The sequence below is a fragment of the Ovis aries genome, chromosome 1 (genome assembly GCF_016772045.2).
Source record: "Ovis aries strain OAR_USU_Benz2616 breed Rambouillet chromosome 1, ARS-UI_Ramb_v3.0, whole genome shotgun sequence".
In the NCBI taxonomy this organism is placed as follows: domain Eukaryota; kingdom Metazoa; phylum Chordata; class Mammalia; order Artiodactyla; family Bovidae; genus Ovis; species Ovis aries.
In genome coordinates this window covers 248399745-248543476 of record NC_056054.1, presented here as the reverse complement: position 1 = coordinate 248543476, position 143732 = coordinate 248399745, and the positions used below count along the sequence as shown (strand labels likewise).

At 47.8% G+C, this 143732-nt stretch overlaps 1 protein-coding gene across 2 annotated transcripts; it reads left to right on the top strand.

The window, feature by feature from the left end:
- The first annotated feature begins 33382 nt into the window (after positions 1–33382).
- On the top strand, positions 33383–122693 carry SPSB4 (splA/ryanodine receptor domain and SOCS box containing 4). 2 transcript variants are annotated; one of them, XM_027959837.3, is made up of 3 exons: positions 33383–34004; positions 47958–48804; positions 121224–122693. In XM_027959837.3, exons 2-3 carry the CDS (start codon positions 48111–48113, stop codon positions 121349–121351), a joined length of 822 nt encoding a protein of 273 aa, XP_027815638.1. In that variant the 5' UTR covers positions 33383–34004; positions 47958–48110; the 3' UTR covers positions 121352–122693. The 2 variants fall into 2 exon arrangements, with proteins under 2 accessions (XP_027815638.1, XP_060261631.1); XM_060405648.1 differs by lacking the exon at positions 121224–122693 and adding an exon at positions 59901–60053.
- The last annotated feature ends 21039 nt before the right edge of the window (positions 122694–143732 follow it).

Sequence of the window (143732 nt, the reverse complement as noted above, 5' to 3'; positions counted from 1 at the left end):
AGATACAAGATCCTGGTTTGTATATTTATTCATTTGTTTCTTAGCAGATTATTACCTTTATTGAATTCCTACTGCAACTTCTCTCTCTTGAGTAGCAGCTCAAACCTCAGTTCACTTCTTTTTCCCCCAAGAGGCTGCTCACAGTCTGCCCCAGGCATGTATGGGTCAGTGGTTCTAGAGATGTGAGTGGAGATTGGCACTGAATTTGGGACTTCCTCTCCCCAGCTCTCTCCTTTACAGTATCTGCCTTCAGTTTTCAGTGGTTACAGTTGCCCTGAACTCCGTCTTCTACTTTTTCAGGCCCCAAAGTGCAGTCTTTCCAGCAGAGATTTACCTACCTCATGTGGAGCTAATTTAGGCTTACTTTAAAGCTAATACCCATAAACATGAGTAACTCAGCTTGTGCCACTCATTTTTTTCTTGCATTCATCCTCAGAATCTTCCTGCTTTGGTTCATTCTTCAGTGTCTTCAGGCCTTTTTTTTTTTTTTTTGGTACATTTTTCTGAAGTTGTAATTGTTTTTTCTGGGAAGATCAAGGCCTTTGGCCCTGTTGGCAGTGAAAATATCCTTTCTTTCTTTGTCCATATACTTGTTCCTTTTAAATTTATTTTAAGCTTTGCAAATATACATCTGACAAAATACTGCCCAGTTTAAAATGAAATTTTCATTTTGCTGAATTCTAAAAACCATGACGTCAACAACAATCTAAGATATAAAAAGGCCTGTTGACAGCCCTTCTGCTTTTCCACAAGAAAGTGTTCGTTCTTGTGTGTTCCAGCAGTGCTGAGCAGGGAAGCCTTTTGTGGAATGCTTTTCTGCAATGAAGGCAAATTCTTTGAAACAAATGTTTTTTAAACCTTTATTTACTTATTTGCGGCTGTGGTGGGTCTTTACTGCTGCGTGGGCTTTCCTCTGGTTGCGGCGAGTGGGAGCTACTCCCTAGTTGCGGGGCTCAGACTCCTCATTGCGGTGGCCTCTCTCGTGGAGCACAGGCTCTAGGGTACACAAGCTTCAGTAGTTGTGGCACCCAGGCTTAGTTGCTCCATGTCACCTGGGATCTTCCTGGATCAGGGATTGAACCCGTGTCTCCTGCATCGGCAGATTGATTCTCTACCACTGAGCCACCAGGGAAGCTCCGAAGGCAAATTCTTTAGCTCATATCAAGTTGGAAGAACAGAGAGGGGCCATGTTTGGTAAACAAGGCCATGCTTCCACAAAGGAAGACACCCCCCACCCCACTACCCTCCCCTGGGTAGGAGCTTCATTTACTCATTAAACATTTACAGAGCACCTACTGTTTGTCAGACAAGGTTCTGGAGACAGAAATATGATTATCAGTGACTTACTAAGGGAGCCAGGCATGAAACAACACACAGGTATAGGATTTGAAAATGTGGAAAGTTATGCCCTGAGTTAAAGCATAGGAAGTTACTAGAGTGAATAACAGGGTGCTTGGTACAGCCAGAGAGGTCTAGGAAGGCCTCTCTCAGGAATGAGAAATCATCAGAAAGAAGAGTAAAAATTAATGAAGTGTGTGTGCTAGTGGGTCGCACGTGTAAAGACTCAGAGATGGGAGAGGGAAGTGGAAATGTGCATGAGGGAGAGACCCAGGTGAGCTAGACTGTAGAGGATCAGGAGGGAGCGGAGTACAAGATGAAGTCTTTTAGCTCACGAAAGTGCACAAACTGTGATCTGATCACTCGAACTCGGTGTTTCAGTTTTGTTGTTTCTCAGTCACTCAGTCATGTCTGACTTTTTGCAACCCCAAGGACTGCAGCAAGTCAGGCTTTCTTGTCCTTCACCATCTAACAGAGCTTGCTCAAACTCATGTTCAATGGGTCGGTGATGCCATCCAACCATCTCATCCTCTGTCATCTCCTTCTCCTCCTGCCTTCAATCTTTCCCAGCATCAGGGTCTTTTCCAGTGAGTCAGTTCTTCCCATCAGATGGCCAAAGTACTGGAGTTTCAGCTTCAGCTTCAGCCCTTTCAATGAATATCCAGGATTGATTTCCTTTAGGATTGACTGGTTTGTTCCTTGCAGTCCAAGGGACTCTCAAGAGTCTTTTCCACACCACAGTTAGAAAGTATCAGTTCTTCAGGGTGCAGCCTTCTTTATGGTCCAACTCTCAAATCCATACATGACTACTGAAAAAACCGTAGCTTTGACTAGACAGACCTTTGTCGGCAAAGTGATGTCTCTGCTTTTTAGTATGCTCTCTAGGTTGGTCACCGTAAAAGGTAATGGCACCCCACTCCAGTACTCTTACCTGGAAAATTCCATGGGCGGAGGAGCCTGGTAGGCTGCAGTCCATGCGGTCGCTAAGAGTCGGACACGACTGAGCGACTTCCCTTTCACTTTTCACTTTCATGCATTGGGGAAGGAAATGGCAACCCACTCCAGTGCTCTTGCTGGAGAATCTCAGGGACAGGGGAGCCTGGTGGGCTGCCGTCTATGGGGTCACACAGAGTCAGACACAACTGAAGTAACTTAGGAGCAGCAGCAGGTTGATCACAGCTTTTCTTCCAAGGAGTAAGCGTCTTTTAATTTCATGGCTGCACTCACCATCTGCAGTGATTTTGGAGCCCAGGAAAATAGTCTGTCACTGTTTCCATTGTTTGCCCATCTATTTGCCATGAAGTGATGATCTGAAGAGGCACAACTTCAGTTTTTTGAATGTTGAGTTTTAAGCCAGTTTTTTCACTCTCCTCTTTCATCTTCACCAAGAAGCTCTTTAGTTCCTCTTCACTTTCTGCCATAAGGGTTATGTAATCTGCGTATCTGAGGTTATAGATATTTCTTCTGGTAATCTTGATTCCAGCTTGTGCTTCATTCAGCCTGACATTCCATATGTATATTGTCACCTTGATGTACAGCCTTAACATACTCCTTTCCCAATTTTGAACCAGTCCATTATTCCATGTCCGGTTGTTTCTTGACCTGCATACAGATTTCTCAGGAAGCAGGTCAGGTGGTCTGGTATTACCATCTCGTGGAGAATTTTCCACAGTTTGCTGTGATCCACACAGTCAAAGGATTTAGCTTAGTCAATGAAGCAGAAGTAGATGTTTTTCTGGCACTCTCTTGCTTTTTATATGATCCAATAGATGCTGGCAATTTGATATCTGATTCCTCTGGCTTTTCTAAATCCAGCTTGTAAACCTGGAAGTTCTCGGTTCACATACTGTTGAAGCCTAGCCTGAAGGATTTTGAGCATTCCTTGCTAGTGTGTGAAATGAGTGTAATTGTGCAGTAGTTTAAACATCCTTTGGGACTGGAATGAAACTGACCTTTTCCAGTCCTGCAGCCACTGCTGAGTATTCCAAATTTGTTGGCACACTGAGTTCAGCATTTTAACAGCATCATCTTTTAGGATTTGAAATAGCTCAGCTGGAATTTCATCACTGTCACTAGCTTTGTTCATAGTGATGCTTCCTTAGGCCCACTTGACTTCACATTCCAGGATGTCTGGCTCTAGGTGAGTGATCACACCATTGTGTTTATCCGGGTCATTAAGAACTTTTTTGTGTAGCTCTTTCTGTGTATGTAGCTCTTGCCACCTCTTCTTAATATCTTTTGCTTCTTTTATTCTTTTATTTTCTTAATATCGTCTGTTTCTGTCCTTTATTGAGCCCATCTTTACATGAAATGTTCCATTGGTATCTCTAATTTTCTTGAAGAGATCTCTAGTCTTTTCCATTCTATTGTTTCCCTCTATTTCTTTGCATTGTTCACTTAGGAAGGCTTTCTTATCTCTCCTTGGTATTCTTTGGAACTTTCCATTCAATGGATATATCTTTCCTTTTTTCCTTTGCCTTTCATATCTCTTCTTTTCTCAGATATTTGTAAGGCCTTCTCAGACAACCATTTTGCCTTTTTGCATTTCTTTTTCTTGCAGGTGGTTTTGGTCACTGCCTCCTGAACAATGTTACAAACCTCTATCCATAGTTCCTCAGGCAGTCTGCCTATCAGATTTAATTGTCACTTATAATGTATAATTGTAAGGGATTTGATTTAGGTCATATCCGAAGGCTATGGTTTTTCCAATGGTCATGTATGGATGTGAGAGTTGGACTGTGAAGAAAGCTGAGCGCCGAAGAATTGGTGCTTTTGAACTGCGGTCTTGGAGAAGACTCTTGAGAGTCCCTTGGACTGCAAGGAGATCAAATCAGTCCATTCTAAAGGAGATCAGCCCTGGGTGTTCTTTTGGAAGGAATGATGCTGAAGCTGAAACTCCAATACTTTGGCCACCTCATGCGAAGAGTTGACTCATTGGAAAAGACTCTGATGCTGGGAGGGATTGGGGGCAGGAGGAGAAGGGGATGACAGAGGATGAGATGGCTGGATGGCATCACTGACTCAATGGACATGAGTTTGAGTGAACTTCGGGAGATGGTGATGGACAGGGAGGCCTGGCGTGCTGTGATTCATGGGGTCTCAAAGAGTTGGACACGACTGAGCGACTGAACTGAACTGAACTGAATGGCCTAGTGGTTTTCCCTACTGTCTTCAACTGAAGTCTGAATTTTGCAGTAAGGAGTTCACGATCTGAGTCACAGTCAGCTCCTAGTCTTGTTTTGGCTAACAGTATAGAGCTTCTCCATCTTCAGCTGCGAAGAATTCCATCAGTCTGATTTTGGTGCTCACCATCTGGTGATGCCCATGAGTAGAGTCATCTCTTGTATTGTTGGAAGAGGATGTTTGCTATGATCAGTGTGTTCTCTTTCAGCACTCTGTTAGCTTTTACCCTGCTTCGTTTTGCACTCCAAGGCCAAACTTGCCTGTTACTCCAGGTGTTTCTTGACATCCTACTTTGCATTCCAGTCCCCTATGATGAAAAGGATATCTTTTGGGGGTGTTAGTTCTAGAAGGTCTTGTAGGTCTTCATGAAAGTGAAGTCGTTCAGTCGTGTCCGACTCTTTGCGACCCCGTGGACTGTAGCCTACCAGGCTCCCCTGTCCATGGGATTCTCCAGGCAAGAAAACTGGAATGGGCTGCCATTTCCTTCTCCAGGGGATCTTCCCTGATCCAGGGATCGAACCCAGGTCTCCCGCATTGCAGGCAGATGCTTTAACCTCTCAGCCATAGAACCGTTTCAACTTCAGCTTCTTCAGCATTAGTGGTTTGAGCATAGACTTGGGTTACTATAATACGGAATGGTTTGTCTTGAAAACGAACGAGATCATTCTGTTCTTTTTGAGAATGCACCTATGTACTGCATTTCAGACTGTTTTGTTGACCATGAGGGCTACTCCATCTCTTCTGAGGGATTCTTGCCCATAGTAGTAGATATCATGGTCATCTGAGTTAAATTCACCCTTTCCCATCCATTTAGTTCACTGATTCCTAAAATGTCAATGTTCACTCTTGCCAGCTCTTGTCTGACCAGTTCAAATTTACTGTGATTCATGGACCTAACTTCCCAGGTTCCTATGCAATATTGCTCTTACAGCATCAGACTTTACTTTCACCACTAGACACATCCACAACTGAGCATAGTTTTTGCTTTGGTTCAGTCTTTTCATTCTTTCTGGAGCTATTTCTCTGCTCTTCTCCAGTAGCATAGTGGGCACCTACCAACTTGGGGAGTTCATCTTTTAGTGTCATATCTTTTTGCCTTTTCTTACTGTTTACGGGGTTCTTGAGGTAAGAATGCTGAAATGGTTTGCCATTTCCTTCTTCAGTGGACCACATTTTGTCAGCACTCTCCACCATGACCCGTCCGTCTTGGATGGCCCTACAGGGCATGCCTCATAGTTTCATTGTTAGACAAGGCTGTAGCCCATGTGATCAGTTTGGTTAGTTTTCTGTGATTATGGTTCTCATTTTGTCTGCCCTCGGATGGATGAGGACAAGAGGCTTGCGGATGCTTCCTGATGGGAGGCACTGGCTGCGAGGGAATCTGGGTTTTGCTCTGGTGGGCAAGGCCACACTCAGTAAATCTTTAACCCAATTTTCTGCTGATGAGTGGGGCTGTGTTTCCTCCCTGTAGCCTGGCCTGAGGCCAAACTATGGTAGGGGTAATGGCGACCTCTTCCAAAAGGACTTATGCCAGCATGCTGCACCTCCCAGCATTGCGGCTGTCAGTGCCCCTGACCCCGAGGCAGGCCACTGTCAACCCGTCCCTCCACCAGAGGCTCTCAAACACTCGCAGGCAAGTCTGGCTCAGGCTGCTGTGGGGACACTGTCCTTTCTCCTAAGTCCTGCTGTGCACAACGATTTGTTTGTGCCCTTCAAGTTGCCTCAGTCCTGTGGAAGTTCTGAAATCAAATCCCACTGGCCTTCAACGTTAGAGCCCCTAGGTGTTCTCAGTTCCTCTGCTGGATCCCCGGCTTGGGAAACCTGTTGGGGTCCAGTTCAGGAATTTGTTTTTTTTCCCTCTCCTCCTGTTTCCTAGTCTCCTTCCTCTTCTACCCCTTTTACCCTTTTGTTAAGTCTTTAAGAAAATGACTCACGAGTTATTGTCAAAACCTCGGTGTCCTCTCCCTGTCCCCGCCCCAGGCCATAGAGATGACCATTGTCAAGGTATCTCATATATGCTTCTAGAAGATTTCACAAACGTACGTCTAATATACTGTATGGATATTTCTAAGAAACAATGGGTATATGAGGGGAAGGCAGATGGGGTTTTACTTGTAGTATTTCACACTTTTATTTGTTCCACTGGACAACACATGTAGAGGCTTTTCCATGTCAGCCCAGTTGGACACACAGAGGTTTTTTTTCCAAGGGCTGCACGGTACCCTAATGCATGGATGTGATGTTATGTATTTACTCAATCTCTGGCTAATGGATATTTTAGGCTCTTACTGTTTTTCACTGTTAGAAACACTGTGGCCAGGAACACTCTTGTAAAGACATATTTGGGCACGTGTGTGAGTATATGTATACGATAAATTCACTTCTGAAGAATTTCTTGGTGAAAAATATGCACCTTTATAATTTTGAAAGACATCTAATTGTCCTCTGGAGATGTTTGTCCAGGGCCCTTTTACCATTAAAATGTTCTATAGACATAGCTTAGCATCAGAGGCCTAGGAAAATGTCTGAGCACTGAACAGTATGGATTAGCTTCCTGACACAGGGAAACTGCAAATCTGAGATCAATAAATATTTAATTAAATATCTCTACAATGTATTCCTTGTAATGCTATTATTCATACAGAATTCGTTATATTTGAAAACAGTTTGTAGGTTATATATTTTGCTTATTTTGCAAGAATTCACAATTACGTATAATAACTGTTGAGAAATAGGCTATTATAAATTAAATAGCTTATCATAAATTAAACAACTCATCATAAGGATTACTTCAGTTCAGTTGCTCAGTCATGTCTGACTCTTTGCAACCCCATGAACTGCAGCACGCCAGACCTCCCTGTCCATCACCAACCCCCAGAGTCTACCCAAACCCATGTCCATCGAGTCGATGATGCCATCCAATCATGCCATTGTCTGTTGTAGCCTTCTCCTCCTGCCCTCAATCATTCCCAGCATCAGGGTCTTTTCAAATGAGTCAGCTCTTCTCATCAGGTGGCCAAAGTATTGGAGCTTCAGCTTCAGCATCAGTCCTTCCAATGAACACCCAGGACTGGCAGTCCAAGGGACTCTCAAGAGTCTTCTCCAACACCACAGTTCAAAAGCATCAATTCTTTGGCACTCAGCTTTCTTCACAGTCCAACTCTCACATCCATACGTGACTACTGGAAAAACCATAGCCTTGACTAGACGAACCTTTGTTGGCAAAGTAATATCTCTCCTTTTGAATATGCTATCTAGGTTGGTCATAACTTTCCTTCCAAGGAGTAAGCATCTTTTAATTTCATTGCTGCAGTCTCCATCTGCAGTGATTTTGGAGCCCAAAAAATAAAGTCTGACAATGTTTCCACTGTTTCCCCATTTATCTGCCATGAAGTAATGGGACCGGATGCCATGATCTTAGTTTTCTGAATGTTGAGCTTTAAGCTAACTTTTTCACTCTCCTCTTTCACTTTCATCAAGAGGCTTTTTAGTTCTTCTTCATTTTCTGCCATAAGGGTGGTGTCATCTGCATATCTGAGGTGATTGATATTTCTCCTGGCAATCTTGATTCCAGCTTGTGCTTCCTCCAGCCCAGTGTTTCTCATGATGTACTCTGCATAGAAGTTAAATAAGCAGGGTGACAATATACAGCCTTGATACTCCTTTTCCTATTTGGAACCAGTCTGTTGTTCCATGTCCAGTTCTAACTGTTGCTTCCTGACCTGCATACAGGTTTCTCAAGAGGCAGGTCAGGTGGTCTGTGATTCCTATCTCTTTCAGAATTTTCCACAGTTTATTGTGATCCACACAGTCAAAGGCTTTGGCATAGTCAATAAAGTAGAAATAGATGTTTTTCTGGAACTCTCTTGCTTTTTCCATGATCCAGCGAATGGATGTTGGCAATTTGATCTCTGGTTCCTCTGCCTTTTCTAAAACCAGCTTGAACATCTGGAAGTTCACGGTTCATGTATTGCTGAAGCCTGGCTTGGAGAATTTTAAGCATTACTTTCCTAGCATGTGAGATGAGGGCAAATTTGTGGTAGTTTGAGCATTCTTTGCATTGCCTTTCTTTGGGACTGGAAAGAAAACTTATTTTTTCCAGTCCCGTGGCCACTGTTGAGTCTTCCATATTTGTTGGCATATTGAGTGCAGCACTTTCACAGCGTCATCTTTCAGGATTTGAAATAACTCAACTGGAATTCCATCACCTCCACTATCTTGGTTCGTAGTGACGCTTTCTAAGGCCCACTTGATTTCACATTCCAGGATGTCTGGCTCTAGGTGACTGATCACACCATCGTGATTATCTGGGTCATGAAGATCTTTTTCGCACATTTCTTCTGTGTATTCTTGCCACCTCCTCTTAATATCTTCTGCTTTTGTTAGGTCCCTACCATTTCTGTCCTTTATTGAACCCATCTTTGCATGAAAGATTATACAAACTCTGTAGAGAGTTGTCTGAATCTTTATACCTTCATTGGGCTTTCCAAGGAGCTCCAATGATACGGAATCTGCCTGCAATGCAGGAGTCCTGGGTTCAATTTCTGGGTCATGAAGGTCCCCTGGGGAAGGGCATGGCAACCCACTCTAGTATTCTTGCCTGGGAAATCCCATGGACAGAGGAGCCTGGTGGGGTGCAGTCCATGTGGCCACAAAGAGTCAGACACAACTGAGCACTATACCTTCATCAATATTTATATTTTCTTTCTTTTTTTTAAATGTGTGTATTATTTTTGGCTGTGCTGGGTCTTCTTTGCTACATGCAAGCTACTCTCCAGTTGCAGTGAGCAAGCTTCCCATTATGATGACTTCTCCTGTTGTGGAGCACAGGCTCTAGAGTGTGTGGGCTTCATTAGTTGCTGCTCCTGGTCCCTAGAGCACAAGCTCAATAGCTGGGGTGTGCAGGCTTCGTTGTTCACCGGCATGTTGGATCTCCCCAGACCAGGGGCTGAATCCACGTCTCCTGCATCGGCACATTCCACTGTGCTACCAGGGAATCCCCACATTTTGTGTTTTCAAATTATGAATCTATGTCAACCTGATATGCAACATTTTTGTTTATCCCTTAGTTTCATATTTATTTAATTATGAGTGCAGTTGAGCATGTTTTCTGTGTATTTCTATGCCATTTTCCTCTTTACTGTGATGTGTTCTAGGTCCATTTTGCTATTGGAATTTGATCCTTTCTGTGTTGATTTGTTAGGTCTTTTATATAATGAGGACTATAGCTCTTTGTTACTCACATGGTATTGCGAATATTTCCCTCCAATTTATTCTTTGTTTTTAGCCTGCTTTATGATCATTTATGTGTATTCTTTTTTTGCCTCTTTTTTACATTTTCCTAGTTAAATTTAAAGTTTTCCTTTATGGCTTCCTGCAGGAAGTCCAAGAACAAAAGGAGGCCTTGAAAGGTTTTTAAGCAGGAAAGTGATATAATCTGATTTGTATTCTAAATGTGGCTGCTGCCCAGGGAACTAGAGATTGGACTGAAGAGGGCAAGATTAAATCCAGGGAGAGTGGTTAGAAGGTGAAACGTGATGGTGACTTGGCTTGAAGGGAATAAATGGGAGAAAGATCAAGAGGCAAAACCAGCGCAGCTGAAGATGGAGAATAAGGCAAGGGAAGCAAGAAGCATGAGTCTCAGGTTCTGGTTCTGATTTTGAAAAGGAATGGAGCAGCCACTCTCTGACATAGCAAACACTAAAGGAGGACTAGGGATTTATGTATTTATTGTTTGTTTATTTCAGTGGGGGGTGGGGCTTAGGTTGCTGAGACTGTGAGTTAGGATTAGGACATGATGAGCTGAAGCGTCATTGACATATCTGGTGGAGAAGGAGAAGAGGCGGTTGGATTCATGGTGATGGAACATAGAAGTGAGACATGTAACAGGTGTGTTTCCACTTTATGAGTTTTGGTTTCCGCATTCAGCATCAAAGTTCAACAAACCCCTTTGTGGTCTTGACGCACCAGGTTTCACTCGAAAAGTTCAATTTGGGTCTAGAAGTTGGCATAGATTTAAGGAATTGCTAAATGATTTTCCTGCTGAGAAAAGAAGAGCTTTTGGTTTAAGCAAAAATACACACCCATCTTAACCATGAATTGATGGCCCTAAATTTTTTTAAATTTAAAAATAATATCAAACATACAGAAAAGTTGTGAGAACAATACAAAGAATGCCCTCTTTAAAAAAGTCACTCTCCCTAGTGCTAGTTATCTGTTTTTGCTTTAAAAAAAAAAAAAAAAAACTGCTGCCTAACTTAGTGGCTTAAAACAGCAACCATTATAGGAGGTATCATGATTTTCTGTGTCAAGAATTTGGGCAGAGCTCAGCTGGGTGATTTCTGTTCCATGCGGTATTGACAGAGGTCATGGAATGCTATTTATTTAGCTCATGGACAGAATGATCTAGAGAATCCAAGATTGCTTCACTCACAAGTCCGGCACCTTGCTGGGGAGAGCAGCAAGGCTGAGCTTTGTGGGAAGTGTCAACAGGAGCACCTATGCATGCCCTCTCTAGTGCGATGGTCTCAGGGAGCTGCTAGATGTTTTATAGCAACTCAAGGGCCCTGGAGAGAGCTTTCCAAGAGGCCTGGACTGAAAGGGCAAAGCTTCTCATAACATAGTCAAGGAAGTCCCAGAGTCGCTTCCCACCAGCCTGGTGGTCTAACAACTGACTAAGACCAGCTCAGATTTAAAGATAGAAATTAGTCTGTCTCCCCCAGTGGTTCAGCAGTAAAGAATCTGCCTGCAAAGTAGGAGAGGTGGGTTTGATCCCTGGGTCAGGAAGATCCCCTTGAGAAGGAAATGGCAACCCACTCCACTGTTCTTGCCTGGAGAATTTCATGGACAGAGGAGCTCTGAGAGTGGGCTACAGTCCAAGGAGGCACAATGAGTGAGACACGACTGAGCAACTAAACAACAAGCAACCCAATCAGAAGAGGAGCAGTAAGGGTGTGGCCATCTCTATTGTACCACAGTTCACCAGTTGTTGGTATTTTGCCATGTTTGTGTCATAATATTTCTTTCTGAACTAGTTGAGAGTAAGTTGCATACATCATGCTCCTTTATCCTTGAATATTTTCCTATGTATTAATAATTGCTAAAAACAAAATAGTCTTTTTTTTTTTTTAGCTGCACTGAGCAGCATGCAGGATCTTAGTTCCCTGACCAGGGGCACTTTTCCTGTGCTCCCCCTGCAGTGAAATGCAGAGTCTTAACCCTTGGGCCACCAGGGAAGTCCCAAACAAAAAATTCTTTGATGGATCCACAGAACAGCAGGAATTTTAACACTGAAAACTACTGGTATCTAATCTATAATCCATATTATAATTGTCCAAATATTATAATTTATAACAAACCTTTTCCTGGCCGAGGATCCAATCCAAGGTTGTATGTTACATTCAGTTGTCAGGTCTCTTTAGCTTCCTCCAATCTGGAATGTTTCCTCACCCTTTCTTTTACTTTTATAACTTTGACATTTTTAAGAGTCATGCTAATTGTTTTGTAGGGTACCCTTCAATTTAGATTTGTCTGGATATTTCCTCATTATTTGTTTTAGGTTAAGTACTTTGGGCCAGAACACCACAGAAGTGCAAAATATAAGGAGGCAGCAAGGCTGATTTGTCCCATTATTGGTGGTGTTAACTTTGATCATTTTATTAAAAGCGTGCTTGCCAAGTTCCTATTTTTCCTTTTCTAATTAATAATTACTTGGTGGAGAGATTTGTTGAGACTGTAAATATCTTGTTCCTCATTAGGCTTTCAACCACATGTTTTAGCATCCCTTAATGATTTTTGCCCAGCTCTTTTACTAAAATGGTAGCAAAACAGTGGTTTTCTAATACCGTCATTTCTTCTGTATTTTTCTACAACAGGGGAGAGCTGTCCCCAGTGCATATATGTACAGACTTGGATGAGCTTATAGATTCTTATTAATATATTCAGTTGGTTATAACCGATAACGGTCATACATTTGGATGCTTACTGCCTTTGGGTGTCTCCTTGTACTTTTGATCTATTCCTATTATTAATATTTCTTATTTTCTGTCACAGTCCATGTTCCAGACTCAGCTTGTACCTTCCCTTCCCCAGTCCTTGAATCAGCCATTTCTTCAAGGACCCCTGGTTTTCTTTTTTTAACAGAGAATGCTCTTTATTTTTAAATTTTTATTTATTTTAAAAAATTACCTTTAATGAGAGATGCCACATGGCCTGTGGGATCTTAGTTTCCAGACCTAGGATTGAAACTGCACCCCTTGCCTTGGAAGCACAGAGTCTTTAATCACTGAATCGTCAGGAAGTCCAAGAATGCTTTTCAGAAAACTGTGTGCTGGAGTGTGCTCATTGCCAATTGTGTCGACACTTCGAGGCCCTTTCACTGGGCAAAGCTAGAAATACAGTGATGTGAAAGTGCTAGTCACTCAGTCGTTTGCAACCCTCTGCGACCCCATGGACTGTAGCCCACCAGGCTCCTCTGTCCATGAAGCTCTTCAAGCAAGAGTACTGGAGTGGGTTGCCATTCCCTTCTCTGGGGGATCTTCCCCACCCAGAGATGGAACCCAGGTCTCCTGCGTTATAGACATTCTTTACCATCTGAGCCACCAGGGAAGCCCAAAGGGTCATGCTCTAGTCTCTAATTCCCGTCAAACTCTGTGGGGCTTTGCTTGCTTTACTCCATTTCAGGTTTGTTTCTTCCATAGTGAGAACTCTGATTCCCAATATTAGTATGTTCATGTATTTGTTCAGATCTAAAAACATAGAAAATAGTTTCAGAATCCTTGTATTCATAGCAAACCAAATCTACTAAGTAAAACACTGTTGGTGCTGCTGCTAAGTGGCTTCAGTCATCTCTGACTGTGCAACCCCATAAACGGCAGCCCACCAGGCTCTGCCATCCCTGGGATTCTCCAGGCAAGAACACTGGAGTGGGTTGCCATTTCCTTCTTCAATGCATGAAAGTGAAAAGTGAAAGTGAAGATGCTCAGTCGCATCCGACTCTTAGCGACCCCATGGACTGCAGCCCACCAGGTTCCTCCGTCCATGGGGTTTTCCAGGCAAGAGTACTGGAGTGGGGTGCCATTGCCTTCTCTGAAGTAAAACACAAGACTTATTTATTTATGTGTGTAGTTGCAAGGAGAGGCTGAAACCTATAAAGATTGCTCCCTGGATATATTGTTACTGAATTAAAACTATCAATCATTCTGGTAATGCCAAAAGGATGGGGGAGCCGTTTTGTTGGGCAACCAATAATGATTGCCACAGTCTCTCAGGGTGTTATTTGGAGAACATTGTGGGAAGGGAGTGAGGTGAGTGAGAGGAGCCTAAACTAGCTGCTAAGAGACCTTCCTGGTGGCCCAGTGGCTAAGACTCTGTGCTGCCAATGCAGGGCCTTGAGTTCAAGCCCTGGTTGGGGAACTAGATCTCACATGTCACAATTAAGAGTCTGCATGCCACAGCTACAGATCCTGCATGCTGCTATAAAGATCAAAGATCCCACGTGCCACAACTGAGACCTGGCACACCCAAATAAATGAATATTAAATAATGAATAAATAAATTGCCAAAGTCCAGGGACAAGATGATAAATACTGGAACCAAGGAAGCCCACCATTACCCATGAAATCGTCTGAACCCATCGAGAATCTTACATACTCTAGTCTGTGTCAAGTCCCTGGATAATACATTTCAAATGTATATCCTCCTATGTCAGAAGAATGCTAGCTGTGTGACCTTGGACAAGTTATTAACCTCTCTGAGCCACACACAGATCACTTTGGCTCCAGGAGAAAGGGTGTGAGCCTGTCCATGATGGTGCACAGAAAATTCCTCCAAATTTGCTTTGAATCAATCGTTTGGACCAATACCATGCTTTTCTTTAATCGGCAATTACATATTCTTTTAAACGCTGCAGGAATCCCAGGTCCTTTTAATAGATGGCACTGTAATTGCAGTTTTCATCTTAAACCGTTTTATTTTCAGAGAGAATGAGAGACTATGTCAAGAACATAATGAGATGATTCAATGAAAAAGATGAACTGCTTGACTACCACCCAGGTAATAGCTGATAAAAAGCCTCCAGTGGCAATGGATCAGGTAGTGTGAAGCAGGTAACTTTTAGTTGTGTGGGTGGAATATATTCTCAGTTATTTAATCCCCATGTGCTCAAGGCCAGCCAGCCTCAGTGATGGCTTGACCTGGCTTTCTCTCAACGGAGGGGGTGCTATCCATGTCAGTAGTGGGGTGTAGAGGCAACCATCGGAGCTTTGAAGTCAGTCAGATCTGTATTGAGATTCCAACTTATTTATTACTGTCTGATACTTAGCTGGTAAAGAATCTGCCTGCAATGTGGGAGACCTGGGTTAGATCCCTGGGTTGGGAAGATCCCCTGGAGAAGGGAAAGGCTACCCACTCCAGTATTCTGGCCTGGAGAATTCCATGGACTGTATAGTGCATGGGTTGCAAAGAGTCGGACACGACTGAGCGAGTTTCACTTTCTCTTTTCCCTTGGCTGTTAAATGGAGTTAAGAAATCTGACCCCGTAAGATATTATGTGCCTTTGATGAGATAATAAATGGTGAAAACCCAGCACAGAGACACACAGTAAATGTGCTTTTCCCTCTACCTCCACAGCTTCGTGGATTTCCTTCTGTGCCCTGACAAAGCCTTATTTACCATATCCTCTCATCCCCACAATGCCCTCAGCCAGCAATGAGGATTAGACCACCAAGGGATGAGAGCAGAAAGGAGAAATACTTTCTCCTGAACCACACCTGGTATGTTTTTCAGGATTCAAGGAGCACTGAGTCATTAGCTTTGCCCTTTAAAAAAAAAAATTTTTTTTTTTTTTCTTTTTAAATTTAGTTCTCTTTGTCTGGGCTGGGTCTTTGTTGCTGTGCAGGACTTGCTGTAGCTGCGGCGAGTTGGGGCTGCTCTCTAGTTGTGGTATCTGGGCTTCTCACTACGGTGGTTCCTCTTGTTTTGGAGCACAGGTTATAGAGTATGGGCTTCAATAGTTGTGGCCTGCGGGTCCTAGGGCACAGGCTTAGTAAGTGGGGCACACAGGCTTAGTTGCTCCAAGGCATGTGGGATCTTCCCGGATTAGCGATCCAACCATGTCTTCTGCACTGGCAGGCAGGTTCTTTACCACTATGAGCCACCAGGGCAGCCCTGCTTCTCTCTTTATAAGTACACTTAGTAATGTTTTTAAGAACCTGTGCAGTGCTCAGTCTCTGTATTGATCTTTATGGATGAACCAAAGAAGCATAAGATGCAGCCCTTGTTTTCCAGGAACAAAAAAATCCCACTAAGGGGCCAAAATAATTATTATAAAACAAAAATAAATAATTTTAACCCAAAGCACACACAGACCTGAGTTCAAACCCCAGCTCTGCCACTTATTAGCTTTGTGACTTTAAACAGGCACTTAACTTCTCTGTACGTCTATTTCCTCACCTGTGAAACAGAGCAACCTGGTGAGGTCATCACAAGGTGTAGAATAGCTGCTCCACGTAAGGGACCTGGCAAAAGTTAGGCCCTTAGAAAATCCGAGTTCCTTTGTCTTCAAACCATATGGTAGTTAAATAGAAGTTAAACTTAAGACCTGTTGCAAAACTGCCTGTAAGTCATTGCCAAGTGAAAGGCCCTGAAATAAAGGCTCTTGGAGTTTGGGGGAGGAGAGAACTGCTCAAGCTGAGGTGGGTGGAAGAGTTTCTTTCATGAAGAAGGGAAGTGCCTGGCATCCTGCAAGGATGGACTGACTTGATGAGATTCATCAGCCTTGTTTCCTGCACTGAAGATAAGGGATAAAGGTTTGGATGCCTAAGACAGAAGTGGTGCATGGAAGACTGAAGAAAGTCATTCAGTTACCCAGCCAATGCCCAGACCACTAATACTGTTTGTCCTTGCGCTGCCAGTTCTCACTGTCCATCTGTCTCAATGCCTTTGAGCCCACTTTGAATGCAGTAATCAGAGTCCACTGGGCAATCGCAAATGAGTCAGAGGACAGGTATGTACCTAGGAGAAAGGAATTGCTAATGGTCAGAGATGTGTTCACCCCAGTCCTCTTCACAAAGTATTGCTTTGAGCAAAAATATGCAGAGAAACTTACTTGCAGATGTTCATAACAATCACCAGCTATTGTAAATTATGTTTTGTTCCCAAGTATCAGCTCCTTCGGGCTTCCCTGGTGGCTTAGATGGTAAAGAATCTGCCTGCAAGGCAGGAGACCCAGGTTTGATCCCTGGGAGGGGAAGACCCCCTGGAGAAGGAAATAGCTACCCACTCCAGTATTCTTGCCTGGAGAATTCAATGGACAGAGGAGCCTGAAAGGCTACAGTCCATAGGGTCACAAACAGTCAGACACGACTGAACAATTTCCACCACCATCACCATCAGCTCCCTCTTCTGTAAGAGAATCATACCTCTCTTCTTTGCCAGAACTCTCCGAGGATGGAGTATAATGGTAACCCATTGACTTTAGGATAGCCAATCGAATGTGAGAAGATGCAACAGGCACCACATCAGAGCAGAAACATTAAATGCATCTCATGATTTATTTGGTCTCATATTCTTGTCTTCTTAGATGATGCTACTGTCAGTCTGCCTCCGAGAATAAGAAAGCTTGGTGCTCAAGGGGAGCTAAGCACAGCCGAGTCATGCCAGATAAAGACCAGTAGACCAGAACACCCGTGAGCTAGATGTGTTTGTTATTGTAAGCCACTGAGGTGTGGAGGTTGTTTGTTGACACAGCAAAAGCTGACAAGTACATCAACACTAACTGAACACTTGTTCAGTGCTGACACTATTCTGAGAATACATGTGTGTTCTCTCATTTGATCTTCACATTAATCATGAAGGCAGTGTTTCATCCAGTGTTCCCTATTGTAAACATCAGAAAATTACTCTGGCTGTGTACAAAAGGAGTACAAGAGGAAGACTTCTGCTTCCAGCCAAGAGGGAACAACAGAGGCTGGATGTGTTCATACCCGAAAGAACTAAAAAGGATATGAAATATATAAAACTGTGGTTTTTAAGATAGTAGATGATGGGCAGTGAAGGCCAGTAATCTCTGAGATATGGGAGCTTCCAGGTCATGGTGCAAAAAAAGGGGAAGCCTGGCAGAGCTTAGTGATTTCCTTGGTTTGGGAATATGGAGCTGAGAGCAAGAAGGCCAAGGCAACTAAAATTTTCAGGGAAGCATACTGGAAAGGAGAGAGCTACACAGAGAGAGAACCAAGGAGATTTTCAAAAGGTGCCCCCCAAAGACGCAGCTGAGCACAGGTCAGAGCAGACATAAGAGGAAACTCTCTAAGGCGTGGGAAGTAATACCAACAAAACTAAAGGGAACAATCCCTGGAGCTCACCTAAGACTAGAAATAACACCTCTCCCCACTAGCCAGAGTGGACATCAGGCAGAATGCAAAAAGGGTCTTGCTCCACAGTGGGAAAAAAATCACCAGGCATGCCAAGAAGCAGGTACCTACAATCCCATAACCCAAAAGGAGGAGAAAAATCAATCCACTGAAACTAACCCAGAAATGACCCAGATAACAGAAGTAGTAGATAAGGACATTTTGAAAAGTATGACTGTATTCCATATGTTCAAGATTCTAGAGGAAGGATTGAATATGTTAAATAAAGACATGGGAGATATAAAAAAGGATCGGGTTGAATTTCTCTTTTTTATTGGAGTGTAATTGCTTTACAGTGTTGTGTTAGTTTCTGCTGTGCAACAAAGTGAAGTAGCTACACCTGTGCCTATTCCTTCTCTCTTGAACCTCTCTCCCACCCCACCCCATCCCACCTCGCTAGGTCAACACAGAGCACTGAGCTGAGCTCCCTGTGCTAGGCAGCAGCTTTCCTCTAGCTATCTATTTTACACATGGTTCAGTTCAGCTCAGTTCAGTCGCTCAGTCGTGTCCGACTCTTTGCGACCCCATGAATCACAGCCCACCAGGCCTCCCTGTCCATCACCAAATCCTGGAGTTCACTCAGACTCGCATCCATCGAGTCAGTGATGCCATCGAGCCATCTCATCCTCTGTCGTCCCCTTTTCCTCCTGCCCCCAATCCCTCCCAGAATCAGGTTCTTTTCCAATGAGTCAGCTCTTCGCATCAAGTGGCCAAAGTATTGGAGTTTCAGCTTCAACATCAGTCCTTCCAATGAATACCCAGGGCTGATCTCCTTTAGGATGGACTGGTTGGATCTCCTTGCAGTCCAAGGGACTCTCAAGAGTCTTCTCCAACACCACAGTTCAAAAGCATCAATTCTTCAGTGCTCAGCTTTCTTCACAGTCCAACTCTCACATCCATACATAACCTGGAAAAACCAAAGCCTTGACTAGACGGACCTTTGTTGGCAAAGTAATATCTCTGCTTTTGAATATGCTATCTAGGTTGGTCATAACCTTTCTTCCAAGGAGTGAGTGTCTTTTAATTTCATGGCTGCAGTCACCATCTGCAGTGATTTTGGAGCCCCCAAAAATAAAGTCTGACACTGTTTCCACTGTTTCCCCGTCTATCTACCATGAAGTGATGGGACCAGATGCCATGATCTTCATTTTCTGAATGTTGAGCTTTAAGCCAACTTTTTCACTCTCCTCTTTCACTTTCATCAAGAGGCTTTTTAGTTCCTCTTCACTTTCTGCCATAAGGGTGGTGTCATCTGCATATCTGAGGTTATTGATATTTCTCCTGGCAATCTTGATTCCAGCTTGTGCCTCTTCCAGCCCAGCGTTTCTCATGATGTACTCTGTCTGCATAGAAGTTAAATAAGCAGGGTGACAATATACAGCCTCAGTGTACTCCTTTTCCTATTTGGAACCAGTCTGCTGTTCCATGTCCAGTTCTAACTGTTGCTTCCTGATCTGCATATAGGTTTCTCAAGAGGCAGATGTAGTGTATCTGTTTTACACATGTAGCTATCTATTTCACATGTAGCTATCTATTTTACACATGATACCACTATAATGGCAGAGAGAAAAGAGGCCTCTTGATCAGGGTGGGAGAGGAGAGTAAAAATGACAGATAAAACTCAATATTAAGAAAACTAAAATCATGGCATCTGGTCACATCACTTAATGGCAAATAGAAGGGGAAAGGGTGGAAGCAGTGACGGATTTCCTCTTCTTGGGCTCTAAAATCAATGCAGATAATGACCACAGCCCTGAAATGAGAAGACGATTGCTTCTTAGAAGGAAAGCTATGAAAAACTTAGGCAGTGTATCCAAAAATAGAGTCATCACTTTGCTGACAAAGATCCATATAGTCAAGGCTATAGTCTTTTCAGTAGTCATGTACAGATGTGAGAGTTGGACCAAAAAGATGGCAGAGCCCTGAAGAACTAATGCTTTTGAACTGTGGTGCTGGAGAAGACTCTTGAGACTCCCTGGGACAGCAAGGAGATCAAGCCAGCCAATCTTAAAGGAAATCAACCCTGAATACTCACTGGAGGGACTAACGCTGAAACTGAAGCTCTGATACTTTGACCACCTGATGTGAAGAGCTGACTCATTGGAAAAGATCCTGGTGCTGGGAAAGATTGAAGGCAGAAGGAGAAGAGGGCAACAGAGGATGAGATGGCTGGATGGCATCACTGATTCAATGAACATGAACTTGGACAAGCTCAGGGAGATGGTGAGGGACGGGGAGGCCTGGCATGCTGCAGTCCACAGGGTCACAAAGAGTGGACATGACTTGGTGACTGAACAACAACAACTGTATATGTGTCCATGTTACTCTCTCAATTTGTCCCACCATCCCTTTCCCCCACTGTGTCCACATCCAGGCTGAATTTCTAGAAACAAATCTACAATGTATGAGATGGAAATACACTGAGTGGGGTTAACTGCAGATCAGACGTAGTAGAAGGAAAAGTTAGTGAAACTGAAGACATAGAAGCAGTTGAAAATGAAGCACAGAGAAAAAACCGATGAAAAATCTAAATGGAATAACAGCGAGCTGTGGGGCAATTTCAGGCAGCCTGTGCAGGTAGAGCAGGGGTCCCTGAAGGAAATGGGGCAGAAAAATATTTGAAGAAATAAGGGCCTCCATATTTCTCAATATAAAGAAAACTTTAAATCCACAACTCTAAAAAGTTGAAAGAAACTCAAACATAAGACACATAAAGAAAACTACACCAAGGCACATCATAATTGAATTGATTAAAACCACTGATAAAGAAAAATACTTGAAAGTAGCCAGGGAAAAGGAGCGAACATATTACATACGGAGGAACAAAGAGGATAACAGCAGACTTTTTTTTTTTTGTCAGAAACAATTTAATATAAAAGACCATGCAGCAACATCTTTAAAGCAATGGAAGAAAAGCAAAAAATCCATCAACCTAAAACTCCTTACTAAGAAGAAAGCTTTCAAAAGTGAGGATAAACAAGGCTTTTTCAAATAGACAAAAGCTTTAAGAACTCACCACCATCAGACCTGTACTATAAGACCCATACAGGTTAAAAGTAAAAGGATAGAAAAGATATACTATGCTAACACTAATTTTAAAAAGAAGTGAAATCATATTTAACAATAGCAAACAAAAGAGATTTCAGAGCAGTGAGTATGAGCAGGCACGAAGAGAGTCAGTTCATAAACGAACATGACACCCCAAAAGTATATGCACCTAAAACAAGGCTTCAAAACACATGAAACAAAAAGAGATAGAACTGTAAGAAGGTGCAGACAGATTCACAAGTATACTTATATACCCTCTCTTAATGATTGACAGAACAGATGAACAGAAAATCAGTAAGATTTTATAGAAGACTTGAATAACACGGCTAACCTGATGTCATTGGTATTTCCAGAGCGGTTCACGCGATAGTAGCAGAATACACATTCTTTTCAAGGGCACTCAAAACATTTATAAAGCTCAACTGTATTCTGAGCCATAAAGTAAATTTCAGTAAATTTAAAACTATTCAAGTTATAGGAAGAATGACCACATAGAATTGTTAGGAATCAATACTGTAATGTCTGGAAAATCTTCAAATATTTGGAAACAAAATAACTAAATTCTAAGTAAACTATGCATCAAAAAGAAAAAAAAATTAATTTACAATGTTTTTGAACCGAATGTAAATAAAAATGCTGTGTTGCAAAATGTGTGAGATACAGTATTTAGAAAACAATGTATGGCACTAAAGGCCTATATTAGACTAGAAAAATGGTCTAAAATAAATGCTCTCCGCTTTCCACCTTAAGGGAAAGAGCAAATGGATGCCAAAAGTAAGCACAAGAATGGAAAGAGAGCCAAAAAAAGCACAGAGAAAATAAATGAAAACAAAAGTTGATTATTTGAGACCATCAATAAAATTGATAAACTGCTAGCCAAACTGAACAAGCAAAATAAGAGAGAAAAGGCCCAAAATACCAGTATCAGAAACAAGAAAGCTGACATCACTACAGAAATTCTCATGTAATAAAAAGATAATAAGGAAAAATTATGAACTCAATGCCAATATAGTCAACAATTACCTAACATGACAAATGTCTTGAAAGATATAAACTACTATAGTTCATTTAAAAAGACACAAACACAATAGCTCTGTATCTATTTTAAAATAATTAAATTTCTGTTTAAAATTCTCCCCGTAAAGAAAACTCCAGGGCCAGACTATTTCACTGATGATTTCCGCAACACATTTAAGGAGAAATATTATAACTTCTATATTTATTTTTTCTTAGAAGAAAGAAGAATGTTGTTAACTCACCCTTTTCTTTCTTTTTCTTTTTCCTTTTTAGTGCAATTTGTTAACTCGTTCTCGAAATCCAGTTTTAGTTTGGTGTCAAAGCAAGACAAAAATATTGCAAGAAAAGCACAGACAGTATCCTCATGAATACAGACACTAATGGAAATCCAGCCATGTAGTAAAAGGACAATATATCACAGCCAGGTGGGATCTAATCCCAGGAATGCAAAGCTAGTTCCACATTCAAAACCCAATCAGTGTAATTCACTCTATGACTAGATTTAAGAAGAAAGAAAATTGGGAAATCACAGAATGACTTGGAAGGCTAGAGAGCAAGATCCAGGAAAAAAAAAAAAAAAAGGCAGGAACAACAAAATCAACAACAAATGCAGGGCTCAGAAATACAGCTGGAATCACACCCCAAACCCAATCTACTGAGCTGCCATTGACAGCACTGATCATTGATGTAGGAGTGGGTACCACAGCTGATGGCATCCTTGGGGGCTGGATGTTGCCATCAAAATGGGGGCAGCATTGGGGGCTGCCAATGCTTCCATCAAAATTGAATTCTCCACCGTCTTTGCTCTTTTTTTGGAATAGCTGGTTCCAGCTTTGAAAACCCAGGAGGAAGGGTGTGAATAGCCAAGCCGTCAGGAAGACTGGGAAAGGGAAGGTAACAGAAGGACTTCTTGGTTGCCAACAGTAGAATCCACTCCACCTGTTTCATGCAGGTGGGGACTTAGTGAAGCAGAATAAATGGCTTATGGAATCATTGGGATTGTTGAAAACTAGACTCCGGATGGAACTTTCAGGAAAATAATTCTGTCGACAGAATTATTCTGGTCTGGTAAGGGAGTTTCTGCCACAAATGAGAAGAGGAAGCTGCCACTCTCACTCCGATTCCAGAAAAGAGCTTCCTCTACTTTCCCAGAAGTACCAGCCAGAGGGGATTCTGTACGCCTAGAGACTGTTCTAGAGGAACGAACTTCTGAATCGGACTAGTATGTTTGTCTGGCAAAATCCAGATCACAGCCGCATCCAGGGCAAGGGAGGCTAGGACATGAAGGGGTTTTATTTGCTTGATTTTACCAAAAACAAAATGCAATGAGCATTTGCAAGAGATTTGAGAGCGATGACTGGGAACTGGGCATTTTCTTTGCCACACAGCCTGGCATGTGCCATCTTAGTTCCCTGACCAGGGATGGAACCTGTGTCTTCGGCAGTGGCAGTGCAGTCCTAACCATTGGACTGCCAAGGAAGTCTGATGGGCACTGGGCTTTTTGTTCACCTGTAGGAAGCAGAGTTGCTTGAATTCATGTGGAAGGGAACTTCTCGGGCTTGGAGAGGTGGTTCAACTGCTCAGTATTTCAATGTGAGAAATGCCACTAAAGAAAGGTACTTTTAAAAAAAGTCTTTCTTGAACTTGTTACAATATTGCTTCTGCTTATGTTTTGTTTTTTTTGGCTACAGTCATGTGGGATCTTAATTCCCCAATCAGGGATCCAACCTACACCCCTTGCATTGCAAGGCAAAATCTTAACCGCTGGACCACCTGGGAAGTCCCCTAAATAAAGGTACACTTATTAGTTCCATTTTCCAGGCATTTGGTAACTCATGCAAGATCACAATATGAAGAACAAAACATTTGCCAAGCCCTTATAGACAGCACCTCCTTTAATCCTTACAAGTCTATGGGGTAGACAAGTCTACCATTTTATATAAACATGAGGATTACAGAAATTGATTACAAGGCTAAAACCCTGTGGTGTGAGCCTGCTCTGATCTGTCCTCTGTCTGCCACCTGATCCCAGTGTACCAGGGTCCAGGACTCTGGGCGTAGGTGTCCCTGTGCATGCTTGTGCGTGTCCTTAGTGTCTTATCCTGCACCAAGTTCAGCGTGCACTGAATGAATTTGGGTGTCTCTGTCACTGAGTCACACCTACTTTCTTGCTATAGATTAACTACGGTGTATCCCAGAGTCCTGGGGCGCTCAGTCCTCTGGGTACCAGTAGCTCTGCTTATCTAGGACAGAAACAGTGACGAGAAGGGGAATGGAATAACCTGAGGCCTGCAACTATGTCAGTATGCAAATCACTTGTATGCAAAGGAGTCTAAGGGAATAGTGTTGGGGATCCCTAGGTCAATCATTGTGGTAAACTGTAAATGATGCAAATTATTTTCAGTGCATTTGACCCTCCATGTTTTGTGGCTGGACTGACAGTTTTGAAAAATAGACTGTATTTTTAGAGTACACAGAAGAACGGAGTGGAAGATACAGAGATTTTTCACACACTTCCTGCCGTAACACATGCAAAGCCTCCGCCATTATCAGCATTCCCCACCAGAGTGGTACATTTGTTACAGTGATGAACCTACATTGACATATCATTGGCACCCAAAGTCTGTAGTTTGTCTTACGGTCACTTTTGGTGTACATCCTGTGGGTTTTGACAAATGTCTAATGACCCTTATCCACCATGATAGCATCACACAGAGTAGTTTCACTGCTCTAAAAATCTGTGCTCCACCTATTCATCCCTCCCTCTTAACCACTGGCTAACAGTGACTTTTTACTGTCTCCATCCTCTTTTATCTTTTCCAGATTGTCATATAGTTGAAATCATACTATATGTAGCCTTTTCAGACTGACTTCTTTCACATTGTAAGAAATATAAATTTGAGTTTCCTCCATGTCTTTTCATGCCTTGAGAATTCGTTTCTTCTTAGTACTAACTAATATGGCTTCCCTGGTGGTTCAGACAATAAAGAATCTTCCTACGATGCAGGAGACCCAGGTTTGAGCTCTGGGTTGGAAAATTCCCTGGAGAAGGAAATGGCAGCCCACTCCAGTATTCTTGCCTGGAGAACTCCATGGACAGAGGAGCTTCATGGGCTACAGTCCATGGGGTGGCAAAAGAGTCGGACATGACTGATTAATATTCCATTGTGTGAATGTACCACAGTTTATTTATCCGTTCACCTACAAAGGACATCTTGGTTGCTTCCAAATTTTGGCAATTATGAATAAAGCTGTTATAAACATCCATGTGCAAGTTTTTGTGTGAAAACTTCAATTCCTTTGGGTAAATACCAAGGAGTGTGATCGCTAAACTGTATATAGTTAAAGTATGGCAGAAAGTGAAGAAGAACTAAAAAGCCTCTTGATGAAAGTTAAAGAGGAGAGTGAAAATGTTGGCTTGAAGCTCAACATTCAGAAAACTGAGATCATGGCATCTGGGCCCATCACTTCATGGCAAATAGATGGGGAAACAATGGAAACAGTGGCAGACTTTATTTGGGGCTCCAAAATAAAGATACACTACAGATAGTGATTTCAGCCATGAAATTAAAAGATGCTTACTCCTTGGAAGGAAAGTTGTGACCAACCTAGACAGCATATTAAAAAGCAGAGATATTACTTTGCCAACAATAGTCTATCTAGTCAAGGCTATGGTTTTTCCAGTAGTCACGTATGGATGTGAGAGTTGGACCATAAGGAAAGCTGAGCTCCGAAGAATGGATGCTTTTGAATAGTGATGTTGGAGAAGACTCTTGAGAGTCCCTTGGAGTGAAAGGAGATCAAACCAGTCCATCCTAAAGAAAATCAGTCCTGAATATTCATTGGAAGGACTGATGTTGAAGCTGAAACTCCAGTACTTCGGCCACCTGATGCGAATAGCTGACTCATTTGAAAAGACCTGATGGTGGGAAAGATTGAAGGTGGGAGGAGAAGGGGACAACAGAGAATGAGATGGTTGGATGGCATCACTGACTCAGTGGGCAGGAGTTTGAGTAAACTCTGGGAGTTGGTGATGTATAGGGAGGCCTGGCGTGCTGCAGTCCATGGAGTCTCAAAGAGTCGGACACAACTGAGCAACCGAAATGAATGAATGAATGATCATAAAAGTGCTTTCATTTTATAAGAAAGAACCAAAGTGTCTTCCAGTGTGGCTCTACCATTTTGTGTTCCCCTCAGCAGTGTGTGAGAGTGCCTGTTGCTCCATATCCTGGCCAGTACTGGTGCCATCAGTGTTCTGGATTTTGCCCATTTTAATAGAGCTGTAGTGGCATCTCATTGCTTTGGCTTGCATTTCCCTGATGACATTTGATGTGAAGGATTGAAACAGTTTTTAGAACTTCTTTGGATGGACTGGCCCATGCTAGACAGTGCATCAACAAGTCCACTCCTACGAACGGGCCCAAGAAAACATTAGCATGGATGCAGGAGGGAAACTGTTTGGGAATGTTCATAGCAGCACTGTCCCTGATAGCCCCCAAACTAGACTCAATCTCAACACACCTTGAAAGGACCATGGAAAAATAAATTGCTGGCAAAGATGCTTTCTTTTGACCAAACTCGAATGTCTCCTCTGCTCATCCAGGCCTGGTCTTTGGCTTCCCTCTCTGTCCCTGTAGAGTTTGAGTAAGAATCTTACTAAATCAGTTTAGCAAAACCCACCCACACTTTTGTATCTGATCACCCTCAGTATCTGATCAAATATCTCATCCCTCAGGCTGGTCTGCCTTCAACAAGGACCCTGTTGAGTCAGTCTAATAAGAATACAAGAATCCATCTTACCTCTGGGTTTGCTTCCAGCAATTTTCCATCCACGGACCCCACCCTCCACATTGCTCCTTGGCTATAAATCCCTACTTGTCCTTGTTGTACTCAAGTTGAGCCTGATACCCTCTCTGGCTATGAAACCCCCCTGTAGTCCACATATCACTACCCACCCACCCACCCCCCCAACCCCCACCAAAGCATCTTCTTTACCATCTTCAACAAGGGTCATGAGTAATTTTTTAACATTGCGTTTATTCACACAATAAGCTACCATAGCCAAGAAAATGAATGCGCTACAGCTGGGTGCATCATTATGGATGAACCTTGTTGCGCTCAAAAAGCAAGTCCTAGAAAATTACATACAGTATAACATCTTTTGATAATAGTCAAAAAACAAGTAAAACTAAATAACGTTTAAGCAAGGGCTTCCCTCATAGCTCAGTTGGTAAAAAATCTGCCTGCAATGCAGGAGATCTGGGTTCAATTCCTGGACCAGAAAGATCCCCTGGAGAAGGAGTGGCAATCAACTCCAGTATTCTTGCCTGGAGAATTCTATGGACAGAGGAGCCTGGTGGGCTACAGTCCGTGGGGTCACAAGGGTCGGACAGGACTTAGCAACTGAACCACCATCACTACCATATATATATATATGTATATACACAAACTGGGCTTTCCAGGTGGCACTTTGGTGAAGAATCCACTTGCCAGTTCAGGATATGCTAGAGACTCTCTTTCCATCCCTGGGTTGGGAAGACCTCCTGGAGTAGGAAATGGCAAGCCGCTCCAGTATTCTCACCTGGAAAATTCCACAGAGGAGTCTGGCAGGCTACAGCCCACGGGGTTGCAAAGAGTCAAATACAACTGAGCAAATGAACACTCACACACACACACACACACACACACACACACACACACACACACACACAGAGTTGACCCCTGAGTTTGACCCATACAAGTCCACTTCTGTGTGAGTGGTTTTCAATAAATATGTTCTACGAGATCTGTGGTTGGTTGAACCCCTGAATGTAGAACCTCAGACACAGAAGGTCAACTCTGAAGTTATATAAAGATTTTAAACTGTGAGGAGATTGGCATCCCTAACCCCTGGATTTGTTCAAGGGTTAACTGTACAGATATTTTTTAAAAAATAATAATCTAAGAAAATGATAAGTCTGGTGTTGGAGAAGACTCTTGAGAGTCACTTGAACTTCAAGGAGATCCAACCAGTCCATCCTAAAGGAGATCAGTTCTGGGTGTTCATTGGAAGGACTTATGCTGAAGATGAAATTCCAGTACTTTGGCCACATGATGGGAAGAGTTGACTCATTGGAAAAGACCCTGATGTTGGGAGGCATTGGGGGCAGGAGGAGACAGGGATGACAGAGGATGAGATGGCTGGATGGCATCACCAACTAGATGGACATGAGTTTGGGTACGGTAAACACCAGGAGTTAGTGATGGACAGGGAGGCCTGCATGCTGTGATTCATGGGGTCGCAAAGAGTCAGACACAACTGAGTGACTGAACTGAACTGAACAATCAGAAGAGTAGTTTTATGTGACAAGGAGGCAGAAAGATGGGCTAGGATAGTAGCACATGGGAGATGCAGGTGCTTTGGGTTGGATACCACATGCCTACATATTTAATATTATGAACACATGTGCAAATACATAAGGGCCATGCATGGGCTAATGATGAAAGTGTGTCATGAACCAAGGACTCTGATTAATCCAATTCTCAGCACTGATCTCAGAAAGAAAGAGAGAGAGGGAGGGAGAGAGAGGAAGGAAGGAAGGGGTAATGGAGATAGGTTTTCTTCCTCCCAGCCTCTGTCTTTCCTTCTTTCTGCCCTGCCTTCGGTCACTTCTTCCATGAACATCTACTGGCTGTCTGTTGCATACCTGGCACTAAATTGAGTGCCAGGATCACTGAGGTGAAACAGACACAGTTGTGCCCTTAGCAGAGCCACTGTGTGCTGCGGGAGTCTGACAGTTCCCAGAGGGTTTGCAAAGTGCAGTGACAGGGGGAAGACAACAAGCTGCTGTGGGGCTCCGAGAAAGGGGCCCTAACCCACAGCGGGAGGGATACTGGGGAGGACCATGCAGCTTAGAGAAATTAGTGAGATGCAAACGGAAGAGAAATTAGTGAGATGAAAATGGAGATGGGAGGTGGGAGTGCAAAAGCTATAAAGAAGAAAAAGACAGCTCTGCCCTGGAAGTGCTCACATCTTGGGGGAGGAGAGGATGGCAAGAAAAGAGGCAGCAGCAACAGAGGAATGGGGACCCTGGGGTGGGGGGACCAGGCAGGAGGGCACACACAGGACAGCGGACCCTGAGCCCAGGGTGTCGGGAAGGCTTCCTGGAACAGAGGCCGTGCAGACAGTCAGAGAATCGGAGTTACCTAGGCAAAATCCGTGCCAGGGAGCAAGGTCAGCGTGTTCGAAGGCTGGTGTCAGGGAGGAAGCGTGGCCCCCTGGAGTAGCTCAGGGGGTCTTGGTGTGTCTTGGCCCGGAGCAAAGGTGCAGGAAACTGAGGCTCATGCCAGATTCAGCTAAGAAGTGGGAAAACCATCCTGTGGGCCATTCTCTGAAGGGGGTGGCAGGGGTGACTTTGAGAAGACAGTTTTGGCTGCAGAGCAGAAGTGAGGAAGCAGAGCCGTTAGGGAAGGAGACAATGGTGCATAAGCTGCAGAGGGGCTTTCCAGGTGGTGCTAGTGGTAAGAACCTGCCTGCCAATGCAGGAGACTTAAGAGACCCGGGTTCGATCCCTGGGTTGGGAAGACCCCCTGAAGGAGGGTATGGCAACCCACTCCAGTACTCTTATCTGGAGAATCCCATGGACAGAGGAGCCTGACGGGCTACAGTCCATGGGATCGCAGAGTCAGACAATACTGAAGTGACTTAACACACATACCAGCACAAGCACTTGAGGGGACCAATCTCAGACAGGACGTCCCACGCCCTAGGCTAGGCTCAAACGAGGTTTCCTCTGAGGGAGGGCAGGAGACAGGCCAGCTGCACACCGCATAGTCCTCCCTGCCATACACCTCCTCGGAGCAAGCCTCACTTGCCAGAATTTCTCAGGACTGAGTTTTCCCTCAACTTCTGTTAAACTACAGTTGACACTGCGAAGGAGACCATGTTTGCTGAAACCTAGTAAGTGGATTCCAAGTCAGCTGGCAGAAAGAGGCAGGCAAGTGGTGGGGTTCACAGCTTTGTATTAAGTGTATTTAATTAATTAGTTTCTTTTTGGTTGCTCTGGGTCTTGGTTGCTGCACCAGGGCTTTCTCTGGTTGCAGCAAGTGGGGGGTACTCTTCATTGTGGAGCACAGGCTTCTTATCGAGGTGGCTTCTCTCGTTGCAGAGCTTGGGCTCCAGGTGCTTGGGCTTCAGTTGTTGTGGCCCACAGGCTTAGCTGCTCCCAGACCAGGGATCGAACCTGTGTTCCCTGTGTTGGCAGGTGGATTCTTAAATATTGGCCCACCACTGAAGTCCACAGCTTTGCATTATAAACAGCAATTCTGGACCCCTGACAGTAGCAGCCCCTCCATGGAACTTCTGCTCCAGGCCTAACTTTGCCTTAGCCCAAGAATTCCAAGAATGCTGCGGATCTTTGTCTACTGCTGAGAAGTAGAAGAAAAAGATTTATTGAGTACCTACTCTGTATGTAAATGCTACAACACATAACCATACTCAGGAAATCCTTCTGTCCCCATTTTATAGTGAAAAAGCTAAGACTCAAAGAGCCTGAATTGAAATGAAACCCAAAGGCTGCCTGGCCATACCTGTGAAATATGTGTTTTCTTTGGAGTGAGACTGGCTAGTTCTTCAAGGGTTTGTTTTTTGAATCGCCCTTGGGTAGTTAAGAACATCTTGCATGAGTTATCTATTGGTGCACAACAGATTACTCCCAAAAAAGAACAGCTTAATACAATGAACATTTATTCTTTTACAGTTTCTGTGGTCAGGAATCTGGGCACAGTGTAGCTGAGTTTCTCTGATTCAAAGTCTCCCATGAAATTGCGGTCATGGTGTCAGACAGGGCTGCCTTCTCGTATGAAGGCCCAGCTAGGACTGGAGGGTGGGATCAGCTTCTCAGTTCACTCGCACGGTTGTTGGCAGTCTCTGTCCCCACCGCATGGGCCTCTCCACAAGGCTGCTTCAGCACATAGCAGGTGGCTTCTTCCAGAGAGCTAATTCAAAAGAGAGAGAGAGAGCGAACATGCAAGACAGAGTGTGCATACTCCAAGCAGAAGCCACAATCTTTTATAACCTAATCTTGGCTGGGCTTTCCATTAATTCCGCATTATTCTCTTGGTGAGAAGCAAGTCCATGAGGCCGGCCACACCTAAACGGAGTAGTTACACAAGGGTATGAAACCAAGGGGCAGAGATTGCAGGAGACATTGGCTGCTTACCTCAACATGAAGTTATATTAAATAACAGCCAGGCTATTCTGACTTCTCCCAAAATGACAAGTCATTTTGCTTGGTATACAGGGGCTGGAGTATTTTAGGATCACTTGGAGTGGTGGTGTGTCTACATCTTTAGGCCTAAGGCACATCTGGAGAGGTCAGCAGGTTGAACCTATCTGGATCCCCCAGGGAAAAATTAGTTTCTCAAACTGTGACCATTGTTCATTCCCTATCTTGTCCTTGGAGCTGTTGTGATATTTCCTAGCAAAGAGGGTAAGTGATGGGCATATCCCTCCCTCGCCCACCCTGTCAGCCAGACTAGGTTCAGGTGGAGAAACCACCGAAAATCTTCTTTGGCTTCTGTATCTTTTCCCCGAAATTTTCTTTTCTTGCCCCTCATCAGTGTCCATAGCCCCCTCAGTAGCTTGCAGAGTAGGTGCTCCAGGAGTTTCCTGATGGGGAATAGAAAGGACTGCTGTGGAGACCCCCCAAATATAGTAAATGTGAGTGCAGGTCAGAATGCCACTCAGGTCAATTCAAAGTACATTTATTCAACATCTGTTCTAGGTGGGTATAGAGAATTCAGACACGTATAAAAAGCATTCTTGCCCTTTGAAGGGGTTCACAGCTTTAGGAGGGAGACACGTACAAACAGGCAATGACAGAACAGTAGGATAAGTGCAAATAAATACTTGATCAATACCCCCTTCGGCTGTCCGACCAATGGCTAAACTGGTTTGTGAAGCATCCTCTTTTGCTTGGACTGTATCAGGAGTTCCAAGCTTGCTTGCCTCCATCCATTCACTCCGCTTAGAGATCTTTGGACAATGTAAATATGATAAGCATTACTTTGATTAAAGGCCTCAACTAATCTTGAGGAACGATCAAACTCTAGTTGACTTCCAAGAACCTAGCCACTGTCCATCCCTCCAGCCACATCTTACCTCATCGTTTGAAAGTGAAAGTGAAGTCACTCAGTCGTGTCCGACTCTTTGTGACCCCATGGACTGTAGCCTATCAGGCTCTTCCATCCATGGGATTTTCCTGGCAAGAGTGCCGAAGTGGATTGCCATTTCCTTCTCCAGGGGATCTTCCCGACCCAGGAATCGAACCCGGGTGTTCCGCGTCGCAGGCAGATGCTTTACCCTCTGAGCCACCAGGGAAGCCGCCTTACACTCCCGTATATACCGGAGGCTCCATGCTGTGATAGGTACCTAGACAGATGACCACCCTGTCCTTCTGTCTCCATGGCTAATTCATGTAGCCACCTCTATTAGGAAGCATTTCCAGATTGCCCTTCCCAGACAAAGCTGCCATCTGTTTCCCTAGGTTGAGTTACCTTTTACTTGTCTGTGTCCCAGATGAACCGGCGCTCTGCCCGTAGGCCGTTTAGTATCCGGCATAGAGAGGGCTGAGGTCAGACCAGATCACTGTGGAATGAACTAAGCTCACCTCTGGGAGCACAAAAGGCACCCAGACCAGTAACTGTCAATTTTCCAGAGAGAGCACAGATGCTACAAGCACCCTCTTGGCCTCCGCTCTGGCCACTCCCTCTTCCTCCGCTCGAGACGGGCAATCGGGCGGCCCACCTCCAGTCCTGGCAGCAGGCAGACTAAAAACACCTCTTTGCTCCTCGAGTGGTCGGGGGAAGGCTCCGAGAAGCAGGAGAGGTATGAAATTGGACTTTAGAAGATGAGCTGGAATCTGATCTTTAAAAAATAAAGTGTAGACACGCTCCTGAGGAAGAGGTCATTAAACCAAGCTCTTTCCCCGGCGCTATTTCCCACACGAGTTGGGTAAAGACAGCAAAGCTGTCGAATGACTGTGTGTATCTCCTCCGGCTCAGGGGCACCCACCCTGGCGCTCCCAGCGCGCTTGAATGAATGGGGGTGGGGGGGGGAGCGCATGAATGAGTGCGTGAGTGAGGGAGTGCGCGGGCTAGCGGGCGAGTGAATGGCGACCGCGCCGACTCGGCACGCGGCCGCGGGCTCCACTTCCCTCTCCCGCCAGCTGGTGGCCTCGGAAAGGTGGCGGCGCCGGCAGCGGCCCGAGCTGGGACGGGCCGGGGCGCGGGATGGTGGGGGAAGGGGCGTTCCCGGCGGCCGCGCCTTCCGCGGCTATTGGATTAGTGGCCTTCAGGGATGAGCTCAGCCGGATCGGCTTTCAGCTGCAGCCTCTGGGCCGGCCGGGAAGGCGGGGAGCGGGCGGCGGCGGAGGAGGAGGGGGAGGCGGCGGCGGCTGCAGCATCCAGAGCTGGCCGCGGCGGCCGGCGCGCCCCGTGCACAAAGACGCCCAGCCCCTTGGGGAGGGCGATGAGCGCACCGTAGCCCAGACCCGGGCCCCAGTTTCGAACACCAATGCGTGCGCCCAGGGCGAGGGGGAAGACGCCGGGCGCTCCAGGGGCGGGCGGCAGAGGCGCGGCCCGTGCGCCTTGAGCTCGGGGCTCGCCGCCCTCCAGGTCCAGCGCGGAGCTTAGGAACCGCTGGAGCGCAGGCCTTGGCGCGCCCCCGGGATCCGCGCAGAAAGACGCTTCCCCTCTCCCACCCGACCTCCTGCGCCCTCTCGCCGCGCTGGAGCGCCAACTTCCCCAAGAACGCTCCAACTCTGGGCCACCCTGCTGGGCAGAGGGGGCGCTGCTGCGGGGCTCTAGCCGTGAGGACGCGCCCCTGGCCCCGGGGAACAAGCCGGCATCTTCGGGGTCGCTCGGGCGCCCCTGAGCGGGTGGCAGCGGCCGCAGACGTCTCTCCTCGGAGTCCAGGACCTGCCAGCGCTGGCGATTCCTCCAGGGCAGGCGCTTGCCCTCTCTTTTATGGTGAGTATTCTCCATCTTCTGGTGAGAGGCGCGCGGGAGCCGAGGTCTGGCCGAGCGGACCTCGTGCGGGCCGGCACTGGCCACAGTCCGCGCTCCTGGCGTGCGTCCGGTCCAGATCCCCGGGAATTCCTCTCTGCGGACTGTGGCAATCCGAGCTGGCTGGTTTGCCTTTGGGCGTTTGGGGCTGGCCCCTGGTGTCATCGGTTCGAAGCCCGCTGCTTTTCTGCGTAATGGAGACAGCACAAAAAACTACCCCCCCGCCCCCGCCCGAGTCACCCTGCCTGGGTTTAGGTCCATGATCTGTCATTCACTGAATGAGTGACCTTGGACAAGGCGCCGAACCTTGATTTCTTCATCCGTAGAATGGGGGTGATAATGGTACCCTTTTAATAGGGCTCTTAGAAGCATCTATGGGGTGGTCCTCGTAATGTACGTAGACCTGTTCCTGACACATAAGAACCACTCGATCAAACGTTAGCCAGCATTATTATTAGCTGTGTGATCCCAAGCGTGTCATCCAACTTTCCGGAGCTGCAGCAGTTCTTTCGTCGATGTATTGGGGACAGTAATTTCCAGGAGTCTGTTCGTAGGGGTTGGGGGGCGGGGGCAGTTCAGCGCCTGGAAGTGAAGCGCCTGGCACGCAGTGGGTGCTGAAATGGGGGCTGTTGTTACTGTTTACTCTTGACGCTGGATAGTGAGGCTGGTCGCCCAGTCCGAGCGCTGCTTGGGGCCAGTTCCTGGCCTTGCTTGAAGACAAACTTGGCGATGCTTTGGAAGGGAGGGGGTCGCGTGCAGAGTGAGTCACGGGCAGGGGAGGGGGGTGGGGTCTGGGAAGAAGGGAGGAGGCCAGAGCCTGGAGCGCGGCAAATGTGTCCGCCCTGGTAGCGCAAGACGCGCCACGGGCTCGGAGCCAGGAGGGGACGCCGAGCCCAGGACCTCTTCCTGGAGGGAGAAGAGGGCTTGAGGGGAGAGTGGGGTGGGGAGTGACCACTCCCGCCTCCGGGATGGAGGAGCATGGGCTTTTCCGGACTGGCAGAGAGAGGAGGGCACTTGTGGGCCGTAGCGCTAGGAGATGGAGAGCGCTCTGGAATAAGGCTTGAGTTCGAATTCCGCCTCCACCATCAGCCCGCAGTGTGACCTTGGACAAGTACTCGAATCTTTCCCAGCTTAGTTTCCTCCTCTGCTCCAGCCTCCTCCTGGGGGAGTTTAGGGGTTGAAGGAGTTCTCTCCTCTCTAGGAATCAGAGCCTCCATCCTCCATCCACCTTCCGTCCTCCAGCAATCGATGAGCATAAATCAGGAAGACGTGCCTGAGCTTGGGGGAAACGCTGTTAAAAGGAGAATACGGGAGCTGCCCGCCCCTCCCCCCTCCAGGCGGTCGTTGCACCTAAGGAAGAAGCGCCTGTGCAATACATCTCTCCCGCCTCTCCCTCTCTTTCCCCCTTGATGCCCGTCTCCTCCAACCCAATTCTGCAGTCTCTGTCACTGAGACTGATGGGGGATCCTTCTTCATCCTCCACAACTCCATTTTTCAAAGAGTGCTGCTGATTAATGGAGTTTGTAGAAAGACACTGTGTTGGTAGCTTGATAGAAAGATGTTTGAGACACAAGACACCATCCTCCTGAGACACATAACCCTCTGATAGATTCCATTTTACAAACTTCCTTTAAAAGTACCAATAAAAGGAACTGACCACCTTAGGCAAACAACAAACAAAATTCTGCTTGCTGACCATTCTACTCAAATATCTCTCCAGGCTGTATTTCTGTTTTGCTTAAAAGACTGGTAAACTCAGTTGTATGAGAAGAAAATCTACAGGGACATCACCAGAACCAGTGAAAAGATAGGACAAACTGGGAGAATTGTCACTCTTGTCACAAAGGGCTCATTTCTTTAATGTGTAAAAATGTCCTTAAGTCAACAAGAAAAAGACCATTCACGGTTCACATGCACAGAGTAAAACTGAAATAACAAGCATATGACAAGTTGCTCTACCTCATTTTTCTTGAATAAGCAAAATTCAAGTTCAAACTACAAGACGATTTTCACATATCACATTAGCAAATAAGATTATTTATTATTATTATTTATTATAATAAGTTCAAACTACAAGACAATTTTCGCATATCACATTAGCAAATAAGATTATTTATTATTATTTATTATATTTATTATTTATCAGAAACATCTTTTAAAAATATAAGATAGATCAAATCCCTCCTAGTCTTAGAATCTCCTTGAGGCTGCCCAGGAGTAAGATTAAGGTGCCTCCAAAGACTTACAGGTCTGGTTCCTGCCTCCTTTCACCCCTTTTTCACTGTTTTCCTCTCTTATTAACCTCTACCCCCTGACCTTTTTGGCTTTGCTCCAACACTTCAAAGACTTTTTCCTTGGCTTTTATCAAACCTGGCTCCTCCTCACTTGGACAGGCCTGTCCTTGGGGAGCTTCACTTCTACTCCAGAAAGTGGCCAAGACCTGGGCCAGTGCTGAGTTCCCCTCCTCTTTGGGAAAAGACCTAGTTCCCTTCACCCTACAGGGGCTACTTGATTCTCCCAGAGAGAATGATGCCTGACGTCGTTACATAGCCAGGGTCTTCAAGGGCTCCTTCTTTGTTGGTACAGGAAAGAAGGGTCTCAGGCAACCTCGCAGCTAGAACACCCACAGGGTGCAGAAAATCAGAGGGTATGGAGGTACCTGACTCTAAGTGCATACACACAACTGATGTGAACATAACCATATACACTTGGCAAGAAAGATCAACAATAAAAAATAAAACAGCAACACCTTTATTTTTTAAATTACTTACTTATTTCTTTTTGGTTGCCCTGGGTCTTTGTTGCTTTGCATGGGCTTTCTCTAGTTGCAGTGAGTGGGGGCCACTCTTGGTATGGTACATAGGCTTCTCATTGCAGTGGCTTCTCTTGTTGCAAAGCACAGGTTCTAGATACGCCGGCTTCAGTAGTTGTGGCGCACAGGCTTAGTTGCTCCCTGGCATGTGGAATCTTCCCCAACCAGAGCTCAAACCTGTGTCCTCTGCATGGGCAGTCGGATGGCTACCCACTGCACCACCAGGGAAGTCCTTTATTTTTAAAATATTTATTTGACACTGGGTCTTAGTTGTAGCATGTAGAATCTTAGTTCCCTGACCAGGGACTGAACCCCGGTACCCTGCATTAGGAGCTCAAATTCTTAACCACTGGACCACCAGGGAAGTCCCCAGCAACACATTTTAAGTAAAATATTTTCAATAAAATATGGTCCGTAAATAAGGCTCACAGAGGGTATCTGTTCTGAAGCTGTAGGAAAAGTCATCTCTGTTGAGTCCTTTGGGAAAGAGGATCGAAGACCCAAATCAGGTATCATGAACCTTCCTCAGAAGAACTTTCCTGGCCGGTGTGGACTGCGTGTGATTTTTTTGCTATGCATGTTGAGTTAATCCCCATTTAAAATGTGTACTTTAATCATGAGAGAACAATGTTGTTTGTTGTTAAAAAAGGCAAACTGAAAAAAAAAAAAAGAAAAAAAGGAAAAAAAAAAGGCAAACTGTACAAGAGGTATGGAGTGGAAGTGTCTTCTTCAGCCCGATGCAGCCAGAGGTAGCAGGTGCTGGTAGGAGGTAGAGGCTGGGTGGGCAGGCGCTGGCCTCGCCAGCAAGAAACAGAGCCGGTGGCACAGAAGACAGCTGGGGATGCAGGATAAGAGCACAGGGCAATGGAGGAATGCCACAGAGGGTGCCCAGCCCCACTTGGAAGTATGAGGAGAATGAATATCAGTCAGGCCAGGGAAGGTGAGAAGGCCCCCAGGAGAAAGGATGGGCAGGATAGGCTTTGTGAGAGGAGTCTACTGTGACTGCTCTGATGGGGGCCGTGCTGGGAGACTGGTATGGGAGAAATAAGCAAGGACAGGTGTTGGGGATTCTTATGTACCAAGGAAAGGGGTACAGCTTCTCCCTGGTGAAGCCACCAGGAAAACTGAACAAAAGGTGAGTGGGTGCCTCAGTCAGATTTACCCTGTGGCAGCATAGATGATGGCTTGGGGCACCACTGGGAGACCCTTGCAGTAATCCAGGCAAGATCTGAACTAAGGGAGAGCCGAAGGCCCTGAGGGAGACCAAGAGACAGGGAGATCCACGGCAGAAAAGAGGATGAGCAGAGAGGAACCGGGTTTGCCAGAGAAGGAAGAGGCTGCTTTCAGCCCTGGGCGTGTAGATTCTGAGGTGCCTGCAGCCCCTAAGCCACAGTGTCTGCTATCTAGAATGGGTGGGCGTGTCCACGGGGAAAGAGGCCACCTGGCTTTACAGCGTCATTTGAAGGAGCAGCTAGTCTGGGGTGATCTGGGGTGGCCAGAGGCTTCTGTGTAGGTGGGTCTGGTGCTGAGGAGAGAGAGCAGGGTTGGAGACCCAGTTTGAGAGAATCCGCAGAGGGCTGGGAATGCCAGTCAAGAAAGAAGAGGCACGCAGAGAGTGAGCAGTGGGGGAGCCCCATTTATGAGGCAGGCCAGGTGCACCCTGGAGCAGAAAGGCTGCAGGAAACTGCCCGGAGCTCTGCACCTCTGTGTGCTAGTGTGTGCAGAAGGAGGGGCCCAGAGCAGCTCCCAAGTCCTCCACCAGGCTTTCAGGGAGGTGAAAAGTCACTGATGGGTGAGCCTGGAGCTCTGCCTTCTCCAGAAACCAGTCTGTGGCTTTGTCCACAGAGACGTCTCGCCCGTCAGCCACATTCTGTGAGATGCCACGTCACATGGCTTCCTGGGGCCATAGCGGCTCCCTGCTCCCTAGGGCACCCTGTCTCTCCTCTCTCTTTCTGGGTCTCCCTGTCTCCGCATTTCCTTCCATCCCCTCTTCCTCTCTAGTCACGCCCCGCCCCCCCCCAACCCAGTATCTCAAAAATGCCCCCAGAGACACCTGAAGCTTAACAGAAGGACCTTCAGAAATTCCAGCAGGTTCCTATCATGATCTCCTTGACCAAGCCTGGGGCATGCAGTTTCCGTTTTCATTCAGGCATTGAGATTTCAGACAACCAGTTATACCAAGCGAGCAAAGTTCGGTTAGGGAGATAAATGACAGGCTAGACATGAAGGTCACTGTGTTTTCTTCCTTGAAGTTTTTCCTTGAGGGTCCAGTTATGCCTCACGCACCCCCAGCCGCTTTCTCCTAGGTAGGTCTGCCGCAGCCTCACAGAGGCCAGCTGTCCCACTGAGCCGCCCACACATGCTTGGGGCACAGGGGCAGTTGGAGCAGGAACCGGACCCTGCCAGGAATGCACTTGGATGTAAGGCCTCTGGCCTCGCTGCCTTAGAGGTGTGTCTCTTTCAAATGACCTTGCAGAGCAAGCTGGCTTGGTCACTGCCTAGCAAACCTTCTTCATTCCATCCCCTTCGCTCCTTGCTGACTGACAGCCTGAGCTTCCGCCTTGGGGGCTCCTGGCTCTGTCACGCGTGGGAGGATTCCCATGGAAACCCCACAAGAAGCAGAGGCGCAGGGAAGCCTCATTGATTCATGCTCCCGGAGGACGGGCGTGAGACCGTTCCACCTGGAGCTGGACAGATGGCTCTCTTTGTGAGCTCCTGGTAAGAAAGGGCCTGCCCCAGCCAAGTGTCGCTGAAGCTCCATGCATATCTACAGAGAGAAAAGCTAATGGATGCCAGTGAATAAAAGCTTGGGGGTTCTTTGGCTCATTCACTATTGGCAGGTTCACTCTCAAGGAGCACCTTTTAATAGAATAGCCTCTTTGCTTAATATTTATACCAAGAAAATCTTAGGAACATCCCCGTCGAACCAGGTCCAAGTAGGTACCATTGGCACCATTAGGCAAAGGTGAAAACTGAGATGTAAGTAATTGACTCGGCCAAGCTCACGGTGCTCTGCTCTCTCTGTCATGCCTCAGTGGAGGCTCTCTCCGAGGCAGCAGGTTGCTTTTATTTCTTTGCTCATGCTTTCGCACCCACCACTTTCCCTCTGAGCCAGACCCCGGCAGAGTCCCGAGGACTCTGGTGGCGGACCCAGCCCCTGCTCTTGAGTTGTCCCCCGTCTCAGAGGGAGGGAGGTGGCTGAGGAGACATCAGTGATAAGTCTGTGATGGAGACAGGTGCAGGGCTCTCAAAGCACTGGATCATAAGCTCCCCAGAGGCACTGATACCCGAGTTGAATGAATTACCCAGGTGAGTATATGTGGGAGGGGTATGCAAGGGAGAGTGAACCAGTGAAAGCAGCAGAGGTTCAGGACACGAGTGTGTGTGCTCCTGTGGTGCCTGTGGGGAAATTCGCACAGCTTAGTGGGGATGTTGTGAGGGGCTTCATAGAGGGAGAAGGGCCAAGAAAGCATTGTGGAGCTTTTGTGGGGTGGAAGGGTTAGGAGGGGCTTCCCTGGGTGCTCAGTGGTAAAGAATCTGCCTGTCAATGCAGGAGAGAGCAAGTTTGTCCCTGGATCAGGAGGATCCCCGGGAGAAGGAAATGGTAACCCACTCCAGGATTCTTGCCTGGGAAACCCCATGGACAGAGGAGCCTGGAGGTCTATAGTCTATGAAAGAGTTGGACACAATTTAGCGACTAGACAACAACAATAACAAGGGTTAGGAGTTTGTACTTTCTCCTGAAAGCCCTGGAAAGCCTATGGGGGATTTTAAGCAGGGAATATGATTAGATCAGCTTTGCATTTCACAAGGGCTGTCGTATATGTTTGAAAGCAACAGTCAGTCTATTATAGGGATTCAAGTGGTATCAAACTGCACTGCTTCTTATAGTCCTTGTCATTATTCAGACTTGTCACTGAGTCTGACCCCTCTGAGCTCTCCTGGACGGGAAGTGATCAGGTCTTACACTTTCCTGAAGCCTCACATCTCCAGGGAGGCACGGTTACTGCTGGTTAAATGAAGGAATGAAATCCACCCCCAGCCCCTTCCCTAGCAAGTCCAAAGCCAGAGGCCACATTGAGGGGAGGGCATTTCACCCAGTCATCATCAATCCTGCAGCAGTCCTGTCTCCTGGCAGACCCCATGCCTGACTAAGTCCAGCAGACAAGACTCCGAGAATGGCATTTGGGGTCCTGGGCCTCTGAAGACTTGAGTATCACATTTTGCAAATAGCTGAGGCTCCTTACGAAGTGCGACATCCACGCTTTGTGTCTCCTCATTTCCCTCTCAGGCTGCAACATCCACCAGGGTCCTGGGAAGGGCAACTGACAATTTGAGTTTTTGTTTTCTTGCTCAGCCATCACTGAAGCCCCGGGGCGGATCCTTCTGGATAATGTCATTAAGCATCCCCATTCAAGCACGGCCTAAGAAATTAAGTTTGGTTTGAGGAAATGTGACGGAGGCACTGTTCAGTATGCCCTCCGCTTGCTGGCTGAGAGCTGATGTTACTCCTACCAGGGAGTTAGACCCTATTGTATCTCGTCTACGCCTAGTCCAGTGCCACGTGCTGTGGTGGAGATGAGAGGAGAGAGGGGGCAGGGGCTGAGCCTGACTTGGCCACTACTGCATGCCCCTAGCTCTCAGCAGTAAAGAACCTGTCACGTGGCAGCCATCCACCAAGTCTTTGTCGAATGAATAGATGAGGGCTGGAAGCAGGAAGGGAGCACAGCAGTATCTAACAAGGGGCAGACTGGATGTGACCCAGGCTCAGAGACTCAGAGATGGTGTTAGTGGGGAATGAGGCCCCGTGTTCCCACCTCCTGGCTCCAGCTCTGGACCTTTTCCTGCCGAATCCTCTAGAGAGAACAGAAAGCAAGACCTTGCTGAAGGCCAGAATCTCCTCTTCACACCATACATGTACTCTGCCCTGTCTTCAAAGCACCGTGCTTGTATATGTGCTTGGAGAGAGGAGGGGGGTTATGAAGAAGCCCAGGGAAAGCTTCCTGTCCCCAGAGCAATGTCCCTCGAGGTAGAAAAAAAATTAGGAGAGTGGACCAGAAAGACCTGGCTGACTTAGGAGGGACAGGCACCTAGAGGCCAGGAGGATCAGGGCAGGCTTCCTGGAGGAGGTGGGGCTCTCAGGCAGGATTGGGAAGGTGAGGAAGGAAGGTCTGGGGCCCCAACTGTACATGGATAAAGACATGAAGATTGATGTGTCACCCTGGTTTAGAGGTTGGGACTTTGCATTAGTAACTTTCTGTCTCCCAGCTCTGGCCTTGGCCCTGTTTTTAGCTGGTCATGCTGATCCTGACCTCTGCCTCTGACAGCTTCCATGGGAATAAGCTCAAGTAACTCAGCCCCTCTTTTATTCATTTGTTAGTTCAGTCACAGTTGTAGGAGACTGTAGGAGCTGGAACTTCTCTGGAGTGAGAACTGCAGAGGGAATGTCCCACTTGGGTGCTGGACAGGTATGGGCAGAGTGGATCTGGCTGTGAGCTGGGCACCGGAGAGAAAGTCAAAACCTCCTATTGTGAGCATTTACACTGATCTCTGTCCTTTGTTGCTATGAACCACTCTGCCCTTTGCTTCTGTAGCTAAATCCTAGCGCATGCCCTTTATCCTTTTTTTTTTTTTTTTTTTGGCTTTTTATTTTTGGCTGTGCAGGGTCTTCAAGGGGGAACACCAGCTTTTTCAAGTTCAGTGCTCGAATTTAGTCATGACTTTTGAGACCGCATGGACTATAGTCCACCAGGCTCCTCTGTCCATGTGACTCTGCAGGCAAGAATACTGGTGTGGATTATCATTTCCTTCTCCAGGGGCTTTTCCCAACCCAGGGATCAAACCCACATCTCCTGCATTGCAGGTGGATTCTTTACCGCTGAGCCACCAGGGAAGACCTTGGGATGCATTCAGGTGGTTAAATGGCTAGGGCAGAGGACATGCACAATTTAAAGAAGCATGTGCCATTCACCCAGTGCCTCCCAGGTACCTGTGCCATTCCAGACAGATGTCTCCCCTGATCCTTGCAAAGACAGGCAAGGTTAGCCCATAGAGTGCTTTTCAGGTGCGTCTCAGAGAGGTTAAGCCCTTACGCAGGGCCCAGTGGACAGGAAGGGATTGAAACCCTGCCTTTTGTTATGTTGTGCTGTCACTAGCTGTCCTTAGTGAATGACCATTAGTGGACATGAGCACTCTGCTTTGGTCCTGTCTTGTGGGGAGCAGCAAAGGGGTTGCTGTGTGTCCACCTCACTATTGCCAGTGGGAGCAACTTTTGAGGTCCCTACCTGCCGCTAATGGGGCAGAGGCTTCAAGGCCAGAAAGGAGAGCAGCCAGACCTCCATGACCTGAAAGTGACTGCTTTCAAACCCAGCAAAGGTGTCTCTTCAGCTTCTCCAAAGTTGGCATAGTATACATAAGGATAAAGCCATTTTCCTTAGAAATGTCCTGTGTGGGCCACAGAGCTGCTTATAGTCCTGCACCACCAGAGGCTCTGTTCTTTCAATTTGTTGTGTTTTAGTTGCTAAATTCTGTCCAACTCTGCAACCCTGTGGACTGCAGTCCACCAGGGACCTCACGCATGGGATCTCCCAGGCAAGAAGACTAGAGCGGGCTGCCATTTCCTTCTGCAAGGGATCTTTCCGACCCAGGGATTGAACCCATGTCTCCTGCATTGGCAAGCAGATTCTTTAACACTGAGCCACCAGGGAAATCCTGGGTTTTTATTACACCTTTTTCTATTTTATTATGCTTAATTTATATATTTTCACTCTCCTTCATGCACTAGTATGAGTACACCAGTCATGATTTCCTCTGAGCTCTACTTTAATAGGATCCCTCAGATTCTAAGATATGGAATGTTTTCTATATTTTATCTTCTAGATACTCTTCAGTTTTTATGTAGGTCTCTTTTTGATCCAAGTTGTTTAAAATAGAGTTTTTTAAAATGTCCAAAGATAGAATTTTGTCATCCATAATTTGGGGATTAATTTCTAGCTTTTCTTCTGTATTCAGTTCAGTTCAGTTGCTCAGTTGCGTCTGCCTCTTTGCAACCCCATGAACTGCAGCACGCCAGGCCTCCCTGTCCATCATCAACTCTCTGAGTCCAACCAAACCCATGTCCATTGAGTCGGTGATGCCATCCAACCATCTCATCCTCTGTCCTCCCCTTCTCCTCCTGCCCTCAATCTTTCCCAGCATCAAGGTCTTTTCAAATGAGTCAGCTCTTCGCATCAAGTGGCCAAAGTATTGGAGTTTCAGCTTCAACATCAGTCCTTCCAATGAACACCCAGGACTGATCTCCTTTAGGATGGACTGGTTGACTCTCCTTGCAGTCCAAGGGACTCTCAAGAGTCTTCTCCAACACCATAGTTCAAAAGCATCAATTCTTCGGCACTCAGCTTTCTTTATAGTCCAACTCTCAAATCCATACATGACCACTGGAAAAACCATAGCCTTGACTAGTTGGACCTTTGTTGACAAAGTGATGTCTCTGCTTTTGAATATGCTATCTAGGTTGGTCATAACTTTCCTTCCAAGGAGTAAGCGTCTTTTAATTTCATGGCTGCAATCACCATCTGCAGTGATTTTGGAGCCCAGAAAAATAAAGTCAGCTTCTGTATTATCAGATTCTATATTATTTCTGCTTTTGGGGAGAGATTTAATTTGTGGCCTAATATATGGGAACTCTTTTAGGAATGCATATACATTAATTGGCTTTCCTGGTGGCTCAGAGGTAAAGAATCTACCTGCAATGCAAGAGACTGCCTGCAATGAAGGAAGCATGGGATCAGTTCATGGGCTGGGAAGCTCCCCTGGAGGAGGGCATGGCAACCCACTCCAATATTCTTGCCTGCAGAATCCCATGAACAGAGGAGCCTGGTGGGCTACAGTCCAGGGGGTCACAAGGGTCGCACACAACTTAACAACTAAACTTCTTCCACTAACTGCTACTGTACATAAATCAAATCTGTCTTATTATGTAATTTTGGTTTTTCTACGTTTTTACTTAATTTGGTCAGTTGATCTGTCATGAGCTAAAAGAGGTGAATTAAAATCATCTGCCTCTACTGGGTATCTGATCTTCCTTGTATTTTCTGTAGCTTTTGTTTTGAATTTTGGTGTTGTTATTTAACATAGTCAGTCTTCAATTGCGGATTATATTCTTTATTGTTATAAAGTGCTCTTTGTCTCATTTAAAATCATCTGCCCTTAATTAACTTTAGTTGGAGAAGGAAATGGCATCCCACTCCAGTATTCTTGCCTGGAGAATCCCAGGGACACAGGAGCCTTGTGGGCTGCCGTCTATGGGGTCGCACAGAGTTGGACACGACTGAAGTGACTTAGCAGCAGCAGCGCAGCCTAATATTAAGGTTTCAGTACCTGCTTAGTTTGAGGTTGCACTTGTTTGGTATATATTTGCTTTTCCTATTATTTTCAACATTGTTGAATTACTTTGTTTTGGGAGTGTCTCTTAAACGCAGCATATGGTTGAGGGTTTTGTCTTGTTACCTTAAAATCTTTTCTTTTTAGGAGTTTCCTATGGCCATTCATTGATATATATATATAGGATTTTGGTCTTAGTTTTATGTCTTTTGTGTTTTTTCTTCTATTGCTTTTTAAAACAAAATCTTTTGGTGTATGGTCTGTTTTATTTTGTGCTGTGTTTTTTATGACAATTTGGAAGGTTTGTGTTTTATTTTGAGTTCTTCTGGAGGTTGCCTTTGAACTGTGTAAAATGTATTTAATTTTTTTTTTTTTTGAAGGCTGTACTGGTTGCCTCCCTTATGAAATAAGTGATCACAAAATTAGTTTACAAATTTGGTCACAGTTTTCATCTGTTTCGTGACAGCTTTTTTCTGGTGAGTTTTCTTGGTTTGCCATCTTTTTTCCTGTTCTTTTCCTCATTTCTTTCTTTTCCAGTATCTTTGACTATGTCATGAGCTGCTTCTCTTTGGAAGAGGTGAACCTTCCTGATCAGCGTTTTGCAGGCGGTGTGTGTAGAGGAAGTGCCATGAGGTATTTTAGGAGAGCAGGATTGCTTCCTGGTGCGTGGTAACTTTGTTCACATGCCTGTGGCAATGATTTTTTCTAGCTTCCACCCAGTCAGCAGGGATCTATAGCCATGGGCTTCCCGCAGTTCAGGCCCTTCTGCTACTCTGCCTCATAGCACACTGCTTCCTGTGAAGATGGTGGACGGTAGTTTTCTCATTAGTCCCATCCTCCTTTTTTCCTATAGTGTCAGAGGCAGATCCCATCACTGGACCACACACCCTGTACCCACTGGTCTTGATTAGGAATCTTCGTTTTCCTTCTTTAGGGAGTGCCAGCTACTGGCTGACTCTGCCATCTTCATCAGCTATCTGCAGCAACAGGTGTCTTCTGTAGGTGTTTACTCATACCTCCTTTGATCTTCACTGCTTTTGGCAGCCCTTGATCGTTTTTTTGGCAGCCTTTCCTTATAAGTTGTGGTTTGGATTACAAATGTGTTCTGGTTTTGCTGAAGATAGAATCTGCATCCCTGTTTCTCTTTCTCCTTTATTTTGGGTGATTTTGGATATGAAGAGGAGTAACTATTTTGCTCTCTTAGAAATGTCTAGTGTTGCATATTTTTACGTATGCTGGTATCCCCTTAGATTAAACATTAGCCAGAGCTCTCTGGATAAGGTTGGCATGAGCTGAAGCTGGGGTCTGACAATAGAAAGGAAAGAAAATAGGAGCTGAGAATAAAATTGGAAGGTTCAAAAAAGCAATGCACACTATTGCAGCCAGTGTTGTATGGCACTTTGGCTGGGACTGTACTGCTATTTGGGTGTGACGGCGTGACCAGGCAAAGCAGGGCATGGGAAATGTCTGCCTCCTGGTCTGTCTCAGGGGAAAGTGTTCTGAACCTAGCAACTCTCAGACCAGGGAGGGGAAGACACATGGCTTTGCTCTAGATTGGCTGCAGGGCTCAGCTCTCCATCTTTCCCCACACCCAGGGTCCATCCAAACACCCCAAGAACCCTGAACTCTGGCTGGTCTCTTAGTGATGGTGGCCAGGTTCTCCTCCCTGAAAACCAGGGTCTTGTCTCAGAGGAAGCTGCCCAGAGTCAATGCTGTTAATGGGGCTTTTATACCCAAAGACAGAGCTTGCCCACCCAAAGGGAAGTGGTACATGCAAGATGTCCAGACAATAGAGCCAGAAAGGAAAATCTGCCAGCAGAGTCTCAGGTTTGGCTTCTGATATTATCTCTGAGCTTCCCATACCACTTGGAGGGAATATTTTGTCCCCATTTTATAGACTGGAGTCTTAGAGAGGCTAAGAGAACCTTCCTGTGGACGCACAGCTAAGAGATGGAGAGAGGGATTTACGTATAATTCTTTCTGGCTCCAGAGCCTGAACACCAGCTCTCTCATCACCCTGCTTCCAATTCACCTTACCATGGAGACTTCACCCTATCAGATGCTTGCCTTATGTCCTTGTCCATGTCCCTGGGTGACCTTGGTGGATCTTTGCTCAGTGTCTAGCTTCTCAAGCCTGATTGCACTTTAAATGCTATTTAAGCTCCCCAGGGCAGCCAAAGATAGGAACCAATGGACCACACCCTAAACATCTCCAACGCCCCTGTCTTGAGCACCCTGCTCCCCCTACCTAGGGCACAGGGCTTGTTTCTTGGGACCAAGTACACTGGGGTTCTCTATGATCTTGAGCAAATCACAACTTCTCTGGGCTCAGTCCTTATTTCTAAAATAAAACAGCCTGTGATTTCTCCAAGAGCAGAACACAAACTCTGAAGCCAGATGGCCTCAGTGTGGATCTTGGCTCAGCCCCTTCTTAACTGTGGGATGTTGGTTAATTACTTACCACCTCTATGACCTATGTGTTTCTCATCTATAAAATGGGAATAATAATGAATGTCTTTTTGGGAGGGCTTAAGGATTAAATGAGCTAATAAATGTGAATCATTTAGAGCAGTGTCTGGCAAATGGTGAGTTTTAGATAAGTGCCATATATCATTCTATTCATTAGTTATTATTATGAATGCATGCCCAGGGCCCAGCGAAGGCATGGGCATAGATGGCTGTCGAAGCTGCCGTTATAACCCGTGTCCTTTGCTTCCTTCCAGGAGCTTGGTTCCCTGCCCCAGCCCCGTGGAGGCTGTGGGCGTATCCGGTCCAGACGCCTGGTTTCCAGCCCCGTGGCCCATCCCTGGCTGCGGGGAGTGGAAGCTCCCAGGAGGTAGCGGTGGCCTGCAGCGGCCCCGTCCCGGCAGTGAGCCATGGGCCAGAAGCTCTCGGGGAGCCTCAAGTCGGTGGAGGTGCGGGAGCCGGCGCTGCGGCCGGCCAAGCGCGAGCTGCGGGGAGAGGAGCCGGGGCGGCCAGCGCGGCTGGACCAGCTGCTGGACATGCCGGCGGCGGGGCTGGCGGTGCAGCTGCGGCACGCGTGGAACCCCGAGGACCGCTCGCTCAACGTCTTCGTCAAGGATGACGACCGGCTCACCTTCCACCGGCACCCGGTGGCGCAGAGCACGGATGGCATCCGCGGCAAGGTGGGCCACGCGCGTGGCCTGCACGCCTGGCAGATCCACTGGCCTGCACGGCAGCGGGGCACGCACGCGGTGGTGGGCGTGGCCACAGCACGGGCCCCCCTGCACTCAGTGGGCTATACCGCGCTGGTGGGCAGCGACGCAGAGTCCTGGGGCTGGGACCTGGGCCGCAGCCGCCTCTACCACGATGGCAAGAACCGGCCCGGCGTGGCCTACCCCGCATTCCTGGGGCCTGAGGAGGCCTTTGCGCTGCCCGACTCACTGCTCGTGGTGCTGGACATGGATGAGGGCACACTCAGCTTCGTAGTGGACGGCCAGTACCTGGGCGTGGCCTTCCGTGGCCTCAAGGGCAAGAAGCTCTACCCGGTGGTGAGTGCTGTGTGGGGCCACTGCGAAGTCACCATGCGCTACATCAATGGCCTTGACCGTAAGTGCAGCCTGCTGTGGGGGACTGTGGGGATGGGGGCCGGGCAGGGATGGGTCCAGAAGCTGCCAGTCCCTAGTGGAGCTGGAGAGGGAGGGGAGGTGGGGGCGGAGGGGAAGCAGTGAGGCCCCATCCGCCGGCAGCACTTGGGATCATCCTGTGGCTCGGACTGGTGGTGAGGATGTGGACCCTGAGGCCAGGCTCCTGGGTTTGGATCTTGACTTTTTTCTGCTCACTTGGTGATCTTGGGCTGTGCCTCAGTTTCCCTCTCTGCAGAAGTGACTCAGTGATAGTAATCTAGCTCAGGGTTATTATGAGAAATCAAATAAGATAATAATAATGTGAAGTGACCCTGGTGCTGGGAAAGATTGAAGGCAGGAGAAGGGGGCAACAGAACATGAGATGGTTGGATGGCACCACCAATGACATCAATGAACATGAGCTTGAGCAAACTCCCTGAGAGAATGAAGGACAGGGAATCCTAGCACATTGCAGCCTGTAGGGTCACAAAGAGTCGAACGTGACTGAGCGGCTGAACAACAATGAACATGAAGTGCTTAGGAGAGTGCTTAGAACTGTCGGTGCTAGTCACAAACCTTTCAGTCTCTGTAAAGTGAAAGTGAAGTTGCTCAGTCGTGTCCTACTCTTGGCGACCCCATGGACTGTAGCCTACCAGGCTCCTCTGTCCATGGGATTTTCCAGGCAAGAGTACTGGAGTGGGTTGCCACTTCTTCTCCAGGGGATCTTTCTAACCTAGGGATTGAACCCGGATCTCCCGCATTGCAGATGCTTTTCCGTCTGAGCCACCAGAGAAGCCAGTCTCTGTAAGGATTGTGCCAAGTGATGTCTCCTGTGTACCTGGCTTCAAGTTCACAGCATGAGAAGAGAGACAAGTGGAAGACAGTCTCTGCACTTGAATCTCTTGCACTCAAGTTACTGATAAATAATAAGTATTGATAGTAACTATCATTTATTGAATACCTGCTATATGTAGGGGCTGAACATTCAAATCTAGGTCTTCCTGCTGAACTATCTCTTAAAGGGGGCATCTCAGTGATTATTGCCTCATGGGAATGAGAGCCAAAAGTTTTGGAATCTTCTGACTTCTTTCCAGAGGACACAGCAATCTATATTTTGTGCGAACTATTCCCATTTTTCAAGTTGGCAGTTGCTAAAGACACCGTGTAGACAAATAGAACTCCCTTGCAGGTTGCAGGTAAGCCCACAGGCTGTTGGGTTTGACTCCTGACACCTCTAAGGCCTTCTCTCATTTAATATACACAGTCATCCTGTGAAGCTAGCTTAAAACCCTGGTAACAAAAACGGTTGTCAATTTTACGAGGGAGTCACTCAGGCAGGGTGGCCCCTGGACAGAGGTGCTGTCTGCCCCCTGTTGAATCCCTGCTGAGTGGAGCCTGGAGTCAGGCACTTGTGGGCTTGCACATACCTTATCCACTTGACTTATACCCCTGATGAAGCTCCTGAGGTGGGCATTTAAAGCCAGAATTCCAGCTTATTGACTTTAAACCAGAGATATAACTGCCCCCTTTTAGAGAAGAGGAAACTGAAGAGCGGAGCTTACCAAGAACAAGAACCTGGGCCTACCTAATTCTCTCAGCTCTGAAGCCCATTCTTTTCCCGTGCTCCCCACTTTAGCTGAGTGACTGAGAGTGACACTCCAGAAAAGAGGTCAAGGACAAGATTATACTCAAGTAAAATTGACATTGACTCAAGCTAGGGTGGGTTGACCATTTTCAAGGGTGATAGGCCACCAGGAAGTGGCTGCTGTGTTCTACTCTGTGGTCTAATTGGCAACACTTTTGCTCACATTTCATTTCCGTGGTGGTTGGACTAAGATTGACGTTGAATGGCAAAGTGTTGTTCTGTTTTTTCTCTGATTGACTGGTTAAAGAAAGGATGACTATTTGTCCTGAGATGGGCTAGCTTAGTCACCACAGTGCCTAGTGGAGAATGCTGGGTGACGTGGTAACCAGGCAAACCCCAGTGCTGAGAAAACCAACAGCAACAGCAAATTTTATTTTTGTTAACAAATACTCTTGTGAAATGGAACTGGGAAATCTACTTGCCAGAATTGCTCACTGGACTAGAAGGATGGCCTTGATGTGCCAAGGCTCTGGGTTCTGACACGCCTTGCTTCCCACTGCATCCTCAGTGCTCAGGGGTTTTATGTCTTTGGTGAGCCGCTCTAATGCCTCAGGGCTCATTTTACTCATCTGTAAAAGGGAACAGTGTCAGGTCCCTTTCATAGCTGCTGTGAAATCTCATGCAGTGGCACCAATAATATGATAGCAGGGATGAAAGCCTGGCATTGATAGCCAACAGAACTACCTGAGCCAACAATTGGGCCCCCAAGGTGGGTTTTCCCTTGGGTATTGATTCCACTTGGGTATTACCTGCTGCTTCATTTTTAGCTACAAGCTAAGGTGCTAATTTTTGCAGCTAGTGGCTCCCCCATGCAGGATAGGATCAAGAGCAGGCAGACCTTGATGTTCTGCTGAGGGCAGAGTCTGGATGGGAAAGGATGGTTGTGTCCTGACATCTGGGGCTTTTGGATCCTTCAGGTGGCTGGAGATGCTTGGTGAGACTGAAACTTGGAATGTTCCATCCTCCCCTTTGGCAGTGATTTTTTTCCAGTTGGCAGAGGCTAGAATGCCCATCCAGGAGGCAAAGGGAGGCCGGGATGTCATGTCATATGAGCCTTGGGCATTTCCCATTGGGTAACAGGACTGACTTGAGTACTGTGATCCTGGCCTCTTCTCAGATAGGAGTGATGTTTTCTATCTTGGGCAGGGTGTGATTCCCAAAGTGGGAGCTCAGCTTTTCTGGGCTTTGAAAGACCGATGGTCAATGGGGCAAGACCTGACTATAGGGTGGACCACCAAAGGACAGGGCGAGGGGAGTATGACAGGGACTGGTGGGGAGGGGACTGTGCAATGCCTGTAGCTAGTAACCTGGGCTGAAGTCCAGTGGATTCCTGGACACTGAGAGGGGTTTGGCCCTAGGGAGTCCCTAGGCAGGTAGGGTGACCCAAGATGGATTTCTGAGTATGAGGAGAAGTCTGAGCAACACTGGTTGTGGACATGAAGGCAGGTCCCCAAGTTCAGCCCTGACCAGGGGATTAGGAGACTGCAGTCACAGAGAGGTTATGGAGCAGAGAGGCAGCCGGAGTTCCTCTCTGGGATGGATTGATTCCCCACAAGATCGCGGTGGGGAGAAAAGATGGGCTTAGAGTCTGGCCCCAGCATTCACCAGGTGGCCGTGGACAAGGATTACCTCCTCCCTGTGGACCTCAGTGTTCTCCTTTGTGAAACAGCCGTGGTAAAGCTCGCCAGAACAGAGCAAGCCCACAGCGACTGCTGCTCACTGCTTCGATTAACTAGGTGAGCTGGGCCAGGTCTAGGGGTTCACCTAAGGATAAAAATCAAAGTGGCCTCAATAGAGCCTTCTCCAATATGTAGGAAGGAAGTTAATGGACATCATTTTCTCAATTTTTTTAATTTTTACAACTATAAAAGCAAGACTTAGAGCTAACTGCTTGTGACTCTGAAGTATGTGTTTGTGGAGGCTAAGAGCTCCTGGAAGCGCATTTTCCTATTACAAATGTGTTCTTCGGCTATGCCCTGCAGCAAAACAGCTCAGCATCTGGGGTGGGGGGTTTACAATAAAGAACTACAGGATGCCCAGGGACTCTGCCATTTGAGTAAGTCGAGAAGCACAGAACCGAGGCCAGGCAAACTGGCAAGCTGGCTCAAGGTACCTGTGTCCGGGGCCAAATAACAGCGATGACACCATCACCCATGACCGACACTTCTCTGGTACTTAGTGTGGGCTGGGCTAGATTCTAAGTACTTTGCACATTTTAGTTCATTTAATCCTCGTAACAACTCTTCATAGCTAACCACCTATTTGATCATCTTCATTTTCCCATAAAGAAACTGAAGCCCAGAGAGCTTGAGTAAGTTGCTAAAGGTCACATAGCTAATAACAGGATCAAACTGAGGCAGGCTGGTCCAGTGGGTTCCTTGTGTAGATCTTTACAGATAAAAGGGAAGGAACAGGAGAGGCTGCTCCATCAGGCTGGGTGGCTACTCAGCAAAGGATGGAACCCTTTCCTTTGGCAGTGAGTTTGGAGGAGGCCCTGAGAATCTGTCCCTCCCACTGGTTTCACCTCCAGCCCTCAAAGCTCTTGGCTTAGCACAGAGCTCTGCAGGATGTTCTGAAAAGTTTGTTGCATAAAGACAGCCCCAGCAGTGTCTGTGAATCAGGCGTGCTTTGGTCGCTCACAGGAGAATGTCACTGAAAGCGTCCCAACCGCTGAGGGTCGTCCCTGGGGTGGGCCCTGCCTTTGGAATCTGCTTCAGGCTGGTTTCCGGAATTACTCCCCTGACCCCGACTCCTCCTTCCACATGCTGGCAGCCAGGAGGCCTGACAGAACAGCTTTGTCTCCTGTCTTGGAATTCTTGGGTGGTAAGTAGTATATGAGGGCTTTCCAGATGGCTCAGTGGTAAAGGACCTGCCTGCCAGTGCATAAGACATAAGAGATGTAGGTTCGATCCCTGGGTCGGGAAGATTCCCTGGAGGGAGAGCATGGCAACCCTCTCCAGTATTCTTGCTTGGAGAATCCCATGGACAGTGGAGCCTGGCGGGTTATAGTCCATGGGGTCACAAAGAGTCGGACACCACTGAAGTGACTTAACACGCACGCACAAGTAGTACGTGAGTGACCCAGGAAGAGGAGAGGGGCCTCAGACACAGAAGCTTTGGTTTGGGAGTCATGTAATTCTATGTTTGGAGGGGTACCAGCTAGGTTCTATGCCCTGGGCCAAGTGTCTTACTCACTTTTTTTTTTTTTTCAGTCCACACAGTGAACTGTTATTGTTATTGTTATTATCCCCATCTTATAGATGGGGAAGCTGAACCTTGGAGAGTTGAAGAGTTGGCTCAGGGCCCCACAGCTCGCTACTGGCAGGGCTGTACTGAAGCCTGGGGCACTCCTGCACCTTGCCTCCTGCAGCCTGGGCCAGCCCTTCTTCCACTCTGCCTACCAGTTCCAAAGAACTGAGCCCAGGACTGACTTTCTGGGGGACAGGGTGGGTGGGAAACTCTAGCATCTCAGGCCTGATGAGCAGGGAGGGCTTGTCCACCTTCCTCAAGCCGGAGATACTGTCGTTCCAGACGTCATTCCTAGATGGTTTAATTGATCTGCCAACAAGTATTTATTGGGGCAACAGCTCGTCAAAGAAGCCCTGGCGGCCAGCCAAGTCTTCTGGTATTGATGAAGGCCAGAGAGAGTTTTCTACCAGCATGACTGCAAGGACACTGTCCCCTTGCCAGAGCTGTCTGCTCTGTACTCACGACCTTCCTGCCCAACTCCCGTGTGTCTCCCGGTGGCACGGTCCTCCTAGCCGCCCTGACATCCGGACTGTGCTTCTCCTCCCTCCGGACTCAGGTCCAGGCCTGGTCTCCCCTTTGACCAGTGCCCTATCACTCTGCCCTGACTCCATCTCACCCCAGCCCTCAGCCCATGGCTCTGTCCCCTGAGCCCCCAGTTCACCACGGAGCCCTCCTCCCGCTCCACTCCACTCATGCTTTTCCACACGTGTGTGCCTTCTTTCTCCAGGTGGGTGTGAAGTTCCCCAGGGCACAGATGGTCACCCAGGAGGCGTGTGTGAGGGAACGGGCAGACTGGGGACTTTATTTACTCATCTTTAAAACAATTTTATTTATTTCTGGCTGTGCTGGGTCTTCATGGCCGCAAGGACTTCTCTCCGGTTGCGGCGAGTGGGGGCTGCTCTCTGGTTGCAGGGCTTGCGGTTCTCATTGTGGTGGCTTCTCTTGTTGTGGAGCACAGGCTCTAGGGAACGCGGGCTTCAGTAGTTGTGGCACATGGCCTCAGCAGTTTTGGCTCCTGGGCTCTAGAACACAAACTCGATAGTTGTGGGGCGTGGGCTTAGTTGCTTTTCGGCATGTGGGATCTTCCCAGATCAGGGATCAAACCTGTGTCTCTTGCGCTGACAGGCAGATTCTTTACCACTGAGCCACCAGGGAAGCCCCAGAGGGATTTAAAAATATATGTGCATTTACTTTTGAAAGGTAAACGGTGCATGTGACAACAAATTTAAATGTCACAAAAGACTGTCTGGTGAAATACCCCCATGCCAAAGCTCCCCAGCCTCTTCCTGCCAGCAACCACTGCTGTCACTCTTTCCCTTGTCCTTGCAGAAGTTTCACACCAGCGCGATCTACGGTGAATGTTGCTCTGCATCTCATTTCCCCTCTTAGTAGATCTTGGTGATTTTTTAAATATGATTAACGTAGAGCTACCTCATTCCTTATTAACAGCTGCATGGGTTTCTGTGTAATAGTTGTATCATAATTTGATTATCTAGACCCTTACTTTTGGACATCTAGGTAATTTCCAGTCTTTGAGGGTAAACTTTTGATCCTGATTTGAAGTTTATTTTTTACCCCTGCTGGCTAATTGACATCCTCAAGCCTTAGTTTTCCCCCCTCTGTGCTGTGGGAATAATTAAATATACCTTGCAGGGTTGCTGTGAATATGAAGATTGATGCAAAAATGCAGCATGTGCCAGCATGCGACTCACATTAGGTGTGGGGTGGAGGGGAGCCTTTGATATTACAGTATTTCCTGAGTTACCCATCATGCTGTGCCAATGCTGAGCTCGTCTTTGGCACCTGATGAATGCTTATGAATGATTTGGTGTCTTATTTAAGATATAGCACAGTTCAGTTCAGTTCAGTTCAGTCGCTCAGTCGTATCCGACTCTTTGCAACCCCATGAATCGCAGCACGCCAGGCCTCCCTGTCCATCACCAACTCCCGCAGTTCACTCAGACTCATGTCCATCGAGTCCGTGATGCCATCCAGCCATCTCATCCTCTGTCTTCCCCTTCTCCTGCCCCCAATCCCTCCCAGCATCAGAGTCTTTTCCAGTGAGTCAACTCTTCCCATGAGGTGGCCAAAGTACTGGAGTTTCAGCTTTAGCATCATTCCTTTCAAAGAAATCCCAGGGCTGATCTCCTTCAGAATGGACTGGTTGGATCTCCTTGCAGTCCAAGGGATTTTCAAGAGTCTTCTCCAACACCACAGTTCAAATGCATCAATTCTTCCGTGCTCAGCTTTCTTCACAGTCCAACCCTCACATCCATACATGACCACAGGAAAAACCATAGCCTTGACTAGATGGACCTTAGTCGGCAAAGTAATGTCTCTGCTTTTGAATATGCTCTCTAGGTTGGTCATAACTTTTCTTCCAAGGAGTAAGCATCTTTTAATTTCATGGCTGCAGTCACTATCTGCAGTGATTTTGGAGCCCCCCCAAAATAAAGTCTGACACTGTTTCCACTGTTTCCCCATCTATTTCCATGAAGTGATGGGACCAGATGCCATGATCTTCGTTTTCTGAATGTTGAGCTTTAAGCCAACTTTTTCACTCTCCTCTTTCACTTTCATTAAGAGGCTTTTTAGCTCCTCTTCACTTTCTGCCATAAGGGTGGTGTCATCTGCATATCTGAGGTTATTGATATTTCTCCTGGCAATCTTGATTCCAGCTTGTGTTTCCTCCAGTCCAGCGTTTCTCATGATGTACTCTGCATATAAGTTAAATAAGCAGGGTGACAATATACAGCCTTGACGTACTCCTTTTCCTATTTGGAACCAGTCTGTTGTTCCACGTCCAATTCTAACTGTTGCTTCCTGACCTGCATACAGATATCCCAAGAGGCACAGTTGCTTTAATTTTGTATTGAGATGACTTCAAACTCATTGTTGGACTATGATCATTTGATTCAGGCAGTTCAGGCAGTCTTTATATGGGATGCATGTCAGTATAGTGAGGCCACTGGGCCCTTTCTTGCACAGAGCCGGTCCATGTGCTCTGCTGTGCTTAGTCACTCAGTTGTGTCCGACTCTTTGCAACCCCGTGAACTATAGCCAGCCAGGCTCCTCTGTCCATGGGGATTCTCCAGGCAAGAGCAGGTCTGTAAGAAGTGTGTTTTGCTGATTTTTTTTAACCTTTCATTATTTTATTATTATAGTTAGAAAATGGAAACTCAGAAAAACAACAGTAGTTTCTCTCAAGTCAGTGAAGAGCAGAATGAAACTCTTAAAACACATCTTTCTGGGCTCCCCTGGTTAGGAACCCACCTGCCAGTGCAGGGCTCACAGGTTCCATCCCTGGTCCAGGAAGATCCCATGCACTACGGAACACCTAAGCTCGAGCACAACAGCTCCTAAGCCCACACTCTGGAGCCCATGAGCCACAGCTACTAAGCCTGTGTGCTGCAACGACTGAGGTCCATGCGCCTAAAAACGGTGCTCTTCTCCAGTACTCTTGCCTGGAGAATCCCATGGAGGGAGGAGTCAGGTAGGCTACAGTCCATGGGGTCGCAAAGAGTCGGACACAACTGAGTGACTTTACTTACTTACTTACTCAACAAGCGAAGCCACCAAAATATGAAACCCACACATCGCAACTAGAGAGTAACCCCTGCTCACTGCAGCTAGAGAAGAAGCCTGCAGGCAGCAGTGAAGACCCAGCACAGGCAAAAATAAATAAATAAATGAAACACGCCTTTCTTACCACAACATACTCTCTGTTTTATTTATTTACTTATTTATTTTTTTAACTTGCTTGTTTTGCTGTTGTTTTGTTATTGCTGCTGCTGCTACTGCTAAAAGTGGCAGTTCTTTGAGGCCAGAAGTGCATCCTAGTCTCCTCAGCCACCCCTGCAGCAGAGTACATAGTAGGTGCTCAAGCAGTGTGTGTTACTGTGCTGAGCTCCCACCCCTTACTTAGCTTTTCTCTTCTCCACTGCAGTGCGACTGGAGTCGTAGTTGGTTGGATGGGAGTGGGCAGGGCTCAGAGCTGCCGCCCCCTTGAAGCCTGACCCCAGAGCGACCTATTCCCACCCCTCATTGTGCATCATGCACCGCACATCTGTCCCCATACCCAAGCCAAGCAGAGGCTGCGTGATGGCCCAGCAACTCAATTCAGGGTCTCAGCATTCAGAAACTGGCCCCTACCCTTTGTTTTCCACAAAAAGGAACAGACGTTCAGCTGAATAAAAGGGTTTTGCTCAGACAATGTGGCCCTGCTTTGAGAGTTCTTTTCACACTTAACGTAATCATGAGTAGGTACATGACTAGTAAGTCCTGCCTGCAGAAGGGAGTTTTTTGTTGCTGTTGTTAATGTTTATTTCTTTATTTATTTGGCTGCATCGGGTTTTAATTGTGGCATGAGTGATCTTTCGCTATAGCACACTCACTCTCTAGTTTTGGCATACAGGCTTAGCTCCTCAACATGTGGGATCTTAGTTCCCCAACCAGGGATCGAACCGACGTCTTCTGCATTGCAGAATGGATTTTTAACCACTAGAACACCTGGGAAATCCCAGAAGGGAGCTTTGAAATGCAGGCCCATTTGGGACAAGAGTCACCATGGGCCACTGTGGAGCTGTTGTCATCTTTCTTGGAGGGGCAAAGCCTAGGGTCGTGGGAAGAACTGCAGCTTGGGATCTCCCAGCGTTGGACTCAGTCAGGACTTGGCTGCTAGTTAGCTCTGACCCAAGTCACCACCCCTGAACCATAGTGTCCTCACTGTAATAGTAACAGAAATGTACTTTGCCATAAGGCATCAGGTTCATAGGTCACAGATAGAAAGTGACTGTACTGGTGCCTGGCACATAGTACGTACTGAAAGAGATGGGTTTAAAAATTACCAGTTTGGACTATTATAGCTCCCATAGGTTGGTAAAATTCTTTAGTGTTATTAGATGTGGAAGTAATTATTGTTGTTACATGTGTGTCCATATTGTGAACACTGATGGATTCCACACAAGGGAGGTTTGGGGAAGTTTATGTCTCTTTTCTCTTTGAGATACATGATGGAAATGCCACCAGAGGTTCAGAGGCCACTGTAAGTTTGTCACAAATGAGCTGGGAGTGCTCAGCCTTCCCTATGAGCAGTTTTAAAGGTTTCCAGCTAAAGTGTCTGCTTCACGCACTCTGTAGCTTTCAGTGGTGAATTGCCTGGAGACGTAAGTGACCTCTCCACTGACTACCTGGATGGCCCAGGCGTAGGTTTCCTGACTTCTCAGACCTGTGCAGTGGGTGTGATGCTGGGACTTTCCCATAGACTTGCTGTCAGCGGAGCATCTCAGACCTTCATGTGCACTCAAGTCAGCTGGGGATCTTGTTAAAACCAGCTTCTGACGTAGCAGGTCTGGGCAGGGCTCCGGGCTGTGCCTTTCTGACGAGCTCCTGGTGATGCTCATGACGAGGCATCGGGCAGTCTTTAGCAGAAGGGTTTCCTGAAGCAGGCTGCCAGTGTATTTGAACACCCTCAACTATAGCACAGCCAGCCTGTTTGTTCTCACCTCTGCCAATGGGCATCGGTGCGACTAGGGTGGGTGCCACTGAAAGGGGCAGTGAACTGGGCGCGTGGGCAAAGACTCCACGTGCAAGGCCCCCACTCCCTTTCCTCCCCATCTCCTCCCCCTGCCTAACCCCACTCTGATGCTGCAGCCCGGCTAATCCCCTTGGCCTATGCTGACCTCTTTTCTTTGTTGGAAATGGCCCGCTTCCCCCGCCCCAGCAAGACCCAGGGTTGCCTAGCCTGGCTCTCTGCCTGCCGCCCTCCTGGCTGATGCAAGGGCGAGTCCTGTGCAACCCCCCCATCCCCCCGCCGCTCCCAGCAGCCCAGCTGTGACTGCTGCATAAGCCCCTTCCCCATCCCGCCCCACTTCTCTCGTGTTCTTGTCCTCCCCAACCACTGCGGGACTCAGTTTATGTGTCCTGAGACCAAATTCTCACAGTTGCCAGCGAGATGTACCCAAGTGAATCCGCACTATCATCCATGAATTTCCCGTGAGGGCAACTTCTTTTGGGAAGGGATTACTGCAAATAGAAACAGCTCTGTGTTAAACAGCCCTCAAGTGAGCACTTAACAAGAGACCAGACACTGCTTAGCATAGTGGGTGCATCATCCGACTTAAACCGCCCCAGGCCCCTGCCAACCCAGTGAGCATCCCTTGCACGTTATCCCATTTCATCCACAGATGAGAAGGCGTTGCCATCCCACTTCCCACGTGAGGAGACTGAGGCCAAGGGAGATGAGGAGCCTGCTCAGGGCAGGAGCTTGGGAGACAGCCAGCCTGCAGATTTGAACCCACATCTCTCACCTCCATGACGCACGGGGTCATGTGAGTCTTCCGTTGCTCTGTAGGTGGTCCCAGACCTCGGTGCTTGGGTGCTCATCAGAAGGGTTTTCCAGTGCTGGTGTTGTCAGCTCCCACGGCCCTGTGAACACTCTTACACCAACAGCCAGACCATCCATCCTCATCCCTGCCCCGGGGAGTGGGTGCAGCTGGGGTGGCAGTGGATAGAGTAAGCACGTTTGCAGAAGGGTATTTAAAACATGGGGAGAGCAGACAGCCTGCTGGGCTGTGCCTGCGGCAGGGGAGCCGGCTGACCCTCCCTGTCTCGTCACTTGGTTAAGGCAAGGGGGCGGTTAGCATGAGTTACGGCTTAGCCCAGACACTAATAAGGCTGCTTGTCTGAGGCCTTCCATAATTCAAGTTAAGGCTGTGCCGTTTAATGGCCCTTCTTCATCAGATCTTCCAGGACTCGGTGCCTCCTTAATGATTTATTTGCTTGGGATGAAATTAAGCCGAGACAGCGTGAGCTTGGAAAATACCGCTGAGCCGGTTCTCCCCAGTTCTTCATCCTTCGCAGCAGCCACTTTCTATAAATAGAGCTGCGCGCCCCGCGTCGTGACCCGCCTGCCGGGAGCTCCATCCCCCTTCTCCCCACGCCGGGTACAGGCTGCCCCATCCTGGGCCCCCGGGACCACACTTGAGGCAGCCCACCCGAGGCTGTGACCCCAGCAGAGACGTGGTCCTCCCGGCGGTGGAGTCATTAGAGTAGAAGCATGAACCCATCCGAGTCAACCCATTAGAAGCCACAGCCGCCTTCCAGATCTTGTCCTATTGGTTGATGTTTCTCTCTCAAAAGGCACCCACAGGGGTGTCCTAGGATTAGAGCAGTTTTGCCCTGGTGTTCAGTAAAGTGGATGATAGCTTTCTGCCTGTGTTCAGTCCCTGCTGGAAGGGCCACATGGGATCTTCTCCTTGAGGGACAGGGGTCAGAGTCACAGCCCAAGGCCATTCAGAGTTCACCTGGGGGCCAAGCCCTGAGAATGTGGGGGGTGAGGGGACATTTAGTTGAGGCTCCCTTGGACCTCCAATCTTTAAGAGGGATCCAGGTTGCCTCAGGTAAGGAGGCAAGTGCGTGGTGGCGCGAGTGGTGGGTGGACCCAGAAATGAGATGCTCTCCGGCAGCCCACCGCTGCCTCCCCTGCACATTTGCCCTCAGACCCCTTCCTGCCCCACTGTGCCCGACCTCTCCTGTGTCTTGTCTGTTGCCTCATAATTTGGGCATCCCTTGGGGTTAGCTCACCATGGGCCTGACACCACCCCCTGGTCTCTGACCGCTTCCGGCTCACTAATAGCCAACACGCTATCTTCCCAGGTCTTGGTTTAAAGTCCTGAGAGTCTCCGATGGGCTCAGTGCTTCTCAGGTGCAGTTAGAGGTGCCCCCAGCCCTCTGATTGGCACTTCTGGCTCGGGTCCCACCTGCTGGTTCCCTTGGTTGTGGGAGTCCTGGAGCTGGTCACTTAGTGCACTTGCCTGACCTCAGTGTCCCTCAGGGAGAGTGTGAAAACATGGATTTTGGCTGTCTTTCCTCTGCTGAATCCATGGGCCCTGGAAAGAGCATGTGTGTGTGTTACAAGCTTCCCAGTTGCAGTGGATCTTGCCATCAACCCAGCACTGGCTGGAAGTCAGCTGCTCGGATTCCTGGCTGAAAGAGGCTTCTTGGGTGAGTGGGGGTGCAGTCAAGTAGTGAGGGGGTATGGGTGGCTAAGCTGTAATACCCCAGGTATACAAGTACTGGTTGTTGGAAGGTGCTTGGAAAAGAGGGAGGGGGGACTGGGAGCCAGAAAACCTAGCTTAGCCACTCCAGCTTGGCAACCAGCTGTGTGACTTTGGGCAAGTCATCTCCCCTCTCTGAGCCTCTATTTCTCCATCACAAGAAGGAAGGGATTAACCAAGATGACCTGGAAGGGTCTCCATTATTCTTTGCTATCTAATATCCAGAGAGTGCACATTTGATATTTTTTTGGATGACAGACTTAATACACCCTCTGGTCCAACACAGAAGCCACCAACCAGGTGTGGCTATCTACATTTAAGTTTAAATTAATTAGAAACAAATTAAAAATCCAGTTTTTCAGTTGCACTTGCCACACTCAGTGACTCCAAAGCCACAGGCGGCTGGTGACTACCATGTCAGACAAGGTAGGCGTAGACCATTTCCATCATCATGCCAAACTCTAGTGGACAGCGCTTCTTGAGTGCCGCTGGGAGGACTGGGGAGCCCAATGGAGAAGGCGTAGGCCACTGTTTCTCCATCCAGGGCTGCGAGGAGGTTCAGCTCTCCCATGAGCTAGTCCAGGACCCAACTCAAGGATGGGGGTCAGGAAGGACGCTGGACTAGGCAGCAGCAGGAGGACCAGGAAGCCTTAAAGAATGTTGTAAGTCCTGGGTGGGGAAAGCCAGGAGTGGGGCACTGACAGGAGGTATGCTAGGAATGTGAGGAGGAGGGCCAGGGGACAGCAGGGGTCAGGAGCTCTCTTGGGGGGAGGGACAGCTGCAACGGAGAGGCAAGAACCCAGGACCCCCAGGTACAGGTTGGGGGCACAGCAGAGCCCCTTACTAGATCTGTGTCCTTGGAGCATCTCTGAGCCAGCTGAGCCTCCTCCTCCTAGTGGGTGAAAGGGGAGGAATGAGAAAAGAGGATTGTTAATGGAAATGAAATAAAACAGACTCTTGAGAGCCCTTTGTAAATGGTGGCCTGGATCAAGGTAGAGACTGCTTCACAAGACACTGTTGATGGTTCGCTTTGACTTGCAATAATCGTAGCTGCCTCAGTGGTGGTTTTAAGGTTCTGAGGTGTCTGTCCTGTCTCTCCATCTGGGCAGCAGGCTCTTTGGAGAAAAGGGTGGGTGTGTTCTTCCCTTGTCCCTGCATGCAGGCGGCTTCTGTCTACCCCGTCCCACTGCAGCTGGGCAGAGCAGCACTGGTGGCTGCCATGCAGGGGCTGGGCTCTTGCTTCTTCCTCCTGACCTGGTGGCCTTTTGCTGGCATAACGTCATTCCCCTGGAGCCCTCCAACAATTTTCCTTGTCCCTAAATACACGTGTGTGTCTGACTGGATCTGGTTGTCGTTTTCTGAACCCATAAGCTCCTCTGGGCTCTGACCCCAGCCCCAGTATATAAACAATCCAAGGGCAGAGGGCAGAGGCCAGAGCAGGGGTGCACTTGGGGTGCTCTTGGCAGGAAGTGGCCTGGTGTCTAGTTTCATGATGAAATGGACTTTCATCTGCATTCCTCGCTGGGAGGTGACATGTCTGGCTGACTGTGGATAATGGATTGCCTGCTGCACCCCAGCCCTGGATGGGTTCATGGCTCAGGTCTGGCTCTGGCGTTTCATGAAGTCCCCACCAGCACACAGAACATAGAGAGGGGAGTTGAACACCCCCAGAGCCACTTGTCATGACACACAATTGATGGGCTTCCTGATGGAAGTGTTCATGAAGATAAGTCAAAGTAAACATTTGCTGAACACCTCTTTGCCCCAGAAATGCTTTATATATATATATGCAATTCCATTAACTCCTTTTTGGCAGGTCATGTTAACAACATTCCCATTTCATGGATAGGGAAACTCAGAACTGGAATGTGGACCCTTATCTCTCTGATTCTCAGGTTCAAATGTCCTGAAGTTCCCCTTTCTTGCCCCTGGTATCTTCCATCTGATCACAGTGAGGTTTTTCAATGCCTGAAATGCTCCTTACGCTCCTTGCCTAGCCTCAATGTGAAGATCTGAACTTCTGTGGGTGAAGGCTCAGGGCTGGATTTTGCAGAGCTCTGTGACCTGGGCCAGGCACAGAATCCTTCTGAGCCCAGGTGCCCTCACTAGGCAGTGGGGGCACCTTACATATCCAGGGATCTGGGGGGGCACACGGCTGCCCCCAGATTGTTTGGAGGGGTCCCAGGGAACTGTGCTCCGTGGTGTCTGAGGAGACAGCCCCCATGCTACCCACCCCCACCACCCCCAGTAGAACCCTGGGCAGTACCTCTCTTGACCCAGGACATGTCCAGCAGAGGACACGGGAAAAGCATCAGCGCCACAGGGGCCCATGTTCTCAGCCTTCTGAGAGTACAGATGGCTCTGCCCTGGGGAGTGAGAGCTCTTTGCTGCACCTCTTTCTCAGGGAAGACTCCAGGAGATGTACCTTATATGTGCCCTCTCTCACCAGAGCTGGCTTCTTACCACTCTGTTACAAGAGTTGGCCCCCGGTCCTCAGGCCAGCATCCACATCTCACCAGGCAGATTTGACCTCCACACTCTCACCTATGACTCCTTGCCCGGATGCCATCTTCTCCATCTGCCTAGTGCGATCCTTTCTCCAGACTCTGAGAGATGCCCGTGTTGTTTGTAAAGTGCTCCTGGTGACCTCAGTTGGTACTGACAACTCTGCTCTCCGCGGCTGGAGTGCACTTAAGGGGATGAGGGCCTGCAGGGCTTTCTAACTCAAAGTTGAAGGCATGACCACATTCTTAAAGACCAACGCTCCAGCATCTCTCTCTGTGGCTCCCTCTCATTAGACTCTGGTCCCCACTTACCTCTCCACCTCTGGAACATTCTGGGGACCCCGCAGGACAAAGGGGAAAGCTCTGAGGTTGGGTTGAAAGCCCGGGTTTGAATCCTAGCTCTGCCTTTCCCAGCTCGAGCCTCTCTGTCCTTCCCGTTGGTGTCATCATCTGGAAAGTGTGGCTGATGATGGCCATGGAGGGTGGCAGAGAGAGGGCAGGGGACCTGCCTGCTTGGCAAGCCTAGCTTAGCGCTGTGGGTGGGGCTGCACTGGGGTTCATTCCTTTGCTCTCTCAGATAACAGCAGCCCCACATACAGCCTGGACAGTGAGCACACAATAAAGACGTCTTTGCTTTTCCAGTACTTTCTTTTTTTTTAAGATTTATTTATTTATGTAATTTTCGGCTGTGATGGGTCTTCCTTGATGCACACAGGCTTTCTCTAGTTGTGGCGATCAGGGGCTACTCTCTAGTTGCGGTGCTTGGACTTCTCACTGTGGTGGCTTCTCTTGGAGAGCATGGGCTCCAGGCACGCAGGCTTCAGTAGCAGTGGACCATGGCTAGTTGCTCCTTGACATGTGGGATCTTCCGGGACCAGGGATCAAACCAGTGTCCCTTGCATTGCAAGGCTGATTCTTGACCACGGGACCACCAGGGAGGCCCTCCAGTACTTTTTTTGGTGATGTTTCTCTATTAAAAGCAACCCAAGACCCTCAAGGCTGAGAGCAGAGGCCCAGTGTTCGCTCAGCCTCTGAGGGGCCCCTCTTGGCTCTTCCCTCCTCCTCCCCCACTCCCATGCCTTGGCCTCCCTGTGCCCTCCCTCCATGCCGCCCGGGTGGCTGCACCGGCCTATAAATCAAACCTGTCCCTGGAGACCTCTGACCCAAACCAGATGGCTGTACAACGCCGGCACAGAGGAGGCTCAGCTTCCAACAATGCCTGGCCCCTCCCCTGCCCGACCTGGGGCCTCGGAGATTCTTCAGGCAGCTGCCCTGTCAATCACTACCAATTGGGGATCCAGGCCTGGCAGCAGCTGGGGGCTGTGACCTCTCAGAGACACTTAGAGACTATCTTGGAGACATTCCATTAAGCCATATAAAGAGCTCTTGACAGTTTGTGGTGTCTGCTTTCTATGCCGTAGGTAGTGGCCTGGTCCAGTAGCCTGAGCTAGTATACTCTGTGCTGTGGTCTGCCTCCTCCTCCAGGAAGCCTTCCCTAGCTATCGCTGCTGCTGGAGCTTCTATAGCATAGAATGTCTGATCCTCCAGACACTCATTCATACAGTGTTTATTCTGTCTGTAAGCATTCACTGTGCTTCCTCTGCCTGGGCTCATGGGGAAGCTTGGACATTGCCTTTCTACCAGGATCTCCCTGAGACAGCTAAAGCTAATTACAGGACAGGGTGAGCAAGGGGCCCAGAGCACCATTAGAATTCAGAAGGTGGAATAACCTTGGTGGCACTATAACCTTGGAATCCAGGACAACTTCCCAGGCAGGAGCACTTGAGCTGTCTTGATGGATGAGTTGGTGTTCGCCAGGTAGAGGAAAGGGCAAGTGTGTTTCAGACAGAGAAATGCTTGCTACAGGGCAGCTTAGGGTGTGAAGCAGCTTAATATATTCAGTGGCCTGCAAATTGGAGAGCAGGCAGAAAGTATACCTGGAGGATGATGGGAGCTTAGAGCTCGCATATGAATTAGGTTGGATTGTGTACAACCCCAAATTCCCAATAACCGGCTTAAACATGAGTAGAGGTTCATTTCTCTCTCACTAAAGGCAAGTCTGGAAATAGGGAATCCAAGGATATTGTGGGACTCCATGAGGTAATCAGTGCCTCAGGCTCCACCTGCTTGCTGCTCCACCTTCCCAGCTTGTGATTTCTTGTCTCAAAGGTACCTCATGGTTCAGAATAACTGCCAGACCTCCAGCCTTGGCACCTGCATTCCAGCAAGTAGGATGGAAAAAGAGCTGGAGAGCACACTGTCTCTCTTTAAAAAGTTGTCTCAGAAATGCCCTACTATGCTTCTGCTTAAAGCTCAGTGTTTAAAACATTATCACATTCCACTCTTAGCTGCAAGGAAGCTGAGAAATGTAGTTCTGATCAATAGGTGCTGACTAGAACATTGTTCTGCAGAGGCTCTGGAGGCTGTACCTTGGCTTTGTGGGAAAGAACACTGCTCAATTAATGATGTCTCCTTTCATTGTGGGCATGGAGCCAACAGCATGCTTCCCAGTGTTCGTCTTGCTGGTCTGCTGCCAGAAGGTCCTCTCCCCAGGGATTCCCAAGGTGTTTGGTGCAGTTCTTGCAAACAGAGCCAGGCACATGGCCAGCCACTTTCCAAAGCCCCAGAGCTGAGCAGAATTCTAGGTGAAGGGTTTCTTGGTACTTTGCAGTCTGATCTTGTATCTGATCTATAGCATTCTCCAGACGTCCGTTGCCCTTCAGCAAGCCTAGAGGCTGCAGGATGGGCTGTGCCATGAGAACATGGACTAGGAGGATGAGAAAGGAATACAGGGTCACAGAGGTCACTGCAGTCTCATCCCCCAGTGAGAGCTTTTCCAGAAGGTAATAATACAGAAAGAATTTGAGGAAAGTTCTGAGCTATTTTATTTTCACAGCTGGAAATGCATTGTCTCCTGGTTTAATTTTACACCCGCTGAGTGTCAGAGCCCTGGTTTCCTTAGCTGTGAACTGGGGTTAATACTCCCTGTCTTGAGGGGTTGTTGGAAGGATCACAGGAAATACAAGACAGCAGAGGAGGGAAGAGACAGGGCAGCACAGGCTCTGGCCTCAAACTGCCTGGGTTCCAGTTCTGGCTCTGCTGCTGGTTGCTGCGTGACCTTGTGTGTGTTACTTAACCTCCCAGTTCCTTTGTCCTTGTATCCGTGAAATGGGGATGATGATGATAATAACAGTACCTACCTTGAAGGGCCAAATGGTATGGACCTAACAGAAGCAGAAGAGGTGGCAAGAATGCACAGAAGAACTGTACAAAAAAGATCTTCACGACCCGGATAATCACCATGGTGTGATCACTCATCTAGAGCCAGACATCCTGGAATGTGAAGTCCAGTGGGCCTTAGAAAGCATCACTACAAACAAAGCTAGTGGAGGTGATGGAATTCCAGTAGAGCTGTTTCAAACCCTAAAAGATGATGCTGCACTCAATATGCCAGCAACTCTGGAAAACTCAGCAGTGGCCACAGGACTGGAAAAGGTCAGTTTTCACTCCAATCCTAAAGAAAGGCAATGCACAATTGCACTCATCTCACACGCTAGTAAAGTAATGCTCAAAATTCTCCAAGCCAGGCTTCAACAATACATGAACCGTGAACTTCCTGATGTTCAAGCTGGTTTTAGAAAAGGCAGAGGAACCAGAGATCAAATTGCCGACATCCGCTGGATCATCGAAAAAGCAAGAGAGTTCCAGAAAAACATCTATTTCTACTTTATTGACTATGCCAAAGCCTTTGACTGTGTGGATCACAATCAACTGTGGAAAATTCTGAAAGAGATGGGAATATCAGACCACCTGACCTGCCTCTTGAGAAATCTGTATGCAGGTCAGGAAGCAACAGTTAGAACTGGACATGGAACAACAGACTGTTTCCAAACAGGAAAAGGAGTATGTCAAGGCTGTATATTGTCACCCTGCTTATTTAACTTCTATGCAGAGTACATCATGAGAAACGCTGGGCTGGAAGAAACACAAGCTGGAATCAAGATTGCCAGGAGAAATATCAATAACCTCAGATATGCAGATGACACCACCCTTATGGCGGAAAGTGAAGAGGAACTAAAAAGCCTCTTGAGGAAAGTGAAAGTGGAGAGTGAAAAAATTGGCTTAAAACTCAACATTCAGAAAACAAAGATCATAGCATCCGGTCCCATCACTTCATGGGAAATAAATGGGGAAACAGTGGAGACAGTGTCAGACTTTATTTTTTGGGGGCTCCAAAATCACCTCAGGTGGTGACTGCAGCCATGAAATTAAAAGATGCTTACTCCTTGGAAGGAAAGTTATGACCAACCTAGATAGCATATTCAAAAGCAGAGACATTACTTTGCCGACGAAGGTCCATCTAGTCAAGGCTATGGTTTTTCCTGTGGTCATGCATGGATGTGAGGGTTGGACTGTGAGGAAGGCTGAGCGCCGAAGAATTGATGCTTTTGAACTGTGGTGTTGGAGAAGACTCTTGAGGGTCCCTTGGACTGCAAGGAGATCCAACCAGTCCATTCTGAAGGAGATCAGCCCTGGGATTTCTTTGGAAGGAATGATGCTAAAGCTGAAACTCCAGTACTTTGGCCACCTCATGCGAAGAGTTGACTCACTGGAAAAGACTCTGATGCTGGGAGGGATTGAGGGCAGTAGAAGAAGGGGACGACAGAGGATGAGATGGCTGGATGGCATCACGGACTCGATGGATGTGAGTCTGAGTGAACTTCGGGAGTTGGTGATGGACAGGGAGGCCTGGCGTGCTGCGATTCATGGGGTCGCAAAGAGTCGGACACGACTGAGCGACTGGACTGAACTGAACTGAAGGGCTGTTGTAAGGCCCATATATATCATAATATGCAGTAAAGGGCTTACACACCTGGCACATCGTCTGTGCATGTAGGAGATAACAGGTCTAAAGGGCATAGTGTTTGGGGCCAGGCAGGCCTGAGTTCCCTGGTGGCTCAGCTGGTAAAGAATCTGCCTGCAGTGCAGGAGACCTGGCTTCAATCCCTGGGTAGAGAAGATGCCCTGGAGGTGGAAATGACAGCCCACTCCAGTATTCTTGCCTGGAGAATCCCATCGGCTATAGTCCATGGCATCGCAAAGAGTCAGACATGACTGAGTGACTAAGTGCCACCACCAGGCCTGGGTTAGGATTCTGGGTAAATGACTCCTTTGGGCCCTAATTTCCTCATTTATAAAGCAAAAATAATAGGACCTGCCTTGCAGGGTGAGGGTTAGTGATGGAATCACTGTAAAGTGACACACAGGACGCAGTCAGTATGTCAGCACTATGGTGATGGTTATAATAATGATACAATATCCCAGGCTCCATTACAGCTCCTCTTCTTCCTAAGAACACTAGACAGCTAGGTTGCTAGTGACATTCTTCCTGGAGAAAGGGAGCCCTAGGGACTTGCCCAGGGTCACACAGCTGTGCAAATGAAGCTGAGATTTGACCTCCTGGGTTTGCTGACCCCCAGCCCAAGTGTTCCTGCATGGGGACATTGGTCCTGAAGAGGAGAAAGCCCTGGGTTTAAAGGGAGAAGGGCTGGGGGTGGAGGCCGCCCAGAGCTTCAGGGACAGCTGTGCCAGAGGTTCCAGGTGACACAGAGGATCAGGGCTTCCGAGCCCTTGTAGTCAGATTCGCAACCAGGACCCTGACCCTGACCCTGACCCTCGCCCACAAGCTCTCTGGGCCCATCTTGGAGGAGGCTGTCCTTGTGGGGCTCCCATGGCAGGAGAGTGACTGTGGAAGGGTGACAATGTGGGGCTTGCTCCCTCGAGCTTTAGGTCTGCAGGTAGGCAGTGGGAAGTGTGGGAGGGGCTGGAGGAGCACGGTGAAAGCCAGGTTTCTGGAGGAGTCCCTGTCAGTTAGCAGAGGGTGGGGTGGGAGGATCGCGGGCAGACAGACTAGAGCAGGAGGTGGAGGAAGGCAGGCCGCATAGGGAGGTGGACCCAGAAGGAGAGACCCAGCAGGAGTGGAAAGTCCAGGGCATGCTGGTGGGGCCCCCAGTTTTGGGGTCCCAACAAGGTCAGGCACTGTGTTGCAGAGTACATCATGAGAAACGCTGGGCTGGAAGAAACACGAGCTGGAATCAAGACTGCCGGGAGAAATATCAATAGCCTCAGATACGCAGATGACACCACCCTTATGGCAGAAAGTGAAGAGGAACTAAAAAGCCTCTTGATGAAAGTGAAAGAGGAGAGTGAAAAAGTTGGCTTAAAGCTCAACATTCAGAAAACAAAGATCATGGCATCCGGTCCTATCACTTCATGGGAAATAGATGGGGAAACAGTGGAAACAGTGTCAGACTTTATTTTTGGGGGCTCCAAAATCACCGCAGATGGTGATTGCAGCCATGAAATTAAAAGATGCTTACTTCTTGGAAGGAAAGTTATGACCAACCTAGATAGCATATTCAAAAGCAGAGACATCACTTTGCCGACTAAGGTCCATCTAGTCAAGGCTATGGTTTTTCCTGTGGTCATGTATGGATGTGAGAGTTGGACTGTGAAGAAGGCTGAGTGCTGAAGAATTGATGCATTTGAACTGTGGTGTTGGAGAAGACTCTTGAGAGTCCCCTGGACTGCAAGGAGATCCAACCAGTCCATTCTGAAGGAGATCAGCCCTGGGATTTCTTTGGAAGGAATGATGCTAAAGCTGAAACTCCAGTACTTTGGCCACCTCATGCGAAGAGTTGACTCGTTGGAAATGACTTTGATGCTGGGAGGGATTGGGGGCAGGAGGAGAAGGGGACGACAGAGGATGAGATGGCTGGATGGCATCACGGACTCGATGGATGTGAGTCTGAGTGAACTTCGGAAGTTGATGATGGACAGGGAGGCCTGGTATGCTGCGATTCATGGGGTCGCAAAGAGTCGGACACGACTGAGCGACTGAACTGAACTGAACTGTGCCAGCTGCTTCACATCCATGATCTTGGTTGCTTCTCAAATTGTCCTGGGAGGCAGGTGTGACATACCCGCTTTCCAGGTGGCAAAGCAGAGGCTCCGGAGGTGCAGGGGCCTGCCTGAGGTGATCCAGCCTGCAGCGGCAGAGCTGGGTGGGGCCCCAGAGCCAAGTACTAAGCTGGCCCCGCCAGGTCGAGTGGGCAAGTGGCATGTCAGCTGGGTGCAGGGGAGGGATGGTATCTCCAGCCACCTCCTTGAGCAATCCCCTTCCTTGTCGGTGGCGGGGATGGCAGTGGTGGGACTTTTCAGCGCTTCCAACCTTAAAGGATAGACTTTTCTTTAGGAAGCAAAAGTTTGGTCGTGCTCGGTGAGCAGGAAAATGGAAGTGACCCTGGGGCGGAGATTTAAGGCCCTGTTGGCTGCCTGGGCAGCCTTGTTTAATAGCTGGATGGCAGCAGTGGCAGCAGTGATGAATCTGCTCTGCACTTCGGGGTGGGGGCACTCCCTCCCCTCTGAGGTCCACCTGGACCCCAAACTCCTTCCCAAGGCTGGCTTGGAAGTGGGCTGGTGGTTTCCCCTCCCTCTCTCCTGACAGCAGAGCTATTAGCACCAGCTCTCAGGGGAGGTGTCACCTGTGTTCCATGGGGACACACAAAGAGGGCACAAAGCTATAAGAACTGCATGAATCCTAAAAAATAAAGCTGTAGGAGCTTGGTGAGCACTAAAATACAACACTGGGAGGTGGTGCTCCAGGCTGGTTATCTCAGTGGCTGGAGAAGAGATGAATTCCCTGCATCTTTGTGCTTCCTTTTCTTTCCAGATCCACACTCATAAAAGGATAGAATTATGAAAAGTCTAGGCGTTCTCCAGCCACCCGCATTTCATGTTTGATTCTTGGGGAGCCCTCCCCATTCCCTGTGCCCCACACTGGTAGGCTGTCCCAGCCCGGAGCTTCCTGCAAGGCAGCATCCATCTGCTCTCCTTTAGCTACAGGCGGCCACTCAGCTGGGTGCGGGTTCAAGCTCAAGGGCTCACCTCAACCACCGGGGGCACAGGGATCAGTGGATGCCTGTCCGCAGCCTCCAGTGAGACAGTTCTACACACGCGTGTTCTACATAGCTGCTCAGAGGCTCTGAGCAGGAGCCCCCAGCTGTGTCCACTTATTAACACACCCTCTCTAGTCTTGCCTCCCTTTCCTGTTTCACTGTCCCCTCTCCAGCATTTTTATTTCCTGAGATCGCTCCCCCCACCCCAAACTAACTGCACCCAAAGCTTCGTCTCTGGGGACCCCCAACTAAGACAGGCCCACTGTGACCACTTTTCTATAAAGCATCTCAGACGTGTTCTAGGCATATGCAAGGGCATCTGTGTCCGGATCCAAATACTGGCTTCCAGATTCATATCTTGTTCCTTTATGCTTGTCTTATTTCATTTACTAAAACTAAAAAGAAAAAAAAATCACAGATGGGACCATTCTGCAATGTGCTTCCTTTGTAACTGCAAGAGACACTTCTGGGAGTTTCAGGTGTCGCTCGGTGCACCTAGGAGCCTTGCTAGTGACCTCAGGCCTGCTTATGGCAGCACCCACATCCCTTAAGAACGGGACCAGCTAGAAGTTCCTTCAAGGAAGGGGATTGTGTGACAGATCCTTGTCCTCGACCAGGGGTCAGTTTCACTCCATTAACACTGGCTGAGCCTTCTCACCTCCCCCAGCAAGCCAGACCTGGGTGGGGGCCTTGCAGCTGCAAAGATGGGCCAACATGGTCCAGCCCATATGTCCAGTAGGAGTGGAACCGTCTAGTAAGAGCCTCAGGTTCCCACAGACCACAGACAAGGACAGAGGGCACACAGGAGACAAAAGTATCCAACCGGGGAGGGCCCTGCAGAGGAAGGGACTTGTGCCAAGTGGGGCACAGCCCGAAGGAGCAAGGCAGGCTGTGAGGACTGCTGGAGCAGAGGTGCGGAGGTGCGAAAGCTCATGGGGGAGGGGCGAGGGGGGCACAGTGAGCCGGGGTGTTTCTAACAACTGAGCCGATCATCTTCCTCGACTGCAATGAATTCTTCAGTTGCAGACTTCCACAAGCAGGCCTACGTCACAAGCAGCCTCGGGGTCAGAAACCAGATGAGACGATGGACGCACTCGGAACGAAGCCCTTACCTTATCCCATAGGAAATTTGCCAAAAGCCACTTATCTATGAAAAACCAATTTTCAGGGATTTCACAGACATCTTTTCAGAATTTGTGGGTGTTGACAGCTGTGCCACTAATCAGCTGGATGACCTTGGGAAAGTCACTTTAGAGTCTGCTTGGAACTGCTCTTTTTGTTTCTTTTAAGCAGCTGGTGAGACACAGGTACATCCGCCACGTGGGAGGGAGGGGAACATGAACACCAGTCTTGGGTGACGCTGACCGCCCCCCACTGTTTTTCTGCTCCTGCTGCCCTTCTGGAATTTTCTGTCTGTCTTCCTCTCCCACCCCCTCCCAGATTGGGAAGATACAAAGGGTCAATCCAGAATTTAGACCCCAATTCTACTACTGTAGGACCCCGGGCAAGTAATTTTTTAAAAAACTCATTCATTCTGCACATATTAATTGAGTACCTTATATGTGCCAAGTACTATTCCATGCCTTGGGGTTACAGAACTTCAGGGGCAAAACAGACAAAAATTCCTAACCTTATGAAGCTTATATTTTAGTAGGTGGGGATAGAAGAATCAGCCCGTAAGCGGGACTTCCCTGGTGGTCCAGTGGTTAAGAATCTGCCTTGCAATGCAGGGGACACAGGTTTGATCCCTGATCAGGGAACAAGGATTCCACATGCCATGGGGCAACCATGCTTGTGTACTGCAACACTGCAATGAAAGATTGGGCATGATGTAACAAAGAACCTCTGTGCTCCAACTAGGACTGGACGCATCCAAACAAGTAACATTTTTTAAAAGAGACTCAGTTTGTGGTGATGAGTGTTTTGGAGAAAAATAAAGCAGAGATGGAGCTGGGGTGTGTTGGAGGAAGCTGGAGTTGTCAGTTTTAAAGAAGGTGGTTGAGGAAGGCCTTGTTGAGAAAGTGACATTTGAATGAAGAACTTGAAAGAGGAGCAGGAATGAGCCAAGTGGATGAGTCTGGGAAGGGCTATCCAGGCAGAAGCACAGCAGGTGCAAAGGCCCTGAGTCACATGGTCACCTGGAGAGAGGAGAAAGGAGGAGCAGGGTGAGGCAAGAGAGGAGCCAGGCAGGGGTGGGCAGACCAGGCATGACCTTTGGCTCTCTCTGAGGTGAGGGGTCACTGCAGACTTTTGAGGAGAGGAGTGACCTGATTTGTCTTAGGTTTTAACAGGGGCACTTTAATTGTATTCTTGGGAATCATTTGTAGGGGTGCAGGATAGAGGCAGGGAGGCCAGCTAGGAGGCTGTTTCAATACACATGAAAGATGCTGGTGGCTTGGATCAGGATGGGAACAGTAGAGGTAATGAGAGGCAGCTGATGCTGGATATATTCTGAAAGCAGGGCCAACAGGATTTGCTCTAGGGGGTGAGTGAAGGAGTCAGGATGACCTCCAGGTTTGGGGCCCCAGCACCTAGAAGGATGAACATACTTTTATTTGAGTTGAGCAAGACTAGGTTAGGGGTGGCGGTCAGGAGCTCGATTTGGGACCTGTGAGGGTTGAGATGCCCATAGGGCATCCAAGAGGAGGTGCTGCTAGGCTGATGGTATTTATAATCACCACACAGTGTGAAATCTCCTGGGGGATGCATGTCGTTACTGAAGAAAAGAGGTTCCAGGACAAGCCATAGGGTACTGTAATGCTCGGAAACCAAGCCTCAGTCTTTCCTTCTGTAAAACAGGGATTAAAAACCATAACTACTGATACCTCGTAAAGGCTGTTGTGGAGATTATGTGAGATGGTACATGTAAAGCCTCTCATTGTCTGTCGCCCCCTTCTCCTGTCTTCAATCTTCCCCAGCATCAGGGTCTTTTCCAATGAGTCGGCTCTTCCCATCAGATGGCCAAAATATTGGAGCTTCAGCTTCAGCATCAGTCCTTCCAATGAATGTGAAGTGAGTGAAAGTTACTCAATTGTAAGAGATCAAACCAGTTAATCCTAGAGGAAATCAACCCTTCCAATGAATATTCAGGGCTCATGTCCTTTAGGATGGACTGGTTGGATCTCCTTGCAGTCCAAGGGACTCTCAAGAGTCTTCTCCAGCACCACAATTCGAAAGCATCAATTCTTCGGCGCTCAGCCTTTTTTACGGTGAGATGGTTGGATGGCATCGACTCAATGGACATGAGTCTGAGCAAACTCCAGGAGATAGTGAAGGACAGGGAAACCTGGCGTGCTGCAGCCCACGGAGGCTCAAAGCGTTGAACATAGCTTTAGCAACTGAACAACAACAACAAAGCCTCTAATAGTAAATAGCATAGAGTAGGAGTACCATAAATAAGAGTTGTTGTTAATGATAGAAATTATTGTCTCAACAAACATAATTCATTTTATTTACAAGAGCATTTCAACTTTAAAATCCACTTTTTAAAAAAGTATTTTTAACCCTCTGAAGTGTCCTGAGCAATAAGACAGGACGTATTTATCCCCATCTGGCAAGCAAGAAGCCTGGGGTTCAGGGAGTTTTAAGAGAGGTGCCCAGCTCTCTACCGCACGTTAGCAACAGAGCAGGGCTCGAGTGCAGACCCCAGACTCAAGCTGCTCTGATCTTTTTGCCACAGCCTGTTAATGCTGGTGAACAACTTAATTAAGCAGAGCAGGTGCTGCTTGCCTGCAAGAATGTGGATGCCAGCTCTGTTCAGGACAAGCCCTAAAGGCCATGCCCACTGCGGGTGGTGCCAGGGGCCCAGGTTCCGGCTGAAAGGCCAGGGACACAGGCTGAAACCTACAGCGATAGTGACATGGCAGGGCAACTTCCTTCTGTGGGAAGACTTCCTTTTTAAAAGCAGATGTCGAGGTAGAGCTCCTTCAAATCCCAGCTCCTTCAGCAAGCCTGGTTTTCACTGGAGCCAGCCCACCCCACTGCTGCTGCTTGTCTTAGGGGTCAATGTATTGTCCAGCCCAGCCGTAAACAAGCTTTGGAAGAAGCCATGAACCCAGAGTTAGCAATTTGGGCATGAGAAGCCTGGGTTGGCTTTGAGTTGAGCTGTTATTCTTCAGTCGCTAAGTCTTGTCTGACTGTGACACCATGGACTACAGCATGCAATGGTCCCCGTCCTTCACTATCTCCTGGAGTTTGCTCTAATTCGTGTTCATTGAATTGGTGATGCTATCTAACCATCTCATCCTCTTCCACCCCCGTCTCCTTTTGCCTCCAATCTTTCCCAGCATCAGAGTCTTTTCTAGTGAGCCAGCTGTTCGCATCAGGTGGCCATAGTTTTGGAGCTTCAGCTGAATGGGGTTCAAATAGCTTCCTTTGTCCCCAGCTTGGGAGGCCTTGTGTAGTTATTTCACCTCTTTGAGCTTCAGTTTCCTTTTCTGCAAGGTGGGGAGGGAGGCTTGATTCTTAGCATCGTTCATGGACTGGATATAAAGTATGTGGCACAAAACAGGACTTGATAAATAGTAGACGATATCATTATTAGCAAACCAAAGGAAGACTTCCAGGGTGAAATCAACCTGTGTTCAACCAAGCCCTGCTCTGTCATTAACCATGTCTTCCATTCTCGACTGTCATGAGGCATTGATTAGGACATTCTGCCTGGCAGGCCTTCATCACTGATACAGTTAGCACCTCTATGCCCCTGTGCACCAGGAGTGAGCCTGGAGAGAGGGACACAGCTAGACTCTGCTGAAGCAGCTCAGGCAGATCCTGGCTTTGCCCATGGGTCGGTCCTCTGGAGGAGTGGATGGCACAGGGGATCAGTCCCCTGCTGTGGGGTCTGAAGCATTTCCAAGGACCTCCCAAGTAGACTGACTGCTTGGAGTGAGCGTCCAGCCCTCAGCTCCCCAGGAAAGGAAGAGCAGGGAGGAAAACAGGCAGGATGAGCGGCCTGGTACTGACCCACAGCAGGAAGAGAGAGGAGGCAAGCTCCCTCCACTGGGAGGGCGCTCCCTCCCATGTGCCAATGTATGCTCGAGAGTTTATCAGCTCCTTCACCCCTGCTCCACTGTAGGGAGGGGCTGCTCTCCCCACTTTCGGGGATCAGAGAAGTAAAGCAACTTGTTCAAGGTCACACAGCTATTGCCAGGACAGTCTGATGCTCAGGCTTTGCTCTTTCTCCTCTGCCTCCCTCTCTCAGCCCTACTCAGAGAGGGCTGTGGGCCCCACTGTGGCTCTGAACAGAGGGAAGGTAGGGCTGAGCCTGACCTGCCTGGAGAGGAAAGGTGTTGGATCCTCACTCAGAAGGGGAAGAGGAAGGTAGGAGGCCAGGCAGCTCCACAGATGTGGGAACATTTGCAGAGGTCATGCAGGGCGATGAAGCTGTTCTTTTTCATAATAGAGTCTGTAGGGAGAAATCAAGGCTTCTTGGAACTTAAACCTAAAAATGCCAGCTGGCCATAATGACAACAACAACAATAATAAAATATGTAGTAATGCCGTGTATTGTGGTAAGCACTTTTCCTATTGTAAATCGTCCCAGCAATCTGCCAAGCAGACATTACTCCCTACTTTACAGATGAGGTAATTGGGTTCAGAGAGGTCACTTAACCTGCCCAAGGTCACCCAGCTAATAAGTGACAGAGCCAGGATCCAAACCAGAGCCTCTGTCATTCCCAAAGCATGCTTATTCTGCTGGATGAACGGAGGTGTAATTTAATCATCACAAGGTTCCACCTTAGGTGACAAAGAGGAGGCCCAGAGAGGTTAAGCGGGGCTTGAGGCCACAGCGAATTAGTCACAGCGGGGGAAGCTTCCAGATCTCCAGAGCCACCTTGCCACCCTGCGGTGCTGGAGAAGGGCCATGTGCCAGCTGCCAGGCCCCACTGCATACTCCGCTTCCCATCCCTCCCCCTACACACATCGATCACACACACGTACACATTTTTACCGGCAGCTCAGCCTCTTCCAGAGGCTCAGACCGGAAGCCAAGCTGGGTGTGAAGAGCCATGTGGCCACTCCCTCAGTCACCCAGAACCTGAGCCACCCTGTCAGAACCCCAGCCCCCTCCCCTAATTGCACGTGAACCTCCTGTGTGACCTTGAGCAGGCTCTGGGCCATGTTCTTCTCAGGCCATGTTCTGGGAAGTGGAGGGCAGCAGCACCCTCTTTCTGGGACATCATGGGGCTTTGGTGTGGTGGTGTCTATAAAGAAGGCACCCGGGTGCCCGGCATGCCATGGCTGTTGAACAAATGCCACCCTGGCCTGGCCGGGTTCCCTTTAGTTACTGATAGCTGGCCATGCTCACCCTGTGTCTGGAACAATCTTTGCGGGTGCCTGGCCACCCAGGGCCAGCTGGGGTCCTGTGTCACCTTCTGCTGCGGACACAATCGTGCCCATCCTCCTCTTCCTCCTGCGGCCCCTCCGGTGGCAGCCTCTGCTCTCCTGCTGGCCGGCCACAGATGACCGGGCACTGTCCACCACTCCCTCCACTGCAGAGTCGGAGTTTAGGAGCTCAGTGAATTACAGAGTTCATGCTCCAGCCCCAGGCAGGTCTGTGGTGCCCCCATGGGCACCCCGAGGAGCGACTCTGCCAGCCTTCATCAGGCCGGCAGGGCAGGACGGGGCTTCTCCCTGTCTCCACGCTCGCCTCGGAGGTAGTGGGGCAGCAAAGCTGCTCCTTCCACACCTCTGTGCCCTGAGCTCAGGAAGGGCGGGCAGAACGTGGCAGGCTCCTCGGAGGAGGCGATTTTTGAGTTGGCCTGAGGAGAGCATGACTTGAATCTTGTGCTTACTCCTGGACTTTGTTTAGCCCACCCCAAAATTCGTATAAAAAACCAAGTAGAAACTCCTCTTTCCTCGCAGGGTGAGACTAGGGGAGGCCCTGTGAAGCCCTCGACCCTCTGTCCTCCATTCCTGCGCTGGCCCTGAAGGCTCCCTTTGGCCAGGGTAGCCAGCTGGAGCTCCAATACTTTGGCCGCCTGATGCAAAGAACTAACCCATTAGAAAAGACCCTGTTGCTGGAAAGATTGAAGGCGGAGGAGAAGGGGACGACAGAGGATGAGATGGTTGGATGGCATCACCAACTCAATGGACATGAGTTTGAGCAAGCTCTGGGAGTTGGTGACAGACAGAGAGGCCTGCTGTGCTGCAGTCCATGGGGTCGCAAAGAGTCGGACATGACTGGGTGACTGAGCAAACAAATGGCCTGCTGTCCACCCCCTGCCAGGGAGCAGCATAGTCACTTCTGGAAGTGGGGTGTGAGCACCCCAGCCCCTCATCCTCAGGTGGGGTCTCCCAACACAGCTTCTGGCCCCGGGGTCCCACTGCTGGCGCTCCGCAGTGGCTGGAGTGAGAACGCACTTTCCTAGCGTCGCCTCTGCCCTCCTGCCCCAGACTCTTTCGTCCCCACACTACATGGTTTCCCTGTGGCTGCACTCGCCCTCTCAGAGAGCAAGGGGGCTTTCGCAAAGGCCTCAGGGGCCGGCAGGGAAGCATTTTAGGAGAAAGCATGTCAGATAAAGCTTTGACTGTGTATCTATTCTGACTAGCCTGTTCCCACTTGAAGAATGCACACCTCTTCCCTGGGGCCTGCCTGGAGGTGGCAGTGGGCACAGCAGACCCGGCCCGTCGGGGGCCGCTGCACCGAGTGTGGCAGGGTGCGAGGGCAGCGCCCCAGGAGAGGCCTGCTCCGCCGCCCAGACTGCGGAGGGCATGTTCAGGAAGGGATTTCCGGGCTACTCTGAGGCGGAAAATTTGAGACTGTAAGCTCCTCAACAGCTGTGTCCTCTGTATTGTTTGGGCGGCTGCCTGGAGCGCCATGGCTACGGGATGAATACAAATGCATAATGGAAGAGGCTGTCCTGGGGCTCAGAACAGACTTATTCATCCCTCGCTCCCCCACCTGCTCCCTTCCAGCTCCCCTGAGACTTTGCTGGGACTTGATGTTGTCAAAACTCATATAAATCCTAATGTCATCTGGCTCTGTTGGCTGCAGAGCCCCAGACATCAGGAGGAAGGAGGGAATTCTCACTTTTCTCTGTGAGGGGAGTGGCTGGGCATGGCCCCTGCCTACCCAGACTTCCTGGGAAGCAACTGGGACCTAGAACGTGGGGATGGCTTGGGACCCTTGGCGCCCTGGCCCCCTGGACGATTTGAGGTAATCTGCCCAGTGCTTTCTGCTTAGGAGGCTGGGCTGGTACTGTGGGCAGAGGGACTCCCAAGATAAGGAAGAACTAGGAGGCAGATGTAGCATTATTAAGATCTTGGGTTCAAACTGGTGGACATCCAGGAGACCCCTAGAAGCAAGTCTGGGCTGAGTCTGTGCCTGGATTCACGAAGCTATAAGAAGAGCGTAGCGGAGGTAGAAATAACACCCAGGACGGAAGAACTGGAGGTGTCTTCTGCCTCAGCCGGAAGCTTCTTCTACGCTTTCCTCAAAGCCTGGACTGTGATGACCACCCAGGGCCAGCAGTAAGCAGCCTAATAGGTTGATAAGACAGCGAGCGAGTTTAGTGACCAGAGGAGTTAGATGGCACACTGCACAGTCAGGACTTCTCTAACACAAGTTAGAGTGGGGCCTCACCTCCTTTCTTTTGATGCAGTCTCTGTTGCTCTCAGTCACTTCAGTTGTGTCCGACTCTTTGCGATCCCATGGACTGTAGCCCGCCAGGCTCCTCTGTCCATGGAATTCTCCAGGCAAGAATACTGAAGTGGGTTCCCATGCCCTTCTCCAGGGGATTTTCCCGACCCAGGGATTGAACCAGTGTCTCCTGCACTGCGGGTGGATTCTTTACCACTGAGCCACTGGGAAAAAGCAGGCAGCTCTCATTGTCCAGTCTCAAGGAGCTTGTGACTCTTGCAGAGTATTATGTCACAGAATAATATGTCCTGCCAGCTGGATTTACTTCCAAGGCCTAAAAGCAGGCCTTTATAGGAATCCTTGATGGGTTCCACCTTACTGCACCACACCAAATTTCCTAGAATATGGAGGGTGTTTGGGTTTTCTGTTTCCGTGCTCTGTATTATGTCTTTTCCAGCCTGTGCTTGCTTACATGCGTGGTAAAGTCTGTAACAAACATGTTAAAATGTACAACAGCCTACAGTAAATACAACGAATGTGTGACTGTCAGTTGAGTTACTCTTGACTTCTTGATGCTGTACTTTTTATTTTGGTAAATATTTGATTCAGCATGTGTTAATTTTAATTTTACGACTTTCTTTCAGTAGCTTTTGAAGCAATAAATTCACCCCAGGTCTCAAACATTTAAAATCCCTTGAACATTTTGTGGTTCAGAGCCTTGTGCCTGAAGTGCCCCAGTGATTGAAACAGGTCTCCCCTCTCTCCTGGGCAGCTGCTTCAGCGTCATGGATGGCCTTGCTTAACCAGGCGTCTTCGGTACATGGCTTCCAGATTCATCATCCTGGAATACCATTTCTTTTTGTTTTTTAATGAATTTTTTTGGCGGAGGGGGGAGGGTGCTGTGCTGGATCTTCATTGCTTCCGGGGCTTTTCCCTAGTTGCAGGGAGTGTGGTCCATAGAGCACAGGCTCAGTAGTTGTGGCAGACGAGCTTAGTTGCTCTTCAGCATATGGGATCTTCCCAGATCAGGGATCGAACCCGTGTCTCCTGCTTTGGCGGGCAGATTCTTTACCACTCAGCCCACCAGGGAAGCCCAGAAATACCATTTCTTTTTTGTTTCATTCTTTATTGAAAGTCTGCATAGTTAACCAGAACCAGGCCAGACCACTAGCTTCTAGTCCCTGTGTGACCCAGTGGCCCTCTGCCCTAATGTAGGGCATCCTTGAAGTCAGGCCAGGGCCTTTGTTAGCCCCCACACCCACCATGCTGATTCCTCCATTTCCACCTGTCACTGCTCTTACCCACCCTGCTGCTGCTGCTGCTAATTCGCTTCAGTCGTGTCCAACTCTGTGTGACCCCATAGACGGCAGCCCACCAAGCTCCGCCATCCCTGGGATACTCCAGGCAGGAACACAGGAGTGGGTTGCCATTTCCTTCTCCAGTGCATGAAAGTGAAAAGTGAAAGTGAAGTCGCTCAATCGTGTCCGACTCTCCGTGGCCCCATGGACTGCAGCCTACCAGGCACCTCCGTCCATTGGATTTTCCAGGCAAGAGTACTGGAGTGGGTTGCCATTGCCTTCTCCGCTTACCCACCCTGAGAAGGGGAAAACTTTAGTGATCCTGTCCTGGGGCCACGACAGCTTTTTTAAACAAGACTATATGTTTCCAAGGCTTCCCACATTTCCTTCAGAAGACTCCCATTTCCCAAAGTATCTACCCTTTCTCAGGAGGTCTCCTAAGGACTCTTTGCTTGGACTCTCTGCTTGTCTGCCATGAAGGACAGAGATTGACCTCCCTTTGTTCAATGGGGCGGGATGGGTCAGGGGTGTGCAAGCAGCTGTATTTTGGAGGGAGGATCAGATGGGGAGCTGGGGTATGGCTTCTGCCACAGGACGCAGGGCCCCAGGGGCTCTGATCAGGTGGCAAAGTGGGATTAATAATATTGAAAAGCTAAAATAATTTTAAAGTAAAAAATAAGAATAAATTAGTGATAGTAATAGTGACCTTTCAGTGAGTATCCAGTACCTTTCAGACCCTTTATGAGCACTTTACATACATTGCCTTTTTTAAGTTTTCACAATATTCACATGAAACAAAAACAGGCTCAGAGCAAATGCCAGCATCCAAGGCCACACAGGCTGGGAGGACAGCCCAAGTCTGTCTGGCTCTCAAACCCATGCCCTTCCTTCGCCACCAGACCACTTTCCTACAAGAAGCAGCTTTTTTGCCAGTTCTTGGAGAAATGCAGCATTCCATCGGTCCGTCGGTCTAGGCCTTCCCCAGACCACATGGCTTTAATTACTGTAATGCCATGATTAAAAATGTTTTAATAGCCAGTAGTACATTGGCTGCCTCATTACTGTTTCCTTTAGTGTTTTTCTCTTTCTTCTTTACTGTTTACTTTTCCAGACAAACCTTAGTTAATCATTGTGGTAAGGTCCCCGAAAATCCTATAGGTATTTTAATTGAGATCATACTGCATTCATAGATTATTTTAGGGGATAATTTGCATGTTTTGAGTTATGGAGTACACCACTGCAAGCATAAAAATATGTCTTTCCGTTTTTCCAAGCTTTCTGATACGTCCTTTCACATGATTTCAATTTTTACTCTTACAGGTCTTACACATGCCTCGTTGTATTCAGCCCTAGGTATTTCATCGTTTTTGTTGTTACTATGGAAGAAATCCTGTCTTCCATTATATTTCCTGGCTTGGTGTGTGTCTAGCGGGAAGGTGTTGATCTTTGATTACCAGTGATTTTCTGCCTCACTGAATTCTTATGTCTCTAGTAGGTTCTCTTTTGCTTCTCTTGGGTATTCTGTGTCTACAAGCATATTGTCTGCAGATAGTGACAATATTTCTTTCTTCCTCTTTTCTAGTTATTTGGCCAGTACTTTTAGCACACTGTATGTACGGGTAGTGTTGGTGGGGTAATGTTATTGTTAATGACTAAATAACTTGTCTCCGTTTTGTTCTGTCATAATAATTAACCATTCTCACTCTCGTACATTTAGGTTGTTTCCAATTTTCCCTTTTACAAATAATGCTTTACTTGTACTTGCTGTCCTTTTTATTTATATCAGCATGGTGGATCATCAGGAGTAAAAATAATGGCTCAAGAAATAAGAACTGCTTTTCAGATTGCTGATACTTCCTGCTAGCTGATTTTCCAGAAAAGGATTCTCTAATGAATTAAACTAATACATGTTTAATAATACATGTATTAATTAAACTAATACAGTTTAATAATAATTAAACTAATATATATATACATATGTGTATATATATATATTTTTTTAAAGCTTAGAACTTTGGGCTAGTACCTTGCAGAGTCTCAGGGACAGTATCCTTAGAGGAGATTTATCTTGTGAGCTTGGTTGTTAGTCCTGTTGCATAGGTATTTTATTGTGAACTCAGATTTAGTTAAGAACAAGAGATTGAAGCGTTAGAATGGGCTGGTGCTGAGGCTGTTGGCCTCTTGGGGCCCCGATCTGAACGCACTACAGCCTGTGTTTACCTTCTGCAGTCTCCTCTGTTAGGGTCTGTTGTAAACTGTGCACTCATCAGATATGTGCCCCAGCACTGTCTTAGCTGGTCTTGCCCTGGCCCGAGGAGCCGTGGGTATACAGCAGTGATGGTTGTCAGCCCCGCAGCAGCATGTGGCCCCCTGCTCTGGCTCCCAGGGCTCTGCCCACCCACCCCGAGCTGCCTCTTGCACGAAGTCTCACTTTCTTTCGTTGCTCTCCAGTAGTGTCTTTAGGACCCTTGTCAACCCAACTGTGCTGCAGTCAGATGCTGGACTGTGTCCTTTTCTTCCTTATCACTCTAATCTTCCCTTGCGTAAAGTAAAACAGAACGTTATGGGTTGGCTTGTGTCCCCATAAAATTCTTGTGTTAAAGTCCTAACCCTTCGTACCTCAGAAGGTGACCTCACTTGGAAGTAAGATGCAATGAAGATGAAGTAAGATGGGGTCATGAGAGTGAGCTCTAATCTAATATGACTGGTGTCCTTATAAAAAGCAGAACACAGAGACACAGCTGCTAGGAGAATGCCACGGGAACACAAAGGCAGAGATCAATGTGGTGTGTTTACCAGCCAAGGACCACCAAAGGTCTGCCGCAGACCACCAAAGGTCGGCAGCAAACCACCAGAGGCTAGGGGAGAGGCCTGGAACAGACTCTGTCTCTCTCAATCTCAGAAGGAACCCACCCTGCTGACACTTGGGTCTTGGGCTGCCAGCCTCTGGAACTGTGAGACAAACGTTCCTGTTGCTTAAGCCACCCAGTCTGTGGCACTTTGTAACAGCAGCCTTAGCTAACTAATACGGAGGGTGAAGCCTCGTCTGCTCAACACAGGTCTCCATGTGCTCAGGAATGAGGCATCAAGAGGGCCTGAACAGGCAGAGAGGAACAAGAAGGGGGCAGAGCGTGTAGAGGGGGCACCCTGGCTCCCAGGACTTAGCTGGCCTGGGTGTGAGCCTGGGGCCTAAAGAGGGAAGGTGAGGGTGCCCTTGGTACCCACAGAGGGAGCCACGCAATGTTTCTCTGGGGAACGCCTGCTGTTCATGCTTGCTCTATGAACCATCAAGGAGTCCCTGTGAAGGGGTCAGAGGTGCAAGTCAACTAGCTGTTCCTCTGGTGGTGGAGGTACATGGTGACCATGCAGGGATGTAACTTCAAGGAGGCAGAGGATGTGCTTCAAGAGACCGCGGCTCTGCAAGTACAAAAGGACAGCTGGAAGGTGCACAGGGCTGCCCTTGTCTGTGCCCCCAGACTTTCCAAGGCCGGCAGTTGGGGAGGTCTCCATGGAAAAAGATGGGGGCCCTGGGAAGTCATCCACCACCCCCTGCAGACTGACACATGTGCCCTAGTGGCCTGGTCCAAGTGGTCCAAGGGGGGCCCTTTCCTCTCTGGCCTCTGCAGACCTTCAAGATGGGAGACTAGGGAAGACCTGTCTAAAGACCTGGGAAGCCAACCTGGCAGGGCCGGAAGCTGGGAACTTTGTTTCCATGGCAGCACTTCAGCTTGGGGGACGCCTGCCCAGAGGCCCCTGCCCAGCACCTCGCTCTGCATCCTGGGAGTCCAGCTGCCTGGGGTCAAGCCCACCTCTGCCACAGCGAGTTCTGTAACCTTGGCCCAGTTACTCAGCCTCTCTAAACCTCCATCTTCTCATCTGCAAAATGGACACAGCTCCCACTTTTCAAAGTTCTCTTGAGGATTCAATAATATAAGACACATAAACTGCCCAGCACAGTGCTGGCATCCTGATGTGGTCACTGCCAGGTAGCTCTTGTTCAGTCGCTCACTCACGTCCAACTCTTTGCAACCCCATGGACTGTAGCCTGCCAGGCTCCTCTGTCCATGGAATTCTCTAGGCCAGAATACTGAAGTGCATTGCTATTTCCTTCTGCAGGGGATCTTCCTGACCCAGAGATCAAGGGAAGATCCACATCAGCAGCAGATTCTTTACCACTGAGCCACCAGGGAAGCCCCAGCTCTTATTACTACCTGCATAATACTCTTCAGATGACAGATACCAAGGTCCTTTCCACCGTACGGATATTTCCCCCTTCCTTAAGCTGAATAGCAAGCAGCACACTAAATATAAGATGCGTGATGACACATAGCCATCTCAAGTTCTTCACTGGACGTTATTTGCTGTTCATTTCCACTTACCAGTCTTTCTCACAAGAAACTTTTCAGGATTCTCCCAAAGCATTTTACAGGGATGCTTGTACGTTCATGAGCTTTGTTGCAGGCAGTACTCCCACTCAAGGGCCTTTTCCTCTGAGAATACTTCTTTTGCCACACATTTAGTGCTTTTTCAGTTGTGCAGTGGCAGGCCTCAGAAAATATGACATCTCTGAAATTCTGATAGTTTATTTAGTGGTTCATTGATTTATTTACTCCTTCATCAAAGAGCGGGGCTTCCTTGGTGGTTCAGATGGTAAAGAATCTGCCTGCAACACAGAAGACCCACCGAAGATTGAACCAGAAGACCCAGGTTCATTCCCTGGGCTGGGAAGATCCCCTAGAGAAGAGAATGGCAACCCACTCCAGTATCCTTGCCTGAAGAATTCCATGGACAGAGGAGCCAGGTGAGCTACAGTCCATGGGGTCACAAAGAGTCAGATACGACTTGAGTGACTTTCACCAAAGAGCAGGAATGACTTAGGCAAGAAAGTTGTATCCAGGCAGAAGAGCAAAAAATTAGTCATTTTTTTTTTTGGCCATGCTATGCAGCATGTGGGATCTTAGTTCCCCAACTAGAGATCAAATCCATGTCCCCTGCATTGGCAGCATGGAGTCTTAACCCTTACTGGATCACCGGGGAAGTTCTATAATTAGAGTTTTGAGAAGGAGTGGGGTCCGGGGACAGCTCAGCATGGCTCGAGTTGGAATGAAGGGTGTGACTGATTAATAGCAAGTATTTACTCATCATGAACCATGTACCGGGCATGGTCCTAGGTGCTAAAGATAAGGCCATGAATAGGCAGCTCGAGGCCCCACCCCACGGAACTCAGAACTCAGCAGGGAGACATGTTACAGCCAAGTACAGAGATTATTCTGTGATTCCTATTGTGTTAGGTGGCACACCAGGGAAGCAGAGGGTGCTGAGAGTGTGAGGGGCCTGGTCTGTCTTAGATGTCAGAGAAGGCCAGTCTAGGGACCCTGTAAACTCAGAGTTGAAATTAACTAGCAAAGTGTCTGCTGCGTGGTGAGAGTAAGACAGGGTGTTCCAGGTGGAAGGAACAGCATGTGCAAAGGTCCTGAGGCAGGGGAAGCCTGGGGTGGTTTAGGAATGGAGATCCAGGTGGCACACATAGAGTATGACAGGAAACAGAGCTGGTAGTGGGGGCAGGCAGGGTCTCACGAAGGTTAAAGGAAGCAAGCAGGAAGTAAAGCTTGGTGTACCTAAGAATTTTGAATAACGATAATTTGGGGGTGTGGGCAAAATTGCAGGTTTACCAACAGTGCCCAAGGCCAGGTGGCCAAGTGTTACCTTTGAGATGCCTCATGGTTAAAATGGCTGGAGGAAAGCAACATCACACACTGCTTAGCAGAGCTCATCAACCTCAGGGCAGCCAGGCCACCCTGCCTGTGGGACAGAGGCCACACCTCTACCTCCACCTCCCATCTGGGCTCCAGGGGCCTCGTAGGCCCTTCCTTCCCCTGTTCCCAGATCCTGACGGTGCTTTATAGTCATTGCACCCACTTGCCCTTGGTGCAGCTCCCCTCTATTCTCAGCCCTTAAAAAGAGGATTTACTGCAGCCCAGACCAACTATAGTAACTTGCAAGAAACCAGATGTTTCCTTAGTGGTCACGCCTGTTCTGTATGCCACATAAAGTTGCTAGACATCTCTGTTTTCCCACGAACCAGAGATCAGATGCAATGATTGTTTGCAACAAGGCTTTAGAGATCCTTACCTGTCCCAAAGGTGCATCCGCTGGAGAGAGCAGTCACTAGAGACTTGGAGCCACAGACTCTGGGAGCCCATGTTGAGACCGAGCCTGCTCCACCTGCAGGCCAGCCACCCCTTCAGGATACAGTTGATTCTGAAATAAGAGCTGATGGGAGAGCTCTGGGATCAGCCACATCCAGGTCACATGTCCCAGAGCAGGTCAGCTGAGTCCTGTTTCTGAGCTGCCCTGGGTCAGGCTCTGTATGAGCACAGGGGACCCTACTTATCACCTCCAAGAACGCATCAGCACAGGAACAGTGCACTGATGTGGCACTCTCAGCTCTACATAACACCGCCCCTGAGAATGAACAGAAAGACTGCTTAGAACCTTGAAAGGAACTCTTCTCAGATACTGTTTGCTGTTCATCCACACGCTGCTTTCATTTCAGGCTCTGTTATCTGCCTCCCACTCCCTTTGCAGAATGGAAGCAGTACATGGGAGCGTGGGGGGTACGTGAGGTCAGAGGTGAGCACAGTAAGGGCACCCCCTGCAGCATGGACCCCCTGCCCACACGGAGGGACACTTGCTCACAGCAAGTGAGAACTTCTGAAACAGAGCCATTTGGGGCCAGTCAGCAAAAGGGGTGGGACAACCCCCACCTTGGGAACAGAACAGAGCAGGTCATGGTACCAAAAAGTGGCATTTTTTTTCCTAATCCTGAATCCTCAAAAATGGATTCCATTACATTTAGGGATAAATCCATTAAGAGGAGGGCATAATACCGTTTGGCAATATCTACATGTATCAAATAATTGTGGTTCACCTTAAACTTATGCAGTGGGTGCATGCGTGCTAAGTCGCTTCAGTCGTGTCCGACTGTTTGTGACCCTAATGGCCATAGCCCACAGGCTCCTCTGTCCATGGGGATTCTCCAGGCCAGAATACTGGAGTGGGTTGCTGTGCCCTTCTCCAGGGGATCTTCCCAACCCAGGGATCAAACCTGCATCTCCTACACTGCAGCCGGATTCTTTACTGCTGAGCCATCAGGGAAGCCCAAACTTACACAGTGCCATCTATCAATTATATTTAATAAAACTGGAAAAAATTTTAATGAAAGCATAATAATGTGTTTTAGAAAAATTGCCACCCAAAGAGATCAGACTAAAGGTAAACTGGTACTTAAATGGATAATTTATCAGAAAAATTTACTGATGTTGAAAAAGCTCTTTCTCTAAGTTTCAAATAAATGAGGTGTCAGTGAAATAAATCACTCCAGCATTAAATAATAAGAGGCACCCCAAGAAGGTATGATTCATTGTCTAACAAGGGGCACAGGAGTACTGTCAGCTCCTGAAAGGGACTGGTTTCTGTGGGCATAGAGTGACAGGGGTTGGGTGAGAAGGGGACGTTGTGCGGGGCTGGGAAGGGGCGTGCATGGGTGGACGGGACAGGGAGAAGCCGTCCAGGTAGGGCCGATGGGGGAGCAAAGGCAGGGAGGCTGGGAAGCACAAAGGAAGTCAGTGGGCGGATTCCCTGAGGGAAGCCTCCTGGGGACAGACCAGGACCCAGACACACTGCAGACATCTCCCGGGCAGGGGCTGCTGACCAGTCCACAGAAGCTTCTTTGAGGGTCTCCCTGCCCCGGAGGATCTCCCCTCCAGGGCCGACAGCTGGCGTTGTTTTTGGCAGCTCAGAGTCTGGAAGTGTGTGGGAGGAGATGGCCAGGCCTCGTGGCCTGCACACAGGTGGCTGGTGTCAAGCGAGCAGGGCTTGTCTGCAGACCTTGCTGCCCAGACCTGGGCAGGGCCACCCATCACAAGTAAGCCTTTGTGGCCCCGGCTTACAAAACCAGCCAAATATTTTCCCTGTTGCTTTATGAGGTGCTAGCTCTGCCCATTCAACCCGGGAAAAATAAAGCGTCACATAATTTGCTCCGTTAGAGTTGAGAAGTTTGAAGTTAAGAGAATTCTGTGCCCCTGGAAAGGCCTGTCAGCCCGAGGGGGAGGGGCGGTCCCAGGACCCCAGCTCTGGAGGGGTCGAGGGCACGAGCCAAGCCAGGTGCAGGTTCTGCAGACAGAGAGAGTGAGGCCCGGAGCTTAGGAAGTCAGTCCTCCAGCCTGTGTTAGAAGAGGAGACCCTGTTCCCCAAGAATCTTTTTATTTTTTATTGGACTATAATTGCTTTGGACATCCCAGGTGGCACTAGTGGGAAAGAACACCCCACCCCCACCCCCCACCAATGCAGGAGATGTAAGAGACGAGGGTTTGATCCCTGCGTCGGGAAGATCCCTGGAGTAGAAAATAGTAACCCACTCCAGTATTCTTGCCAGGAGAATCCCACGGACAGAGGAGCCCATCAGGCTACAGTCCATAGGGTTGCAAAGAGTCGGACCGACTGAAGTTGACTTAGCAGGCACGCCCGTAATTGCTTTACGATGCTGTGTTAGTTTCTGCTGCACAATGAAATGAACCAGCTGTGAGGTGGGTGAGGTGAAGCCGCTCACTCGTGTCCGACTCTTGGCGACCACGTGGACTATAGCCTACCAGGCTCCTCTGTCCATGGGATTCTCCAGGCAATAGTACTGGAGTGGATTGCCATTTCCTTCTCCAGGGCATCTTCCCGACCCAGGGATCGAACCCGGGTCTCCCGCATTATAGACAGACGCTTAACCATCTGAGCCACCAGGGTATCAGCTGTATGTATACATATATCGCCTTCCTCTTGGACCTCCCTTCCACCCCACCTGCACAGAGCACCGAACTGAGCTTCCTACACTATACAGCGGCTTCCCCCAGCTCTCTGTGTTACACGTGGTGGTGTGTATTTGTCAGTGCTCATCCCCCAGCTCATCCCACCCTCCCCACCCCTCACCCTGAGAATCTTCTGTACTACCACACTGTGGGGACTGTTAGCCTACTGCTCACAGTTTCCCTGGTGGCTCAAAGGTTAAAGCATCTGCCTGCAATGCAGGAGACCTGGGTTCGATCCCTGGGTCGGGAAGATCCCCTGGAGAAGGAAATGGCAACCCACTCCAGTATTCTTGCCTGGAGAATCCCATGGACACAGGAGCCTGGTGGGCTACAGTCCACGGGGTTGCAAAGAGTCGGACATGACTGAGTGATACTTACAGTTACAGTTACAGCCCGCTGCTCACAGGTGAGGTCAGGGAGCTCCCCGAGAAAGTGAATGGGGGTTGTCCTGCAGACCCTCCTCACAGGGCAGAGAGGATTCTAGAAGGGCTTCAGAACCAAGGTGCATGATGGAGGGAATGACATGCACCGAGGTTGAGAAGCATCAGCCTTGGACAGCGAGCAGGTGGGCAGCCGCGGACATCCTGGCATTCCTGCAGGGCTTCCAGGGAGTTCTCACACCCCCTGCAGACTCCCTGCAGTTTCACTGGTAGACGTGCCTCCCTTCCGCCTCTAATAGGAAGTGTCCTTTATCGAGTGTTTGCCATCTCATGCTGGGCACTTCAGTAGGTCCTGCCTTCATTCCTTCAGCTGAACACTCCTTCCTGCTGAACACTGACTGCATGCTAGCCCTGGCGATGCGGCAAGGAAATTCCTCACCGCAGCCCTGTCCAGAGTAGGAGTGAACCCATGGTTACAGAGGGGCTGTGGAGCTCAAAGAGGAGTGACTGGCAGAGACACGTATCTGAGACCTACACTGAGACACGGCAGAGCTGGGTTTCACACAGGCCAGTCTGACTTCAAAGCCTGGTTTCACTCCCTGCTCAGCAGGGTCAGAAAGAGGCAAGAAGTTGGTGAAGAGGAGACAATGTATGTAACCCCCCTATAATCTTTTGGTTTGTCCCGGAGGTTCAAGTTAATCATAATTTTATATGCTGATTATCGTTTGAGACAATGCTTTTATGTAAAAGCAAATCCACGAGGCCCGCTTCCTGCCACACAGAATGTGGTGACTCCATATCGCCACCTGGTGGCAGAGCCTTCTCATAGCGGGAAGAGAGATTTTGAAGAGTAAAGACAACCAGACAACAGCTGCTGAGAGTGGGCGGGACTCCTTTTGGAAGTGAGAACCCACCGGCTCTAGTCCATCTCTGGGCCCGCCCCGCTGGCACTGAGCCGCTTCAGCTCTCCGGACAGCAGATCCTTGGTTGTGCAGCTCCTGCATGGACTGGTATTTCTGGAGAGCCCCTCTAACAACTGACGTTCTCTGACTCTTCTCTCTCTTTTTAAAATGATAGCTGTATATATATTTATTTGGCTGCGCTAGGTCTTAGTTTTGGCATGTGGGATCTAGTTCCCTGACCAGAGATCAAACTCAGGCCCCCTGCATTGGTAATTCAGAGTCTCAGCCACTGGACCACCAGGGAAGTCCCTGTTGTCTCTCTTATGTTGCATTAAACTTGAAAAATGCAACAAATGCTCGGGTTGTTTTTGAGGCACTAGAGGGGAAGCCAGTTTGGGCAAGTAGGACTTTCTGGAGTCCTCAGGCCGCTCTGTAAAGGTGGCACCTTTTCCTACAAGTGAGCAGCTTGGCCCACTGAGGGCTCTCACTCTGGGATCCTCTCAGACTCCAGGCCATGATGGACATTGGGGTACATGTGTCTTCTTCAATTATGGTTTCCTCAGGGTATATGCCTGGAGAAGGCGATGGCACCCCACTCCAATACTCTTGCCTTGAAAATCCCATGGACGGAGGAGGCTGGTAGGCTGCAGTCCAAGGGGTCACGAAGAGTCAAACACGACTGAGCAACTTTGCTTTCACTTTTCACTTTCATGCATTGGAGAAGGAAATGGCAACCCACTCCAGTGTTCTTGCCTGGAGATTCCCAGGGACAGGGGAGCCTGGTGGGCTGCTGTCTATGCAGTCACACAGAGTCAGACACGATTAAAGTGACTTAGCAGCAGCAGCAGCAGGGTATATGCCAGTCAATCTTAAGGGAGACCAGCCCTGAATATTCAATGGAAAGACTGATGCTGAAGCTGAATCTCCAGTATTTTGGTCATCTGATGTGCACAGACAACTCATTGAAAAAATCCCTGATGCTGGGAAAGACCGAGGGCAGAAGAAGAGGAGGTTGTCAGAGGATGAGATGGCTGGACAGCATCACCTATGCAATGGACATGAACTTGGGCAAACTCCAGGAGATGGTGAGGGACAGGGAGGCCTGGTGTGCTGCAGTCCGTGGGCTCGCAAAGAGTCAGACTGGCTAACTGAACAACAACAGGGTATATGCCCAGTAGTGGGATTGTTGGGTCATATGGTAGTTTTATTCCTAGTTTTTTAAGGAATCTCCATACTGTCTTCCATAGTGGCTGTATCAGTTTGCATTCCCACCAACAATGCAAGAGGATTCCCTTTGCTTCACACCCTCTCCAGCATTTACTGTTTGTAGATTTTTTGATGATGGCCATTCTGACCTGTGTGAGGCAATACCTTGGTGTATTTTTGTTTTGCATTTCTCTAATAATGAACAATGTTGAGTGTCTTTTCATGTGTTTATTAGCCATCTGTATATCTTCTTTGGAGAGATGTCTGTTTAGATCTTCTTTTTAATTGGGTTGTTTGTTTTTCTGGTTTTGAGCTGCATGAGCTGCTTATATATTTTGGAGATCAGTTTGCTATTATTTAATAATGTGCTTTTATCACAGTGACTACTCCTGGGGTGAATCTGGCTTCAACTTCACCTGTATCCAGGGTTCAGACACTGTCACCAGGATTTAGATCGGGTTTCTATTTCTCAGCCTGATCTTGAGTGGCCTCAGCCTGCAGCAGCTTGAAACAGGATCTCAGTTTCCCAACCAGAGATGGAAGTCAGGCTGCAGCAGTGAGAGCGGTAAATCCTAACCACTAGAGCACCAGGGACAGTGGCCAGGGACAAGCCCCTGGCCCAGCGGCTTTGGAGAAATGAATTTCCACAAAGAGATGGAAAGTAGCAAAACAAGTAAAGTGTTTATTAGGAGGGAAAAAAGAGTACTTGTGAATAGACACACATGGGCGACTCAGAGAGTCATGTGCTGGTGGTAGTTTAAATCACTTATATGGGGCATTTCTTCTGGATTTCCTTTGGCCGGTCATCTTACTTTGGTTATGAGTCCATATTTGGTTTAACTCACTGTCCTTACCTGTGTGTGTGCATCTCTTAGCCAAGATGAATTCTAGTTAAGAGGCCTATGGGGAGTTTGACATCACTTACTATGGGATGATGCCCCCTCCCTTGTTGACCTCAAAGGGCTTCCCAGGTGGTGCTAATGGTAAAGAACTACTAATGCAGGAAACATAATAGATGCAGGTTCGATCCCTGGGTCAGGGAAGATACCCTGGAGAAGGAAATGGCAACCCACTCCGGTATTCTTGCCTGGGAAATCCCATGGACAGAGGAGCCTGGCAGGCTGCAGTCCACGGGGTCACAAGGACTGGAATTTGACTGTAGCAGCTTAGCCTTTCGGCACATGTGTAGTTGGGAAGGTCTCCTTCACCTCGAGAATGAGGATGTGTGCAGTCTTTATCTTGTAGGCCTTCCCAGGTGGCACTAGTGGCAAAGAATCTGCCTGACAGTGCAAGAGATGCCAGACAAAGGTTTGATCCATGGGTAGGAAAGATTCCTGGAGAAGGAAATGGCAGGTCACTCCAGTATTCCTGCCTAAAAATTCCATGGACAGCTGCAGTCCCTGGGGTTGCAAAGAGTCTGACACAGCTGAGCACTTAGCACCTTTATCTTTTATCTGGACAGGACTCAGCTCCTCCTTGTTCTTGCTATTATCTTTATCTTGGAGTATCTATCCTCAGGGGACAAACTCCAGCTGCTCCGCCTGGGGCCCAGCTATGTCTTGTCTCAAACCCTTCTTCCTTCAAGCTTTAGGGGTGTCTTATGTGGCTTTAGGTCTTCACACTCTCAACCTACATGAAAAGACATGAAAAGTAAAGACAGCGATTCCACATCAATGCCACAGAGCATCATCCCTCAGCCCCTCCTACACACATTCTGGATGGAGGCCCCATGGTTGGGCTCTTCTTTCTAGGGTCCCAAAACAACCACAGGAGCCCCTTGGGGGCTCCCCTTCCCTCCTGATCCAGCATGCTTATGCCCTGGAATGCATTCTGATTGGCTCCAGTTGGGTCACATGACTGTCCCTCAACCAATCACATGGCCACTGGATTGGAATGTGCTGACTGTCTCAGCCCCTGTCAAAGGCTCCACACATGGGGCTGGGAGGGGGCCAAGTCTCAGAAACAAACACACTGCACAAGGGAATCCAAAGATGTTTTACTAAAGGAGGAAGTAAAGAATGCTGGAGGCAAAACCATCAGAAATCCATTAGTAACTAACAGAAGGGTTAGTAGAATGAAGGTTTACAAATGATTGATCTTTCAGATAAATCAGGGTGATTATCAGGGCTGTCTTTCTGATAGCATCACTTCATTCCGCCTGGGAATTTTCACTTGGTAACAACTGTATCCTGTCCTCTCGCGCTGCCATTCACAGAGGACAGTCACTCTGAAGACAGATTTCAGTGGTGACTTCAGAGACCTGAATGAAGAGAGGTGTTTCCTTAGGGTTTCGGGATTTACACATGGGCCTTGCAAGTGAATATCCTGGACTTCCCTGTAGCTCAAACGGTAGCTCAATGCAGGAGACCAGGGTTCAATCCCTGGGTCAGGAAGATCCTCTGGAGAAGGGAATGGCAACCCACTCCAGTATTCTTGCCTGGAGAATCCCATGAACAGAGAAACCTGGAGGGCTACAGTCCATGTGGCCGCAAAGAGTCAGACACAACTGAGTGACTAACACACACACTTGCATGTGAATATCTTGCTATAACTATTGGAGCTTCCTCACACATCCTCCTCTGCTCTCGGATGTTCACTGGGAGACTTGTTTATCTGGAGCGGGCTTCTCTCACTGTTCTGCCCTGCTTGGGCTGATGTTTAAAATTCCAGATAGAAAATATAAAGTAAAATTCCAGATAGAGTTCCAAATAGGCAAGGCTTTAGGGACCTGGTCCAAGCCCCCTCCACTGGTATAGATGCGGACCAGAGAGGATCAGGGGAACCCTGGGCTAAGTCCCTCATGGGACTGTGCATGGGACCAGTGAGGGTCAGGGCCTTGCTGAGTTTCTCCAGGCAGTTGAATTGCAGAGCCAAGACACTCCCTGGGAGTGCTTTCTCTGGGGTGCCTCAGCATGGGATTCCTGAGCGTGCAGGCAGGAAAGCAACTGAAGTGAAGGCCTGGATGACACCGTTGTGGGGAACAGTCCACAGAATCAGTTTTCCCCAATCAGGCAGAATAGTGGGCAGGCCCCTTACAGTGGGGTTGCTGGTACCTCTACTGCCAGTACTTCTTCCTACAGCTTCCCAGAACCCATCTGTCAACGCAGGAGACACGAGATGCAGGTTCAGTCCCTGGGTTAGGAAGGTACCCTGGAGTAGGACATGGCAACCCACTGCAGTATTCTTGCCTGGAGAATCCCATGGGCAGAGGATCCTGGAGGACTACAGCCCATGGGGTCACAAAGAGTAATGACTAAGCACACATACTAAATATATTCATTAGGCTTCATTAAAACAATAACGTAAGTCCCCTGCCCACCCGTTTCCAGCCACCCTCCCCAGAAGCAACCAGCGCTTGTCAGATTTCTCACATTTTCTTCTGAGATATTTTTCCAAACGACACAAACAGCAGCATTCCCCTCGCTGCTGCCGTGCACCCTGCTTTCTTCACTGCCTGGATCTGAGCTTCTTCCTTCTTCTTGATGCTGGTGGGAGCTCCGATGCCCCGCTCGTGCATTTAGAGTTTAGAGACCTTTCGCGCCCCCTCCTGTTAGTGGAGAAGGCCAGAGGCCCAGAGAATGGAAAGCTCCCTCCTCCCCCACGTCTCCCAGCTGTCTAGTGACTGATTCAGGACTGAAACTCAAATCTTCTGCCCTCCCATCTACCAAGGGCCAGCCAGGCCCACCTCTTTGCCTCTCCGGTCCTCATTTGTCAGACCAGCGATTGGAAAGGGGTGGGGGTGAGGCTACCGTTTGGGGCGGTCATTATAGGCCATTGGCGGACATAGCGCCACCTCTTATGGCGTGGTTCCAGACTTCCTAGGAACCTTCAGCCGTGTGCCCTCTCTTCCGCCTGTCCCTTCGCCTCCTCCTTCCCACCTTTGCGGCAGCAGCCCCGCGTCCAGCCTCTGCCCCAACCCTAGCTTAGCAACTGGTCACTATGACAACGCGGGCCTTCCTTCCAAAAGTGACATTCCAGGTATTTTATTTTGAGCCCCAATTAAGCAGGGCAGGCTGCCGGCTGGGAGCGAAGCAGGGAAGTGTGTTTTATGGCCTGAGAGAGCCCAGGTGCTATTTATAGCTCCTTAATCGGTGTTGCTAAATGGGGTCTTAATACAAGTCCTGAGGCAACTGCGCATTCTCATCACGGAGAATCTCCTCCCCGCAGCCTCTCTCCCTCCATCTGGCGGTCCTTCTGGGAGGCACCGATGCCTCCTCTGTGCTCAGCAGCTGTCAGCAGGCTGCCTGGCCCTCCTGACCCCTTTTCGACACAGGCGGGCTCTTACGGCCTTTGGGAATATTGGGTCCACAGCTGTCACTCCCATCAGGAACCTGGGGTCCTTGTGCAGCTGTTTGTCTCAGGGCTGGGATTCTGTCCCCACCCCACCCCCTACCCCCCAACCCCCACATCGCCCCATCCTCTCCATCAGTTCCGCGGGTGGATCAGAGACACCTATGACTCAAAACATCAGCTGCTGCTGCTGCTGCTAAGTCGTTTTAGTCATGTCCAACTCTGTGCAACCCCATAGACAGCAGCCCACCAGGCTCCCCCGTCCCTGGGACTCTCCAGGCAAGAACACTGGAGTGGGTTGCCATTTCCTTCTCCAATGCATGAAAGTGATGGTGCTCAGTCGTGTCCAACTCTTAACGACCCCATGGACTGCAGCCCACCAGGCTCCTCTGTCCATGGGATTCTCTAGGCAAGATTACTGGAGTGGGGTGCCATTGCCTTTTCCTCAAAACATCAGAAACATCCACAAAATCTTTTCCATGCATACCTCATGGGTTAACAGTCATTTCAGTTATTTAAAAGGAGCAACGTAGCTATTACTGCCTCTACCCACTCCCTCCCTCCTTCCCCCGCACCATTCTTTACCCCAGGGGAATTCATGCCCAGAGTGGGAAAAGGAGTCAACTAATGTCATTGCCAGGCACCACTGGGAGCTTTACTTGTGCCACCTGATTCAGGCTTCACACTGGTTATTTATAGAGAAGGAGCCTGTACCCCTAGTCAGGATGGGCCAGGTCTTGCTGCTGTAATAGACAAGCCTCAAGTCACTAATGTCAAACAACCAAGATTTATTTGTCTTTGCCCTTGTGCATGCTCATCCCTGGTCCCCTGGAAGCTCTATTCTGCAAAGTCTGTGTCCTCACTCCAGGTCCAGGGCGGAAGGAACAGCCCCTAATGGTTACGAACCAGCTGCTAAACATGCATTTCTACTTGTTAGCCGAAGTAAGACTCATGGTTGCACCTAACCTCAGTGAGTGGGGAAGGGCATGGTGACCCTGTACGCGGAGGATGAGAGCTAGAAAATTTGAGAACAGTCCTCTAACAACCTCTGGAGAAGTCAAGGGGTCAGGGTGAAGCGATTTATCAGATCCCACAGCTCGTAAGTGGCAGAGGAGGGAGCTGAGCACTCAGCGGTTTCTCCCAGAAGTCTGTGCTGTTTCTCCATGTTTAGATGTGGGCTCTCAAGTCAGACCTATGGCTTAAACCCTATCTCCAGCACTCACCAGCTCACCCTTGCTCAGCAAGCCACTCTGCACTTAGAGCCTCATTTCTCTGTCAGATGAAGCTGCTAGCACAGGGCAATGTTTTGAAAACACAAAACTTCATTTCTAAGTTTAGGGCAAACTCCTTTGACAGGCCAGATCAACCGGCACTGATGTGAGGCTATTTTTAGTCATTTCTTATTTCACTCGGTGTGAATATTCATAGGTTCTGCTGTAGAAATACCAGCGTGTGTGATTGCAAGCACTGCCTCCGTCCCCTGGGATGTTAGGCAACAAGTGGCATGCGCCACCTAATTACTAAACTCTGGAACTTTCTGAATTCCCAAACCACCTGTCCCAGGGTTTTGGATAAGGGACCACAGATCCGTCACACCTCCCTCAAGGGGTTGTCGTGAGCATGAAGGGAGAATGTGTGAGCGAGTGTCAGAAATTTGGAGCACAGGCCCAGCACACACTCGGTGCACAGGCACCGGGGTTACGCTGGGTCACTAGGTTGCACTGATGAGGCAGGAAAGAGCTGAAACCAAAGCAGGAGTATAGTGGGTGCTCCTGTTAGCACATGATTGAAATCACTCCATCACCCTGCTCCTGAGCATTCTGTCCTAGTCAGCAGAGGTCCTTTAGGACCTCACAGATCCTTGAGTGTGCTTGTGGAAAGATTCACACTAACAGCAAATAGCATGCTTGTGCAGGTCCCCGAAAAAGACAACATACTTCGTAAATCCAAGGTGTTGTTCTCACACATTAAATTAAAAGCAAAGGGTGTGCTTTTGCCAGCCATGGGACGAGAGTCTGAGGTTTTGTCTTATCACTCACTTCTTAGTATCTCACTCAGAATCGTTGACTTTGCAAGAAGGTTCCAAAACCCTATTTCTCCAAAGTTCCCAAGGCCTCACCTTAAGGTTGGAAACTGGGACCTCACCCTCCAAGCAGCTTCCTTTCTATCTGCTAAATAGACTGGGGTTCTATGTAAAATTTCATTTGGCAAAAGGATTCTCGTGCTTTGGCAAAGAGACCTGCCCTTCTGCTTCACAGAGGCTGAAAACTGTCATCGTGTGTGCCTCTTAGACTTGGGTTAAAACTGCCTGGGTTGGAATCTCAACTCACTAGTTGTGTGACCTTGGCCTGTTATTATCCCCCTGTGATACACTTGCCTCATCTATAAAAGAAGATGTTGATGATTGTGGGAATTAAATAAGTTAATTTATGGAAGTTCTTAAAATAGTGCCTGGTACAGTACACACACTAGAAATGCTGTTATTATTGTTATTATATATGTTATTATGTTATTAACATCACAGTGAGTTTGTGGCAGAGTCAGACCTGGATAAGACTTCAAGAGTCTTATCCAACTTATTTCAAGTTTTTGAGACTAAGAAGTGGTGGGGATATGGAGAAATTGCTGATGGGAATGTAGAGCAATGCAGCTGCCGTAGAAAACAGTCTAGCGTTTCCTCAAGAAATTAAACATGGAATCAACGTGACCCAGCAGTTCCACTTCTAGGTGTATGTGTGCATGTGTGCGTGCGTGCTAAGTCGCTTCAGTCGTGTGCAACCCTTTGTGACCCCATGGACTGTAGCCTGCCAGCCTCCTCTATCCATGGAGATTCCCCAGGCAAGAATACTGTGGTGGGTTGCCATGCTCTCCTCCAGGGTATCTTCCTGACCCAGATATTGAACTCGCATCTCTAATGTCTCCTGCATTAGCAGGCAGGTTCCTTACCACTAGCGCCACCTGGGAAGCTCTCGGTGTATACCTGAAAGAAATGCAAACAGATTCTTAAACAGATAGATACTTATACACTGATATTCATAGAAGCACTGATCACAATAGCCAAAAGATGAATACACCCCAAAATGTCCGTCAGTGGATGAGTGAATATGGGTATATCATACAATGAAATATCATCAATATTTAGCCATTAAAAGGAGTGAAATTCTGATACATGCTGCAACATGGATGAACCTCACATACGTGATGCCGGATACAGAAGTCACATATTGTATGATCCCGTTTAACAAAATAGATCAGTTCATAGAAAAAGAACGCAAATTAGTGATACCCAGGGACTGGGGGAAGGACTGTGGAGGAAATGCCTAATGGATACAGGTTTCCTTTGAGGGTAATGAGAAGGGTTTGAAACGAGACAGAGGTGGTGGTTGCATAACGTTGTGAATGTGCTAAGTGCCACTGAGTCACTTTTAAGTGGCTCCTTTTGTGTTAATGGAAACGTGTTAGTCGTTTAGTCTTGTCCGACTCTTTGCAACCCCTGGACTGGATTCCTCCAGGCTGCTCTGTCCATGGGATTCTCCAGCCAAGAATATTGGAGTGGGTTGCCAATTCGTACTTGAATATTATGCAAACTTCTCCTTAATGAAAAAAAATAAAATTCAGTGCAAGGAAGTTGTCCCCAGGCTTCAATCAACAGGCTAGCTGTGTACATGCAGGAAATATCCCAGAGGTGAACTTAATCACTGTGAGCATGGTACAGGGGAAGCACCTTTCACTTCCCAAGACCCCCAGGAAGCTGTGCACTTCTCAGATTGAGGGCGTCTGACTCATTTCCAACTCTCCAGCACCTGGTCTGGCACACAGCAGTTCCTCAAGAAACGCAGGATTCCTGAGGATCATCAACAAAAACAGAATGCACATCAGCCTGCCCTCCCCACCCTCTATGAAGTTTTGTGTTGGCAGCTCAGCCGCGGTGCTTGTTTTCCTCACTGAGAAATAACCCAGGACATGGTACCATGTCTATACTTACTGTGTCGGCCCAATGAGATGATACATCTAAGCTTCACGTGGCCGGACCAGGCTAGGCTCAGCCCAGAGGCAGGCTCAGCACAGGGCAGCTGCTACTTGCCTTAGGTTATTATTATTGTTATTTAAATCGGGGAAGAAGTCTTTTAGTTCCCCATCTTTCAGTCAGTTCAGTTCAGTCACTCAGTCGTGTCTGATTCTTTTCAACCCCATGAATCACAGCACGCCAGGCCTCCCTGTCCATCACCAACTCCTGGAGTTCACTCAAACTCATGCCCATCGAGTCGGTGATGTCATCTAGCTATCTCATCCTGTTGTCCCCTTCTTCTCCTGCCCCCAATCCCTCCCAGAATCAGGGTCTTTTCCAATGAGTCAACTCTTCGCATGAGGTGGCCAAAGTATTGGAGTTTCAGCTTTAGCATCAGTCCTTCCAATGAACACCCAGGACTGATCTTTAGGATGGACTGGTTGGATCTCCTTGCAGTCCAAGGGACTCTCAAGAGTCTTCTCCAACACCATAGTTCAAAAGCTTCGATTCTTTGGCGCTCAGCTTTCTTCACAGTCCAACTCTCACAACCATACTTGACCACAGGAAAAACCATAGCCTTGACTAGACAGACCTTTGTTGGCAAAGTAATATCTCTGCTTTTCAATATGCTATCTAGGTTGGTCATAACTTTGCTTCCAAGGAGTAAGCGTCTTTTAAATTCATCAAGAGGCTCTTTAGTTCTTCTTCACTTTCTGCCATAAGGGTGGTGTCATCCGCATATCTGAGGTTATTGATATTTCTCCCGGCAATCTTGATTCCAGCTTGTGCTTCTTCCAGCCCAGCGTTTCTCATGATGTACTCTGCATAGAAGTTAAATAAGCAGGGTGACAATATCCAGCCTTGATGTATTCCTTTCCTATTTGGAACCAGTCTGTCGTTCCATGTCCAGTTCTAACTGTTGCTTCCTGACCTGCATACAGATTTCTCAAGGGGCAGGTCAGGTGGTCTGGTATTCCCATCTCTTTCAGAATTTTCCACAGTTTATTGTGATCCACACAGTCAAAGGCTTTGGCATAGTCAATAAAGCAAAAATAGATGTTTTTCTGGAACTCTCTTGCTTTTTCCATGATACAGCGGATGTTGGCAATTTGATCTCTGGTTCCTCTGCCTTTTCTAAAACCAGCTTGAACATCTGGAAGTTCACGGTTCATGTATTGCTGAAGCCTGGGCTTGGAGAATTTTGAGCATTACTTTCCTAGTGTGTGAGATGAGTGCAATTGTGTGGTAGTTTGAGCATTCTTTGCATTGCCTTTCTTTGGGATTGGAATGAAAACTGACTTTTCCAGTCCTGTGGCCACTGCTGAGTTTTCCAAAGTTGCTGGCATATTGAGTACAGTACTTTGACAGCATCATCTTTCAGGATTTGAAATAGCTCCACTGGAATTCCATCACCTCCACTAGCTTTGTTCGTAGTGATGCTTTCTAAGGCCCACTTGACTTCACATTCCAGGATGTCTGGCTCTACGTGAATGATCACACCATCGTAGCATATAACCTTGTGTAAGTTTAAGAGTCAAATGTGTTCCTCTGATACACTTAAGTATCACAAAACAGTTGCCACTGTAGCATCAGGAGACAGGTCCATCACCTCATATAATTTGTTGTTGATGTTGTTCAGTCCCTAAGCCATGTCCAACTCTTTGCAGCCTCATGGACTGCAGCACTCCAGGCCTCTCTGTCCTTCACTGTCTCCGAGTTCGCTCAGATTCATGTCCATTGAGTCAGCGATGCTAGCCGTCTCATCCCCTGCTTCCCTCTTCTCTTTTTGCTTCGGTCTTTCCCAGCATCAAGATTCTTTCCAATGAGTTGGCACTTCACATCAGGTGGCCAAAGTATCAGAGCTTCAGCTTCAGCATCAGTCCTTCCGATGACTATTCAGGGTTGATTTCCTTGAGGATTGACCGGTTTGATATCCTTGCTGACCAAGGGCCTCTCAAGAGTCTTCTCCAGCACCACAGTTCAAAAACATCAATTCTTTGGCGCTCAGTCTTCTTTATGGTCCAACTCTCTGTCTAGGTTTGTCATAGCTTTCCCTCCAAGGAGCAAGTGTCTTTTAATTTCATGGCTGTAATCACCATTCTCAGTGATTTTGGAGCCCAAGAAAATCTGTCACTGCTTTTCCCCTTCTAATTGCCATGAAGTTTTTGCCATCACCTCATATAATTGCCATTTCTTATTTGTACATTTGAGATCTATCCCCTAGCAACTTGCAAGATTATTAATAACTTTATTAATACTGTATTAATAATGTGATATTATTAGATTGTTATTATTATCCAAGGTCAGGGGGATCTGGTTTTGCCATATCTTGAACTAAGAGATTTTTCTGCATTTTTCTCAGCTCACAATCAAAAAGTTGATTTTGTCCATCATTTTTCTCTATGAATATGTTTTTGTTCGTAACCCTCTACTATCTGCCACTCCTTCTCTGGAGTAAAATAAGAAATAAGAAGTTGTCTGATTTTACAGGAAAATGAGTATTATAGGTGACTTATACCCAATGCAGAAGTGTCCTGGGCACTGAGGGGTGCCTTGTGAGGAACACAGACTCTGGAGCCCGTGGCTCTGCCTATTCCCAGAAGGCACGATCCCTCTCTGCATTTGAGCCTCCTTGGCTCTAATGCGGGCACACAGGGCATGTGCAGAGGTGCTGAGGACTAACCAGGCTACCCAAGGGCAGTACTCACACAGCACCTGCGGCGTGAACTCCGTATTTGCTGCAGTGGTGGTGGTACTAGTACCATCCTCCAGTGGGGGCCTTTGCAGTACCCCCGACTCCTGTGGTCCTCACGCTGGCACACATCAACCTGGTACCCACATGGAGAACTGGAGAGGAAGAGGGAGTGGGTGTGTCTGGTGAGATCTGCCCAGTCTGGACTCTCAAAATCCACGCTGAGACGGCAGAGAGAAAACGAGTTTTTGTGAAGCTCGGGTTCGCTTGTTTGTTTTTACATATAGTTGTGGATATTATGGCCATGGACGGACAGTGAGCAAATTCCTGGGTCCACTGGAGTTTGTGTGTCTGTGGTTGGATCAGACCTTCTGGCAGGCCATGGGGGATGAGCTGCCCCCGAGTGGCAGGTCCCAACTTCCCATCACCGTGGTAGATGAGCTTCACTAGGCAGTAGAGGTAACGTTGCCAGTCTAGGGCTGTGTCTGGGCCTAGAAATATTTTGTGTGGCCATACTAAATTACAGTAACTCAGAAATGTCACATAAAAACTTTGAATTCTTGGCTTTTTTGGAAAGGGCAGGGAATCTGGTAACAGGGGCCCACAGTCCTGCTGGGAGCTGAGCTCCGAGCGGAGCAGTGGCCCCTGGTGTGTGTGTCTCCAGTGTCTGTGGGTGCCACCACTCTCCCCCTGCCCACCACTTCCATCTGCTGCACGCTGGCCACTTAGGGTACCTGCCTGGCCATGAGGCATTGGAGTTTGCAGCCTCTGGTTTAAAACACAGATGTGCTCGTGATACTAGAAGTGGTTTTCATTCATGCACTGGTGGTCATTAGCTTTTTAAAAAGTTGTTTAAAAACAAGAAGTCATCTGCCTTGAAACTAGAAGTAGAAATAGAGTGGTCGTTTCTAAATTTACTGGCTATTATCCCTTATCAGGGCTCTTTACATACTGAAAATATTCATTTGCAGATCTCATCATTTACCACTTCTTAGTGGATACAGTCTTCTTCTTCCAGAGCTATCCCATAAGCACGGGATTCCTCTTGAGTCTAACTGGATCTTTTGACTGAGGGAGCGGGGAGCCAGGGTGAGAAACCTCGGCAGACTCCATCCAAGAATTCAGAGTACTCTTCAGTTTCCCGTAGCTTAAGAAAAACAAGCTTCCCCCATCCTCCTCTGGGCCTGTTTCTGAGCTCACACTGGGAAAGGTCAAATAAACACAATAAATCCATGAGATGGCCTTCATATTAAGCCCCTGGGGCTGATGCTGTTTAGCAAGAGGCTGAAGTGATGCCGTTTCCCAAGTGGAAGGAAGTTGGCCTGACCTTGGCGATTTGCTAGAAAACAGGAGTCAACTGTGCCAGTTGGCCTGAGTTGTTGGGAGGAGCGTAGTCCCAGGGCTGCGTGGGAAGGGGTGGGTGGTTCTGTGGTTGGACCTGGAACGGGGAGGCCCCCTCGTGTGGTCTGCACCTGTTTCCTTCTCCTCTCCAAGGTCTGCAGGCCAAATCCCGGACAGAACCAGGTGGACTGGGCAGCCCGTTAGTAACTGACCCCATAGGCGGAGCCCCTCACCTGGGCCACCTCACAGCTTACCTGCCAGCCAGGGCTGGACTTTGTTGGGCCAGGGGCCCATCGCTGGTCCATTCAGGGACCTCTAGTGCACAGACAACAAGCTAGCACCACCACCTGGAGCTGGGCCAGGGTCTGGGGCTCGGGGCGGGAGAGCACTGCCACCGAGCAATGGAATCAGCAGGGCTGCATTTCCAGTGTAGACTGTCACACCACCTCCCAGGAGAGTTTGACTACAGAACGTTCCCCGAACCACACTGCCTGAATTCCAGTCTCATTTTCACCACTTAATTGAGGCTTTCAGCCAGTTACTCTGGGCCTTGGTTTCCTCAGTCTACAAATGGGCTTTCATGATAGTAGCTGCCTCACTGGGTCATAGTGAGGAGTGCGTATAGTAAGATATAAAGTCCTTGGGACACCTCATGACGTAGGAAGTGCTAGGTAGGTTCTTGCTCTGACTGTTCATAACTATGATTATTTCCAAAAGTCCAACCAAAGGGCCCAGTAAGAACACCAAGATGGGCTTTGAAAACCTACCAATATTCATGCTTCTGATGAAAAGACTGGAAGGAACGTCCCCCAAAGTAGAAGAGGCTGACGGACAGGGCTGGATCAGGGTCCCCTGGGGCTGGGTCTAACGCACTGGCTGTGCTGGCCTGCTCAGACCTCTGGTCGGAATTATCTGTGGCTGTCGACATGCAGGCATCCCATATGAGGTGTCGGGGCCTAAGCTCACCACACCAGCTGCCTCTGTTTTTTTGTTTTGTTTTGTTTTGTTTTCACTTTGTCCTGAAGGTCTAACTGCTCTGAAAACAAATATATGACCCACATATGCCAGGCCCTATGCTGGGCACCTCTGCCACCCTCTCATCCTCTCCCTGCTCCCCCGTGAGGCAGCCTTCTACAAAGGAAGTATCTGCCATGTGAGACCAGAATTAACTCCACATCTTCTCACCCCAGACCTGTGCTTCTCCTTTCTAGTGAAGTGATGTCTTCTCCCGAGCTATACTACATTCTCAGCAGGCAAGAGTGTAACTACCCATCAACTAGAATTTAACTGTAATTCATCTTCTAGCCAAGCTCTCATTTGAGCCAGACTGAGGCCAACTTGTGATTTTCCTCATTAACTGTTGCCCTTTTTCCTTTTTTTGTTTTTAACAACTTCTGATGGGCTTCTTGGATGGTGCTAGTGGTAAAGGACCTGCCTGGCAATGCAGGAGACAAAGAGACGGGGGTTTGATCCCCGGCTTGAGAAGATCTCCTGGAGGAGGGTGTGGCAACCCAGTCCAGTATTCTTGCCTGGAGGATCCCATGGATGGAAGAGCCTGGCGGGTTATAGTCAACAGGGTTGCAAAGAGTTGGACACAACTGAAGCAATTTAGCACGCACACATGAACTTCTGATACACAGCATTGGTTGTTTATTATTAAACATAACCTGTGGTTGCAATACACTATCGTCATTGATCCCGTGCATAGCCTTCTTTCATTCTGCTTTGGTGATTCCTATATTTCTTTCTCTCTAATTTAATTCCACCATGAATCCATCAGCCGACTTAGGGCTAGAACACTGGCAACCAGGCACCTCTGTGCCCCCCTGGCCCAGCCTTGCCAACCCTCACACCCTGCCTCAAAGCCACCACCCCTGAATTTTATATTTCTCCTTCCTTGTAGATTTTTTAGACACATGTGGCATGTGTCTAGATAATGCCTTGTTTAATTTAGTTCTCAGACTTTCTAGTTTGCCCCTTCCGTTCCCCTACCACACTGTGTTCATTACAATGTGAGAAGTGAAAGTGTTAGCCACTCAGTTGTGTCCGACTCTGAGACCCCATGGACTGTAGCCCACCTGGCTCCCCTCTCCGTGGAATTCTCCAGGCAAGAATACTGGAGTGGGTAGCCATTTCCTTCTCCAGGGGATCTTCCTGTCCCAGGGATTGAACCAGAGCCTCCTGCATTGCAGGCAGATTCTTTACCATCTAAACCACCAGGGAAGCCCATTCATTACCATAACTTTAAGCAAACCTGCTCTCAGGCTGGCAACTCCTGCTCTCCGCACACTCATTCTTCTTCTTTCAAAAGAGGAATGGGGGTCCCATCCCTGAGGGCCCCAGCCTTGCCCTGGCTGGGATGAGTACCCTGCTCCCCGCTTTAGTCTTCGCATGTTGGACGAGCTTCTTTCAGTAGGGGCAGCCGGGTGTTCCCATGGCTGCGGCAGCAGAGAAAACTTAAGGGTGCTGGGATGACCCGTGGTGCAGGGTGCATGCCAGCCAGGCCTCCTCCCGCTCCCAGGGCTCCTCTCCCCACATGACCAGGGGCTGTCCTAGCCCAGGGGCAGGGTGTCCAGCCATCGTGCGGCTCCCTGGGGCAGGCTCCAAACTGAAAACAAGTCAGATTTTATGGGAAATTTTTCAGCTGAGTCAGGAGCATCCCTCCAGCTCCAGACCAAGGAGCCAGTGCAGAGTGTTGCTAATTCTGTCTGCCCACAGGAACCTTGCTGGAGGCTTCTTGAGCTGGGTGGTAGGAAAAGGCTACTTTTAAATTCGTTCCTTGCACCAGAAGAGCTGGGCCATAGTTTACTTTGTAGAGATGAAGGCTCATTGCAGCTGCCTCCCTTGCCGCAGACACCAGCCCCCCCATTCTCAGGGGCCCAACACTCACGATGTCCAAAGCAGAGCCATGGGGCTGGGCACAAGGACAAGAGCCAGTCCCTGCCTGTGGGATCTCACAGTCCTCAGGGGTGAAGACGACATCACCACGACATCAGGTGATGCCCAGAATGTCACATGGAGAGGGTCCATCCCCAAATGCTCCCAGTCACCCAGATGGGCACTTGACTAAGACCCCTAGGGTACAGCCATTTCCAGTGAGAAATGGACACCGACTTTTTTTAATTTAACAGACTAGATTTTCTCCAACAATTGATTGTTGTTCCCTCAAAGTATCTGCTGGAAAAACTGTGAACTTTCCCCCATGTTACACAAGAGAGATTCTTTGGACACATCTTAGAGGTATGCCTTCAGAGGCAACAGACATCCTTCTTACCCATCAGTGGAGCTAACTCTTATTCACCTAAGAGAGCTAGACTTCTCTTAATTGCCACCTCCTCCAGGAAGCCATCCTGGACACTCCCATGCTGGCTTAGGCGGCCCCTCTTACTGGCTCCCACTACAATTCCTTCTCTTAAGCATAGACCCCACTGGTCTCCCTGTCCTATCTGTCATCCCGTGAATCTCTGTGTGTCTGGCTACATACTCAAGACCTGCAAATCACGTCTATGCATAGAAGTCTGATGAATACGTGCATGAATGATGAGCATCAGTTGGACAAGACTTTATCCCCAGAGTCCACGAACATGACATTAGAACGCGGGTATCCCTCCTAACCCTTCTTGAGAAGGCTTTCGTTAAAACAGTGATGTCTTTTGTGCCTTGGCTTCTCCATCTGCAGGATGGATCAGTGAAGTTATCTTCCATGGTTCAAGTTTGCTGCTGAAGCAGACTGGCTTTGGCCTTGTACTAGGGTGGAGGCTGAACTTGGAATCCTCTCCAGTACAGCTTCCCACACCCCAGCCAGGCTCTCAGAAGCTGAACAGGAGATGGGAGCATCTTCCTTCTCCCCACTCTCTCCCAACCCCAGCACACAGAGGCTTCTCCAGTCTGCCTCTGCTTGGAGGTTGAGACGCCTCAACAGGGGCCAAGGCCATGAAGCCCCCAGGAGGGAAGTCCCCAGCACCCTCCTGGAGCTATTCATTCATCCTCACAGCTGAGGGAGTGCAGCACCTAACACCTCCTGGCTTTGTCAGGGCCAGACTTGGCTACAGAGTAAGCGGAACAGCACCTCCAGCCCTACTGAGATCTTGGCCAGCAGGGCAGAGAGTATCAGTGGAGGAAAAATCCATAGACAGAGGATTCAGGTCAGCAGATCCCTTGTTCTTTTGACAATTCTGTGGCTAAAATGAGCCTCATCTGGTACAGCCTCTGAGCTGCCAGCCTTGCCTTCCAAATAACAGCAGGTTGTAACCAGCTAGCCTCAGGCTTCCCTGGTAGCTCAGCTGGTAAAGAATCCATCTGTAATGCAGGAGACCCCCATTCTATTCTTGGGTTGGGAAGATCCTTTGGAGGAGAGATAGGCTACCCACTCCAGTATTCTTGGGCTTCCCTGGTGGCTCAGATGGTAAAGAATCCGCCTGCAATGCAGGAGACTTGGGTTCGATCCCTGGATTAGGAAGATCCCCTGGAGGAGGGCGTGACAACCCACTCCAGCATTCTTGCCTGGAGAATCCCCATGGACAGAGGAACCTTGTGGGCTGCATGCATTGGCTCTGAAGAGTTGGAGGTGACTACAGATGCACCAGCCAGCCTCAGCATCACCTCCCCCAGGAAGCCTACCTGGCCTGTGCCAGCGGCTTGGGAGCCACGACCCTGGGTTTCCAAGCCTCCCCTAACATGTATCTCACAGGTCTCCTTGGCCTTGCCATTCACTTTTTCTTGTGCATTGAAGCCTAATTTGATTGGGTTCAGTCAGAGTCCTTTCACTGCCCAGATGAAATGCGACTTCTGTTCCGCCAAGCGTCAGCTGGTGGAAAGGACCCCCAGCCTTCTTGCCAATCCACTTGCCACACTGGTAGAAGCTGAGGCCCCGAGGAGGACGGGAAGGCCGCTCTGCCAGATGGTGGCCGAGGCCAGCCAGAGCCCAGGGCTGCCAGCTGCTCGGTCACTTCCTAGTCAGCTGTGAGGTGGAACGGGACACCCATGACCTGAATGCCAGAGTCTTCTTGTGCCCAGCTCATTGTCCAGCCCCCAGCCCTGCACTTCCACTCCCCGGCCACCCCATCCCACCTGCCTGCCTGCCCCCATACTCTTTGTCCCCGGGAATAATGAATTGTTCAGCTGGGTGAGGAGGGAGGTGAGGAAAAGCCGTGCTGATGGGCTGAGCAACAGAGCAAAGTAATGGTCACGGAGAGAAGGGGAGAGGCCATGGCTGATCCGCGGTCACTGGGTTCCTGGAAGGGGCATTGAGGGGCGATGCTGAGGTCCATGGTGTGGCCCAGGACGTGGGTTGGAGGAGCGTGGCCCTGAGGATGAGGCAGTCCAGAACCAGGAGGTTGAGTGATTGAGAGTGTTGTGCCCATGGAGGAATCCATCTTCAGGGGGTGGCAGGTATCGGTGGAGAGGGGACCAGGGAGGCCAGGCCAGAGCCCCAACAAATGAGGGGCTAGAGGTCAGTAGATGATAGCATTGAAGATCAGGAAAGGATGGAGCCAAATGGTGTGAGCCACGGAGGAGCTGGGACTTCTCACAGCGGACGGAGGCTGTAGAGCTTGGTGTGTGGCTGCCGAAGCAAGGGGTCCTGCTCACCTCCTGCCCTGAGTCACCAACAGCCCCCAGGGAAGGCTGAAAGGTCTGGGGTGTCCTGGGAGAGGATGCTGGGTTCAGTTAGGGTGGAGCAGCACTTCCAGAGGGCACAGTGGAAGGTCTGAGGCTGGGGGAGCCGAGGTCTGGGGTCAGAGGTCAGGATGCCTGGAGTACTACGCGGGGCAGCACTTCAGAGACATGACAGCTACTGGATGGAGGCTCTTCCAAGCGTCACACTCTAATGGGTCTTCATATCACTTATTCTACCTTCCTTTCCTTCTGTGTTCCATTTACTCTCCCCATTTCCTGGAAGCTTGTGCCATCGTGTTTCTTGAATTCCTTTTTCATTTTGCTGGAGTATCTCCTGAAGTAACTTTCAGGCTGGGTGGGCAGAGACTCTTCTTTTAGAGCCGTGGAACACATCTGAAAATGCAGCTGCTATTCACTCCACGGCAGTGTAGTTCCACCTGCTTAGGAGCACCGTGGAGTCTTCAGGTGAGAATACTTTGCTGCTGAGTCCTGGGTCAGGGAGCTGGTGGGTGGGCCAGCCCCTCGGGCACTTCCACCTGCTAGACGTGTCCATGCCCGTGATGCTTGTTGGCACTGAGTTCCTCTGAAGATGTTGCTTTTGTCCTGGCTGTAGTCACAACCTTTTTTTGTTGGAGAAACAGTGAAGCTTGCTAAGAGAAAACTCCAGATTCCATGAGCTTTCTAGATGGAAGCCGAGGTCTCTGTTGGCTGTGAGAGGGCCAGTTGGTAGAGGGGTGCTGTATTTTGGAAGTGAGCTAGTAATAACACATTCCTCCATTTGTATAGTTAGCTAAGTGGATTGACACCTGACAGATTCAGTCCTAGAGGGTGGGGGAACCACCTTATCAGGGAGGAGGTGACACTTAATTTGAGTGCTGAAAGAGGACCTACAGGTGTCTGGCAGGCAGTACAGGGAAGGGTGTTCTAGCTGAAGGAACAGCATGAAGGGAGGCCTAGAGGCATGCAGGCAATGCTGTGAGTCCTTAGACACCAAACCCATAGTCTGTGGAAAGTGATTAGTACAGTGTCTGACGTGCAGAGTGGGGGTGTGCTTGCCCATATGTGTGTCTTCTGAAAACAAAGTGTCTACTCAAGTTCAGACACTCAGATTTCAGAGCTGTCACTGAAAGCTTCCCCCATCTGCTGACCATCGTCTAAACTGTTTCAAAAGACTTTGATATCTTGACCTTTAAAACGCTCATCTTTTTTTTTCCCCAAAATATGATTGCAGGAATGGGGGTAGGGTGATAATTGGTGTCTTGGCATCTCCCCACCATCAGCAGAGGAGGCTTCTAGGGGCCCAGATAAAGAGCTTAAGGCACCAAGTGCCTAGATATCCACTGTTTCCTTCACATAGACCATCAAAACCAGATGAGCTAATGCACTCGTTTTATTGACAAGAAAACAGAGCTCCTAGGAAGTTTGTAGGTCATGCAGAGGGTCAGTGGTGGAGAATTATCGAAAATTCAGCTCACTGGAGAACTTTGGAAATGATTGCCTTGTGATAATTTTAGCACAGAACCAGACATCCACCCCTGGCTCCAGTAAGTCTTCATCAAGAGTAGAGCATTGTTGTCAACTAGGATGACGTACTGGGGCATTTTTAGGACCATAATAAGTAAATTATTTACTGTGTTTAAAGGTTTCTCTTGGGCTGATGGCATAAGACGTACTGTAGAGAGGATGCCTTTGCAGCAAGAGGCATGTTATGTCATACCATCGTCACAGCTTAGACAGAGGCGTTGCTACGCCCATTGTACAGATGAGAGAAATGTGACTCTGGGAGGATGAGCCAGCTCTCTGGACCACTGGTGGTGAGAGCAGGAGCTGGGATTCCAAGCCAGCCGCTTCCACCTACTTTGTCTGTTGAGGCCAAAAGGTGGGAAGGTGCCTCGCTTATGTTGTGTCCACACCCTCCCACCAGGGAGACAAGGCATTCCTAACTCAGCCAGTGATTAATTTTTTTAACATAAACTTGTTTTTAAAGTATAACGTATAGGATGAAAGTATACTAGTTTCAGGTGATCAAGCCTGATGGTTTTTACAAACTAAACGCACTAGTATTGCCAGAACTCAAAATCAAGGAGCAGAACAATATCCGCTCCTCCCTAGTCACTGCTCCCCACCATGCCCGATTTCATGCCCAGTGTCACCACTGCCCAATTTCATCATCCTGCTCTTGAGCTCTGTACAGATAAGGTTTCACCATACATACTTCTTTCACTTCGAATTATTAAGAGTGGTTCATCCTTTTTGTTTTTTTAATGTAACTGTGGTTCCTTTGGGCTTCCCAGGTGGCGCTAGTGGTAAGAACCCACCTGCCAATGCAGGAGACAAAAGAGACCTGGGTTCGATCTCTGGGTTGAGAAGATCCCCTGGAGAAGGGAATGGCAACGACTCCAATATTCTTGCCTGGAGAATCCCATGGACACAGCAGCCTGGCGGGCTACAGTTCAAAGGGTCACAAAGAGTCAGACACAACTGAAAGCGATTTAGCAGGCACACACGTGGTTCCTTCATTCTCATGGTTGATTAGTATTCTAATATAAGAAGAGACTGGGGGCTTCCCAGGTAGCTCAGTTGGTAAAGAATCCACTCGCAATGCAGAAGACCTGGGTTCGATCCCTGGGTTGGGAAGATCCCCTGGAGAAGGGCATGGCAACCCACTCCAGTATCCTTGCCTGGAGAATCCCATGGACACAGGAGCCTGGCAGGCTACAGTCCCTGGAGTCACAAAGAATTGAACATGACTGACCAACTAAGCACACACAGCATGAGAAGAGACTCCTAATCACCCATGAGAATGAAGGGACTTAGCGATGAAACACCACACACACCACACCACAGGAAGACACTGCTTGTACGTGCACTCCACCACGGGTGGAGAGTAGAATTCTTGAAGCATCCAAGCACACGCATTTCGGTGAGCCTGTATATACCAGGGAAGGCTGTGGGCCATAGGTGCAGTCTCAGTAGACACTCCCAGTTTTCCAGAATGGTTGTGCCCGTTTACACACTCTCCTGAAGCCATATGCGTGCTCCAGTTGCTCCGCATCCTCACCAGCATTTACCACTACCTTATTTTCACTTCAGCCATTATTGTTGGCATATAGCAGGGTCACATCATGGTGTTGATTTGAACTCTGATACTTCTTGAAATTGAGCACTTTTTCATGTATTTATTGGTTATTTGGAAATTCAGTTTTGTAAACAATGATTCCTTTTAAAATTCATTTTTGTCAGAAAATATTTCTGAGAGTGGCTCCCACGCTGAAAGATGCTGTATTTCTCTTCCCACTTGGGTGATCGTTTCTAAGCCTTGACATCTGGCAGTTCGAGAATGGCTTCAAAGCCAGAGGGAGCAAGAAAGAGGCGTTGGGGGATGGCCCAGGCCACGCTGGACATCCTCAGAGCTCTGGAGGCTCCACAGCCATGGCAAGAACTTTCTCTGTGGGCTTTGGGGTTGCTGTGAAGTCATCAGTTAAAGTTCCCTCAGAAATTAGGAGAGATGGTTTATATTTCACATTGAGGGCTAAAGGCATACTCTGAACTCCAGCCCCTCTCACTTCCCTTGCTTCCTTTGGAGTTTGGGCTCTGGGTTGATTTCAGTGACTATGGAGAAATGGGGGGAAAACAGAGCTCTTTCCCTCTCTTCAGCTCCTAAGTGGGCAGGGAACACACAGAATTGAGTTTGCTGAGCAGGCTTATTAGCATTCTGGACATTGAAGATCTAGAATGTGCCTGGAGCTTTAAAAGCTCTTACAAAAGCTCTTAAATCCTGGCAGTGATTGTCAAACCTTAACAGCTCCAAATATTCCTGTTGCAAAATGCAAACCCATCTCCCGCCACTCAAAGAAAGAATTGCTGTCCTCCCAGCAGTGCTTAGTCGCTCAGTCATGTCCAACTCTTTGTGACCCCATGGACTGTAGCCCACCAGGCTCCCCTGCCCATGAGGATTCTTCAGGCAAGAATACTGGAGTGGGTTGCCATGCCCGCCTCCAAGGGATCTTCCCAATCCAGGGATTGAGCCCTGGTCTCCCACATTGCAGGCAGATTCTTTACCATCTGAGCCACCAGGGAAGCCCGGCCTCCCAGCAGACCCCATCTCATTAACAGCCCTGCCCAAGCTCATCCTCACAAAGGGTGACCTGGATGGAGAAGAGATAGTCAGAGGTGCCAAATGTCTGACACCTACTATGTGCTGGTTACTGTGCCAACTGCGTTATACTTTCTAACTCATTAAGCCCTCATCACAAGCCTCTTGCCCTATTCTCAGGGTGTTTACAGGAGTATAGGGAGCAAAGTCAGAAACCTTGCCAGTTGAGAGCAGTTTATTTCAATAGCTTGAAACAGCTACAGAAGACACACCCCAAAGTGGCAAGTCAATTCATTCATTTAATTGACGATATCTGGGCCATCCCCCTGTTGACAGGCCCAGGCTGGGGGTTGGGCGCCCTAAGACAGATGTGTCAGGCAGATGTCTTTAAAATTCACTATCTCCTTGTAATTGTAATTTAACAATGAATAAGGAGATAAAAGGGACAGGACAACTAAATGCAACGAATGATTCTTGGCTGGGCTGTTTTGCTAGAAAGGACATTTTGAAACTGTGGGTGATCCTTGAATGGGATTAATCCATGGCAGTAGTGCCACAGAATCTGGTTTAATGGCTGCACTGTGGTACGTACAGGAGAATGACCCCATTGCCCATTTGTTAGGAAATGCACACTAAAGTAATTAGGGGTGACTGGGCATCAGGTTGGCAACTTACTCAAATGGGTCAGGAGAAACGTTCTTTGTACCCGTACTCACAAACTTTCTGGAAGTTCATTGTTTTTAGAATAAATGTTTTTATTTTAAAATTTTTAAATAATGTTATGTATTTATTTATGGCTATGCTGAATTCTGGTCGCTCTGAGGGCTTTTCTCTGGCTGTGTCTGGCAGGGGCTACTCTCTAGCTGCCGTGTGCCGGCTTCTCGTGGTGGCGGCTTCTCTTGTGGAACATGGGCTCTAAGCGCTTCGTCTCTGTGGTTGCAGCACACGGGCTGGGTTGTTTCAGCTCCTGGGCTCTGGAGCACAGGCTCAGTAGTTGTGGTGCACGAGCTTAGTTGCTCCACGGTGTGTGGGATCTTCCTGGATTAGGGATTGAACGCATGTCTTCTGCATTGGCAAGTGGATTCTTTACCACTGAGCCACCAGGGAAGCCCTAAAAAAATTTTTAAGGTTAAAAAAAAAAATAAATAGAAAGTCCTTGCCACATTTGTCTGGGTGAAGGAAGAGAGCACTTCCATTCAAGGTGGTGCCCAGGCCTGTTCCACCAATACACCAAGAGTGGGGACCAGTTCCCCTAGCTCCCGCTATGCACCATGCCCAGGGTGAGGCGCTGTGCTTTTGTCCTTTCCTTTAATCTTCTCTGGGAACTTGGGGGTTGCTCCATTTTACAAGTGAAGAAACAAGCGCTCCCAGTGCCAGACAGAGGCACAGACAAAGTAGGCAGAGTTGGAGCTTGAAATCAGGGACTTTGAATTCCTGGAGATCCCCCAGAGGGCATATGCCAGAAGAGGGGGGTCGATGGCCCTGAAGAGCTTGAGAAGGGGAATATGGCTGGCAGGGTCCACGTTGAAATGGGCAGGTGTGAGAGCAGAAAAGGCGTCTTGGTGGCAGGGCAGCCCCTTTCAGTTCAGTTCAGTTCAGTCGCTCAGATGTATTGACCCTGCAACCCCATGGACTGCAGCATGTCAGGCCTCTGTCCGTCACCAACTCCCAGAGCCAACACAAATGCATGTCCATTGAGTCGGTGATGCCATCCAACCATCTTATCCTCTGTCGTCCCCTTCTCCTCCTGTCTTCAATCTTTCCCAGCATCAGGGTCTTTTCAAATGAGTCGGCTCTTCGCATCAGGTGGCCAAAGTACTGGAGTTTCAGCTTCGGCATCAGTCCTTCCAATGAATATTCAGGACTGATCTCCCTTAGGATGGACTTGTTGGATCTCCTTGCAGTCCAAGCAACTCTCAAGAGTCTTCTCCAATACCACAGTTCAAAAGCATCAATTCTTCAGTGCTCAGCTTTCTTCACAGTCCAACTCTCACATCCGTACATGACCACTGGAAAATCCATAGCTTTGACTAGACAGACCATTGTTGGCAAAGTAATGTCTGCTTTTTAATATGCTGTCTAGTTAGGTCATAACTTTTCTTCCAAGGAGCAAGCATGAAAATAAAAGATTTTCATGGCTGCAGTCACTATCAACAGTGATTTTGGAGTTCCCCAAAATTAAGTCTCTCACTATTTCCACTGTTTCCCCATCTATTTCCCATGAAGTGATAGGACCAGATGCCGTGATCCTGGTTTTCTGAATGTCGAGTTTTGAGCCAACCTTTTCACTCTCCTCTCTCACTTTCATCAAGAGGCTCTTTAGTTCTTCTTCACTTTCTGCCATAAGGGTGGTGTCATCCGCATATCTGAGGTTATTGATATTTCTCCCGGCAATCTTCATTCCAGCTTGTGCTTCATCCAGCCCAGCATTTCTCATGATGTACTCTGCATATAAGTTAAATAAGCAAGGTGACAATATATAGCCTTGATGTACTCCTTTCCCTATTTTGAAGCAACGTGTTGTTCCATGTCTAGTTCTAACTGTTGCTTCCTGACCTGCATACAGATTTCTCAAGAGGCAGGTCAGGTGGTCTGGTATTCCCATCTCTTTCAGAATTTTCCACAGTTTATTGTGATCCACACAGTCAAAGGCTTTGGCATAGTCAATAAAGCAAAAATAGATGTTTTTCTGGAACTCTCTTGCTTTTTCCATGATCCAGTGGATTTTGGCAATTTGATCTCTGGTTCCTCTGCCTTTTCTAAAACCAGCTTGAACATCAGGAAGTTCACAGTTCACATATTGCTGAAGCCTGGCTTGGAGAATTTTGAGCATTGCTTTACTAGCATGTGAGATGAGTGCAATTGTGTGGTGTTTGAGCATTCTTTGGCATTGCCTTTCTTAGGGTTTGGAATGAAAACTGACCTTTTCCAGTCCTGTGGCCACTGCTGAGTTTTCCAAATGTGCTGGCATATTGAGTGCAGCACTTTAACAGCATCATCTTTTAGGATTTGAAATAGCTCCACTGGAATTTCATCAACTCCACTAGCTTTGTTCATAGTGATGCTTCCTAAGGCCCTAAGGCAGCCCCTTAGGTGGGTGCAGACGTCATGGTGGGAGAAATGGGCATCGGTGACCTGAAAAGTGGTCGGAGCCAGAGTAAGAGTCTTTGGACTGGGTAAGCCTGGGAGGCAAGAGACCCTCTCCTTCTTCATACTTTCAGTGACCTTTCAGTATGAAGCTCCACATACAAGCTTTTGTGCTGTGCTTGTCCAGACAAGCCTCTTTCCCTCTGAGCCTCCTTTTTTAGTCTCCTTTTTTCTGAAGTAGATGGCGTCAACCTTAAATGGAATAAACCTAACATAGCAAAGGGATAGAATAGAAGCTCAATAAATGTGGCTAAGAGATAAGACAATTTTCAGTTTCTAGCTGCCTGAGTCCAACTCCCAGATTTGCCATTTACCAGCTGTGTGTCTTTGGACAAGTAACTTACCTGCTCTGTACTTCTATTTCTTCCTCCTTAAAATGGGGATGATAATAGCTCCTACCCAGTTCCCACGTGACTGGGTACAGTCGTGTCTGACTCTTTATGACCCCGTGGACTGTCTGCTCCTCCATCCATGGAATTCTCCAGGCGAGAGTACTGGAGTGGATTGCCATTCCCTTCTCCAGGGTATCTTCACAACCTAGAGATCGAACCCAGGTCTCCTGCATTGCAGGCAGATTCTTTATTCTCTGAGCCACCAGGGCAGTCTAAAGAGCACGTGAGTTGGGACAGATACAGAGCTTAGCGCAGCACCTGGCCACATGACACACCTTCCGTAAACAGTAGCTACAACTCTATTTCATCTTTCGTGTTGCCTGGTAAGTAAGTAGCAATTTCTCATTAAATAAGGACTTAAGGTTTTTTTGTCCCTGACGTCCAGTGGCACAGGCAGCAAGCACTGGTTCTATAGGAACTAAAAGGAGATCATGGGAAGGTCCAGAGGTCAAAGATGGGACAATTCAGGTGGAGAGGCAGGGAAAGGGGTCCTCAGAGGCCTAACTTTGGGGACAGTGCAAAGCTTAGATGGGAACCAGGTGGGGAAAGGGGCAAGAGAGCTGGGGGTAGGGGTGTTGCTAGGAGATAAGGACATCTCGAGGGGGCCTGAGCATGTTGACCATGTAACCACAGAACTCTGGGTGAGTGATCTGCTTTCTAGGCCTGGGAAAGAAGGGATGTCTGGGCCTCCCTGGTCAGCCTAAAGAGTTTGTATGAGGATTGAAAGAGGATACAGAGATGAGAGCATTTAAAACCACCAACACTCCACCCCGATATGCCACCAGGCAGCCTTGCCCCACATGAAGGACGGCTAGGTATGCTGTTGTGTGTGGCTCCCAATGCAGCAGTCAGTCTGGCTTTGATTTTAAGGGTTCTTCTCGTTAACTCTGCAACTCCAATAAATGAAAATTCCTATAAAATGCACTCTCAACACTCCCCCATTCTTTCCATTCCCTTGTGATATTATTCCTATCACAGCTCTCGTGTTAGTGCTTACCACTTACAGTTTTATTGTATCTTAGCATGTTATAGAATGCTTTTTAAACATCACATGTTCTGTTGACCAAAAAAAAGTGCTAAGATGCAGCCGCAGGCCTCTAGCATGTTCCTGTGGGCTTGGGAAAACTAGGGCTGCACAAGCCACATGAGGCAGCAAATGACAGCATCCTCTTCATTCCTGACCCAGCTGAGTAGCACCATTCCCCTCTCTCCAGACCTCCCAGCCTGTCCTCTTTTATACCTCTATGCTTTTACCTGGTCTCTCTGCCTAGAACACATCTCAACTCACATCACATAAAACTCCTATTCACCCTTCAAAACCCCATTTCCGGTATCCTCCCTTTAAAGCTTTTCAAACAATGGCCTGGCTTCTGTCCTTGTGCATGTAACAATTACTGCATATGTTACACTCTACTACAGTTATTCATGTATTTAAACCTCCAGATGTCAAGCCTTCCTCCACTTTCAGGGCTGTCTTTGGCCTTGGCTTAGAGCTCTTTGTCCTGGACTCTCAGTATCCCCAAAGTCCGATCAGAGGGCCTGGAAGAGAATAAGAGCTTCATAAGTATGTCTGCAATAAACCTAGTTAAAGCTTGGTCCTATGTCCAGAGGTTCCATGGTAGAAGACTTTCAGTTCATCATTTTTTTCCCAGAAATAGACATTAGAAGAAAATGTATTTTTCCACTGACTATCAAAGGAGATTATGAGGAGAAGTTTGAAGGTTTAAAGACATTCCATAGCCCCTGCCCCACCTGTTTCTTAGAGGATACACCCTAGGCCAGCTGCTCTAACTTTTATCATGACCTGCAATGAGGAGTACTTTTTGCATTGACGCAGGATGAACACCTACATCGGAAAGAGAGCTTTCATGGAACAGTATTCACCCCTTACTATGGGCATGCCTCTCTGTTTTGTTCTTTTCTTTCCCTTTCTGTTCTTTATCGTTGGTCACCACCCAATGAATTGATTCCGTAAGTCTTTAGGCTGTTGCACCCACAGTTTGAAAAACACTGCTCTGAGCCTTCAGTTTCCCCTAATATGACCAGAGAAAGCTTCTCAGAGGAGCTCAGAGCCCCGAAGGGCAGCTCCGGGGCAGGCATCCGGGACTGTGCATGGGGTGGATGGGAGAGATGTGATGACAGGCTCTCACAAGACTCTAACCCTCCTTCCTCTTCTTGCAGCCGAGCCCCTGCCACTGATGGACCTGTGCCGGAGATGCATCCGCCTGGCTCTGGGCCGCCAGCGCCTGCAGGACATCAGCTCCCTGCCTCTGCCTCAGTCTCTCAAGAACTATCTGCAGTACCAGTGAGCCGGGGGCAGTGGGGACACCCACAGCCTGGGCCTGTCCCTTGTCGGTCACACAGTACATCAGGAAGGAGTCTCCCTCCCCACCCTGGTTCGCCGGGACATTCAGTTCTTTGAAAGGCCAAGGCGTCTTCCCTAGTTTGGAAACACAGTGTCTGTTGCCAAAAGGATTTGCTGCCTTGGAAGCCACCCTCCCAAGTCAGACACCTCTTTGGAAGCCAGGAAGAGCCCGGAGCCTGCGCCGGGTTGGAGATCCTGCCCCGCTGAGCAGGACACAGCGGCCACCGATATTGATCCGCGAGCCTGTTTCCTTATTCAAGAGAATGAATAAAACATTTGGGCAGGAGACTTTGTGTTGTGGCCCCGCTGCAGACAGGGCCAGGGGAAAACTGGCCCGCTCTGGGGAGAACTTTGCCTCTGAATAATGAATGGCGAAAGCAGCTTGATGCGTGCCCTTTGGGCCCCCGCCCCTCCCAGAGCAGCAGGATTGTCGGGACACTTTCGGACTCTCTGCCCCTTTGAAAGACTTGTGACCCAGGGATGCCCAGCTGTGGAATTGGCGAGCGGACAAAGCAGTGTTGAGACTCGTCCCAGCTTACCTCTCTGAATAGTGTTTACCTCCCCTCTCATGCGCTCCCCTTCCCCACCCTGACCCGCAGTCTCTGGATGCTCCGGGCACCTTTCTTCAGGGAAGCTGAGTCTGACAAGTTCACCCCAGGGAATGAGTGTCTCCTTTATTATTGTTGTTATTTTAAGTAGCGATGCATTTTAAGAGAGCAGTGTGGTGAGGGCAGTACTTAGTCCACAGGTGCTAATGGGGGGCTTGGGGGCCTTGTGACACCCGAGGGGGTGATGTCCTTGGCTGGGGAGCCTTCCCAGGGGGGCTGAGGGTCTCCAGGCAACTGTCCATTCAGGATGCAGCCTGGCTGCCACAAAGCTTTATTTGAGCGAATTATTTTTTCACTTGAGGAGACTCACGCGAGTTTGCTTCTGTTTCACATGTGTGTGTGTCTGTGTGTGTGTGTGCGCGCGCGCGTGCATGAGTGACGTGCTGTGTATTTATCAGCTTGGGGCCACGGGGCAGCCTTGTAAGTGGAAGGGTGGACATGGGGCACGTTCTCCACTGGCCTGGCCTGTCCTCGCTGGGGACCCATGCCGCTGCCGCCGCAGCTGCCACACCACAGGGCATCTCTTGTGTTCCCAGCACTCCCTGCCCAGACTGATTTTTAACTGGAAATTGTCGCAACAGTGGGACACCAGAGCCCCAGACGGCACTGCCTCCTGCCACCTTAATGTGAACTGACTGATGAATGGAGAGCGTTTCTAATAAAGTCTGTCATTCAGTCCTTCCGCTGTTTATTCACTGCTCTTTGGGGAGGGGCTGGGAGAGCGTCTTCTGTCGGCTTAGCTGCCAAACCCTGAGAAGGCAGGCCTGTGCTTCCCTCTCCAGGCACGTCCCATCTCTTCTGTCTGGTTGTCCCCATGTGAGCCCAGACTCTAGGCATTTTACAAAGGCCTGCCCCAGCCAAGAGAACGGGCCTGGAACTGGGGGCCATATAAGGCTAACTACCATGGTGGAAAAACAGGCCAAATTATGGATGCCAGCACTGTGATATCCATGGGATGGCTCTTCAAGAGACACAGGGTGGAGCAGGATAAACCCGAAGGGCCAACAGTTTCAAAGTGACCCAAAAGTGGGATTGGATGCAACTTTGGCAGGACATGCCATCAACAAGGAGCGGTGCAGATCGCCAAAGGGTGAGTGTGTGAGTCAGCCAGGCTCAGAGTTGGAAGGAAGTCAGGAGCCAGTTCAGGCTGGGGTCTAGGCCAGGACTGGTGCAGTATCCATTCAGCAGTACAGGCCATCAACACGCACTCTGCCAGCCTCTGAGGACCGTGAACTCAAGCAGATCTATTCCCAGTGGAGTCATTCATGGCACAGCCTAATGAAGGAAGAGGGAACTCTTGAAGGGATTGGGGCAGATAGAGCCTGAAGGGAGGGCTTCCTGGAAGAGGCACTCCACACCTGTTTCTTTAGGGAAGACAACCCTAAAGGGTTGTGAGGACAGACCGAAAGAGCCAGATGTGCTGCACCCACCCCCAGGGGCCGGGTCCCCCAGCACTCTGACCCCAGGCCAGGACTCAGCCTCAGGCAGGTCTGGGTTGCAGAAGGCAGGTGCTGCCTCAGGCTTTGGGGTCAGAGGCCTGGGTTTGAATCCAGATTTATATATGCCATGACCTTGGATAAGTCACCCCCTTCTCTACACAATATATGGGCTGGACTAGGTTACTGGAGGGTAAGGACCCTTTTCTCAACTCGTAAGTTCCCAGTTTCAGCACCAGCTCTCTAGCTTGACTGTATCCTGCTCATGTAATTCCTTTCCCTCAGCAGTGCCCTCACAGTCCTCATTGCACATTCTCCAGGATCACCCTCCCCAAAGAGCTCTGAGCCACTCTCTTCCACGAAGCCCTCCTAAACCCACCCACCAAAGTCCATGTGCTCTGAGAGTCAGTTCCTTGTCTCCTGGGCTGACAATTCATCTCCTGGCACCTAGGACCCCTGCCCAAGCATGTGAACTGGAGCCCCTCTCTGCCCTGTGACCTCATTTGCTTTTGGTCCATGAGCCTTGGAATGGTAAGGCCTGAGCTTGCTCCTTCCCACACAGAGCTGGGACCAAACACATGGACTCAGCAAAGGCCTGGTGGCGGGTAGAGGGGTCCCATCTACAGTTAGGGTGCCCATGGAACCTGCAAGGAGAATCTGGGGAGGGGAGGCAGGCGGGTGGCAGGGAGGAATTCCTGGATCCTCTGGAACCTCACGCCTCTGAGCCCCGGCCATTCTGCAGGCATTGTTGGGCATCTGCATGCACCCAGCACTGCCTGGGGACAGGAGGGAGGTGTGGGCTGTCTGATGGAGCTCACATTTTAAGGAAAAGGTGATGACGCAGAAGCAAAACAATTGAGATGACGTCAGAGGGAAAAGAGGAGCTAGGCCAAGGGCACCAGAGTGGGGAGCAGAGGGATCCCATTGCTGAGGGCAACCAAGGAAGGCCTCTGGAGAGATGCTGAGTTCTGGAAAAACACAAGGGAGCCAAACAAGTGATAGGGAGTGGGTGGTGGGGCCCCTCTCGATGAGGGGAACTTCCGGTTGCCCCGTTCTTCTCCAAGCGAGAGCTTCTGCACTGCTGTGAGCCGAGCTGAGGTCGGGAGCCCCTGTTCTGTTCTCTGCCCCAGGTTCCCATTCAGATCGCCTGTGTATGTGCGACACACGTCCAGGCTTCCTTGTGTGTTGGTAACTCCTACACACACACCTGGACTTCTCTGGTGGCTTAGAAGTAAAGAATGTGCCTGCCAAGCAGGAGATTCCTGGGTCAGGAAGATCTCCTGGAGAAGGAAATGGCAACCCACTCCATTATTCTTGCCTGGGAAATCCATGGACAAAGGAGCCTGGCGGGCTACTGGGCCTGTGGTCGCAAGAGTTGGACATGACTTAGTTACTGACCAACCAACCAACACACACACACACACACACACACACACACAAACACACACACGACAGCCTTTCCCTAGTGGACACCCTGGGTACCCGCTTACCACCCAGGGCCAGTGTCCATCATCACCCAGCCCCTGGCCTTCTTACCTCTGGCATGTTCTCTGAGGTTCCTGACAGACTACTCAAACAGTCCTACTAATCACTTTTTAATTCTCTGCAAAATAGCATATGGTGGGCTGGTTTCCCCACAGACCCGAGCCCTGCTGAGTGCCCTCTCATCAGCCCCGCCATTCTCTCTTTACCCCCAGTGTCATGTTCCCAATTTCTGGAGCCACCCTTCCTTCCCTTACTTTCTTTCCATCATTCATGGCAGCAGTTGGCTACTTTAATGGGGGGCTTTCTTTCACCAAAAAACGATGGTGTCATCACCTCACGATGTCACAGCCAAAATGGTAGCAGGCGGCAGGTCGCAGAGTCACATGGCGATTGATCTGTGCCAGGACAGTTTTACCCATTCCCCGGGACCTTGATCCAACCTAAGTCACACCTGTGCCTCAGCAAAGGGGCTAAAGAGCCTGCGCAGCCTCCCCAGGTCTGCAGTGAGGAGAGAAAATCTCCACTTTTAATCTAAAACACAGAGTTGGTCTGCTGTTCTCTAGTTCTGGGGACCTGGGTCCCATCCCAGTCTGCAGATGGGTTTTGTCATCCTACTTAGAATATGTGTGTGATTTAACGAAATTGAGCACAACTCAGAAAAAAAATCAAGTAATTGAACAGAAAATCCAGATTTCTGACCTCTTAAAAATTAGGGAGGTGTGGTAAGACCAAGCCCACATTCCTTGCTGGTGATGCTGGCAGAGGCTGAGTAGTGACCGCCCCTTGAGAAGGGGCCCCTGTTCTGTGATCCACCCCTCCCAAGACACAGGGGGCCTCTCACTGCCAGCCTCCCTCCCGGGCGTTAACTGTCTGAGTTGGGGTCAAGGCATCTGCATTTGTCTCTCTGGACTATCCCCAGGACATACATCAGTGGGTAAACACACACACACGCACACACATGCACAATCAAACCAAGGGAGGCTTCACAAAGGGCGTCTGCTGGTTCTGGAATTGACTTTGAAATATCTCACGTTTAGCCACTGATGTCCAAAGAGCTCACAGGCATCAAGAATCTCTCCCCAGACACCAGAGATGCCCTGAGCGTCTCTGGTTAGACAGTGAATTCCTAGAGGACCAGTTCCTTGGGTCCTCCTGTTAATGAGCTGCATTATATGATTATACAACCCTGGCTGCATGTTAGAATCCTTTGAGGAATACTGTGAAAAGTCACAGGACCCAGGTTCTTCCCCAGACCAATTAAATCAGGACCTCTGGGGGTGGCATCCTAGCTTTGGTAATTTTTAAAGCTCTCCAGGTGAGTCCAGGGTGCAGACAGGGCTGAGCCCACCTGGATGAGGTGCTTGAGTCCATCATTTCAGTGAAGACGGGGTGATGTTAGTGAGCATGTACAGTCTTCCCTTGGTATCCATGAGGAATTTGTTCCAGGATTCCCCAGAGATACCAAATGCCTCAGATGCTCAAGTTCCTTATGGTATAAGATGGCGCAGTGAGGTTAGCCCTCCTATTTGCAGTTCCACATGAGTAGATTCAACCAACTGCAGAAGGATCTGGTTAGTTGGCTTGCAGGCTAAAGAACTCCTGAATACAAAGGGCCAACTGTGTGTTACAGAAGAGAAAAGAGCCGACCCAGCCCACCCAGCATTCTCCTAGAGGGGAATATTTTGAATGGCGCTTGTCACCAGTGTGCTTAAGTCCAAAGCCAGGGAGTCCTCCTCCTTTTCTCTTCCTTTAGTGATGCTGACCTGGTTGTTCTCAAGAGCCAGGGAGGAAGGACCAGCCTGCTCTGCCCTGATGCTGCACAGTTCATGACGGATTGATTCCAGCCCTACTTACCCTCCCTGTTCTGTGGGGCCCAAGGTATGTGCCGAATTTCTCCGAGAGTGTTGTCATGACCCGTCAGAATAACTGAAGAATAACTAGTGTGGGATAGAGGGACAGACTGAAGATGGTTTGGTTTTGAATGGAAGAATTTGAGATAGTGAGACCTGGCTGTGAGAACAGTGTGTTTCCTAATATTGAGAAACCTTGCTTTCTTACACAAGTTGACACATTTGGCCAATAACAGGGGTGCTCCCTCCATTTTCTTGATGGATTTGGGAGTGAATAAGCCAACTCTGGGGTGGTGACAGTGTCTTCACTTGTTTTTTCTACCCAGTAAATAGGGCTCTTTTGCTTGAGGAACCCTGGAGTTGCTGAGTGCCCAGCCCACCAGCCCATGTGGGGGGATTCAGGTACATGAGTCCTTTTTCTTCCAGCACAGAGGCCTCAGATACACTCCTTCCAAGCCTGGGGGGTTTTCCATTCAGCAGGGATAATGTGTTGATCATTTGTTGCACAGGGATGGCATTTAAAGGAAAGAGTGGCTATTCAGTCATCACTTTGAGTCAACAAATGGGTCTGTGTCAGGCCTTGTGCCAGACCCAAGGGGTGTCTTGCTCCTGCCACCGAGGGGCACCCCCCACACCCCAGCAGAGGGACTGAGATGCAAATGGGTGGATGCAAAGCCCAGTGCCTGCTGATGGTGTGAGCAAGGGGCCCAGAGGAAAGAAGGCCCAGCAGAAGCAGTGCATGGAGGTGGGAAAGGGCTCAGAGTGTGATAGGGAGCGCCCAGGTGATAGAGGATGAGCTGAGGCGGGAGCAGGAGGCAGGGGGCAGTGATGCAGGATGAAGGCTTGTAAGGCACACTCAGGGCTTACAATAAGGGCTTGGAAGGTGTCAGAGTTCCAGGAGGACACAGTCACCACATTCCAAAAGGAAGCTGGGACTTCCCTGGTGGTACAGTGGTAAGAATCCGCCTGCCACTGCAGGGGACACAGTTTCGATCCTGGGTCTGGGAAGATTCCGCATGCCGCAGAGCAACTAAACCCACACACCACGACTGCTGAGCCCGAGGTCTAGAGTCGGGGGGCAGCAGCTACTGAAACCTATGTCCTCTACTGCCTGTGCTCCACAGAGAAGCCACGCAAGAAGCCTGTGCATCACACAAAGAGTAGACCCCGCTCACCGCAGCTAGAGAAAGCCCCTGCAAAGCCACGAAGACCCAACACAGCCAGAAATAAATAAATCTTTTTAAGGGAGGATGAAGAGAGTCAATAGATAGGCATTATACAGAGGTGGGGCAGGGTCGGGAAGCCAGCCATTGAGAGTGAAGCACCCTGGGCTCACATGGGTGGCTGGGGGAGATTGTTATGCCACTCACTCTGGGTGGCTAAGAGAGGAAACAGTAACTGGAAAGGCGGGGATCGGTATCTATAAGAGAACCAGCCAATAGAAGCTATGGCCTTAGATGAAGGAACACTCTGTGCCAACCACAGTCTGGCAGGGAAAGAGCAAGGGCATTAATACTCTGACCCATCTCTTGTCCCTCCTCCAATCTCCATTAGTGTCTGTCCACTGGCTGAAGCCCTGAGGAGCGTAGCAAACAAGGGGATCTGATTGGTCATGTCCATAGAGGTCTGTCAGAGCAGGGCAGAGAAGGAAGAATGTGGATCTATGTGAATCAAGAGAACATTCCATAGACTTGATCCTATAGATCTAAAAAGTTCTTTTCTCAAGCAAAATTGTAAAGATCCAAAAGCTTAGTGAAATAGATAAAAGCCAGTTTGTTCCAAATATATGTGTTGGGGGTGCTTGCAAACCCCCCCTCCCCCTCCGTGCCTCTCCCGCCTGAACATCAAATGCTAAGCAGCTGAAGCATCTCCAAGGAGCCTTAGGCTACCATCAAAATTGTATTTTTCTCAAGTATAACGCAACCGTGTAACAGGAAGCAGCAGGTGCAGGGCCTGGACTAGATTTCTTAAATGCTGTTGCAGGAGCCAAGGCAGGCATGAAGCAGAAAAGATATTTAATTTATGCTTTTGTACAGCCTTCCTGGAGTGTCTGTGGAAGGGGGCTTAGCAAGCAGGCAAAAGTAGATGTGGGGAAATCAAGATAAAGTCTGTTGGTCCCAAGAACAAGGAAGGCCTGAATGAAGACCTTGGGAACAGGTGTTTGGGAAGAGAAAACTGATGCAAAAGGCCCACGTCCATGGGCTTGATGACTGGGTGCGTGCCGGAGTTAGGTGGGGGAAGGCGTGAGGATACTTGCCATCCATCCATTCATCCATTAGAAAAATATGTATTAGGGCCTGCCATGTGCCGGGCCCTGCTGGTGGTGCCGAGGAAACCACAGTGAAGAAAATGAATAAAAATCTCCACCCTTATGCGATTTATCATCTAGTAGGAAAGGAACACAAACAAGTAAGCTGGTGATGGTACCAAACAGGGAAGAGACATAGGGAGCAGATAGAGAAGCTGCTATAGCCGTGTGTTTTCAGATGTCTATGGAGAAGGAAATGGCAATCCACTCCATTAGTTTTGCCTGGAGAATTCCATGGACAGAGGGGCCTGGTGGCTAAAGTCCATGGGGTCACAAAGAGTTGGACACGACTGAGTGACTAACACTTTGCAGATGTCTAACAACCAGCTCTCTGGGGAAAAATTTTAAAGCCTGATTTGAAGTGTTTGCTGTTTTCCATAGTATAAATACTCCCACCACAGCCAATTTTAAGCTCCAGTATGATGTCCCTAAATGCAGAGTTGGGAAAAGGTGATCAGTAGCCAACCATTAAATACTATTTCCGCCATATAGATACCTAAATGTCAGTTACCCATAGGGCAAAGATGCATGCTTGAACATGCGTGCTCAATCATGTCCAACTCTGTGACCCCATGGACTGTAGCCTGCCAGGCTCCTCTGCCCATGGGATTTCCCAGGCGAGAATACTGAGGTAGTTTGCCATTTCCTTCTCCAGCGGATCTTTCCAACCCAGGGATCAAATCCATACTTCCTGCACTGGCAGGCAGATTCTTTACCACTAGTGCCTCTTGGAAAGCAGGGCAAGGTTGATAGTAATATAATTAAAAGTGATAAGTTTAGAGTTTTTATTACCTTTGTTTTTAATATAATTTTTCAAATTGCAAGTTTATATGATTGAATTTTTAATAATGTTGTAATCAATAATCAGCTTTCAAAATTCCTGAAATTTTAACCATCAGCTATTGCAGGCTTGTATGAGCTAGCTCCAGCATGCCACCAATCTGCTAGGATTGGAATTACCCCAAAGCTATTCTGCGGTGCTGGAGAAGACTCTTGAGAGTCCCTTGGACAGGAAGGAGATCAAACCAGTCAATCCTAAAGGAAATAAACCTTGACTATTCATGGAAGGACTGATGCTGAAGCTGAAGCTCCTGATGCCAAGAGCCGACTCATTGGAAAAAGACCCTGATGCTGGGAAAGATTGAGGGCAGGAGGAGGAGGGAATGACAGAGGATGAGATGGTTGGCTGGCATCACTGGCTCAATGGACGTGAGTTTGAGCAAACTCACAGAGATGGTGAAGGACAGGGAAGCCCGGCGTGCTGCAGTCCATGGGGTCACAATGAGTTGGACATGAGTTAGCAACTGAACAACAACAGAGCTATTCTGATCCACCAGGTGTGAGCATATTTTGACTGTCCTAAGAGTAAAGTTGTCTCTATGCTGAAATGCCCCTTGCAGAGTGACAAGGAGAAGCTGGATTAGAGTAGACGAGAATGAGGAAGCCACGCCTGGATGAAGCCTTCCCAGCACTGACCCAGAGTTTGACCCGCACAACCAGAAGTTTATGTATCTGGCCACTCCTGAACAACCACCATGCATAAAACTCTTCCTGAAACTACACAAAATAGACATACAAGATCTTGAACAAAAATGCAAAACAAATCCAAGATAAAAGGTTTATCCTGACCAAAGTTGGTTTGTTTCATGAGTTGAATTAAAAATAAAAAAATGATGCAAGTCATCATATTGACCAAGTAAAAGAGAAAAACCATTATCATCTCAGATGTAAATGTAAAACATTTGCTAAAATGCCACCCTTGTTTATGATTTTAAAAGACTCAAAAAACTGGGAAGAGGGAAACATTCTTAATCCAGTAAAAGATATCCACAAAACACCTACAGCTAATATCATGTTTAATGATAATTTATTGAATGCTTTCCCCTTAGCCAACAAACAGGAAAGATTGCCCACTATTTCTATGCAACATTATGTTGGAAATCTAGGCAGTTCCATAAGACATGTATATGAAATTAAAAAGTATTAAAAATTGGAAGAGAAGAAAACAACCAACATTTGCAGATGACATTGTTGTATACATAAAAACAGATCTATAGAAAACTAGAATTAATAAGAGAATTTAAAGTTCACTGGATTCAAGAACAATGTTTTTAAAATTGTATGTCTACATATTAGCAACAATTAGAAAATGAAATGTTAGCAGTGTCATTTATAGTAACAAAAAATAAGAAAATCTGATGAAATAGGTGTAGGACTGCTACACTGGAAACTACAAAACAGTGTCCAGAGACATTGAAGAAGAGCCAAATAAGTGGAGCAACATACCGTGTTCACTGAAAGATTCAATGTTACTAAGATGTCAGTTCGTCCCAAAATGGCCTATAGAATCAATGCAGTGACAATAATAATTTTCTGAGTTGTGTTGTGGAAATTGACAAGTTAATTCAAAATTTAACTGGAAATGCAAAGGACGTAAAATAGCTGTAAACAATCAAACAAAAAAAAATGAAAAGAATCTCCATACTGTTCTGCACAGTGGCTGTATCAACTTACATTCCCAGCAACAGTGCAAGAAATTTCCCTTTTCTCCACATCCTCTCCAGCATTTATTGTTTGTAGATGTTTAAAATGATAGCCATTCTGACCAGTGTGAGGTGACACCTCATTGTACTTTTGATTTGCATTTCTCAAATAATAAGTTATATTTTGGCCACCGGATGCAAAGAACTGACTCATTGGAAAAGACCCTGATGCTGGGAAAGATTGATGGCAGGAGGAGAAGGGGATGACAGAGGATGAGATAGATGGATGGCATCACCGACTCCTCGATGGACATGAGTTTGAGCAAGCTCCAGGAGTTAGTGATGGACATGGAAGCCTGGTGTGCTGCAGTCCATGGTGTCACAAAGAGTTGGACACAACAGAGTGACTGAATGGAACTGAACTGAGCATTTTTTGTTTGTTTGTTTGTTGGCTATCTGTATATCTTCTTAAAATAGATAGCAAATGGGAATTTGCAGTGTGACACACAGGGAGTTCAACTCAGTGCTCTGTGACAACCAGAGGGCTGGAATGGAGAGGGAGATGAGAGGGGTTTCAGGAGGAAGGGGATGTAGGGATACCTGCGGGTTATTCATATTGGTGTATGACAGAAACCAACACAATACTTTAAAGCAATTATCCTCCAATTAAAAAAAATCAAAAAAGGAGAAGAGTAGGAGGACTTATATTATCAGATATTGAACCTCACTGTAAAGATATAAAAATTAGGATCATTTGATTTGTATAAGGATAAACAAATAGACCAATGAATAGAAAAGAATAGACCCTGCTAATATGGTCAATGGATTGTGTTATTAAATTCAGTGGGGGGGGGGTGGGAATGGTCTTTCCAATAAGTGTTGCTGGGTCAATTGCATATCCTTCTGGAAAAATAAGCATCTTCCCTCTATCTCACATTATAGACAAAAAATTCAGTTGAAAGTGATTATAGACCTAAACACGAAATGTAAAGCAACAACAAAAATTCTAGAAGAAAACCTAAGAAGAAATCATGTCCTTGGGGTAAGCAAGACTTCTTTAGCAGAGTACACAATGCAGTAATCATAAAGAAAAAGTCACACATATAGATCATCATTAAAATTAATAACTTCTTCCTCAAAAGACATATTAGAACGTAAAAATGCAAGGATATAGCCTGAGGGAAAATGATTACCATATATATAACTGACCAAGAGAGCATTACTATTCCTTACAGCCCTGAACTGGAAACAACCCAAATGTCCATCAACAGGAAAAGAGATAAATATGTGGAGGCAATATTCATACAGTGAAAAAATACATAATGATTGTTTTGAAGAGGAATGGACCACTACTATACATAGCATGGATGAATCTCATAACAATGTTGACTAAAAGGCACAAAAGAATACATAATTCCACCTAGGTGAGTTCAAGAGCAGGCAAAAGTGAGCTCTGATTTTAGAAGTCAGAAGAGTTTTACTTCGGAGGGGGCTTTGTTATTGATCTTGGGGATACACATGAGGGAGCTGGCTGGGGTCCTAGAAAAGTTCCGCATTTGTATCCAGGTGATGGTGACATGAATACTGTAGAAATTCATCAAGCTATATAGTTAGGATTCCTGTACTTCTTTTATGTATAGCATACCTAAATTCAACAAAAAAAAAAAAAAAGGAGAAGAAGCAGTATCAATAATATTTCTGTTTTCAAAGTTATTTCTTTCCCACTAAAAATACTTTGGATTCAATGCAGTATTTCCCTTGGCAGCAACGGGCAGAGCTATTGCATCCGAGAAGGTGGATGGTTCCACAGTAGGGGAAAAGAAAAAGACAAGAAAAGAAAGAAAATCAGGGTGGAGAGGTTTTTGAAGGTTTTGAAGAACAAAGAACCCCATTGTGAAAACATCTCCAGGGATGAAGATGAAGACATCTCTGAAGTCTTGGAAGCGCTCATGGGAACACAGCATTTGTTGGGTTACTTCCCATATCAAGTAGCCTCCTGTAAAGCAAGTGTGGATGTCCGTAAGAGTCTGATTGCCCACAGGGGACATGTTCTAGAATTTCAGTTTTCCATCTAAAAATGCACATTCCTTTCCTGGATAACAGTCATGTTACACAACAGCTCCTGGGATTTTCACAGACAGTCTAATAGAATATCACAGCCTACTAGCTACAGAAAAAGCAAGTTGGTGTTTTTGGTGTGTGTTTTTTTTGTAAACAGAGAAGATAAGCCTTTTTTTTTCCTTTTCTTAAGAAAAATCTCTTGGCAAGATGATCAATGTGTGGGCAGTCCTACATTCTTTCCCAGCCCCTCCAAGATTTTCTGATGAAGTTGCCAGGACTGGTTCTGAATTACTAGAAATTTGACACAGAGACTGCAAATAACATGATTCATGCAGAAATACAAATATTTCCAGATAAAATAGCCTGATGTCGGGGCTGGAGGCACAGGGAGTGGGTGGGGATCTATAGATGAAATTAGATAGGCGATGAGTTGAAAAATTTTGAAGCTGAGTAATGGAAACATGAGAGTTTATTATATTGTTCATTCTACTCATTGTTTAAAATTGTCCATCATAATAATAATAAACGGATTCTCTGCAGGCAGGTTGACATGGAAGGATGGACATTTACATCTGAGCATGTGAGTTAATAATTAGTGAGATCCTGATTACTGAGATCAACTTGCCATTTCCAACCAATAGTTAAAAATGAAAATGAAATTCCCTCGTTTGATCTCCAGATGACTAATAATTTCCCATCATCAGTGTTGTCTTCACTAACTGGACTCTAAACTTGGAGTTTAATAGCTTGTTGTTTTCATTTTTTGGATCACTAATGAATATATTTGATTTTTATGTGCTTTTTAAAACACCCAGTTTCTTTAATTATTTTATCAAGTGTCCATATTTTTATGCACTGCAGGAGTTCACTCCTTTTTACTGCTGAGTAGTGGACACAACAATTTGTTTATCCATTGGCCATTTATGGACATTTGAGTTGCTTCTAGATTGGGGCTATTACAAATAAAGCTGCTCTGAATATTCATGTGTGGGCATGTGCTTCCTTTTCTTTTGGGTAAATATCAAAGAGTAAAATGCTGGATCGTGCGGTAGGTGTATGTTTAACTTTTAAAGAAATTGCCATATTGTTCATTGTGTCATTTTACCCTCCCAGTGTGTGAGAGTGCTACTTCCTTCCCATCCTTGATGAAGTGAAGAAGTGAAGTGAAGTCGCTCAGTTGTGTCCGACCCTTTGCGACCCCATGGACTGTAGCCTTCCAGGCTCCTCCCTCCATGGGATTCTCCAGGCAAGAGTACTGGAGTGGGTTGCCATTAGGATCAGTTGTGTTTTTCTTTCTTTTAATAAGTTTAGGTGTGAAGTGGTATTTCACTGAGTTTTTCATTTCCAGATGAAAATTTCATTTCATTTCCGTTAAGTATCTTTTCGTATGTTTGTTTACCATCCATGTGTCTTATTTTTGGAAATGTCTGTTAAATCTTTTGCTTATTTTTAATTGGCTTTGTTTGGTTTTTATTATTAGATTTTGAGAGTTCTTTACATGTTCTAGATCTGATATCCTTTATCATACATATGTTTTATCTTCTCCCAGTGTGTAGCCTGTCTTTTCATTCTCTTAGTAGGGTCCTTTAAGAGCAGACATCTTTAACTTCAATGCAATCCAGATCAGTCATTTGTTCTGTTACACACTGTGATTTGGGTGGGGTTTTTTGGCTACTCTGGGTCTTTGCTGAGGTGCATGGGGCTCTTCCTTGCTCTGCATGGGCTTTCTCTAGTTGTGGCAAGCGGGGGTATTCTCTATTTGCAATGTGTGGCCTCTCAGGCGTGTGCGGGCTAAGTAGCTGTGGCTCGCAGGCTTTAGAGCGTGGGCTCTGTGGTCGTGGCATAGTGGCTTAGTTGCTCCATGGTCTGTGGGATCTTAGTTCCCTGCCCAGAGATCGAACTTGTGTCCCCTACACCAGCAGGTGGACCTGTAAACTGGATCATCAGGGAAGTCCCTTTTTGGTGTCTTATTAAAGAAATTTTTGCTTTACCCCAGCCCACAAGATTTTCTCCTTTGTTTTCTTCTAGAAGTGTTATAGTTTTAGGTTTTGTGTTTAGATTTTGGTTCAGTTTGAGTTAATTTTTGTGAATTCTGTAAGATACACAAAGTTTATCTTTGTGTATAGGGAAACTTGATCAGTTTCCCTATTGTATAGTGCTTAGTTGCTCAGGCATGTCTGACTCTTTACAACCCTTTGGACTGTAGCCTGCCAGGCTCCTCTGTCCATGGGATTTTTCAGGCAAAAATTCTGGAGTGGGTTACCATTTCCTGCTCCAGGGGATCTTCCTGACCCAGGGATTGAATCTACATCTCCTGTGTCTCCTGCACTGCAGGAGAATTCTTTACCCACTGAGTCACCGGGGATACCTAAAGGTCCCAGCACCATTTGATAAAAAGACTATTCTTCACCTAATTGCCTTTGCATGTTTGTGAAAATTCAGTTGTCTCTATATGTGTGGACTTTTTCTGGACTTTATTCTATTCTACTGATCTATTTGTCTCTTTTGATGCCAATACTACACAGTCTTGACTACTGCAGCTTTATAAGGTCATGAAGCCAATTAGTATTAGTCCTCCAACTTTGTCCTTTATAAAGTTTATTTTGACTATCCTAGGTCTTCTGTATTTACACACAAATTTTAGAATCAGCTTGTCAATTTCTCCCAAAAAGAAAATTTGCTTGGATTTCAATACGGATTGCTTGCATTGAATCTATAGATCAATGTGGGAAGAATGGCTTTCTTAACAATACTGAGCTTTCCAATTCATGAAAAACATATATCTCTCTTTTCAGGTTTTCTTTAATTTCTCTCAAAAGTGATTAGTAGTTTTAGCAGATAAGTCTTGCACAGATTCTGTCAGATTCACCTCTTTTGTTATTCATTTGCTAAGTCGTGTCCAACTTAGAGATTCACGTCTGAGTATTTAATATGTATTTAATATTTTTTGATGCTGTTAATGCATTTTTTAGAAGAGTGGATGTATGTATAACAGGTTCACTTTGCTGGAACCTGAAACTAACACACCGTGTAAATAAACTGTACTCCAATAAAAATTTTTAAAAATATTTCCTACTTTGGTCATTGGTTGTTCAGTTCAGTTCAGTTCAGTCGCTCAGTCGTGTCCGACTCTTTGCAACCCCATGAATCGCAACACACCAGGCCTCCCTGTCCATCACCAACTACCGGAGTTCACTCAAACTCACATCCATTGAGTCAGTGATGCCATCCAGCCATCTCATCCTCGGTTGCCCCTTTCTCCTCCTGCTCCCAATCCTTCCCAGCATCAGGGTCTTTTCCAATGAGTCAACTCTTCGCATGAGGTGGCCAAAGTATTGGAGTTTCAGCTTTAGCATCATTCCTTCCAAAGAACACCCAGGACTGATCTCCTTTAGGATGGACTGGTTGGACCTCCTTGCAGTCCAAGGGACTCTCAAGAGTCTTCTCCAACACCACAGTTCAAAACCATCAATTCTTCGGCGCTCAGCTTCCTTCACAGTCCAACTCTCACATCCATACATGACCACAGGAAAAACCATAGCCTTGACTAGATGGACCTTAGTCAGCAAAATAATGTCTCTGCTTTTGAATATGCTATCTAGGTTGGTCATAACTTTTCTTCCAAGGAGTAAGCGTCTTTTAATTTCATGGCTGCAGTCACCATCTGCAATTATTTTGGAGCCCAAAAAAATAGTCTGTGTTTGTTTGTGTTCTTGTATCCTGCAACATTGCTGCACTCTAATTAGTTCTAATGTCTTTTTTGTAACTTTCATCAGATTTTCTACATGCAGCCAGATATGTGACTTGCAAATAATGACAGCTCTATTTCATTACCAGTCTGAATGCCTTTATTTCTTTTCCTTGCCTATTTCATTGGCTAACCCCACCAGCACAATGTTGAATAGAAGTAGTGAGAGCAGACATTCTGGTTTTGTTCCTGATTGTATGTATTCAGTCTTCCTCTCTAACTAAGATGTTATCTCTAGTCTTTTCATAAATGTCCTTTAACAATTTGAAGAAGTTTCCTTTGAAGAAACTGCTATTTGCCGTGAGTTTTAAATCTGGAGTGGATGTTGGATTTTATCAAGTGTTTTTCTCCATATTTGAGATGATTATATGGTTTTTCTTGTTTAGTTCATTAATTTCATTGATCAGTTGACACACATTAAACTGACCTTGCTCCTGGGATAAACTCACAAGAGATGTTTAACCTCTTTTTATACATTATTGGATTTGATTTGCTAACATTTTATTTTAAATTTTTGCATCAATTTAGTGACATATAGTCTGTAGCTTTCTTTCCTTGTAATGTCTTTTGTCTGTTTTTGGTGTCAGGGTAATACTGACTTCTTAGAATAATTTAGAAAGGATTCTCTCATTTTCTAGAAAAATTTGTGTAGAATTGATATAATTTCTTACTTAAATGTTACATAGAATTCATCAGTGAAGTCATCAATCCCGGGATTTTTCTACTTGGCTAAAAAAGCAAGACTCAACTTTATACTGCCTAAAGAAATACTTTTTTTTTTAATAGTAGCTCTTGTCCCATCTGTTCTGTGTTCCTTTTATTCATTTTCTGTGATCTTTTGGATGAACCAAGTATTTTTTTTTAAATTTAAATTTATTTATTTTAATTGGAGGCTATTACTTTACAATATTGTATTGGTTTTGCCATACATCAACATGAATCCACCACAGGTGTACATGTGTTCCCCATCCTGAACCCCCCTCTCTCCTCCCTCCCCATACCATCCCTCTGGGTCATCCCAGTGCACCAGCCCCAAGCATCCTGTATCCTGCATCAAACCTGGACTGGCGATTCATTTCATATATGATATTATACATGTTCCAATGCCATTCTCCCAAATCATCCCACCCTCTCCCTCTCCCACAGAGTCCAAAAGACTGTTCTGTACATCTGTGTCTCTTTTGCTTTCTTGCATACAGGTTATTGTTACCGTCTCTCTAAATTCCATATATATGCATTAGTATACTGTATTGGTGTTTTTCTTTCTGGCTTACTTCACTCTGTATAATAGGTTCCAGTTTCATCCACCTCATTAGAACAGATTCAAATGTATTCTTTTTAATGGCTAAGTAATACTCCATTGTGTATATGTACCACAGCTTTCTTATCCATTCATCTGCTGATGGACATCTAGGTTGCTTCCATGTCCTGGCTATTACAAACAGTGCTGCAATGAACATTGGAGTACACGTGTCTCTTATTGTTTAGGGCTTCCCAGGTAGCTCAGTGGGTAAAGAATCTGGCTACTATGCAGGAGACACAGGAGACATGAGTTTGATCCTTGGGTCAAGAAGATCCCCTGGAGTAGTGCACTGCAACCCACTCTATTATTCTTGCCTGGAGAATCCCATGGATAGAGGAGCCTGGCGGGCTACAGCCCATGGGATCACAAAGAGTTGGACATGACTGAAGCAACTGAGCACACGCGAGTGTTATTTATGCTTCATTTTATCGCCTTTGTTGACTTATAAACTATAGCTCTTTGTTTTGTTAATGGTTGCTTTCTTTATCGTCTCATGTTATACCTTCAAGTGATGTTTTACCACCATTCATATTGTTTAAGAACCTTACAGTCTATGCTTTCATTTCACCCATCATAGCCTTTTGCTTTTGCTGTCATATATTTTACTTGTGTGTATAACCCCTACAAGCTATTGTGGGTCCTTGTTGTTGTTATTGTTGTTTAGACAGTCAATAATCCTTTCAATGAAATTTAAAGAAGTAGGAAAAAATCTTATATACTTACCCTTTTAGTTACCATTTCCAGTTTTCTTCATAAAGAAACATATCAGCATGTCTGAATTAGGATTGCAGATTTTCATACTGACCATCAGTAGCAAATATCTCTTCTATCTTCCTTCTTTCCATTGTTTATTACTTTGGGAGCTTTGACCCTCTTGAGGCGTCTTTCATCTGTGGTGTGTCATCTCTCTCTCTGATTGTTATAAGATCACCATCTTCCAACTATGCTTTGGAATGTTCCAGAAAGACAGCCCATTCTCCCCTCTGTATGAAGAAAACTGTCCCACGAGCCTGCTGGTGAAATAAATAAGTGGAGTTAAATAATTTGGTGCAAATGAACTGAAATCCAAACAGAAGTTCAAGGGAATCATGAATGCCAAGGAAACTTCTCATTCTTGAAGATAGACCATTCTGTGATTTCCACAGGTCAGAGAGAAGTCAGAAGCCTAAAAAACGTGCAGGGATAATTGCAACCTAGTTCCTGACAAGATGGAAAGATGAACACAGGATCCTTCCCTCTCATTGCTTCACTCATAGTAGACACTCAATAAATACTCACTCACTTCTTTAATTAGATAGAAGGATAAAAAATTATTATTGGCCCTCATACACTTGAGTTTATGTGTTCTTCCTTCCAGATGTCAGTACTTTAAACTTTATTAGGGGACTTCCCTTGTAGTCCAGTGGTTAAGAATCCACCTGCCAATACAGGAGACAGGTTTGATCTCTGGTCCAGGAAGGTCCCACATGCCTCAGAGCAACTAAGCCTGCAGACCACAACCGCTGAGGCTGCATGCTCTAGAGCCCATGCTCCACAACAAGAGAAGCCACTGAAATGAGAAGCTTGCAAACCGCAACAAGAGGAGCGCCTGCTTGCTGCAAGTAGAGAAAGCCGGCATGCTGCAACAGAGACAACAGCAGCCACAAATACAAATAAATACTTTTTTTAAATAATGACTTTTTAAAAATCTCATTGGTTGTTAAGAGATTGTAGACTTTGATCATAAATCAGAGATGGAATGGGCAACTGTCATTCTTTCTGTCTGTTTAGCTTCCCAGGTGGTGCTAGCGGTAAAGAATCCACTTGGAATGCAGGAGACACAGGAGATGAGGGTCAGGAAGCCCTGGAGAAGGGCATAGCAACCCACTCCAATATTCTTGCTTGGAGAATCCCATGGACTGAAGAGCCTGGCAGGTTACAGTCCATGGGGTCACAAAGAGTCGGACACGACTGAAGTGACTTAGTACACATGCAACCCTTTGGAACTGAGTTTGGGGACCCGCTACCAGGTGGGTTAGGCAGGCTAGACTAGGAGATCTTCCTTCCCAGCTTCTTTCGCAGCCAGAGACCATCCCAAACCCCACTCTGTTGGGCTGTATGACTCTGTGGGTCATATACCCCGTGCCATCCCGTGGTTCTGAAGTTCATGATGTGAAGAAACAGGTCCCCAGGGGATCAGCTCAGCAAGGGTGGCAGTAGTGGGTGGGGGAGTGGAGGAGCTCAGGCAGCAGCATGCAGGGCCCCACAGTTCTGCTTCTCAGAGTGATCCAGGCATTATTCCCGACCTGAAGCTGCCTTGACTTGTTTTCTGACTCACCTGGAAATCCTGTGAGTTATATAAATATATGTTTATTTATTTGGCTATGCCGGGTCTTAGTTACAGCACGTGGGATTAACTTTAGTTGCAGGATGTGAACTCTTAGTTGCAGCATGTGGAATTTATTTCCTTGACCAGGAATTAAACCCCAGGTCCCCAGTCTTGGGAGCTCGGAGTCTCAGCCACAGGACCACCCGCAAAGTCCCTTCTGTGAGCTATTTAATGTTCTCTAAACTTTGCTACATGGACAGAAGCACAGGTATCACCTGAGAGATTATCAGAAATGCAGACTCTCAGGCCCCACCACAGACCTACTGAACTAAGTGTGCATTTAACAAGATCCCCAGTGGCCTGAATTTGCATTAAAGTTATGAAACTAACAAATTCCTCAACTCCTGCAGTAAAGGTTTCCATGACTTTTGATTAAGAATCTGCTGATGGGGGTGTACATTATTGGTGCCCCCCATGTCTTTATCCATATTATGAGAAGATTGGACTAGATGATTTCTAAGGCTCTTCCCATCATGACCTTCTGGAGTCTTTGAATTTTAAAAGCCTCTCCCTAAGGGGCTCGCTCACTTTCAGCCCTGCCAATCCCTTTCCTACCTAAATCTCAATCTTTTTGCTTCCCCAAAAGTACAGCTGTTTATCTTGACATGTGTACAGTGCAAGCAGGCATCCTTGCACCAGGCACCACAGTCGTGGTTCAGTCTTGTTTTTCCTGTTAGCTCATTTGGATCTAAGTGCTTCAAAGTGCTTCATTTGGATCTAAGGCGACAAGTTCTTAGAACTGACACAAAAAGCATGATCCATAAAAGGAAAAAAGGATAACTTGAATTTACATAAAATTTAAAACCTTTGCTCCTTGGAAGACTCTGTAGGGAAGATAAAAAGACAAGCTACAGGTATTTGCAAACCACATATTCAACAAGACTAGTAGTATTAATAATGGAATATATAAAGAACCCTCAAAGCTCAACAGTTAAAAGAAAAAAAATACAGTTCAGTTAAAAAATGGGCAAAAGGCATGAACAAACATTTCATTCATATACAAAGGGCAAATAAGCACATGAAAAGGTGTTCAACATCACTAGCCACTAGGGAAGTACAAATGAAAACCAAAATAAAATATCACTGCACACCTATCAGAATGGGTAATATAAAAATTAGGGACAACACCACTGGTGAGGATGTGGAGAAAAGGGGACCCTTGTGCACTGTTGCTTGCGTGCTAAATTGCTTCAGTAGGGTCCAACTCTTTGCAACGCTATGGACTGTAGCCCTCCAGGCTCCTCTGTCCATGGGATTCTCCAGGCCAGAATACTAGAGTGGGTTGCCATTTCCTTCCCCAGGGAGTCTTCCCAACCCAGAGATCAAAACTGTGTCTCTTAAATCTCCTGCATTGGCAAGCAGGTTCTTTACAACTAGCGGCACCATGTGCGGTTAGTAGAATGTAAATTGCTGTAGCTACGTGGAATACACTGTGCTGCTGCTGCTGCTGCTAAGTTGCCTCAGTCGTGTCCGACTCTGTTCGACCACACAGATGGCAGCCCACCAGGCTCCCCCGTCCCTGGGATTCTCCAGGCAAGAACACTGGAGTGGGTTGCCATTTCCTTCTCCAATGCGTGAAATTGAAAAGTGAGAGTGAAGTTGTTCAGTCGTGTCCAACTCTTCATGACCTCGTGGACTGCAGCCTACCAGGCTCCTCCACCCGTGGGATTTTCCAGGCAAGAGTACTGGAGTGGGGTGCCATCATCTTCTCTGAATATAGTGTGAAGGTTCCTCAAAAAATTAAAAAGTGGAAACAATCCAGATTTCCTTCAGCAAATGAGTGGTTAAACAATCTGTGTCACATCCACACCATGGAATACTACTCAGCCATAAAAAGGGATCAACTATTGATCCATGTGACAACCTGGATGAATCTCCAGAGAATGTTGCTGAGTGAAAAAACCTATTCCAAAGGTTACACACTGTTTGATTTCACTTATATAGCACTCGTGAGAGGACAAAATTATAGAAATAGAGAACAGATGAATGGTTTCCAGGATTAAAGAGACAGGTGGTGGAAGGGAATTAGCGTAGCTGAAAGTCACCGCAGCACAGGTTCTGGGAGTGGTATTTGGTATCTTCACTATAGTAATGTCAGCCTCCTGTTTGTGACCTTGTACTGTCATTCTGCAAAACATTACCACTGGGGAGAAGTGGGTAAAGGGTACTCAGGACCTCTCTGTATTATTTCTTACAACTGCATGTGAATCGATAGTTATCTCAAAATAAAGTGTTTCTTTAAAGTGTCCAATTTAAAAAATAATACACGATCATAATACTTACAGGGAACCACAGTGACCCGACCTTTGTTTATGTCTCCAACTCCTGTCCTGAACCTTCCAACTTGCCCTTCCTGCTGCACAGAAACGCTTGTGCTCTCTGCCCTCCCCTGCTGACTCTACTGCTTCACACTTCACCCCTGCAGCTGAGGCCCCACCTGCTTCTGGAATTTTCCTCCACACCCCCCATTCTTCTGGTGGAATCATGGATGCGTTTCAGACCCTTATTTCTTAAAGACACCTCCTCCATCACCCAAGGCTTAGAATTATTATCTTAGGGCTGGCCTGAGACATGTGTGTGTAAATAAATGTGGGGATTCCTTCAATAGTTTAACAATATCTGTTTCCTGTGTTTTAGGTGGATGCACTCTGGGTGTTCGGGGGTGTTTTTTTTAA

Excerpts from the sequence above, each read along its gene's own strand:
- SPSB4 (XM_060405648.1), top strand. The coding sequence starts at position 48,111 with ATGGGCCAGAAGCTCTCGGGGAGCCTCAAGTCGGTGGAGGTGCGGGAG. Across the intron at positions 48,805-59,900 it reads CTACATCAATGGCCTTGACC|ATGAGAAGGCGTTGCCATCC; the intron begins GTAAGTGCAGCC and ends TTTCATCCACAG.